The sequence below is a fragment of the Talpa europaea genome, assembly GCF_964194135.1.
Source record: "Talpa europaea genome assembly, chromosome: 13".
In the NCBI taxonomy this organism is placed as follows: Eukaryota; Metazoa; Chordata; class Mammalia; order Eulipotyphla; family Talpidae; genus Talpa; species Talpa europaea.
Genome location: NC_140080.1, coordinates 54,862,303 through 55,006,481, shown reverse-complemented (window position 1 = coordinate 55,006,481; position 144,179 = coordinate 54,862,303). Strand labels below are relative to the sequence as shown.

Here is a 144,179-nt window from a genome sequence, read left to right as displayed (position 1 = left end):
CGCAGCCCAGTGCTCAACTGCTGCGCCACCAGGGGAGGCCCTGTCATTATTATTTTATATCTTGTTTACCTCTTTACTTTCTCCCATCCTGGAATACAGCTTTTTGAAGCTAGAGATCATATGTGTCTAAATTCCCAGGATCCCATGTATAGAATGAAATGCAGCCTATAGTAAATATGGAATATGAATTTGCTGAATACATGATTTTTATCTCCAACAGTACCTACCATGGTACTTTATGGTAGATTCTTAGTAAACAGTTGATTTGATGATGTAGACAAAAGAAAAAATGATGTTAGTTGAGTTACAAGTTTATGATGGCACAAGAAGGCTGTCACTGATACTGCAAGGAATTGTTATTATATTTTACTTAAGACATCATCGACTTTAAGATGAACAATTATTTTGGGAAAACTTAAGAAAAAAAAAGTTTCTGATTAAGCCATAACCTGTCATCAGTTGCAATATACATCTTGATTGCAGAGATTTTAAGGATGTGAAAAAATGTGCATTTTAGGATTTAAGAAATATGGTCAATACCATAAAATTTTCCCTAAGACTTACTGTAATTTTTCTTTCTTCATGAAAATCTTAGAATGAAAAGAATCCTAAAAGGCATTAGTCTAAATTTTCATACAGTGCTAAGGGAAATATTTGTTCATGGAATAATGGCAATGAGATGAAGTCCACATAAATTCAGTTATGTTCAGGCAACATTTGAGATGAGGAGAAAGTCATAACTGAAATGTTTCCCCTTTTCAAGTCTTACTGCTTTATCAGATTCTGGGTGCTCATTCTTAAGAGAAGGGAGAAAAAGCAGATACAGAAGGGAGGATGACAGGGGTTTTGATCAAGTGACCGTGGGGAACCCAAGGAGGCTGCAGAGGAGGCCATGGTAGACTTCCCAGTGGGCTATGTTGGTAGTTTGAACTGCATGATGGAGGTGGGGTAGGGAGAATTGTACAGACCCTTGAGATCCTGTAGAGGTGACATGGACAGCATTTTGTGATACAATGCTTTGTTTTTCCTTTTTTATGTATTTATTTTTTAAAGATTTATTTATTCATGCATACAAGAACTGGGGTACAGACCAGAGGTGTGTGGGGAAGAGGGTTCACCAGAGACAGAGTGGGGAGCAGAACAGGCAGTGACAGAAATACACTGCTGAGGGGAGCAGTGGGCAAGTCAGGAGAGATCTGCTACACCATGTGGGTCACCGCCCTGGCCAGGGCATCTTAACCCCTTGCGCCACCAGGGAGGCCCCTTGTTTTTCCTTTTTTAAGCTGTCTTTTTAAATTGTTTGGCAAAGACTTATAGTGATAGATGCCTCTGATTGTGAGTGTAAACAATAATGCACACTGGGAGACATGATGCGTTTAAAAAAACATATTTCACCAAACTTATTTTAGTTAGAAATAATAATAATCCCCGAATTTCTAAGGACATTTTATATTTAATTGATTCATTTTTAACTAATAGGCTTCTTAAAGCCAAAAAGATTTCCCAGTGTTAGATTGGCAAAAACGAAAACGTCGTGCTGTTTGTTAGAAGGGCCTAACTTTGGGGTGCATTGAGAAGTTAGGGAACACATCTGCCCTCTCAGATCTGTCCTCTCTGCCCACCACACTGCAGTGGTCAGGGCTACATTGGATGCCTTTACAAATCTGTATGGTAAATCCTCATTGTACTAAGTGTGAATTATCACTCTACCTTTTTGATACTCTCAAATGTGCTCATGTATAAGAAGTAACATAGAATTCAATCTAAAGGCCCGTTACACATTTATTATAAAGGTAAGGTAGCAGTAAAGTAGGTGCCTCAAGAATTTTAGCTCCATCACCACCTGGATGTGACTTTGTTCCTTTCATTTGCATCATACACTTTCCTCCTACATTTTGACCTAGATTATGAATGTATTTAAAGATAAAAGGTAAACTGAATAAAATGAATAAAGCTATGTGTGTGTTTGTGTGTGTGTAATTTAAAGTCAAATCTTGCAAGAAGAAAAAAAAAAGAACTAGCATAGTTCCTATTGAGTATAAAATAATAACAAATAAAACAAGGGGGAATTTACATTTTATAATAATCCTCTGTGTGTGTGTGTGTGTATCTACATATTACTTACACAGGAAGTAGAAAATGCTAGAGGCCATCCTTTCTTGCTGATAACTTCAGTGAAATCTGATAGAAGGGCTGAATTTTCAAAGACACAGTACAGTTACCAAACTGTAACTGAAGCATTCTTGTTGTGGGACAGAGCAAGATTTTCATGGAGTCCTCTGTGGGTGTATTGTACAAGGCTCCTTTCAAGTTAGATTAGAGCAGGACACTTGATTACCCTGGGGCAATACTGATGTGCTTTGCCACCCAGAGACTTATCAGTGGAATGCCTTGTTAATAAGATTGGAGCCATGGGTGGGAGTTTGGTGTATGCTCACCCTCCCTAAAGCCCAAAATCCAGTGTTCAGTTTGACCCACCCTTCTCTGTCAATAAAAAAGCCAGGATCCTTCATCGAGCAGCATCTTGCTGCTCCACCACTCCTGTTTCTTTTCTTTATCATGGTGGTGGTGTTTACACAACAGTCCTCCAACTCAAGGCAGAAGTTCCTTCCACAGAGGAGATTTTACTAGAGATCAACATCATTGGGATGGTTGACAATGGGATTTTTTGCTTTCTTTCTCTCTAATTATAGTCTTTTTTTTAAGATGTAGGAGTATGGCTCATTTCACTTATTTTCTCTCACTTAATTTTTAATCTTTACTTTGAAAAAAGGTTTCAAGTATATTTAAATATTAAATTCTACTTAGGCTGAACACCTGTTTTTTCTTTGAAGGGGATTAAGCTCTTTACTCACATCTGCTATAGATTGAATTGTGTTGTCTCCAAAAGATATATTGAAGTCCTAATCCCAGTACCTGCGAATGCCACTTTATTTGGAAATAGAGCCTTTACAGATGTAATTAGTTACAGTGAGGTCATACTATAGTAAGGTGGGCAGGTGTTGTCATGAGAAGAGAAGAGGCACAAACAAATGAGGGAAGAATGTAGTGTGAGTAGAGACTGAGCGCTGCTTCAGCTAGCCATCAACACCCAAGAGCGCCAGCAAAACACAGATATTGGAAGAGAAAATGAAAGATGTTCACTGCAGGTTTCAGGGGGAGCATGATCCTTCAAACACATTAATGACAGCCTTCTAGACTCCAGAATTACAGTCTGTGGTAACACAGCCCTAGGGAATGAATGTTACCTATCTACCCATCTATTTATCCATCCATCCATCCATCCATCCATCCATCCAAATGACATTTGTTTAGCACTTTCTCTGTAACAGGTACTTTGTAGTGTAGTTCCAAGGAGGCAAAGATGAGATATAACCCATTTCTGGTATTAAGAATCTTCTAGTCTCACACCCCACTGACTGGGAAAATATCTTTGCACTCCATTCAATTGATAAAAGACTGATCACAAAGATACACAAAGAACTCACATGGCTCAACAAAAACAAAATAAATAATCCAGTCAAGAAATGGACAGAAGAACTTAAAAAACATTTCTTCAAAAAGGAAATGCAAATAGCCAACAGGCATATGAAAAAGTGTTCAATATCCCTTATAATTAGCTAAATGCAAATCAAAACCACACTGAGATACCACCTTACACCAGTAAGAATGGCACATATCAAAAACACAAGCAACAACAAAGGTTGGTGAGGATGTGGGAAAAAGGAACTCTCCTACGTTGCCAGTGGGAGTGCAAACTCGTCCAACCACTATGGAAAGCTATGTGGAGATTCCTCAGTCTACTAAAAATGGGGCTACCATATGACCTGGCATTTCCACTCCTAGGGCTCTACTCAAAGGACACAAAAACATTGATTCAAAAGAATACCTGTACACCTATGTTTATTGCAGCACTATTTACAATAGGTAAAACCTGGAAACAACCCAAATGCCCAAAAATAGATGACTGGATCAAGAAGATGTGGCATATATACACAATGGAATATTATTCAGCAATGAAAAAGATAAACTCATGCCATTCGCAGCAACATGGATGGAGCTAGAAGGAATTATGCTCAGTGAAATAAGCCAGAAGGAAAAAGAAAAATATCGGATGGTTTCTCTTATAACAGGAATATAGGGGAACCAAATAAGACATCAGTGTAAAAAAAAAATAACAGTACAAAAAACAACAAAGCAAAAAAAGACAATTACAAATCAGAGACATCCTGCAGGGGAGGAGGAGGGAGAGGGATCAGAGGGAGGGAGGGAAGAGAACAGGAGACCGTGGTGATGGTGCACGGGTGCCTTGGGAAAGGAAATTCTATGGGGACTCAACTTGAGGGGGTCGGGGGAAGCAAATATTGTTTAAAAAAATAAAAAATTTTAAAAAAGAATAATCTAGTCTCAGGAGCTAAGGTATATTGGCATGCAGAGAGGAAGGACTTAGTGTTCTTGTTGTGTGGAAGTGGGGGTGAGTACTGGTATGGAAGACTTAGCTGAAAAGGAACTTAAGGATTGAGAAGATAGCTATGATGAAAAGAATTGTTGAAATGTTGAAAGGGAATTTAGAATTTATCAAACATTTTAGCTATAAGAAATGGATGCCCCTACAGGTGTGACCAGCCTGCAGTCACACAGTTAATGGTGGAGGCAGGATGGGTATCACCAAGAAGAGAACCTGCAATGAGCTATGCATAATGCAATTGGACTATCTTCCTTAAGCCTGCCCCTCCTTTCACAAACAAGAATCTTTAGGCCCAGAGAGGTGAAGTTCTTTAAGTAAAGTGAATTGCTCATTAAAATGGCTGGAGGTGCTTTCAAAGACTCAGGTCCCTGCATTGTGCAACATTCCACAGGTTTGAAAAATTCTGGATCCAGTTTTCTTTCCACATTCTCATATTGCCTTGCAACAATTTATAAAATATCAAATTAAAACCAGACATTTCTCTGGCATATAAATTAAAATTCCTGGAAAGAAATTAGAATTAAGAATGCAATTGTGCCTCTAGGCCTCACATTCTTTTAGCCTCAATAGACTAAACTATTCATAAATCATGTGAATGTTACAAGAATATTCATGTATTCACATAAATATTGAAATTAAATTACCATTCCTATTGTCACTGCAGTCATCACAGATATGGATAAGATTTAATTCCCTTTCAATTTTTAGAAGAAAAATCTAATAAAAATTATTGTTATACATTGATGTGCAGAGTGGGTCTGATACTAAGATGATTTATTCCCATGAATATTTCCAAACAAATTTATTTTGGATGCATATTGATGGTCTTAGAGCATTCAAGTGTATGTGCAATTTATTAAATAAAGAAGGACTCTGAATTATTCGCCTAATATTGTCATCCTAGGGTTAGCATGTATTTTTTGGAGCTTGAAGAAGAAACAGAGGAAAAATAAAAATAACATTACTTTAAAGAAGAGTAGTATATTTATGAAAGCTATGCCAAAAGGTAAAGTTAGTAGAAACTGATATAATGTCATCACTTTCTCGGACTTTTCATGCAATAGTCCATCAGTAACTCTATAATGTAGACACATGGCTGAAATCTTTGCCAAAGCCTTGGGAAAATGAATGGGCAGGAGCTACAGAGAACCTTGACACTTAAGAATCTGCCTTAGCAAATCTGAGCAAATCTAGTTGATGCATCTTCAGCTGACAATGTACTACACAAGCCCTTTCAACTCTGTTAACTGAGGCCATTTTAGTATTTACCAAACCTGGGTCATTTTGAAGACCTCTATGTTATTAGAACCTGTAGCATAGAGTAGAAAACCTCAAAACAAAATGAGTTCTTTATCTGATCTCCTTGAAGCTTACTTTTCTAGATTTCATTTTCTCTTGACTAACCTCTTTCCTGTGGCCCCACCTAGAAAATAATCACACCTTCCAGGAAGAATTAAAGGTTTCCTTTCAGAGCTGATGGACTTCCCTAGGAGGCTTCTATAGGCTTTCATTATATTCAACAGGAATAGATGCAAAATCCTCACATTTGCATAAAATAGTCACACAGCCCCAGTACCTGTGGTGGGGGTGTGTCTTTCACTGAAAGGAGTATCGAATTTTCTTGCAGTGTTCAGGAAAATGAAGAAATTAACATGCCTATCCTTTTGCATTGCTTGAGAGTTTTAGGTTATAGAATTTGTTCCTATGTATGTATTTCTTAACTGAACTCTTAAGGGAAATGGATATATATTATTTGACTCTAAAACATGTAACGGATTTTCATTGCTGGGCTTATAGAAACCAATAGTTTTGCTTAAAAGCTGTACCACTTAATAAGCGAATCCTCTTATTTTTGCTAAAAATTATTTCCTGAACTATCATTAATCTGCTGGATTATGGTATCCTTTTCCAACAAATGTTTTAAAAATAGTCTTTTAAAGAAATAATTTCTGGGGCCTCCCCAGTGGTGCAGCGGTTGAGTGCTGGGTTGTGAAGCTGCCCGTAGCCTCTGCAGCGCTGGTTCGATCCCCGGCCACGGGGCGAGGGTCCCACATGGCGCGCAGACATCTCCTGCCGCCCACTGCTCCCCTCAGCAGTGTACTTCGTCAGTCTGCCTGTTCTGTTCTCCGCTCTGGTCTGGTGAATTCTCTCACCCTCCCACGTTTTTGACTGTACCTAGTGCTTGTATAAATAAATAAATAAATCTTTAAAGAAAAGAAATAATTTCTGGACTTTAAAAAAATAACTTCTTCCTAGCTGCTGAGTTATACAGGCAGTTTCATAGAAGTTCTTGTAATTTTTTTATTATTTTATTGTATACAATTAAGACATTTGTGTATATGACATGAATTTTTATCTATGACTAAGTTGGAGGCTGATTTTTTTCTTCCAGGAAGATTCCCACTTATGCCAATACCACTTATTAAATAAACCATTTCTCCCACAGAATAAGCTTCTTTCATATAGTAAATTTTAATTTGCTAATGTTATTTTTTACTCCTGTTCTATTCCACTGATCCTTTTTCCACTTTTACCCCAACACCATCTTGTTCTGATTGTGGTGGTTATACTCTAGATACAAATCCATGGTCTGCTGCAGGCAGAGTACACTCAGATCTCCTCCCACAAGGTCTTGCTGTTCAGTAGTGAGAAGGAGAGCTATCAGTGCAGTGTTGGGGCTGGGCAGCTCTAGCTAATGTCTTACACCATAGAAATACCATGGCCTGCCCACTTCTGTCCACTCCAATGGCAAAACTTTTGCTCCAGAGCTTTTTACTGGATTGGCAGAGATTTTATCATATCTGCTTGACAGCCAAAAGTTCTTCCTGCTTTTGTCCATTTATCAGTGTCAGATCTCATCAATGGCTGAAAGCTTCCTCTGCCCAGACCTGATTCCATCTCTTTACAGGTGTTTGACCTCCTTCCAATAAGTCTTTTCACTCCTATCTCTGTCCATGGATGGCAGCTTTCCAAGGACTCACAATGATACCTAAAACAAACTCACCAAGAACAGCAGCATAGCAAAAGAAAGAGAAAGTTCAAATTACATGCCCCTCTTGCAGCCAAGTGAACTTGTAAAACTTACCTTTTTGTTTCTAAGTCTCATCTCTGTACTATCTATAATGATGCCAATGCCACCTTTCATTTATACAAGAACCTGGGTACAGGCCAGATGCATGGGCGGGTGAGAGGATTCACCAGAGACAGAGTGGGGAACAGAACAAGCAGACTGATGAAATACACTGCTGAGGGGAGCAGCAGGTGAGGCAGGAGAGGTCTGCTATGCCATGTGGGTTTCACCCGACTGGCCGGGATCAAAGCCACGCCGCAGAGGCTGCGGACAGCTTCACAGCATTGCGCTCAACCGCCTGTACCACCAGGGAGGCCTTCAGCGATGGTTCTTAATCAAGCACGCATGCATCCATCTCACTCAGAGGCCTTTCGTTTAACTTTTAACTATATATAAAGATGCCCACGTCCCAAGATGGGATGGGGCCCAAGTGTGTGGATTTGCAACTTTGCTCTGATGATTCTGATGTGGACTCTTATCAGTCATGATGGTAAATAGCTTATGCTGAAGCAATAAGGGGATTCTGAATTTCAGATGATTTAACACAAACTATTTCTTATTCATATTTTACATTCAGTGTGGGTTGTGGTGGAGAGGGAGACTGCTTCATAGTTACCCAGGACTCAGAATTACAGAGGACCTGCTGCCCAGAACTTTCCATCATCACACAGGGCAAAATGCAAAAAGCAATTAAATGTTTGCCCTGGAAGTAACCTGTACTACCAGCTCAGAACCCTTTAGAGAGAATTAGTCACATGACTGCAAGAGAATTGGAATGTGAGAGGTAGAAATGTAACAGGGTGGTCCCCAGGAAAGGGAGAGGTTCCCTGCCCCACCCAAGGGAGGGTGGAGCTGAGCAGGGGGAGAAGAAACTGCAGAAGAGACTGAGGTAGGAAGCAGGATGGAGCCAGGAGACCTGGAGGAGGCGCATGGAGCCTAGAGACACGTGAAGAAACTGCGCTTGTCTTTTGGTCGTGGATTGGGAGACACAGATGTGGGTGAGACCCGTGGGGAGGTGACCATGGCAGCTTTTATCTTGATGTTGATTTTGCTCTTTTCCTTCCGGGCTTGTCCGGTTGTTTGTGACCCTTTTCTGTGGGTCCCCACTGGAAGATGCTTTAGACTTGTAGCAGGCTTTGGGGCCTTGTTTTGGGCCGATCCCATTTGGATGGAGTTTTACCCACTAGGGGATGGGTAACTTTGGGTGCTTCATTTAGAAACTAGACTCTTTGCCTTACCTGTATTGTTTCCTAGTTTTATTAAAGTTCCTTTCCATTAAAGTCTCATATGTTTTGTGTTGATGCGGCGGATGGCAGAACCCATTTAGAATAGGCAGGTTTACAGGGCTTGGGCTGCCCCTCTTCCTGTCCTATAACAGAAAGGGGTTTAATTTCTAAAACATATAAATAATTCATGCGACTCAATAAAAAATAGAAAAAAATGGGTGAAATACCTAAATTGACATTTCCCCAAAGAAGATATTCAGTTGACCTGTAGACACTTGAAAAAAATGTTCAGCATTACTTATTATAAGGCTAATGCAAATCAAAAACACAGTAAGATATCACTTCACTCTCCTGTGAATAGTCTATATAAAAAAGATTAGAAACAACAAATGTTGGCGAGCATGTGAAGAAAAAGGAACACTCACTCTCTGTGGGTTGGAATGTAATGTGGTGCATCCTCTATGCAAAATGGGATGGAAATTCCTCATAAAAACAGCAAAATTCAGGTCTCCCTGGTGGCACTGGGGTTAAAGTCTCAGCACTATCAAGTTATTGCCAGCCACTGCAGCATGAGTTTGATCCCTGGCCAGAGAGCTGACCACATGGTGCAGCTGACCTCTCCTGCCTCGCCCGCTGCTCCCCTCAGCAGTGTATTTCAGTAGATCCACCTGTTCTGCTCCCCATTCTGTCTCTGGTGAATCCTCTCACCCCCCTGCACCTCTGGCTTAAACTCCAGTTCTTATATGCATAAATAAATTAAAAAAAGCAATGGTAATACCATATGATCTAACAACAACACTCCAGGGTATTACCCAAAGAATATGAAAACAGTAGTACAAAAAGATTTATGCACTCCTATGTTCAAAGCACCACTACTCATAGTAGCCAAGCCATACAACCGACCTACATGCCCATCAACACACAGCTGTATAAAGCAACTGTGGCATATATATTTAGTGGAATACAACTCAGCTATATAAAAAGATGAAATAGTGCCTTTTGGCACAGAACATATCGATCTTGAGGTGATTATACTAAATGAAATAAGCCAGAATGTGAAATGCAGTTAATAGAGGTTTTCACTCACTTGTGGATTACAAATAACCAAAGAAAAACTGGTAAACCACAGCAAAAATAATTCTTAGACTCTGTGAAAAATATGTTGGTTATCAGAGGGAATGGGGCTGAGGGAAGAGGGAGAGAGGGTAGCGTATTGACACTGGGATTTTGGTGGAGAGTGAGTGAAACATTTGCACATATGGAGGTGCAAAATTGTACTCCAAAAATTAAAAGGGCCTCCCTGGTGGTGCAGCGGTTGAGCGCTGGGTTGCGAAGCTTCCCGCAGCCTCTGCAGCGCCAGTTCAATCCCGGGCTGCTCCCCGGCCACTGGAGGAGGGTCCCGCATGGCGCACAGACCTCTCCTGCTGCCCGCTGCTCCCCTCAGCAGTGTACTTTGTCAGTCTGCCTGGTCTGCTCTCCTCTCTGACTGTGGTGAATTCTCTCACCCTCCTGTGCTTCTGACTGTACCCAGTGCTTGTATAAATAAATAAATAAATAAATAAATAAATAAATAAACAAACAAATAAATAAATAAATCTTAAAAAAAAAACCAAAAATTAAAAAATTGTGTAAACAACCAACAAGGCAATTTTTATTTTTATTTATTTATTTATTTAAAAGATTTATTTATTTATACAAGCACTGGGAACAGTCAGAAGCGCGGGAGGGTGAGAGGATTCACCAGAGCTGGAGCGGGGAGCAGAGCAGGCAGACTGACGAAATATACCGCTGAGGGGAGCAGTGGGCAGCAGGAGAGGTCTGCGTGCCATGTGGGACCCTAGCCCGCCAGCCGGGGATCAAACCGGCGCTACAGAGGCTGCAGGCAGCTTCCCAACCCAGCGCTCAACCACTGCGCCACCGGGGAGGCCCACAAGTCAATTTTTAAAATGCAATTCCTCAGTCACAGGAGACTCACATCAAGTACATAACAATAACATGTGCCTCTGGCTACTCTACGGGACAGCTTACACATGAAGGATTTCCATCACTGCAGAAAGTTTCTTTGAATAAAGCTTGCCTAATATACTTTGGGCTCCTTTCCCTTGGGGACCATGACTCCATGCTGTGCCCCAGCTTAACAGAAATGCTCTGACAGGGGTGCTGCCCACTGTTCAGAAGCTCGCCACAAGGAAGGGCTAGACTTTCATACAGCAGAGAATGTAGACTCAGGACTAAGGGAAGGTATGGGGAACATTTCAGGTTAGCAAAGCTCATGATAAAAGGATAGATGAGAAAAGTATACAATAATAAAATATACATAATAAATATACAATATAAATTATTGTATATAAATATACAATAAAATATACATAATAAAAGGGTCATGTGGAAGATGTGTGGACACAAACAAGGATAAAAATGGTTGCAAAGGCAAATCTGTAAGAATTACATTATGATTAAATACATAGAGAAGGCAGAAATGATTTTACATGTTCTTGCAAATATGTCTGTAGAGTAAATGGACTAAAATCTATCTTCTCTGAAAACAGATTGGAAGGTGATGGGAATAAATTTATGGATGAGGAATTTCATTTTATGTATAGGGTAGGCTGCATTAGAGTGAAAAATAACTGTACAAATACTTATCTATAATGTTGTAAAATTAAATCTATACCATATTCTTATAATATGAACAACACTGTATTATCAGAATATGTGAGAAAATATGGCATAAGTTTTCTGAATGATTGTTCAATGCCTCTAGTTCTAGAGTTATGATTCTCTTTGGGGGTCCCTTGCATATATAGTGACACGAGATTCTATAATTGTTCAGGACAGCAGTTCTCACAGTGTGGCCCACAGACTCCAGGAGAACCTGATGATTTTCAGGTAAAACTACTTTCCTGATAGTACTGAGATGTTACTTACTGATGGTGTGAAAGCTTTCTGGCCTTTTAGAACAAAGCCAGGTAGTGGGACAAAACTGTTTTAGCAGTCATGTTTTTCAACACAAAAACACTTGCAGAAAAAACAAATCCAAATTATTTTCACTAAGAATGCCTTCCTTGACAAAGCGTTAAAAAAATACTAACTTTATTTAATCTTGACCCTTGCTATGTCTTCATGGTGAAATTAGAAGATGTAAAAAGCACTTCTGTTGCACACAATGGTTGCCTGGAGGGAAAGCACAAATGTGCTCATTTGTGTTGTAAATCAAAGTAGCTGGTTTATTTTATGGAAGATGATTTACCAAGAGACAAACTGTAGCTATTCAAGTTACCCAGATTTGGGTATTTCAGACATTTTTCCAAAAATAAATGAAGAGCTTGCCACTAACTAAAAGACATAATTCCTTGGAAAAACAGTGCAAAAAAGTATTAGAATTAATTAAGTAGATACACAAATTGCTCTTTACCTGCTATGAAAGTGTTTCGGGGCAAGTTTTCTTATTAATATAAACTCTCCTATTTTACTATTTGTAGTAGGTGCTTATTTTAAAAAAATTAAAGTCCAAGTCACTTTATAAATACGTGAGATGAAACAACAACATGTAATTTGACAGGATAGTTGTTAAGTGTGAATTCAGGTACTATAATAAAAGCATCCAAAAATAACTACATAAGTGAGTTTTGTGCTAAACTCTTCATGCTGGTAAAAGCTTGCAGTTACTATTTTAGAAATGATTTGTGATCCTTTTTTTTAAGGTACCACTACTCCATTTCAATGTATTTACTATGTAGTATTTTAAACATTTCCTCCATCATTAAGTGTTTCTGACAGATTTCCAAGTGCTGTTAGATAATTACATCCAAGTGTTGAATCCATTTCTCTTCTTTGAGTTACTGATTGAACTCATAACTTGTTCCCCCAACAAAAAAAAAATTGAATAATTTTAAGTAATTTTATGATAAATGATGTTTCATGTTTGTGAGCTCTTGGGGACTGTAATAACCATCCAATGGTATCTTCATGTGAGCAAGTAGAATGATGTCAATATGTAAATATCTAAATGCTGGCTTTAATGTCAATTCTAACAATGAAGTTTCCAAGATACACAGTTTTGGAAGAGAATGACCAAAAACAGGAAAAGTAGGGTGATCTTGTGAAAACTTTCTGAAGCCCAAGTGGCATAAAACAATGAAGCCAGTACCATTAATTTATATGGAAAAATTGTGACCGTTCCAAAATGTTCAAAAATAACCTATCAAATCATAGTAACCTAAAATAACACTAACCTATAGTAAAAGCAGGAAAGATGCCAATTACACACCTGTATGAAGCAGTTCCTGGGAAGGAGCTGAAGGAGTCTCTCTTGCTTGCTTGGGGCACACGCTCTTTATAGAACAGCTGCTGCAAAACAGGGAGGCAGAATGGAGAGCTTTACCACGTACAAGCAAATTCAGACTTCCTACTGCTAAAATATGTGTTGCTGCTTTAGAGATAATACTATGTCGAAAGGTATATATTGCAATTTGTGTAAAGTGTCAGCAAGTATTTTAAGTAAATCACTTGAAATTCAAATCCAAACTGGATATTTACTGTTTTCTTTATTGCAAATATGTCTTTCACCAGAGTTACAGAATTGTCTTCTAATGACTATCCAGGAAACTAAATGCATGGCCTTTCATGACCCTGGCACAAATTTCAGTTCCTATTCTAAACTGTGGCTAGCTTCCTTTGCATGGTTATGAAGATGATTTTTCTTTCTTTTTTTTAAAGATCTATTTATTTATTTATTTATACAAGCACTGGGTACAGTCAGAAGCGCAGGAGGGTGACAGAATTCACCAGAGCCAGAGCGGGGAGCAGAACAGGCAGAAGGACTCAAGTACACTGCTGAGGGGAGCAGTGGGCGTGGTAGGAGAGGTCTGAGCGCCATGTGGGACCCTCACTGGCAGCCGGGGATCGAACCAGCTATGCAGAGGCGGCGCAGCTTCGCAGCCCAGCGCTCAACCGCTGTGCCTCGGGGAGGCCTGAGATGATTTTTCTTTATGACATTAGCTTCTATTGTTTCAATGTCCATTATTCTGATGTTATGCAAATTTATCACCTTACATTCAATTCCCCTTTTAGATAGACCATTGCAGCTTCTAAGCAGTGGCCCACAGATCTCAAATGAGAAATTATGCTTACATCTATCCCTTCCCTTTCTATTTTGGCTTTTTCAATGGGCACCAGAATATCTTTTGATTGAGCTTCTGAAAGAAATCAAAAGAAAAAGAAATCCTATATCAATTCATTCTCTAATACCACCACTGGATGGTTATCTGGAATGCCTGATTTAATAAGTCCTTTTGCATCCCCTGAACTACAGGGGCTGACCTCCTTTAAGCCCAGGCAATACCCATACAAGGGAACAAAATACTGTGTTGAGCTGCTTTGCCTGATGAGGTGTCACTGGGCCCCTGAAGACTATGGACACAGACTCTGACATGTAGTGGATCCTGGAAGCTGAAATTATAACCTAGTCAATGGTTTGCATAGAGAAATAGAGGGTTATTAATTCACAAATGGGTCACAACCTAGCTGCACTACAGCAATTCCAGCAAAGTACATCTTAGAATTTCTTCTATAGGCCTCGAATGACTTTGTAGACTAACCCTGCATTTTCTATCATACTGGTAACTTCTCCCCCAAGCAGAAATATTTTCTTACCTCCTTCCAGTTATTCATTCATTTCTTGATTTAATGCATCACAAACCATCACCAACTGTGGAAAAGCCTCCTCAGCAGCCAGAGACCTGCTGAACAGCACCAGTGCAGACACCTCTGCCATCCTCACCATGTCCTCTTGAAACTGGGGTCCCACAGCAGGACTACAGGGCAAGATTGGCATTTTCCCACTGCTGCTCAGCAGAAGTCAAGAGAAAAACATGGCGGATTTTAGCCCCTGCACCAGAAGTTACTGCCTGTGGGGAGCCCCGGCCCTGTGCCAGAGGGGTTTTGAGTGCAAAGCCAAAGTGGGAGATTCCGGCTGGCTGCCCAGAGCCGCCCCTGAGCAGAACCCAGGCTGCCCTGCTGCAGAAGACTGTGGGAGGGCTACTCCCAGGTCTAGAAATGTTGGGGCTTGGTGGTGGCTGGTGTTAGCCTTTTTATATTTGGTGCCTGGATGGTAGACTGGACCAATGAGGTGTGAGCTAAAACAGTTGTGCTCATTAGTTAATTGTTCAGGGCCAGATGGGCTGATTGGTCCTAAAGTGGTCCAATTGGTCACTTAGAATTGCAAATGGAGGCCTCCCCAGTGGCACAGCGGTTGAGCACTGGGTTGCGAAGCTGCCCGCAGCCTCAGCGCCGGTTCGATCCCCGGCTGCTCCCCGGCCACCAGAGGAGGGTCCCACATGGCGCGCTGACCTTTCCTGCCTCCCGCTGCTCCCCTTAGCAGTGTACTTCGGTCCTTCTGCCTGCTCTGCTCCCCGCTCTGGCTCTGGTGAATTCTCTCACCCTCACGCGTTTCTGACTGTACCCAGTGCTTGTATAAATAAATAAATCAGGGGAAAAAAAGAATTCTTAAAAAAAAAATTGCAAATGGTCTAATTAGGTAGGTAACAACTAGGATGGGGGTCCTGAATGAGAATAAGGCAGGGTAAGAGCCAGCTTAGGAGCCCTCACTCCCAGACTCGCAGACACCTCCCATTGTGTTTCTGATCTTGGAACAAAGAAAGAAGACCACTTCCAAAGACCATGTCTACAACATTCCAAAGGCCAAATGATACATCATGTTTATAGCTGCCATTATTTGCTTAGAATCTGATTTTCTATTCATTCATCTCACACTCTCAGATTCAATCTACTCTCTTCCCTCATTTCATTCTACTCTTCCTCCATATTATTCTGCATGTCTCCATATGGAAATCAACTTGATACAGACAGCTGTCTTCTAAATTGGTTCAGAATGCCTTGACCACAGGCTCTTTTAATTAGGAGAACCGGGTATGCAGAAAGCCAAAGTTACTGTTTTTTTTAATAATGACATGAGGAGATTTATCTACGAAGGAAGATTGAGAGGAATCCCAAAGGAAGTTTCTGGGGTTTTGTTTCAGCAAAGGTGGAGGAATCTTTTCAAGTAGAGTGCATGCCTTCATGGCCAGGACATTAGTTGTTCCAGTCATGAAGAAAGAAAATTAAGGGCAATCTAAATCTCAGAAGCTTTCAACACATGCAGTTGCAGTTGACTTGAGCTTTATGGATGCTAGTGGTCTGCAGGCAAGCACTATCAGTGATTAGAGGTTTCAGGTACTATAGAGAATGACTAGAAGTGTTTCTGGGGAAATCTAGGAGCTAGTAATATCAAAGCTGAGCACTCCTGTTCAGGCAATGCACATTATAGAGGAGCTGGCTGGCACATGATCAAGGCATCTGATGACAACCCAGCCAGCAGTAAATTTGGAGCATCTGGATGGCCTCAGAAAATGTATGAATTATTAGTCAAGACTCAGTTCCACCAGCACCTCCATCTAGACTTGAAAGAACATTCAATAATCTTGAAATGTTTTCCAGATTCAGCATTAGATCATTTGGAAGAGCTGGGATAAAGGACATCTCTATTTAGGTCCACAAGGCACAGCTGGTTGAATTCTCTCCAATTAACCCCATGCCCTTGAGTTTGCTCAGGTGAGCCTTCACTCCTGCCCAGATCCTTGACTCAGCATCAGGATCTGACAGTACTTAGCCTCAGCTTAAGTCACTCAGCCATGACTTAATAAATATATGAATATCAGGCATTGTGCTAGCTGTGGCTAATCCAAAATGGACAGGCTGTGGAGTTTTTGATTTCTCATTGGGGAACGAGGACTGATCCTGGGAAGGAAATTCAAGCAACGAGGCAGTAATTGCTTAAATTCACTTTAAAGAGCAGTATTTTGAACAGGATCATGGCCACCTTCTTTTCGTTGAACTTATGAGAGGTTGGCTTGCAGCCTCCCTATGTCTAGACAACTGGGGTGACCTGTTCATAGTCCATGTCTAGGGTCATCGTCTAGTGAATCCTGGTGATTAGAACATTGAGATTTGCTAGTGAGTAGCCTCCTTCAAGATGTCAGTAGATTTGAGCCATACTTCTGGAATAGCAGAGTACAGCTATCTTTTAAAATATAGCCTAACAGTAGGAGATAATGAAAAAAATCTACCTTACTGTCATGGGGGAGGGGCACTCTGGAAGTCCAAGCTTTGTGGAAGCTCAGTCTTGGGTGTGAAGTGAGGCTGCAGCCTCTCAAATGGGGAGACAGCAAGCTCAGTGTCCTTGTCCAAAAATGCCTTGTGTCATTTAGCTGCTAAATATTTGAGGACAAATCTTCTGAAATTAAAGTAGGTAGCACAAGAATAAATTCAAGCCTCTGACAGAACTGTTAAAAGCAAAATGATCCTGGAATTATAGCAATGTCTTGCAGCATTACTGCAAATATTCTGGAAAGTGAAATGTGAGACAAATCTGGCAACATTTAAGTTTAGAATGTATGTGATATTTGTGTGGGCTAAACACACACAAATGAATTACAAAGAACATGCAGAAGATTCTAAAACCCAGTCCTAGTATTTTCTTTGTTCAGAGTTAGGTAAAAGAATTACACCACTATTTGAATTATCTTCATATGCAAGTTTCTGTATCCATAAAATATAATTGCTCACTAAGTTTGCATTTAGGATAAAGTTTGGAAATGCACAGACTCTCTCTGTGTAAAAAGAAATCAAAGTTATAAATACACACACTTATCTTACTGGATACAAAATGAAGACTTTGATGGAGGACAGCTAACTTAATTTTTTTTTATAATTTATTTTTGTTTAATGCATACAAGAACTGGGGTGTAGGCCAGAGGTGCGGGAGGTGAAAGGATTCACCAGAGATTCACCAGAGATTCACAGAGTGGGGAGCAGAACAGGTTGATCTATTGAAATACACTGTGGAGGGGAGCAGCGGGCAAGACAGGAGAGGTCTGCTGCGCTGTATGGGTTACCTCCCTGGCCAAGGATCAAACTCATGAAACTCATGCCACAGTGGCTGGTAATAGATTGATAGAGCTGAGACTTTAACCGCTGAGCCACCAGGAGTGCCCCAGCTCAATTAATTTCAATGGACAAAAAGGAGAAATACAGACAGTGAGTGGGTTGTATCCCTACTGTTATCAGGCAGGGTGAGGGACACCCTGAAGACTTCAAACCTGCCTGCTCTAAATAGGTTCTGCTATCTACCTCATCAAGACAAAACACACTCTAATGCTTAAGACCTTCACTATAAAAGAACTTTAATACAATTAGTGTGTAATAAAGAAAAGAGAAAGAATATAGTTCCCAAATCACATACCCAAAGTTACCCATCCACTCGCAGATAAATGTCCAGTCCAATAGGTTTGGCCCAAAGCAGGACTGCTGAGGCCTGAAATCCTGCTACAAGTCTAAGGCACCTCCTATTGGGAACCCATAGGAAAGGGGCAGAAGGACCAGACAAGTCTGGAAGGAAAAGAGCAAAATCAGGGCCTCCCTGGTGGCGCAAGGGGCTAAGCACCGCACTATGAAGCAATCCGTAGCCTCTGTAGCACGAGTTCGATCCCCGGCCTGCCAGGGAGCAACCCACATGGTGCAGCAGACCGCTCTTGTCTTACCTGCTGCTCCCCTCAGCAGTGTATTTCAGTCAGTCTGCCTGTTCAGATCCCCATTCTGTCTCTGGTGAATCCTCTCACCCTCCCACCCAACTCTGGCCTATACACCAGCTCTTACATGCATAAATAAATCTTTAAAGAAAAAAAAAAGAGCAAAATCAAGATAAAGGCTGCCATTGTTAACCTCCCCAGGCATCTCTCACCCATGTCTGTTTCAAATGTTTCTATGCCCCCCAAGTTCCTGGTACAAGTCCAAGGTTGAGAAGCAAGTACAGCCTCTTCACATGTCTCTGCTCTACCTGCCTGCTCCAGGTCTCCTTCTGGCTCTCATCCGGCTTCCTTCCTTTTCCCAATCTCTTCTTCAACTTCTCCTCACTGCCCAGCTACACCCTTCCTTAGGGTGGGGCAAAGGACCTGAAACCTCCCCTTCCCCCGAGGATTACTGTTACAATACCTCTTTCCTAGAGACAGCTAGATAATTTTGATCTTCAGTCTGAGCTGTTTGCAGTTCCCCTCTGTAGAGTAAGGAAAAACGTCAGGCTTTTCTGCCCTCCCGCCATCAGGATAAATGATGGATCCTTGCGGTCCTGAATGCATGCCTGATGGCAGGCACCTGGAATTAGGGAGTGGGCATAGGTAGATGGGATGAACTACAGTTTATAGTTGCTTGTTGCTTTGGATTTTTACTTTATTATAATTAGTATTTTTCCTGGTCCCTTATTTAGGTTTTCTAAATTCCTGCTAAGAGTGAGACCATCTGGTATTTTTCTTTTTCTTTCTGGCCTATTTCACTGAGCACGATCCCTTCCAGCTCCATCCATGTTGCTGCAAATTACATGAGTTTATCTTTTTTGATTGCTGAGTAATATTCCATTGTGTATATATACCACATCTTCTATATCCAGTCATCTGTTTTTGGGCATTTGGGTTGTTTCCAGAGCTTAGCTATTGTAAACAGTGCTGCTATAAACATAGGGGTGCAGGTGCCTTTTGAGTTAATGATTCTGTGTCCTTTGGGTAAATATTTAGGAGTGGAATTGCTAGATCATATGGAAGCTCCATCTTTAGCTGGTTGAGGAAGCTCCACACAGCTTTCCATAGTGGTTGGAGCAGTTAGCACTCCCACCAGCAGTGCAGGAGAGTTCCTTTTTCTCCACATCCTTGACAACATTTGTTGTAGCTAGTTTTTTTTTTAATATGTGCCATTCTCACTGGTGTAAGATGGTATCTCATTGTAGTTTTGATTTGCATTTCCCTGATGACAAGTGATGTTGAACATTTTTTCATAGGCCTGTTGGCCATTTGCACTTCCTCTTTGGAGAAGTTTCTTTTTAGCTCTTCTGCCCATTTTTTGGCTGAATTATTTACTTTGTTTTTTGTTGAGTTGCTTCAGCTCTTTGTAGATTTTTGTGATCAGTCCTTTATCATTAGTGTTGTGTGCAAAAATTTTCTCCCAGCCGGTGGGGTGTCTCTTTGTTTTGGTTACTGTCTCTTTTGCTGTATAGAAGCTCTTTAATTTGATGTAGTCCCAGCTGTTTATTTTTGCCTTTGCTATCACTGCTTTGGGTGATGAGTCTTTTTTTTTTTTTTTAGATTTATTTATTTTATTTATACAAGCACTGGGTACAGTCAGAAGCAAGGGAGGGTGAGAGAATTCACCAGAGCCAGAGCGGGGAGCAGAGCAGGCAGAAGGACCGAAGTACACTGCTGAGGGGAGCAGCAGGCGGCAGGAGATGTCTGCGCACCATGTGGGACCCTCCTCTGGTGGCCGGGGAGCAGCCAGGGATCGAACTGGCACTGCAGAGGCTGTGGGCAGCTTCGCTACCCAGCGCTCAACCGCTGCGCCACCGGGGAGGCCCTGGATGATGAGTCTTTAAAGATTTTGCTGAGGGGTATGTCATGTAGTGTTGTGCTTATATTTCCCTTCTATATATTTTATGGTTTCAGGTCTTATGTCTACTTTTTTAATTCATTTTGAGTTGGTTTTTGTGCATGGTGTGAAATAGTAGTCAAGCTTCATTCTTTTGCATGTAGTGACCCAGTTTTCCCAGCACCATTTATTGAACAAACTTTCTTTGTTCCATAGCATATTCTTTGCTCCTTTGTCAAAGATTAGTTGCCCGTAAATCTGTGGGTTTATTTCTGGATTTTCTATTCAGTTCCATTGGTCTGTGTGTCTGTTCCTATGCCAATACCATGCAGTTTTGATTATTATGGCTTTGTAGTATAGTTTGAAGTCTGGGTGAGTGATGCCTCCATTCCCTTCTCTTTTTTTTTTTTTTCAGGAGAGCTTGGCTATTCGGGGTTTTTGGTGGCTCTGTATGAATTTCGTCAATATTTGTTCTATTTCTTTGAAGAAAGTCATTGAAATTTTTATTGGAATAGCATTGAATCTATAAATTGCTTTTCTTAGGATGGCCATTTTGATAATGGTAATTCTTCCAATCCATGAGCAGGGGATGTTTTTCCATTTCTTTGTGTCTTCTTCTATTTCTTTTAACGGTGTTTTATAATTTTCTTTGTATAGGTCCTTTACCTCTTTTTTTTTAGGTTTATTCCCAAGTATTTGATATCTTTTGTTTCGATAATAAAAGGGATGGTTTTCTTGATTTCTACTGCTTCAGACACTTGTTTGTGTATAGGAAGGCTACTGATTTTTGTGTGTTGATTTTGTATCCTGCTACTTTACTGAACTGATTGATTAGTTTAATTAGTTTTTATGTGGAGTTTTTGGGGTTCTTTATGTATATTATCATATCATCTACAAATAGTGATAGTTTGACTTCCTTCCCTATTTGGATTCCTTGTATGTCTTTCTCTTGTCTTACTGCTCTGGCTAGGACTTCCAGCATTATATTGAAAAGCAGTGGTTATCTTGTTCCAGATCTTAATGGAAATACTTTTAGCTTTTCACCATTGAGAATGATATTGACTATGGGCTTGTCATATATGGACTTTATGATGTTGTGTCCCTGGAATAAATCCAACTTGGTCGTGGTGAATTATCTTATGGATACATTGTTGAATTCTGATAGCTAAAATTTTATTGAGGATTTTTGCATCAGTGTTCATTAGAGAGATTGGCCTGTGGTTTTCTTTTTTTGTGTTGTCCTTGTTTGGTTTTGGTATTAGTGTAATGGTGGCTTCATGGAATGTGTTTGGTATTATCTCTTCCTTCTCAATTTTTTGAAAGAGTTTATGAAAGATAGGCACTAATTCGTTTCTGAATGTTTGGTAGAATTCATTTGTAAATCCATCTGGTCTTGGGCTTTTGTTTTTGGGGAGGGTTTTGATTACCGTTTCAATTTCACTGCTTGTAATTGGTCTGTTTAGGTGTTCTATTTCTTCTTTATCTAACTTCGGGTGATTGTAGAGTTGTAGGAATTTGTCCATCTCCTCTAGATTGTTGAACTTGTTTGCATATAACGTTCATAGTAGTTTCTGATTATTCTTTGATTTCTGCTGTGTCTCTTGTGATTTCTCTTCTTTCATTTGTGATCCTATTTATTTGTGCTTTCTCCGATTTTTCCTTTGTGAGCCTGGCTAGGGGTTTGTCTGTTTTATTTATTTTTTTGAAGAACCAACTTTTGGTTTCATTGATCTTTTGCATTTTTTTTAAAATTAATTAATTAATTAATTTTTTGTGGGACCCTTGCCGGCGGCCGGGGAACGAACTGGTGCTGCAGAGGCTGTGGGCAGCCTAGCAGCCCAGCACTCAAATGCTGCGCCACCAGGGGAGGCCCAGGATTTTTTTTTTTTTTTAAGATTTATTTTATTTATACAAGAGCTGGGGTAGAGTCCAGATGTGCAGGAGGCGAGAGGATTCACCAGAGACAGAGTGGGGAACAGAACATGCAGACTGATGAAATAACACTGCTGAGGGGAGCTGCAGGCGAGACAGAAGAGGTCTGCTCGCCATGTGGGTTGCTTTGAGGCCAGCGGGGATCGAACTGGCACTGCAGAGGCTGTGGACAGCTTCACAGTGCTGCGCTCAACCCCCTGCGCCACCAGGGCGGCCTGATCTTTTGGATTTTTTTTTTAGTTTCTATTTCATTTATTTCTGCTTTGATTTTTATCATTTCTTTTTTTTTTGCTGGTTTTAGGGTTTTTTTTGTTGTTGTTCTTTTTCTAGTTCTTTGAGATGTGAGATTAGGTTGTTTCTTTGAGTTCTTTCTTGTTTCTTGATGTGAGCCTGTGTTGCTATATATTTTCCTCTTAGCACTGCTTTTGCTGCGTATCCATGAGGTAGGAGAGTTCCTTGCCTTCTTTTTATGGCTTATTTCTAATTTGATGCCTTCATAGTTAGAGAATATGGTTGGTATGATTTTTTTTTTAATAGAAGCATGTTTTATTTATTTGTTTGTTTGTTTGTTTATACATGTACTGGGTACAGTCAGAAGCACGGGAGGGTGAGAGAATTCACCAGAGCCAGAGTGGGGAGCAGAGCAGGCAGAAGGACCGAAGTACACTGCTGAGGGGAGCAGCGGGCGGCAGGAGATGTCTGCGCGCCATGTGGGACCCTCCTCTGGTGGACGGGGAGCAGACGGGGATCGAACCGGCGCCGCAGAGGCCGCGGGCAGCTTCACAACCCAGTGCTCAACCGCTGCGCCACTGGGGAGGCCCGGTTGGTATGATTTCAATCTTGGTGTATCTGTTGATATTTGTCTTGTGTCCCAGTACGTGATTGATCCTGGAGAATGATCCATGTGCGCTTGAGAAAAATGTGAACTCAGATTTTTGGGGGTTTAGTGTTCTATAGATGTCTGTTAAGCCCATGAGCTCTAGATCCTTATTTAGAGCTTTAGTGTCCTTACTTATTTTTTGTCTCGTTGATCTATCAATTGTTGATAGTGGTGTGTTGAAGTCTTCTACTACATATGTGTTTCTCTGATGTCTGTTTTCAGAGATGATAGTAGTTGTCTGATATATTTTGCTATGCCTTCATTTGGTAAGTATGTGTTAATGAGTGTTACTTCTTGAAGTATTGTCCCCTTGATCATAATGTAGTAACCATCTTGGTCTCTTTTTACCTTTTTGAGTTTGAAATCTGCTTTATCTGATATAAGTATAGCAGTTCCTGCCTTCTTTTTTGGTCCATTTGCTTGTAGGATTGTTTTCATTCTTTTACTTTCAGTCTATTTTTATCTTTTGTAGTTAAATGTGTTTTCTGGAGGCAGCAAAAGTTTCGGTTTTGTTTCTTAATCCAGCCTGTGACTCTGTGTCTTTTTATTGAAGAGTTTAGTCCGTTTACATTTAGAGATAATATTGATATGTTCAAGTCTGTATTTGCCATTTTGTTTGTCTTTTCTCTGGTTTTATTATTAATTAATTTTTTATTTTGTCATTCCATTCTTATTCATCCCTCTGTTGGTTCTGGCTTTAGGACTCCTTGTAGTATTTTTTGGAGTGGAGGTTTAGTAGTATTGAAATTCTGGAGTTTCTGTTTGTCTGGGAAGGTCCTTATTCTTTCTCCATAGAGGAAGGAAAGCTTTCTGGTATAGAGCATGCTTGGTTGGCATTTGCTGTCATGGAGTTTGTTGACTATGTCCCCCCACTCTCTCCTTGCCTGTAGTGTTTCTTTGGAGAAGTCTGATGTCAGCCTGATTGGTTTTCCTTTGTATGTTATGTGTTTCTTCCCTCTTGTCATCTTCATTATTTTTTCCTTGTCTTGGATTCTTGGGAGCTTTACTATTATGTCTCTTGCTGTATTTTTCTTTTCATCATTGAAGTTTGGTGTTCTTCTAGCTTCTTGTATGTCTATTTTTAGCTCCTTTTTCATGTTTGGGAAGTCCTCTTCAATTATTTCCTTGAATATTTTCTCTGTTCCTATGTCTCTCTCCTCTCCTTCTGGGATTCCTATAACTCTTATATTTCCTTTCCTCACGGAGTCAGATATTTCCTGAAGTCTTTCTTCATTCTTTTTCCTTTGTACTTCTCTTTCCTTTTCTGTTTTGGTTCTTTTTATTTCTGTGTCTTCGAGAATACTTATTTGTTCTTCCATTTAATCTATTCTGCTTTTACTGCTTTTCCCAGAGTTCTTTAGCTCCTCCATTAATCCTTTGCCTCCTACATTTCTTTCACTTCCCTCTTTAGGGACTCAATTCATTCTTCTGATCTTTGATTATTTTCCCCTTATCATTGTTTTCCTTTATGACTTCTTCCAGTTTTTTAATCATGGCAATTTTTTTAAAGAATTATTTATTTATGCATGCAAGAGCTGGGGTACAGGCCAGAGATGCAGGGGGTAAGAGGATTCACCAGAGACAGAGTGGGGAACAGAACAGGCAGACTGATTGAAATACTCTGCTGAAGGGAGAAGCGGGCGAGACAGGAGAGGTCTGCTGTGCCATGTGGGTTGCTCTCTGGCCAGCCGGGGATCGAATTCGTGCTACAGAGGCTGCGGATTGCTTCCTAGTGTGGTGCTTAACCCCTTGCACCACCAGGGAGGCCCTAATCATGGCAATTTTAAATTCTCTATCTGGAAGGTTCAGTAGTTCTTCTAAGTCACTGTTGGTGCATTCTGGTGGGTGATTTTCTTTTTGTGGTGTGTCTTTTCCTTGAGGACTTGCTTTGTTGCCTGTAGTTTTTCTTCTCTGTGCTGCTTGTTTTATAATTTGTCCTATGTGTTGGGACAATGTGTAGCTGGTACTGGCCGGCATCTTTTTGGTGTGCTCTTTCTGGGATGTCGGAAACTTGTGGTCCAATTGGGTCAAGAACTGTTATGCCAGAAGTTCAGTAGGACAGTAGTGTTATGTATATGTTAGTGGTCGCTGTCACAGAGAATCTCTTCCTTCTGTATTTGTTTAATTCCAGGGGTGGGTCTTGCAGTCCCACAGACTGCCCTGGCCATGGCTGGATCACCCACTGGGCTCCAAATTGCTGGATCCTCCTCTAGGCTCCGACTGGCAGCCAGATGGGGCCTGGCTTGTGGGGGTTTTTCAGTTCACCTCTGGCTTGGGGGCAGCCCTTTCCCAGTTCCATGCAGTCTCAGTGGATTCTGGACACAAAGATACCTTGTCTAAATTGGCGAGTCAGGAGGGCATTTCCCTGTGCCCACAGTCTACTCTGGCGGTGGCTGGATCCCCCTCTGGACTCTAACTGGTGGCCAGACAGGCCGGGCTTGTGGGGACTTCTCAGCTCACCTCTGTCTGTGGGGGCAGTCCTTTCCCAGTTCTGTGAAGTCTAGGTGGGTTCTGGACACAAAGATACCTGTTCTCAAATCAAGAGAATTTTTGATATGAAAGATATGTCGACTCAAATTTGGGGGAGCACGAATTGAGGCAAGAATTAATTTTCTTCTATTCATGTGTTCAGATCTTGGCCTGAGGCAAAGGGCCTGGGCCCATCCAGCTGTTCTCAGTCTGCCCCCATTTCCTTCCTTCCTTCCTTCCTTCCTTCCTTCCTTCCTTCCTTCCTTCCTTCCTTCCTTCCTTCCTTCCTTCCTTCCTTCCTTCCTTCCTTCCTTCCTTCCTTCCTTCCTTCCTTCCTTCCTTCCTTCCTTCCTTCCTTCCTCTCTTTTTCTCTTTCTCTCTCTCTCTTTCTCTCTCTCTCTCTCTTTCTCTCTCTCTCTTATTTTTTTTAAAGATTTATTTATTCATTTATACAAGAACCAGGGTACAGGCCAGATGCGTGGGAGGGCGAGAGGATTCACCAGAGACAGAGTGGGAAACAGAACAGGCAGACTGACGAAATACACTGCTGAGGGGAGCAGTGGGCATGACAGGAGAGGTCTGCTGCGCCATGTGGGATCCTCACTGGCTGGCTGGGATTGAACCGGTGCTGCAGAGGCTGCGGACAGCCTCACAGCACGGCGCTCAACCGCCTGTGCCACCAGGGGAGGCCCTGCCCGCATTTCTATGCACATCTTTGAGTTAGTTCTTCACTGCACTTTATTTGGAGGCTTCTTTTGTTTGCTTCGCTTTAAATATTTTTTGGAGGAGGGGACATCACAGTTCAACTTGATGAAGAGAAACATTTCTATAGTCCAGAGGTCTTTTGTTATTTTTTCCTCACAGCTATAATGCTGTGAGCTCACAGGGCTTGGTTTCAGCTACTCAAGCTCCTTTCCTTGGTTCTCACAAGCTGTGCTCTCCGGCTGGAGCAGGCTGGTGCTTTCGTTGAACCCAAGTACCTCTCCTCTTTGCCATCCTCTTTTTTTCTGATCCTTCTTTTTCACATGTTTAGGAAGCTATCTCAACTTTTAGAGTGCTTACTATGCTCAATATAAACATTCTCTCTTGGCAAGAATATTGCCCTTTACTTGTTTACTTACAATAATGCCAAGTGCATGTGGGGTAATATTATAGACTCCTCTAAGATTGTAACAGGGTGGTCCCCATGAAAAGGGGAAGTTCCAGGTTCCTGCCCCACCCAAAGGAGCGTGGAGCTAAAGAGAAGAGAAGAAGCTGAAGAGACTGAGGAAGGAAGGAAGCAGGATGGAGAGCCAGGAGGAGACCTGGGGGAGGCACATGGAGCCGAGAGACACATGAAGAAACTGTGCTTGCCTTTTGGTCATGGACTGGGTGACACAGATGTGGGTGAGACCTGTGGGGAGGTGACAATGGCGGTTTTTGTCTTGATTTTGATTTTGCTCCTTTTCTTCCAGACTTGTCTGGTTGTTTCTGAGCCTTTTCTGTGGGGCCTCACTGAAAGGTGCTTTAGACTTGTGGCAGGCTTTCAGGCCTTGCTCTGCGCCAATTCCACTTGGGTGGAATTTACCCATGAGGGGACGGATAACTTTGGGTGCTTGATTTAGCAACTATATTCTTTGCCTTTCCTGCATTGTTTACTAATTGTATTAAAGTTCCTTTTCATTGAAGTCTCACGTGTTTTGGGTTGATGCAGTCGATGGCAGAACCTATTTAGAGCAGGCAGGTTTGCAGGGTCTGGGGTGCCCCCTCCCTGCCCTGTAACAGTATGGCCATGATAACACGTGTGGGGTGTTCCTTTCTGAAGAGTGCCCATCCCCTTGATGTCTACAATATCACCTTTTTTGCAGACTCACATGTATGTGGCCGAAGGGACAATTCCATGTTTCCTAAAAGGCCTAGAGAACTTAGAGCCTTAGAACTTAGAACTCTTTCCCTTTGTCATTTTGGCAATTTACAAGAAGGTGGTCATTCTGGCCAAAAAGCTATTTTGAGTTGGGTTTTTTTTTATAGAGTCCTCATTTAAGATCTGGAGTGGTTACAACAAATCAATGCTGAAGCATTTTGGGGAGAATCTTGCATTATTTTTTACTATATTGGTGCCTCCTTGGAAACTTTCAATTTTCTGGCACTTTGGTTATTCTTATCAAAGTTTACAAGCCCATTTCTGCTGTCCCTTTAAGATAGATACACTTTGTTTTATGGGAGCCTTTATTTCCAATCTATTGTTAATGATCGCTTTTATCATTCTATGATCTTTGTTCTCTTATTGTCTCTGAGAATCATTCCACTTATTCTCACAGCTCCTAATATATGTGAAGATATATCACCTTGTATTTGTATGGCCCTAGATGCCTTATATGACTTTCAGAATATTGTTTTAATAAATCTCTACAATTATTTGTATGTGAATGAGTTAATTCCTTTTATAGAAGATGAATAATATTAGGTCAGGAAACTTTCCACCTAGCTCTTCTCAGTCCTAAAAATCCTCTTCCTACCAGGCCAGTAGTTTTCAAAGTGCAATCTTGGGAGCAGTGGCATTAGCAGCACCCGAGAACTTGCTGGAAATACTATTGCTGAGCCCTTGCCTCAGAAATCCTGTGGCAGGGGTCCAAGTTTCAACTATCTCTCATGTATTCTGAAGCAGGCATAAGTAGGAGGACCACCTCACAAGGCCAGCAAGTCTTGATGTGGCTGCACAGTAGACTCACCTGAGATACTTTTAAAACATAGTAATGTCTGCGCCCCCTTCCCCCCCAACCAATTAGTTCAGAATCTCTGGAAACTGGGCATCAACATAATTTTTAAAACTTCCATTGGTTCTAATGAGCAGCTAGATTTAGAACATGGCTCTGGCGGATGTAGAACTTATATCATCTGTGAAATTTTTCTGCTTTAGTCCTCAGTAAGCACCCAGAAAAGGTATCGGACTTGAACCTTGCCAAGCACAGAAATGTTCTATGGGATTTCAGAATGCTAACACTTTTCCACTTTCTGTGTATTCACACAAAACGTGTCTGCTATACAGAAAATCACAACAGCTACTCCCCCAAATGCGCACCCCTAATTAGATACTCTCACCCAACTAGGACTGTAATCATCACAGTCACTTGCATGTTTAGGTTCTGGATACTCTACGTGATTAATATTGCCAGCCACTGTGCTAGTTGCTTGATTGGCACCATTTCACTGGCAATATTAACTAAATTCTTGCCACAGAAAAGAATGCACTGCCTAAATGAAGGTAACCATACACACTGCATTTCTTTTGTCCCACTGAACAAAATGAAAATTGATCCTGATTCAGAGAAGTTTTTCAGTCATGGTCACCAGCATCATTTGTTTTTTTTTTTTTTTTTTTTTTTTATAAATTTTATTGTTATATTCCCCATACAATTGCAGCCCCCCCATTCTGACCCCAATCCCTCCCCTCCCGCCCCCGCCCCCCTAAAAGTGTCTCTGGTTCATAGTTTTTTGTTGATTTTGATTTTCACTTTCTTATAGTTATTCATTTTCCTGGTCCCTTATTTAAGTTTTCTAGATTCCTGCTATGAGTGAGACCATCCGGTATTTTTCTTTTTCTTTTTGGCTTATTTCGCTGAGCATGATCCCTTCCAGCGCCATCCATGTTGCTGCAAATTGCATGTGTTTATCTTTTTTGAATGCTGAGTAATATTCCATGGTATATATATATACCACATCTTCTTGATCCAGTCATCTATTTTTGGGCATTTGGGTTGTTTCCAAAGCTTAGCTATTGTAAACAGTGCTGCTATAAACATAGGGGTGCAGGTGTTCTTTGGAATTGATGTTTCTGTGTCCTTTGGGTAAATACCTAGGAGTGGAATTGCTGGATCATATGGAAGCTCTATGTTTAGTAGGTCCAGAAATCTCCACACAGCTCTCCACAGTGGTTGGACCAGTTTGCACTCCCACCAACATTGCAGAAGAGTTCCTTTTTCTCCACACCCTCGCCAACATTTGTTGTTGCTAGTTTTTTTAATATGTGCCATTCTCACTGGTGTAAGATGGTATCTCATGGTAGTTTTGATTTGCATTTCCCTGATGGCAAGTGATGTTGAACATTTTTTCATATGTCTGTTGGCCATTTGCATTTCCTCTTCAGAGAAGTTTCTTTTTAGCTCTTCTGCCCATTTTTTGACTGGATTATTTTCTTTGTTGTTGTTGAGTCTCATCAGCTCTTTGCAGATTTTTGTGATCAGTCCTTTATCATTAGTGTTGGGTGCAAAAATGTTCTCACCAGCATCATTTGAATCGTAATGAGAAAAAGACTACATTTTCTGAAGTCTTTCTCCAATCTGAGGGTTATTTTTTCCCTCAAACAGAGGCAATAAGCTATTCTGGAGATGAATCAGTCTGAGTTCTCATTCAGATTAAGGGATGCACAGTGTGGAGAGAGAAGAATAAATTGGCATTATAGCAAACTGCCATTTTACAAATAACTTTCTCATACATTCCTATTTGGCCATATGCTTTCTCATAGAATCGAAGGGTTTCACCATAACCACCTCTATTGGCAATAGTTCCTTTTTGAACTGTGAATAAACTTTTTTTTAAAACTAGGAATAAACTGTGACCTCAACTGAGTCTAGGTCACTGGCATAAGCCAGTGAATGGCAAGGCCCAGGGTTGCTGAATTCAGAGAATGGGTTTTGTTTTTGCCTTTTAAAACATTTTCAGTCATGCTTACTCCAAGACAGCTCTAGTGATAGACAGCTTCATGTAGAAGGAAGAACAATCTCAGCAGTCAGAGCGTCATTACCTTTCAAATATACTGTGGTACCATTTAAAATTACTTTTACTGTATACTAGATACTACCCTTAAAAAACAAACACACTGCCTACACTGCTAATGTGCACCCAAGGCAGAGCTTATACATCTGGAAAGATCTTGTATCACATATAACTATAAATAACTTCATTATTTGTAATAGAATCTCATCTATCACCATTCTAATTAGAACGTTACTAAGGAAGTCGGGATTTAATGAAGGCATTTGTAACATTTGGTGATTGTAATAATGGCTTTGGAAGTTCCAGGAAAAAGTTAGTTTTCCAAATTCTTTCTCATTTACATATCTCTCACTCTCCATTATTCTCAGTTCCTAGGTATAATAATTGGTGTTACCTCTTAAACCATTTTTTTTTGTTAAACAAATATGTAAAATTAATATAGACATTTGAAAAAAATTTTGTAAATTTTTTTTTTACAAAAAAATAGTAAAATAAAAAACTAGTAAAACATAGAGAAAAAAAATACATCACAAGTTCTCCTCTGAAAGAGAAAATCACTATATCACTTGTCACACCACCCAGGCATTTTCAGTGCATAGGCTGGCATTTTAATCAATTAACATTACAATGTACATTTTTATCCACTTTTGCATTGAGAATATTAGGATTATTTCTTTCATCATATAATTATTCTATACATTTTTGGTGGTTGCATAGTATGCTATGTTCTGTGAATCCCATAATTTATTAATAAATTTCCCACTTTGCTGAATACTTCCTATTTAAAGATCTGTTTTATGAGCAACTCTGCTCTAAACATCCTTATACATTAATTCCAATATACATATGTGTATTATTTTTATGATCTTATTTTTCAATTTTTTTTAAAGTTTTATTAATTTTGATACAAGAACTGGGGTACAGGCCAAAGGTATGGGGGGGGGTGAGAGGATTCACCAGAGAGAGTGGGGAACAGAACAGGCAGACTGACCGAAATACACTGCTGAGGGAAGCAGTGGGCGAGACACACCATGTATGTCTGCCACACCATGTGGGTATCTCCGCGGCTGGTGGGGATCAAACCGGCACTGCAGAGGCTGCAGACAGCTTCACAGCGCTGTGTTCAACCACCTGCACCACCAGGGAGGCCCCTTATTTTTCAATTTTTTGTAGAACTGGAGTGTAGGCCAGAGGACTGGGGGTGGGGTGGGGTGGTGAGAGGATTCACCAGAGACAGAGTAGGAACAGAACAGGCAGACTGACTGAAATACACTGCTGAGGGGAGCAGCGGGCAAGACAGGAGAGGTCTGCTGTGCCATGTGGGTAGCTCCCTGGGCAGGGATTGAACTCAGGCTATCTTGGTGATACTGCTGAGATTTAACCCCTTGGCCACCAGGGAGTCTCTCTGTGTGTATTATTTAGGAAAAATTCCCAGATGTGGATCTTTTGCTTTGCCTCCTGTAGGGTAAATGTTTTCCAGGCTTTTTTGCCCTCCCACCATTAGGATTGCCCTGCCTGATGAGGCACCTGCATTTGTTACATTGTTATAAGCTATCTTATTTACTTCTGTGGGCCATGGGAGGCATATTGAGATAGTCATCAAGAGAAGCAGGAGAAGAGGCAGGAGAGAGAAGGGGAGAAAGAAGCCCAGAGTGAAGATAGGCTTGGAGGCCTAGTGGCCTCCTGGCCCCCCGGGACCTCTGCCTGCCATGTACCTGTTTACCTGTTTGCTACACTACATGTAAAGCTTAATAAAAGCCTGAGAAACCCACCCAGGGCGCTAGGATTCTCCTTTACCCTGTGTGCTCGGATCATAGGAAATCTGCTCAGTGGCCCATCCTGCCACTACACCTCCTCACCAAAATTCAGAATTAAAGATTTTTGCAATTCTTAGACTCTGATAAAAAATAATAGTGTTCACCAAAAGGGGAGGAGGTGGTTGGAAAGAACTGATAAAGGGGGTTATTTCTCAGCAGTTAATAGAACAAAGATTTTGATGGTGTGTGGGGTATGATATGTTTTTATTGAGGTATGAAGCTGTACTCCTGAAACCAATGGTAAATCAATTTTAAAAATAAATATTTTGACTGTTTGCTGGAAAATTACACTGCTTTAAAATTTGCTTTTCTTTGTTATTGCTTGTCTTCAGGGATTGCTTAAATTTTAGTTTTATTCAAGGAGACTGAGTCAGTCAAAAAATATTTTGGCTCCTCCTCATTGCCTGAGGTGTTCTAAGAACTCCCTCATTATTTTGTCTGACAAGCTGTTCCTTCCCTAAGCATGCAATACAATAACCTGGTCAATCTCTTAAAAGACTGTATTTATCTCAAAGAAACATGAGAGGCTCTGTGTTTGCCCAAGTGTGCATGTGTGTCAGTGACCACACTTGAGTAGTAAGTTCTTTCTGTTACCCTGCAGCAGGGTGACAGTTCAGCAACTCCTATGAGAAACCATTTGACTAAATGAAATTTCATTTCTGAGAACACAATTTTACATGCAACAATGGCCTGCCCCAAAAATGTAGTTTTTAAAAAAGGAATAATCTAATTTTACTTAATGAGTAAATGTCCAGTGAAACAGCAGTTCCCCTCATGTCAATCCAAGGAATTTATTTCTTGTACTGAGAAAGATTTAAAAAAGCAATTGACGGAGGGTATGATGACCCTCACTTGTGAGTTAAAAGCAATTTTGGATCCATGTTTTACGGTTCATATTTTACATTCCATGTTGATTTTTTTAAAGTTAGGGTTAAGGAAAGGGATTATTGTAATGGCTAAAAAAAAAAAAAAAGTGGGGTGAAGGGCTTCATTTCTACACAATGCATGATGTAACTCACTGTACACAGGTACAGTACTAGGAAATCTGAAAAGAACATAGAGTAAAAGGAAGTAGAAAAATTCTTCCAGGATAGGATAAGTGCATGGAATTCTCAAATTGTTACTGTTGCCCTCATTTCTCTTGCTGGTAAATGGATGTCTCAGCATCACTTGGGTTCCATCCATTAATCACCATTCTAAGGAGGAAGCAGGTTGTGTCCACACAAGTGAGACCTCATAATGCAGAGTAAGCTCCATTCATGGTCCACTAGGTGGAATGCAGGGGGCACATTACCTGAAGGCAGGCTGTTTTATGGATTTAACAATTCCCTCTAAGACTCCAAAGAAAACATCACGTACATTTTTTTAGGCTTGGCAACTCCCTAGCTAATATTTCTGCAGATCCCTGTGTGATTACCATATGTAGGGGCAGGAAGGCCACAGAGCAGGATATCTATGATTCGAACAGACAGGGTAAAGGAGGAGTCCTGGAGCCCTCAGTGGCTTTCTCAGGATTTTATTGAGCTTTTACATGTAGTACAGCAACCAGGTACATGGTAGGCAGGGGTGCGGGGTGGGGGGGCAGGAGAGCGGTAGGCCTCCAAGCCCCCAGCAAGTCTTCACTGTGGGCTTCTCTGGCCTTCTTTCTCCTGCCTCTGCTTCTCTTGGAGAACATCTCAATGCTGCTGCCCCAGCCCACAGAAGTAAAAAATATAACAATGTAACAAAATGCAGATGCCCCATCAAGGCAGGGCCATCCTAATGGCATGAGGGCAGAAAAGTCTGAAAATCACTCACCCTACACCTTAGAACTGCCTAATCCATTTAGGTTTGCAGTTTATTTTTCTGATCATCCAAGAGAAACATAATTTCTTAATTTCTTATGACCCTGGACCTGAATCTTAGAACAAATTGAGAAACAAGCATTTATTTTCTATGAGGCAAATAGGTTACTTAAGTGGAATTCTTCAGTTTCTGAAAGTATACTATTTAGGGTTTTTTTTTCACACCTAAAGCAACCTTACATTTTTCTAGATTAGTAATAATGGCTAAAAGTTATTCTGAGATCACCTAACAGTTTAGTAATAAGTGTAGGTTATTACTAACATACATAATAACGTAATAAGTGTATGTTATCCAACAGCTGTATAACTGTTGGATTAGGGAATACTAAATAGCAATTGACTAATTTCCAAATATAAATTTTAAATTTGTATATGCTTGAGCAGAATCTGTGATTTGCTTCTAGTGGGAAAGGTGATGTGAAGTCATACCCTGGGTTTTATTATATTATGTAAGACAGTCTGGCCAGCAGACACTCTAGACTCCTTCTCTGATGCTGGCTTTGACGCAGCAAGCAGCCATGGATCATCCAACTCGGGAAAAAGAATTTTGCAAATAGAGGCTGGAAGTTGATCCTTCCCCAATCAAGCCCTTCAGTGAGACCTCAGCCCCAGCTGACACCTTTACTGTGGCTGCATAGAGGGCCAGTAAAACCATGATCAGCATGAGATACACAAAAACTGAGATGGTAAGTATGTGTTGCTTTGTTAACTTTGTAGTAACTTTTTAGGCTTTTTTCACACTTTTTATGCAGATACAGATTTTGATACCAGAAGCAGGACACTGTTATCATAAATACCCAAATATTGGGGATGTCTTTCAAGTTCCCCCATACCAGTGGATAGAGGCTGGAAAGATTTTGAAGACCATAATAGAGAAGGAAATGAAGCTGGGAGTGTATAATTTCCTTTATAATGTATAATTTTATGAGGATAAACATTGCTGAGAACAGAGATACCATGAAAACACTAGGTTTGGTTTAAAACACTGAACATGGTGAGAACACCCTCGGCAGATCAGGAACAGGCATCCATGGGAGGCCACTTACCATTTTCCGATCAATAAAATGTTAAATTTTCTAAAGGCATTTTTGACTGTCTCAAGCACAATTGAAATGAAGCTTTAGTTCCTAGAAGTCATACTTAATATTGAAAGTAAGATAGCTGATAACTTTTTCAGAGATAAGAATAAGAATTTGACTCCAATAAAGCCAAGATATATAGTCGGATCTAACAATTTTTCTGAAAAAATAAAGTTTTTTTTTTTTTTTAAATCACTAAGTTAGATAATGTATTACTTAGCAGAAAATGCCAGGTAGTACATTCAGGTGGTAGGATGGCAGTGAGTAACAAAAGTCTTATTCTTGGTCCCTGGCATGCAAGCAGGATGTGGATGAGTTCCGGGAACACACAGCCTGGCCACACTGTGCAATCTGCTCAGCTATGGAACTGATGTGTGAGACAGATCTGTGTCTTTAATAGATTAAAAACACCCAGAAACACTGGGTTTATTTTTATTTTTTAAAAATATTTATTTATTTATGCATAAAAGAACTGAGGTATAAGCTAGAGGTGCAGGAGTTGAGAGGATTCACCAGAGAACAGAGTGGGGAGCAGAACAGGCAGATGTATACTGAAATACACTGCTGAGGGGAGCAGCGGGCGAGACAGGAGAGGTCTGCTGCACCATGTGGGTTAGCTCTCTGGCCAGTAGGGGATCTAACTCATGCTGTAGTGGCTGGCAGTAGTTTGATAGCCCTGTCTTTAACCCCTGAGCCACCAGGGAGGTCTGAAATACTGGGCTTATAGCAAAGCCTCTGGTTAAAAAAAAAAAATCAAAATTTTGAAAACAAAATACTCTGATAACTGGTTGTAATTTTTAATGTCTTTGGAAGCAACCAACATGGTATATTTACACATCTTGTTCTCCATCTTTAATATCTGACTGCTCTGTACACTGTTGTACTGTATCCAACCTTTATCTGTACATCTGTGAAAAGACAGGCTATCTCCGGGATGCAGATGAATGGGCTCTTTGCTGTCATGCAAATGTTACCTGTGGACTAAACACAGGCAATGCTGGAATCACTACACAGAGAGAACTAGAGTTTTAAATGCATTTACCATTTTTATTTTGCTATGCAGAAACATACATTCACCATGGGCTGTGTGATGCAATTGACAGTGTAATGGAGAATATAACTTTTTGAAGGCTATATATAACTAAACACTAAATAGTTTAATTACAGTGGAAATTCTGTACAGTTTAAGGCTTGGCTCTGAACTAGATTGTAAATATGGACCGGATTTGGAAATAAAACACTTTTTTTCAAGTAAAAGAAGAAAAATCATTTAAAAATACAAGAAACAAAAAAAGAAAACAAAGCAACAGAAGCCCAACAGGTTTTTCTGGAGTGAAATTTCATAATATTGCAAACGAACAAAAATACAGATTTTCTTCCCAAAATAATGACAATTGACATATTTAGGACTTGTTAGGTAATTCTGGGAAGGTTTCCAGATTGAATACAGACCAAAGTGGACAACATGGAAGAAATCACATTAATTGCTAAAATAAGTACTACCTTCTAACAAATTAAATTAGATACACAAAGCAGGATTGTAAGCATTAAATATTTCCAGAGATCAGAGAGTCGTTACTGTTCATGGGTCAGAGTAATAAAACCAGATGAAACAAGTACAAGATTCAAGTTGTTTACTGAATAAACTCGGTTATTGGCACATCTAATCTGGGATAAACCTGACACATCAGACCTAGACAGCTTCTAGAATTTTATGGTAATCTTCATTTATCTGTAAACAAAAGATCTGTCACCTAAGAAATTGCAATTTTGTTTAGACTTTAATAATAATAAACTATGAAAGGCATGAATTTGTTTATGTGTTACATGAGATCACGGTTTATATTGTTGGTTATGAACGTGCAGGTATAGCTGAAAACTTAGACACTTTGTGAAAATTAAAAATGTTGCTCTTTTATAATTTTATCTTTGCTTCATGCAATATCAGTTTAGTGATGCTGATTCGGATTGCTTTATTATGGGAAGATCTCTCTGCCAGTGTCTTTATTAATGGTCAAGGTCAGTTCTTCCTGATTGAAATTTTCCACCGGCAGATACAAGTCAGTCGGATTAGAAGAGGGAACTCCATATAGGCTCTGGTTTTCTTAGTGATTTGCATGACTGGATTCATGTGCAGGCTAAGTTATTCCTGTAGAAAGAGATTTGATCAGTTACTTATTCAAAAACATCTGAGAGTTCGTCCCAGATCAAGGTAACATGAAAAGTATCTTGTGTATTAGCAAATGCTCTTTTTACAAGATACTCAAATTCCAGTGCAACTCACTGGTAGGCTTTCTCCTAAATAACTCTAACACCCAAGTGAAGCTCTTTGAAGAATATCTGTTTTTGCTTTCTATCTTCCACTCATCCATCCACATTCCTAAATCAATGTTAGAGACTGTACTTATTTCTACATGTAAAACTTATGAGACTTCTATTCCATAACCAAGTGTGCAAGTAGCTCATCTGTTGCATTCAGCATTCAAAGCTCTCGGGGCCCCATGAGTTACTGCATGGCAGGTTAGTATGCATGACAAGTCTGTGCACACAGAGAGAATGCTGTCTGCTCATGATGCGGCCAAACAGCAGCTGGAAATGCATGCATCATCTGGAAAAACACGGGACCACAAGTTTGCATTTTTGCTTCCCCTGGAGACATAATGTTACATGAAAGGGAAGAAATCACCCCAAAGAAAATATAAGACATCCAAAATGAAGGTAGTGCTCATGTTTCAAATTAAAAACCAAACCAAAACAGAAGCGTAAACAAGCGATCACCAAAAATAATTACAATGGGGATAAAACTGCCATCAAAAGAAGAGGGTATATTTTATTTGCCTAGTATTTAGAACACACAATTGCACCTTTCAGAACAAAAATGCTTTAGTTCTGATGAGACCACATGGCAAGTGAATTCCAATTTGATCTTTCAAATTTGGAGAATGCAAAGAGTATAGGATGTGAATTAAAAGGAACACAGCAAGACTGGGCAAGCAAAGACTCCACTTTTCCTTTATAGTCTAACTGGCAGAGTATGCAAAAGGCACAGACCCTCCAAGCCTGAAAAATGTTAGCACCCCCAAACCAATTCTTCATTCTCTTGGGAACCAGCCTTGCAAATGCCAGTGAGAGAAAAAAAGAAAGGGAGGAGTCCTGTGAAGGATGAACAGGAAGTGCCCCATGCACATGCCAGCAGGCCAAGCCTAGTGAGTCAGCGCCGCCTCTTACCTGGGTCAATCCTCTCCATCTTCTGGTGTGATCTCAGTCTCTTTATGGACCACTACTTTGGTCACTGACATGTCAGGGTGCTGCTCTTTGGCCTCTTTAATTGCCTGAGCCAGCGCCTATCCCCAGGAAATCACAGAAGGACAAAGACAAAAAGGAGGTGGAACATGCATGATCAGAGCAAGGTGAAGTCTTATGAGCTAGATCTATAAACACAATTTACAAATGAGGTACAATGGTTGCAAAAAAGAATCGTCCATTGCATATTGGAAAGTAAATTCAGAAAATTGCTTAGATTACATGCTGGACGAGAACAGTATTGGGAAGGGGAGGGCCAACAATTGTGTCCCTGTGTCTCTGCAGGGCCTTTACGCATCACACACTACCTGGTCATGGTCAATGTCCGCATCTCCTGTGATGACTATTCGCTTCTCAATTCTCGTCTCTGAAATGCCTCCTTTCACAGTCTGAAAGGAATAAACAAGCATTATTAATGTGCCCAACTGGAGGAAAAAAGTCATTGTTTAATGGGGGCAAACAGGAGAACATTTAGATAGAGTTTTAAGTAACATCATTCTTTAAGAACTGAAACAGAATCTACACCAGTTGCTAAAAATTGATAATTTCAGAAGTGAGTGGAGTGGGCTCTCTTGCGTTTGGCTGGCCGTTGCTTGTGGAACACCTACCATGTGCCAAGTGCAGAAGTTAAGTGTTAGGCAAAGAGTATCAGAAAGTACTTTCCTACACAGAAACTAACATGAGGGCAAATGCAGCAGAAATACAGTGGTTCTGAAAGCTTCCAATGCAGCGACTTGGGCATCCTGATATTCAGATAACTCTCTGCTTGAGCAATCCAAACTGGAAGTTCTGAATATTAACTTGTATTCATTTGCGCTCACGTACTTTGGTGATGTGGGTGGTAGTGGTTGTGCTGGTGGTTTCGGATGTGATCGTCTGTGCACTCATTAGCACGCCCGGCTCCAAATCAGCACCAGGATCAACCTGAGCAAGCAAAGGAATAGATACCACACCCCAATGTGTTAACCTCTTTAGATGTCTGCTACATTAGTTAAGGGCATTACGATGGTTTTTTGATCTTCCACAATCACAAGCAGCAGCCTCTGGGAGTTGCTGCTATGAGTAAAGACAGAAACAAACAAGGGTGAGAGTTAACCATCATCTGAAAACAGGGACTTTAGACACGTGAGCAGTGGCTGGCAGAGCTAGTATGTCCCTTATATATGGCTGGGGAAGCAGGTTTCTGGGTATGTTTTCTACATTTTTTGATATATGAATATCTGCTTAAATCACCTACCACTCCATGAGGGCTCTTAAATTTAACATTAATTGCATTGAAATAAAAAAAATATTTATTTATGCATACAAGTACTGGGGTACAGGCCAGAGGTGCGGCGGGATGAGAGGATTCACCAGAGGTAGAGTGGGGAGCAGAACAGGCAGATCTACTGACATACACTGCTGAGGGGAGCAGTGGACGAGACAGAGACAGGAGAGGTCTGCTGCACCATGTGGGTAGCTCCATGGCTGACTGGGGATTGAACTCATGCTGCAGAGGCTTCGGATAGTTTCCCAGTGCTGTGCTTAACCCCTTGCGCCATCAGGGAGGCCCTAATTGCATTGCTTTTGATGAAGACTGTTTGCTGTGTTCTCTGAATCCCCACAGAGTTAAATATCATGCAGTTATGCACTATCACTAATGGAGTTAAACGTTAAATGCTTGGGCCCTGGTCTTGGCAGATGTCTTCTTACCTGTGATGATTCATATGTGATGGTTTTTGTTTCTGTGTGAACTACAGGCAATTCCTTGGTAGAAATATCTAGCTTTACTCCTCCTGGTGAAGCACTGCCAAAACTCATGGTTTCTGTCTTCACAGTTGATGACTGTACCAGTGGGAAGTAAGTAGAATGTTATAGGCTTTTCTAGTTTATACAAACACGGCTTTTCCCCCTCCCCTCTTGGTTGATATATGTAAATTAGCACAGGTTAGTATGAAACAAATGTTTACATATTACATGGAAGGTAAGCTGGGGAATGAGGCACACAATAAATATACATCAGTCTCCCCTAGTCCCAGAGTGTATTTTATATGAAATGTTCCAGGTAAAGGAAAACATTTTGAAAATGAAAAAACAATTTTACATAGCCCCTCCCCATCTCATAAAAGAACAAATAAGATTAATTCCCTGTATTACTCAGAGATCTCAATAAGAGAAGGAAAGAATAAAGTCCAGGTATTTGTGCCAAGGCAAGCAATGGCTTTTGGTCCTTCTTCAGAAGGACACTCGTCAGAAATAAATTTATCAAGTCTTCTTATAGTTAAGATTATATGCATGGCCAGTCATGCATTCTCCAGGTTTATTGCCAATTACAGTAAGTACAGCGAGCGTAGAAACCATTTCCTGGAACTATACATTATCAATCATCATTAAATATGTCTGCATGTGATGCCACAAATGGAAACCAGCATGGAGACCCATCACTGCTGTGCAAGAAGGAAATAAGAGGAGAAACAAACTGCACTTGAAAAAGGTGGAGAATCAAACTTAGCTCCACCTTTACACTTCTCTAGATTCTAGGACTTGTGTATCAGTATTACGTTAGTGCTAAACGTAACGTTAACTACTAGTTACCTCAAAATGAGGTTTTTGTTCCAAAGTTTCAGAAAGGCGATTTGCTGCATTCTGCTCCTCCTCTGGCTTACGGGAAGCAGTGGCCATTTCTTCCTGCTTCAGTACAGCTGTATCGGCCACCTCCCCTTTGTCCTCTTTAGCCCCATCAGTCAGAACAGAGCCCTCCTTCCCTTTAACACTAGAAGCATCAGCAGATGCTGCCTGTGCTGCAGCTTCCATGTCCTCTCCTGCTGCGTAAGAAGCATCCCCACTTGCATGCACATTCATTACATGTCTCTCTTCCACCAACACAGTTTCCTGCACAACTTTCTCCTCGCTAACTGGCTGGGGTTGCTGGGTTGTTTCAGTTTCTATTTCGCTGGACTCCGTCTTGCTTTCTATTTTCTGCATGGGAGAAGATTGTGGCGTCAGTGTGACTGTCCATAACCCAAAGTTTGAAAAAAAAAAAAAAAAAGAAAAAGCAGCAATGTACCAGGATGCCTACAGCCAGTGCCAAATGCATATAACCAGAGACACTTATAGAATATGTAAACAGCTTCCATTCCTGCTGCCACATCCATACATTTGAACCTGTGCTACTTTGGCAAATCCACAAAAGAAACAGAGTGCAGTGAAACACACAATTAAAACAAAACAAAACCAAAAAACCAAAGCATTGTACCACATTCACATTGGCTTTGGCCGCTTTCTTCAACCCAACAGATGAAAGAAAATGCTTTCATAAATAAAACTACTCAGATGCAAAACACACACGCATAGCAAAAAAAGCAGCAAGGCAAGTAGGAACACCAAGGATGGAAGCAATTGACCACCTGAACCCAACTTTGAGAAGAAGTAGTAACCCCTCCTATGAATTCTGTTGGTTTTCTCGCAGATTCTAATAAACTGAAGATTTCAGAGCCATCCATGAGTTTTTCACCGGTAGACTGTTTAGTCTGAGTGAACAAAGAAATGGAGAGTCAAGTACAGAGACAGGTACATACATAGCACACACACATTCACAGTTGGTTAGACATAATTGGAGGTGGAAAAGGATAGAGGGAGGAGGGATGAAGGAATCTTAAGATACAGACACTTTGGAAACAGAAAAGAATGGGAAATAAAATAGCAAATCGAGGTGACCATGAGCTCTTGTTTGGTAAAGCAGAGAGTTGTTAGGATTAGGGTGGTGCTGGTTTAAGCCGATCATTTTTCCCCCGTCATTGCAAGCCACAGCAGCACTACCAGATCTCAGGAACAGGGAGCTGGAAATAAAACTGAAAAATTTAACGCTTACGTTCGACTGAGGTATTGATTTAACCATGAAAAAAATTAAAAAAGCTAGGGCTGGCTGCTCTCAACACAAAGCCAAACAGCAAGAGAAACAGAAAGGTTCAGGGTGGAAGGGCACTGCCTCAAAAATGTCATGCTGGAATCTGAAACGGCGGCCCAAATGAAAGGCACTGGTTACCACGACTCGAGAAGTGGTCGACTCGGTAACGTAATGAGCAGTGGCGACGGTGGGGGCTGGGTCCTGGGAGTACCTCCACTCAGACAGACTCTTCCTTCTGGGACCAAAGGGCCCCACTTTTAAGGCTTCATTCTCTAGTGCATGCTCTGTTTTGCTGAACCGTAGGCTCTCCAGGCCTGTGAAGAAAGTCGCCTCCCTGCCCACCATATGCGCTTTCCTGAGGTCGTCGTCTTCTGGACTCTGGCGTCGGGACTCGGCCTCCTTTATGGGAGCCAGGCACTCCGACACCTTCCGCTTTGGAGTGTGGGCCTCTCCTCTTCTGGTCTTCTCATCAGGTATGGCCTCCAGGACCTCGTACTCTGACATGACAGGAATGAACTTCCCCTGTTCTGACAGTCCTCTCTCCATTTTCTGGAAAGCTTCCACAGTGGAGGAGTCTACTACCTTCTCCCCCTCTTTAGCTTTTCCAGTCATAGTAACAATTTTTCCAGATACGGTATCATAGGATCTTCCTACAGTGTATATTTTGTGTTTGTTTTCTTCCTTCGATTGCATTTCTCGGGTCAGGTCATCAAAGCTCTGCATTTCAATGGCCTCAGCTCTTAGCAGGTCGGTGGGGATGTCACCGGTTCTACTGCTCACAGTCACCACCTTGTAAGTCACAGTCATTTTTGAATCACCATCAACTACCTCAGTGGGTATTTTGTCTACAATAACCCAATCCTCTGTGCCCTATATTTAAAATATAAAAGCTAAATTAGAAATTCCGATGGTATCATATTCTAAAACAAGCATCCTTTAAGAAAACCAGGGCGAGAGCTCCACCCAGGTCTGTGATGTGAATGCACAGGGTTGGGATGCCTATCTAAAAACCATGACTGCAATCTGTTATCTGAAATCAATGAACTCTAACTTTTAACTTAGAATACGTCTGCATGAAGAGCTTCAATTTCAGATTTCTTTAAATAGGAACATACTTCTGTGGTAAATTTCACAGGAAATATATTTGATCAAATGGTAAACATCTGACTATTTTATATTTCAAGATTAACATTAAGTTGTCCAAGTTATCTAGCATCACTTGGGTAGACACAAGGAGACATGTCTAATACTATACTTCATATCTGCTATTTGCACAAAGAATTTGCTAGCATTCCACAATTCTTGTGAATATCATTTTCCATGTTTGCAAATTATACTTTTGTAGTACAGGAGAGCAAATCCACTATAGCTCTTATCATCCAATAAATATTGAGTGCATCTGTTTTAAGGCATTGTAATGAAATATTGCCCACAGTGGGGACTTGTTTGCGCTTCTTAAGAATAGGGCATACTGGTCTCCACAGTGTTCCAATCTCTTTTATAACAGAAGTGCAGTTGCCTCGGGAGTTTCTTTGTCACTTTCTTTAGTGTTAGTTGCAACAAGGCAGAAGAAACTAAACTTCAGAAACTTTGTATTTGGGAAACCTCACTGAATGTGACCAGGCAGTTGACTAGTTTAACAGGTTACAGCAGGAAGAGACACTAAATCAGATGAGCACCTTGGTTCACATTTTAAACTAAAATGTTTTCTACTTTCATAATTACTGTAGCCTGAAAACTCGAATCTATAAATATGTGGATCTTGAGAAACAGAATTACACATTAATCTATATGCCGGTTGCAGGTTAAATGAAAAGAATGGAAAAAATAACCTCTAAGGTCGATGGGACAGTTTTCTGGAAAATTATTTGACGAGAGGTAACCTCAGAGCCCGCAGAGTCTCCTTCCTGCATTTTCTTTATCATACTCGGCTAGTAGGAAAACCAACAAAAGTTCAGAACTTTCACAACCAATCAAGATCATCTAAATTAGTATTCACTCTTTAAGTAAAACAGATAATAAAGAGCCCCAACAATATTATTAGATAGTCATAATGCCTTAATGACAACACACAGACATAATCACCGAGGAGCAAGAGCCAGAGAGAAATATGGTATAGTGTAATAGAAACAGTAAATAGTAATGAAAATAGTAAAAAAATTCCTTGTCCCCCTTCCCAGAATCTAAGCAAAAATGGTATACCTACCTTAATTTTAAACAAGGTAAGTTTTAAGAGAAAATAAAAACTAAACACATTTTAATGACACTGAAATCTGAAGAGCATCCTCACTTGGAAAATTCCTCTATATTTGTTTTTTACCTGAGACTCAAGCAATGGAGAGCTTCCTTGCTGCAAAAATATAACCTTTTCAGAAATCTCTCTTTCTTCTTTGGTCTGTTTGAATAAAGGGGGGGATGGGTTGGAGAAGAGGAAGTAGACAGTTTCCAAAAAGGCAAGTTAGGATGAGAGTTCTTTTGTTATGTTACATATATACTCATAGTAGTCAATTTTTTCTGAAGAAGTAAATTATTGTTTATTAATAATTTGAAAAATGGTCTGAAGTCATCTCAAAGTTTAATCATTATTTCCAAAGAGTAACTGAATTTTTTCTGAAATTCTGGTGTTCACATGACTCAACAATTTTTTGTTTCTCCAAACAGGATGTATAAAAGTTTCTTGGCATATGACTGTCTATATGCTAGTCATCTACAACACTATAAAAGTGGGTTTTAAAAGAATATATTCAGATAAGGGAATAATAATACGTTAAGAATAAATGCTCACTTCTATTTCTGACAAATGATTGATTATGTAAGGAGTAAACAAATGCAGTTGGGTTACTGCACTAGCCATCACTTCTCATACATCCAAATTATACCTATAGACTTCTTTATTGTTCATGGTTGCAGCTCTATTTGACTTTTATAACATGGCGAATTTTTTAAAAGTCAATTTCAAAATTTCTTGGTGAAAAATTAAGTATATCAAGCTAAGCTTTCCTTTAACATATACAATATTGAATATGCTGTGTTACAAATGAGAGTTTTCTTTTTATTTACTTTTTCCTGCTTACTTTAGTATTAAACAGACATACTTCAAGAGGTATTACTTAGTTACATTAACTGTGTTTTCACACAGCACAGGGCTCCATAGACTAGGCATAGAAATCCTACTTTGGAAATGTAATCTAAGAAATAACAGAAAATTCAGTTTCTAGATGAATGCAGCTTTTAAAATAAATCCTATTTTATGAGAGCTATTTAAAATCTATCAGTATGACATTTAATCATTTGCCTGCCTAGAGGTTTTAGGGGAACATCTGGAATATTCTCCTGAAGGACTGATGGATTTTGATAGCATCATTCTCAAGGCTGCTTCTTAATTAAGATAAATTAGACATTTTTGAAAGGGAAAAAAAAAAAATCCCTGCCCTGCCCGGTTTGGGAGGAGGAGTAGTAGAAAAGATAAAATGTACAATGTGAAGTCATTAAAAGTGAATTTTTTTCTTTCCTTAAAAAAAGACCTTCAAGGATAGTCTCTTAATAAATAGATGATCGATAGTGAATAAAACATAGGATAGAAAGGGCCAAATTATAGGCACTTTGCAGTATAACACTGCTAAGGTCTCTAATTATAATCACTGAGTAAATATTATTCCTAAGGTGGAAACAGTTTCAGCATATCCTGTTATCTGGTATCAACTAATCTCAAAAATGTCTGTGTCTGTAATGAATATATCACTGTCTGCATTCAGCTGATTCATGACCAATAACAGAAAAGGGTAACATTAGGGGACAGATATTAAAACTGAATTCTAAGTATGGTCAACCTCAATCTAGCTAGTTCTGCTAAAGAAAAGTGAAGAGGTACTGATGAAGAAAAGTGATTTTACTGAAACATTTACTTTCAGGATGGCTTAGAATATAGTCAGATATGCACTCCAACCATCTTCCTTTAGTTAAGTAAACATTCATCTCTATAGCCTAACTGTGAAACAAGGCCCTACTGGAAAGCAAAATTCACAGAGGGGCACTCATTCTTGGGTGATTAAGGGTGTCTCTAGAAGTGTGGCCCTCATTTTTGCCTGGGCCAGGGATTCTTAAACTGGGTTGTACATTAGAATTACATGGAGAACTTTGAGATAACAGTAATGGGTGAGGTATGAACCAGACTAAATAGATCAGACTCTGATGTAGAAGCCAGGCATCAATATTTTAAAACTTTCCTTTAAGTGACTTTCATATGCACCTCGAGTAGCACCCTAAGGTCTGGCTGGCATGTCGCAGAAATCAAATTTCAGAGAGTGAGAAAATCCTCCCTTTAATAAGTAGATAAAGTTTTTGCCCAAGTTGAGGCCCATCTAAGGCCTGACTAGGAAAAGTAAAGCTGGATCATAAAGCAGGCAAATCACAAAGTCCATTGTAGTTATTCATGGAAGTTTGTCCTGTAAGTCATTGTGAACAATGAATTAGTGAATACAGAGACATCACCCCCAGGGGATATGCCAGGGCAGGCCCTGCAAGCTTCTGGTACTGAAATTCTCAACAACTGATTGATATATAACCTTGTTTTATATGCAGTTTCTCTTTAAAGATCTCTTATTCAGTATACATTGTTGATTCATTAATACTGACCCCACAACAGCCAACAGCATTATAACTCATTCATGAATAGTAGTTTATCTAACACTTGTATTTTCCAGTGAGGCTCAGTCTTATGACTGTGTGATTAGAAACACGAGACAATATGTTGGCACCACATTTAGGGATCATTTTAAATAGAAAATCTACAACAAACACATACAAAAAGCCTAAACCTGACACTAAATAGATCATGAAAAAGACATCTGTTTACAGTATAAGGTTAGAAATAAGAAGGCACAGTGCCTTTTTGCTAGATCTCAGCTGGGAACGTAAACATTCACTGAGTCATTCAAATTTTTCATCACTATGCACCTGTCTGTGAAAGTGCTATGAATATTGATTTTAGGGTTACAAATAAACTGTAGAGTTGACGAATTTGCAGATATGAAATCTATGAATAATGACTATCAATTGTACTGTGTTACATACTTAAACAACTACCAGCTGCATTAAAAAAGAAGACAATATTGGCAACATGTAAGTACGAATGGTATTGCATTTTGGTAGGGATTTATACATTTTTAGTATTCAAGTAACTATTAAGGAACAGTCCTCAAATATGAACTAGATCTAGGTACATCATTAAAAAAACCTCAAGGGAAATATTTGTGTACTCTCCCTATATCTGTTGGGCCTTTTATGTGGGCTTGTCTATTTTCCAAAGTTAATGAGGGTTTGATATTATTTGCTGCTTTGGGGCATTCTTTTACTATCCATTATTAACTCAAATACCTGAAATTTTAAATTCCCATTTTACAGTAAACATGTTATATTCTTAGAATATAATCACCATTACTAGCTCATTTTATATATTTCTAACTCCTTTCTTCTAGTTTTTCCTAAGTTGGTAGCATTTTATAGAAATACATTTATTTAGGATTAAAATACCATAGATAAAGAAAAATAGTCTCATATTATGTCAGAGGACAGTTTTTAAACTAGATTTGAGGGCCTCCCTGGTGGCACAAGGGGTTAAGCACAGTACTGTGAAGCTATCCTCAGCCTCTGCAGCACAAGTTCAATCCTCAGCTGGCTAGGGAGCTACCCACATGGCATAGCAGACCTTGCCTGTCTCGCCCCTCCCCTCAGCAGTGTATTTCAGTCAATCTGCCTGTTCGGCTCCCCACTCTCTCTGGTGAATCCTCTCATCCCAATACCTCTGGCCTGCACCCCAGTTTTTGTATGCATAAATCTTTAAAAAAAAACAGATTTGAAAACACATTGTTTTATTACTGTGATTAAAAATAAAATCCATCTAAGCTTGGGATCATGAGCTTGGACACCAAATTTAAGTTCCCTCACCATTCTTATAGGAACAATATTACTTAATGTAATATTTTAAATGTAACATTTTAAATGTAATATTTTATTAATATTAAATCACATTAATATTAATATTATTGAATATAAAATTATCAATATAATATAAACTAATAATATATTATAAATATAATATTAATATTTATTAATAAAACATTAATATTTTAATTGATATTTTAAATCATTTAAAAAATTAAATGCTTCCTTTTAAATATAGTTATCTTTCTAAACTTTCCAGTTATGGCTTAATGAATTTAAAGTGGGTCATATTAAATACTAGAATGATATCAAATTAGAAACTGATTTGATTCCAAAAATATTTCCCCTACAAAAAAATAATCTTTTGGCTAAGCATACTATATGCTTTGTATATGTCTAGATGGGAAGATAAAATTGTGTTTTGTGCTTTTCTTAAAACAAATCTCAAATCTTCTTTAAATAAATAAATTGGCAAAAACTAAAAAGCTTTATTAAGAACTTTCTGGGTTGTTTTTGGGCTATCTCCAGGGCTCTCAAATGGAGTATACACTTGGATGTCATCAATGGTCATGGAAAAGCATGGGGAGGAGCCCAGAGGTCACGCTGCTCAACCAGGAGGCTGAATGGAGCTGGTGGGGTCCTGATGACCCAAAGGGGACCCTCTTCCCCTGGGACTTGAAACTCCTTATGCAGGCTTCTTGGATAACTAGGGTTAATCAGTCTTGTTTTTCAAGAATATGCAGCCAAGCTCTTTCTACAACTTCCTTTTTTATGGTGATGAGGGAGCTCAGAGGTTCAGTATCTGCTTAACAGCTCAGCAGAAACTTGAATGCAATTACTAAGCCAGTTTTGGTCTTCACCAGTCTAAAAAACCAAACTGCTTTGCTCACTCTGGATAACTTTTCCATCCTTAAATCATTTAAAAAAAATCCTCTCTTGGGCTCATTGCATCTTTTCTATACTAAGAAAGGGCATTAATATACAGGGAAGTTTTGGTATATTTAAAGTAGCACCTCTTCAAGTTATTAATGTTCTTTGCCTTCATCAATGTCATTCTCTAGGAAGATTTTTTTTTAATGATACTTCAAATGCTTTTTTTTAATAAATTTTATTTTTATATTCCCCATACAATTGCAACCCCCTTATTTTGACCCCAATTCCTCCCCTCCCCGCACCCCACCCCCCATAGAGTGTCTCTGGTTCATAGTTGTTTGTTGATTTTGATTTTTACTTTCTTATAGTTATTCTTTTTCCTGGTCCCTTATTTAAGTTTTCTAGATTCCTGCTATGAGTGAGACCATCTGGTATTTTTCTTTTTCTTTCTGGCTTATTTCGCTGAGCATGATCCCTTCCAGTGCCATCCATGTTGCTGCTAATTGCATAGGAAGTGAAAAAAAAAATCTTTTCTTTTACTAATCTAATAGTGAGACTCTTAAAGTTTCTTAATTATTAGGGTCACCCTTTAACTTCTCTAAGTTATTTACCTAAACTCCCATTCAAAGTGGCTACTACCTATCATTTTCCCAAATACCAGCATGGGTGGAGAGGCTTGGCTTTTTTGTTTAGTGTGGTTATTTATTTTGATTTTGTAACTTAATCCAATGTCTGACATCCTCAGAGCCAGCATGTTCTTACTTTTTCTAACAGAGATGGTGGATTGGGGCCAGCCAAACTTGAACAATTACAACAAAACTTATCTATATGGTGATACAATTGACATAGTAGTCTTGGGTAGCAAGTTTACTCTTAAAATGCAAGGACTACAAATTTAAATCATCTGAATGTAAAATTTTTGTCTCTGGGAGTTCAAGGAAGCTGACTGAAACTGGCTCTTAATGGTATAGGAATATTTTAGCCATAGTACTTTTCTATTTACTTTGAAATAAGGACCTTTTTCAAAGTAAATCAAATGAATATATACTTTTTTTTTTTTTAGCTGGGATTGGAACTGGATTGGAATTGATACACAACTTTCAAAGGAAGACTAGAAAATGATCAAAATGAGTGTAATTCTATTCTGTTTGCACTGCAAAGACCTACATGTTATGCAGAGATTACTGTTTAAAGGATTTTTCTCCCATAGGTCTAAGTTTTCAATTTTTTCTGTTCTGTCTCTGCTTCCTGGATAAATATCTCATAATAAAGGAGTATGGACAAGAAAAAAAGTTAATCAACATGATGCTAGAAAAATGAAGTTTTAAAGAATTACTACTTTTGAAAGATAAAGTGAGATGGTATCTAATAGTTGACAGTCAGATTAGTACCACCACCATTTGTGGGTCCCACACAATGAGAGCCCTGAAGCAACACCAGCTGAATATTCTTTCTGGGGGTACATTTAAAGAGAACTGTCTTATATGACTAATACTTAGAAAAGATATTTTGGTCTCTACTTTCCCTAATAAAAATAAACTAAAAACTGTTTATAAATCAGTTAAATATTAGCAGTTATAAATTTAAATAATTAGTTATAAATACAACACTGACTATATCCAGTAAAAGCCTGGTGTAGTAGTCTCACAGTAAAATGTATCCGAAATGCTATTAACTTCAGACCACCATTTAGCCAATTTCAATAGGCTTCATGCAATTAATGAGAAACATTTATGAATTTTCTAGGCATTCCTTCATGTAGAAGAATAAAGTATATTCAGAAAAAGTGTCAGTTCATTAAGATAGTATCTCATTTTCTACCAGCTGTGAAATCTAGGTATAAGCTGGTCTGCTCAATAGCCTCCCTGTGCTTCCTTGTCACTCTAAGCTGCATCTCATGCAATTAGTCAGCTACCTAATTGTTTTAGTTGGCAGCTTTCCCTTGCAGCCCTGAGCACGTTAGTTTAGGTTATAGGGGAAAGGGGTGCGATTCTCTGCTTAGAAGTTTGCCAAATACTTCTCCTGGTTCCAGACTCTGGAGAGCAGTTAGGCTAATGGAGAGAAGACAATTGCAACCTATAGCCTGAATACCGACCTCTTCAGGTACAAGTGGCTCAATCATGGGAGCGTCCTCCTGCCTGGCAGCTAGTCGCACCGGGGAGGTAGAAAGCCTCTTTTCCCATTCATTCGTGATGGCAGTGTCTGTGGAGGTTTCTAAAAAGGTTCTTTTCAGCTCACTAATGTTGGTTTGATGTTTCATCAGGTCATCTTGAGTTTTATCTAGCTCCTATATTCAGGAATATAAAGAATCCAACAGTCAACATTTTACATGTTTTCCTTTCTGCTCTTTTTCAAAGTAATTTTTTTTTTTTAGTAGTCAAAGTAAAAGAACTTTGATCAGAGCTCATGACACTATCACAAACACTCTGGTGAAAATGTGATCTTTCAAGGAAAAGAGAAGTAAAATATCTAGTTCAGGCAAGCATAGAAATCAAAGGAGCTTTAAAAGGTAAACTGTAGAGTGTAATTTACACATAACCAAAGAGAATTGAAATAAAAACACACACAGAAAAGGGGATCTATAGCTAGGAGAGTGTAAGGAGTTAGAGTAAGCTAAGAAGTCATCCACTTATCACAGCTGAAACACACGGTTCATGCATCATAGTTCGAGCCCACAGGTAAGGCACTAAAAAGAAACCAACACACAAACATGCACTGGTATATACCAATACCAACCTCTAACATAAGATTACTATGTTTGACATACACATTTTCACCCTTTATTCGCTTAATCAGACTATTCTGAAAAAAGTGGAGAAGAAAGGGAAAGGTAAAGAACATGGTAGTCACTGAACAATGCCATCGTCTACACTGCAACAACATCACAGCACTGGCTACAGAGCATGCTGGAAGATCTGAACACCAGAGACACACAATGACTTATCACACACTGGATTTTGTTTTTGTTTTATTTTTAATTTTCTACCTGTGCCTTGAGCTCTGCATCTTCCTCCTGGTCCGACTGCCAGCATCAAGAGAGAGTGGGAAATAAAATCTTACCATGCAATTAACTCTAAGATGGAAGGATTATGGTGTACATAAAATTGCTAAGTGAGGGCAGACAATTGTTCTTGCATACAGATGACATTTCTTTCCTATACAAAACCCACAATATCCTCAAACACAGATTATGAAGCTTGGAACAAAGATACGAGCAAAGGTTCTTGCACAGTGCATCTTTAACCAGGGGACTTCCAAGTGTGACATGTTCACATAAACACATTTGGGAGGTGACAGGAAGGGCTCGGGAGGTGTTCTTTAATGAACAATGGAGATGGTTAAGAAGTGTGGTTATCACTTCAAAATTAAGATTAAAATTCAAAACAATGGGCATGATTACCCAGGAATGAGAGTTCCTGTAGTGTATGAATCCTTACACTAACCCTACAAGGTTAGCACTTACTATCACCAACCTAGACCAGAGAATGAAAAGTCAAAGAATTTAACATTTTCAAATTTCTTGGAGCCTTGAATTTCTTGAATCCATATTCTTAAAAACAAATCTGGGAGGGGAGAAGGCATAAATGAAGCAAGAATATAAAAAAAATATAAATTACCATCATTTCTTAAAAATATAGACAGGATAACTTGTGATGTTCTAAAAAATATTATTAGGAATATTTTTATAAATATATTTATATTAGGTAAATTAAAAAATTTACCTAAAAGTCACTTGCTTGTCCTTATTTTTCTCATTTTAAGGATCTGTCCAATCCTTGGGCTGGGTTTTGAGTATCATCAACAAAGTAACTGGGCCAAGCCACATGCGTACACGCATTAATAGAGCTGTGTTTCTTGCCTGTGGGTTCTGCCCCTGGTCGGTGCTTTATGCCCAGTGCCAAGTAGAGGAAGACCAGAGAAGAGGGCAACATCTGATCTGAGCGAGTAACTTCAAGGAGCCAATCTGTCTGTGGTCCTCAGCTTCCTTATGTGCCCATTGCAGATCAGACTGCCTCCCCAGCACAGCCCCCTTCACTCTGCTCTTGTGCTAACTCCCAAGAGAAGATAAGGAATGTATTTTAAACAGAGGGCACAGCTAATTAACACAGTGCTGGTGACATGCTAATTCTTAAGTGTGTGATAGGTTTGCAATTCTTCATTTTATTTTTAGTCTTCTCAATGTACCTATACCGCATGCATTTGTTTGCATGCTTCAAATGTTATATAACATAATTTAAAGCTGTTACAGAAGTTTTATCAAACTATTTTTCATTTATAGCACATATAGGATTATAATAAAATTTATTCAATGCATTAACATGCAGCTAAATATAATTCTGATAAAATCAAGATACATTTTTGTTCTACTGGGCAGAGAAAATTATTAACTTAAATTTACATGATTGTTTAAAATAATCTGGAAAATATTTTTATAATATTTCTTTTAACTTTATGACTTCTGAGCTATAAATTGAACTCTGACATTTCCCAAAGAAGGAATTTCATAAAACTCCACTTTGAAATGTGAAATTTTCAGTTAGGTGATGTACAGATACTCCTTACAGCATTTTTAGTTTTTTTTTTTAAAAACCCAACTCGAAAGTACTGCTTTTATTGGATGATGTAAAAAACCTAAAAAGTAAACATCATCACAATGTAAAAGCCAAATTGTGCTAGCACTTTGTGAAATAAATATCTTACTTTCCATTAGCATAGATAAGTAATGTTTTCATGGAAATTTTAATTAGTGACTGGTAGAGATTTGAAAAACAACCTAGGACACACCCATATACAATATTAATGTATCCTAAAGAATAAGAAAGGATAAGAAAGAGCATAGTAGCTCTCCTGTCACTGTTCAATAAGATCACAGCTTTTTCAATAAAATACTGGCAGTAATTTATAATTTTTGTCTTAGGGAATTTTTTTTGAGTGGCCTCCAGACTATAAAATGAGTTAATACAAGTATTATTTTAATAAATATTATTTAGCTATTTGGGGTTGCAAAATATATCTGTACCCAGTCAATAAGCTAGTTAAATTGTGGCTCCTCCTCCCCACTCATCATATTTAGCACACACACAAAGAGCCTCTCATTTGGGATAGGGAAATACTTTTTGAAAAAAAGTATTATCAGTTTAGCCAACTGGTTCTCAACATGTGATACTTAAATTCCCAGCATCATCTGGGAACTAGTGGAATTCTGTCTGAGATCTTCTTCTAAATGAAAAGCATGAGGATGGGTCCTTCCAGATGATTCTGATGCAGGCCAGGGTCTAAGCAGGCAGTAGAACTTAACTCACTCATACTGTGTAAGTTAGAATTCATATGCACTCTAAATCTAATATGCAAAGTTTCATGTTACCAGGCAATTTTGTTAAGCAAGTGCTGGTCACTCTCTATTAGTGTACCAACCTCAGTGGCAGTCGTTTCCCCGTCAGCTGCGGTGTCTGTTCGCTCACTGTCGGTCTAGAGATCACAGAAGTGATCAGGTTCCGGAAGGAAGGCAGGAATAGAAAACAAATCCATCTGGTCAAATAGGGTATGGCACAGGCCAAACATTTCATTTTCTCTCTGATCTGTATCATACTATCTTCCCACAAAAATGCAGGTTCAAGCAAAAGCAAAAGAAAGGCCAGAGCTAGGTTTCATCAGCAGAGCCACTAAGAGGAAGACCAGAGGCACACAGCCTGCAGGAGTCGCAGGATCTGCATTTGCTGAGCTGACCTGTCTGGTTTCATGTCACGGGAAGACCAATTTGTTCTTCTTTCCCCCCTTTTTAACTAAAACCCAGAGAAAGATCTTCTAAAAATGTCTAATGCAAATAAAATTGATGTTTATATCTGTTTTTTTATCCTAATAATATGTCACATTTGAGTGGTAAATTAAATGTAAATTTAAATAAAAAGCTACTTTAACAGTCACTGGACTTTCAGCCCCTCATTTATACCATTTTGATAATTTACATCCATTTAGGACCATCGGGCTGTCTGCATTACCTATTAATTATACAAAGCACATGCCAGTGATTCACAGGCACATGTTTTATATGTGAAAAAAAATGTAACCCAAATTTCAAGTAGAATTGCTAACTAGATAATTTTAAAGACTATAAGTTGTGTTAATTTTGCTCCACCATCCAATATAAAGAAGTATATGAAAGTATGTATTGAAATATCTCATTCCAAAAACAAACAAACAAACAAAAAAACATTCCAGTGAAGCAAATAATAATTTAAAAAAAAAATAGAGAGAGAGAAAGAGAGACATCTACTTGGAAAAACATAAAACAAAGCACAGCATTTGACAGAGCCTAGGTTTGGGGGAAGGGGAGAGAATTAAAAAAATAATTTCAGGACTGGTTTTTAATCTGTTCCATAGGAGATGATGATTTAAAACAAAATTATTTTCTCTGGAGAGTAAAGCTGTAGTTATTGAGACATGTGACTTTCCACAAATATCAACTAATGTTACTAAAATTCCCTTGAGCAAAGATGTGATTAATATTTTGAAAACAAAAATCAAAACCAGATGCTTTCAGGTTGTGTATCTGCCTCTTTAAACAATCCCTCATTCCAAAGAACAAGGGCTGTGAAGAAGAGGCGAGTAGGGCAGTGTTATGTGGCATGTCTCTGGCTAGGTTGACTTCCTGGAGCTATCCCAGACTTTGATTTTATATATTTTGAAAAGAAAGGGAGTTGGAATTCAGGCTTGGCACATGTACCTGAGGTCACTACTCTGGCAATCTTGCTACTATGCCTAAGTGGAAGATAATTTGCAGTAGGTTGGTAAAGCCAGAGTGCTAATATACTTTCATAACCTGATCACTTGGCAACACTCTAGGGTGTGTAGCTATTAAATTTCTTTTAAGGGTGATCATGGCGTTGGTAATAGCATGGCCTCACCAACTGATATTCTAGGGAAAAGGCAGTTTGAATTAGGAAAAGAGAAAGGCTGTTGTTCAAATGTACAGAATAACTCAAGGAATTCTTTGGCTTGTAAGAACACATAAAAATGGCTTGTAGTCATTATAGCATGAACTCAGTTTTTTAACAATTAACTGTGTCAAAGACTTGAAGATTCTTGAAAGTATCTGCCTTTTATAGAAAATTTCCCTTACAGCTTTACCAAACATCCTGGCATTAGATTATAGTCATGGTTAAGAGGGTGTGGTCGGTCTGGTGTCCAACGTGGGCAATCCTTGCTACTCAAACCTGTGTCACAGGGCAAGTTTTATACTTTAATCTCAATTTCCTTCTTGTAAAATGGGAAAACAGCCCTAACCAGATCAGGAAATAGAAACTAAGTGTTTTACACAATGCTTGACAGAAACAGAGCTAAAAAAATGCCTATAATAATTGTAATATATTTATATTAATACAATATCATATATTAAATACTATTATTTTTCCTTACTATGCACAAATGAATAGCTTAGGCCATCTATAAACGTCCATGAATTCTTACTTAGCACCTACTCAGTCAGTCATTCAACTATTTATCTGTTGAGTAAATAGTTAATAAATGAATAAAGGCTGGATAACACAGCTTTTATACCAGGTATTTATGCAAAATTCTAAGACTGAACAACACTGAAATATGTACAGCACATCATGAATTACTATACATTATGTAAAAATTTAAAATATTAAAATTAGGTAATCAATTATTTTTCCAAATTTCTATCCATTTCCTTTTTTTGGTATTATCAAAAAATATAATTATATTCTATGGTATGGTGAATTAAGTTCATCTTATGTTTCTTGATAGGTGATTTAATATTCTGCCCCTTCTTAACTGTCCATTTGAAAGTACAAAGTCAAAAAATAATTGTCCATTAGCTTTGTAGTTTGAAAGGATTAAATCTTTCTATATTGGGTTTTACTTTTGAGAAAGGTTGAAACTAAATTAAGTCACTACAACACATGAAAAATATAAGCAGTGGTGATAAAGTATTTTAAAAGAATCACAGTCATTAGTGATTTTGGAAACAAGTGGCAGAGCTGAACTGTGTGTTATGAATCACTCAGTTTAATTGCCAAGTGCTTAAGACCTAAAGAATTAAAACAGGCCATGTAACCAAATAACATTTAAAAAAAAGGAATGACCTACATATGAATTATCTAGCTCAGTCTGAACTAGACTGCACAGCTCTTAACACTTGGCATTAAGAGACAACAATGAACAGATGGGCAAGTATAAAGTCTTGTGGCAGGAGAGCCATCAGGCTGACCAAGGCTGCACAGGAAGCTAAGACAGAGGGGCCAATGCTAGTTCTTGGTCTCGGAGGTTTACAATAACAAGGAGTTACTACTGGGAGCTCAGTCTCACATTCACTAGCTTGCAACGAATAACTGCTGTGATTTGTTTTGCCAATGTAATGCAGACATGCCCAAGTTTGACATTAATTCTCATGCACTGAATTACAACAAGATGTATACCCTGGATTAGGCACAAGATCTGTGTGGCTTGCTAAAGTTCAGTTACTTAGAATTCACAAAGTATAAAATGGCAATCATTTTGCTGTATGTTAGCTTGATGACTAACTCCACTGTAAAAGGAAAAATATATGTCCAGTTTGGAAACCAGCTAATATGATAGTCTTGGTGTGTTCTTAACTTGTCATGCTCTTGTCCTATATTATTTGATATTATTGCCACTTTAATAAATAGTGATATAAAAGCCTAGGATTTACAAAGCAGTTAGAAAATATCTTCCATATATGAAAATCATTTATATAGAGTGTTGGAGCTAAGACATATATTACCCAAGATCCTTGAAAAAGGTTCTTCTGCAAAGTGTGCACTTTTATTTAAAACATCTATGAAACCATTCTCTCTTTTTTTTTCTGCTGTTGCAAAGAAATGGTCATAATACCACTAAATATAGATATACCCTCACAGTTTTATACACTCACAGGTGCAGCCAGAATTATGACTTCTGGCTGAGCACAGAACTGAATAGACTTTCTGTCCTTTTTACAGTTGCTTTGACTCTGATTTTTTTTTTTTAATGTTAGGAGTACTGGGCTTGTCTCCTGCCACAAAACCATTGTTTTGCAGAAACAGAAGAGCTGGAGGGGACTGGAGGAGGTGTGGGCAGGTTGGTAGGTGACAGGCAGGCACCTCTGTTGGTAGCTTCTGATTTTTTTTGCCAAGTTCTGTTTGAAGTCCATAGAAATAGAAACTACCAGGCTTTTCATATAGCTCTGGAGTGGTGGGTAAAGAGAGCAATTAAGAGGAAAATCTACTGGCTACAACATCAGCTCACCCAACGGCTTGGAAGAGGGACAGGGGCTGACAGGACGCATGCCTTCATGGGCGGAGGCTGAAGGCTCATCCAACTTCCCTGACCTTCCCAGATTGTCCAAATGCATGTGGACATTTTAGCTTATGCTGGAGCTGAAACAATTGCTGCCATCCTATGTCCATGTTGGCACTGCGCCCACTGATGAAATTTCAGCCCATTTTTACAACATATAGAAGCCTAAAATGGGTCTTTTCCTGCTTATGTTTTGAACATTGCAGCTGTTTCTGGTGCTGTTTATGGCACTGCCAATGACTAAGTCAAGCAGGCAGTGTGAGCTGCTAATACTATTTGTGACCCAACAGCCACAGGGTGTGCTTCATCTTCCTGAGCAACTACGATGGTGTGATAATGACAATCAAAGAGAGCAGTGAGGCATTTCTGAATCTCCAGGGAGGGGAAGAAGCTACAATTTTGGAAACTACCCTGATGATGAGGATATGTGCCCTGTGGTGATGCTGTCTCCCATCATACCTTGAATTTCATTTATCTAGAAGCTTGTCATCACTATGTGTCATTATGTTGGGATACATTTTGGAAACATTTCATAAATCTAGACAAAAGCTGTTTATTGGTCTTAGATGTAATTTGCATCATTAAATGATAACTCAAAGTTTAACTTAACCCTGAATTTTTACACAGCTAATGGGATATTTACAGTTGACTTCTGGTTGAGTCCTTCACCACCCGCGTAAGTCAGTGGGTAGCAGATGCTTCTGGGCTGGGCTCAGACTGCTACATCCACATGGTGTTGTGCCTAACCCTGGGGCTGGGTTGTACTCCCCAACACACAACAACCCCTGCACATGTTGGCACAGACAATAAATGAGGCTCTGAAAGTCAGGCCACTATGGCCGCAGCCATCTAACACTGTTTCGGACCGAAGCCCCAAACACAACGGGAAGTGTGCTCTATGCCGAGGTACACACCTCTTCCTCTGAACTGTCACTCGGGTCATTGTCTAGTGAGGCACTCAAGGAGGCCGCCTTGGGCTCCAGGTAGCAGAGGCACATAGCCAGAGGGAAGGAGAGAGTGAGGGCATATGGCACTGAGAAGGAGGCGGAGAGCAGAAAGAAAAAGATGAAGAGGAAGCAGGGTACGAGGGAGGGTGAGCGGATCGGGAGGTAATGCTGCAGGCTCTGGGGGAGGAGGTTGGTCTCAGACAGATTGGGAAAAGAGAGGTACCCGTCATCATCTAGAAGAGAAGGGAATGACTCAGGGAGCTGCAAGGAGAAGGAAAACAGGGTAGTGCCTTTGCCAGTTTTCTGTTTGTAGCTAAAAGCCACATCTTGGTCCCCTAAGTATGGTTTCCCTTTGCCCTCAGAGTCCAGGGCAGGCTCTCCGTGCATGAGCCCGGGGTCTTTGGTTGGCTCACACCCCAGTGGTTGGTGGTTATTCTCCTTACACCTCCTACGGAGCTCTGTGGGAGATGCAGGGACACAATGAGCTGATGAGGGGAGCAGGGGACATGAGTCAGTGCCAAGCCCAGGTGACTGATGTGAAAGAGACAGAGAGAGACAGAAAGCAGCAAACAGAGATGCAAAAGGACAAAAAGAAAACTGCAATTAGTTAATCTTCTTAAGGGCATCAATATAAAATTGTAAAACAAGAATTTTAGCACTATGGTTGCTCATGAATATCAAAGTATTCAAGCTGCATGCCCACACTGCCTTGAATGGCCATCGTTCTCCCATTAGACAGTCACTACAGGGTGGGCTTTAAAAAAAATCAGAACGGAAGATAACTGTGTGCAGGTTCAAGTCTACATGTTTCACATGAGCAAAATTTTTTGTTTAGATTTAATAACTTTAGAAAGTTTTAGGGGTTCGAAAGCAAACATAACTCTCTGATCACTTAAAATCAAGACTTTCAATAACCTCTCCTTGTCTCCAACTGACATATCTGTTACTGTCCAGTCATGTATCACTTACTGACGTTTTGGTCAAGGACCTGTCGTGCAGACCACAGAGGTCCCGATAAGCGATAGCACGTAGCCTCGCTGTGTTTTAGGCTGTACCATGTAGGTTTGTGTGATTGTACCCTGTAACCTTCACATAAGGATGGAATCACCTGAGGACACATTTCTCAGAAAGTATTCCTGTTGTTGAGTGACACATGACTGGTTCAGTTGGTTTAAAAATGAAAATGAATCCAAATTTGGATTATTTTTAAAAACAAATCTCAAGCATTACCTTTCCTTGGTTAGTCAATATGCCCAAATCAAGGCAGATTTCCAAATAAAGTTGTTTCTGGCCCCACTCCTATCTGATAGACACTTATGATTAGAGAATTCATTCAGGGACACTGACTCTCCACAAAGGGTTGACATTCCTTTGTAAAATTCTTCTATTTTGGCTCCTTTATCCATGATATAAGTGGAACTTAAGTAATTTCAATAAGCTAGTGAGCTAAAAGAATGTTTTTCTTCATGATATGGTTTATGAGCATTTAATTTTTATTATTTGTGGAGCATAAACAAGAAAGTTACAATTGCTCAGCCTTCTGATTTTTCTTGTCTGATAAACAGTATGTTGACCTAGTTTGTGCCCCTACTAGAATGACAGACAGAGGTAGACAGCCCCAAGATTGTAATCCTGGTGAGCTCAGTCTTCTATGAAAAAAGTAAGGCCCTGGTAGGCTCCATGACCAGAGATGATTTCCTCAGCAGCTGGCAGAGGGTGCTGAGCAAGCAGGGGAAGAAGATAAGCAACCAAACAATCCCCAAGTAGGGTCTGGGCACAGCATGGAGCCGCTATAACCTGGGGAGTTCTAGACGAGGTCACACAGAGGCTGCAGATAATTAAACTTCTGCTGCTGTATATATGTGTGTGTGTGTGTCTGTATGTGTGTGTTTTGCCAAGTAGCCTGGTAGCATGGAAATTACCTGACCTTTTTTGTCATGGTTAACCATCCCCAATTCAGTAAATTTATGGACAGTGGTAGGTAAGTACACTCATAAAATTATTCCATGGATCTGTTAGAATATAGAAGTAGCTTTTTTAGTATTATACAAGTTTGTCTTTACCTAATACTCACATTGGTCATTCCACGCATTGTGTTTTAAGCAAGACCCTGAATGAATCTCATTCAACTAAGAATAATGTAAGTTACAAGGCAAATGTGCAGCAAATGACTTCATCCAAAAAATGATGGGTTGGGCCATTTGAAATGATCTAGTGTAACTACAATAACAATATGTTTGTTGATCTACCCATTCAGTTGTCATTGTTACAATCTTGTTAAAAAGTGCATTTTTCTCTGGAGTCCTAGGTGTGTCTCTACCACATAAATTGAAAAGCGCATGCACAAAAGAGCACCTCTGAACTACACCTATGCACCCTCTAGCATAACCTGTGTGTCAGGCAGCATTTTTAATCCTCCTATTTCCTTCCACTCTACATTCTGTATGGGGGCCACTCTGCTTTTCCATTATTACTATGTTAAAACTTCCCAACGTGTTGTCTAATTTTTAGGGAGCTGCTCAGCTATGTGCCCAGACCCAAAACTAAAAGCAGGTTGCCTACATGTTGTTTGACTTTTGCTTTTCTAAAATTTTGCTTCCTAGTGTTGGATCACCAGAAGTATATATAATGTTCAAGATTATTGTTTAAAAGGAACTTGGAAATCTTGGTGAAATGAAGTTACAAAATTTAATGAATGAACGTACTTTGGGGAAACTACTGCCAAATTTACTGTTTGTCTTTGCTTGTAAACTTGTCCCTTTTCAAAACACTTCCCCTGGCTACTTTGATGACACAATTATCAGATAAAGAGAGGAGAGAGGATAAAAACATAGAGGTGATGTCTATGGCCATTGAATTACTTGCAGTGCAAAGAATGTCAATAAACCATCCAGTACTTGGGTAGGAGAATGGAGCCAGAAACAAACAAACAAAAAAACTTCAGAGAGAGTCCTGAAATGGAAGCCCAAACAGAAAAGTGTAGTATGCCACCTACTAACAGTCTTTTTAAGATATATAGACAGGACAGCTGTTGAAAGTCTTACATAGCACACCCATTGTTAAAATAAAAATTTTCCAAGCGTTAAGAAGGAATCTTTGAAGGAGAAAAGTCTGATATAATTTAAAATTTGATACTATGAATGTGACTAATGCTGAAATTTGAATTAGCCTATGTCTTAACACACTCCTAGTTTATAACCTCAGCATTATTCAGTAATTCTATAAAGGGTTCAGCAAGCTCTTAGAGGCAGCCTGGGAGATCTACCTTTCCCTCGGTCCGGATGGCTGCAACAGGCGTTGCTTCTTCCGCCTTTTTCCTTCTATCCTCTTCCTCGTCTCCCTCCTCCTCGGCCTTTTTCTCCGGAGTCACAGTGGTGATCAAGTTAGTCTGAGAGATGCCCTTTGTTGTGGCGTACTGGCCAGTACCAACCTCTGCAGCAGACACAGAATCCTTCATGTATATTTCATGGTTTTCATTCACTGATGCTAAAAGCAAATACAATTCAAGAAACAAAGTTGGAAATAGTTAAGTTAGAAGACAGATGAACACCAACAATTGCCCCACTACAGGGGAAAAAAACCACCCCTGCAAAATACCAAGTTTGTTTTGAAAGACAAGTCAGCACTGTAGGTACTTTCATCCAAGTACTAATTTAGACTCATCTTTCTGTGTCATCTATGGCCATGTTTTAAGTGACATAAATGCTCATCTCTTGAAGCAACCAGAAGAGTTTCATATGCTCTGAGTTCTCTGGTGAGGATGTGTGGGGGTAGAATGCAGCAGACAGCTGCTGTAGAGCACTTGACTTTGAGCATATCTTTGGAAATGCCACTCACCAAGGGGCACTGAAATATTTATTACTGTTGTTTTTATCATTATTGTTGGTTGAAAAAAATCTATCATTCCTACAATATAAAAGCCCCATGGATAATAAAAAAATTAATTTTCTTGGCACAAATTATAAAATTCAGATGACAACTCTGTTCAACGGAAGTGCAGAAATGATTTAATTTCTACTGCACTTTAAGCAGACTACCATGATTGCATACATTCATTCATCTCTAATATGGGAAAACAAGACAAACGTTACTAATGAAATTCATGCAATTGCAAAACATGCAGACATAAGAATATAAACTATAGCCTTCCATCCCAGCTAAAACATCTTAGTGAAAGAGATGCTTTATTCAGTTAAATTTTTAAAATTTGGTAATTATCATTTTATGTTTTAGATATAAAATTTATTGAATCTTATAAGTACTGCTTTTCTAGTATACAGTAGCTACAGTCAAAATAAAATAATTTCATATTTCAGGTACCTGAAAATCTAAATATATGAAGGGATTCTGAAATCCTTTTAATGGGTAAACTATCACTAAAATATTTTCACTAAGATATTTATATCTCCACCTGTTGATGAAAGAGCTCATATGAGACCGAGTTTCCAAATGTATCAATGAAGGCTGTTTTATAGAAAATGCACCCTTGCACAAAGCATTTTGTTGCAACATGCAGCCATGGAACCCAGCTCAGCAACACAGAAAACATACTAGAACTGGCAGGACCCCAAAGAGTGAGAGACAAGACATACTAACATCACTTTTGGGCAGGGAGGAAGAGACAGCATGATATTAGTACATTTGTTTCACAATTGTTTTCTGTCTTCTCAGCAATCATTATTACTCAAAAGTCATAAGGAAAACAACATTCACAATCAATGTGTTCCCTCAGGGACACATAACTGGACAAAGTGGATGACATTCGGGGAAGAAAAGGTGTGATTCTACAGAAGTTCCTCCAGCACTGACTTATAGAACACACAGAGTTTACAGAGATTCTTGAATGGTAAGGAAGAAGAAAGGACACAATGCAGAAAGAAAAGTTTTGACATTAACATGGATATGTCAGTATCTTATTTCAAAACAGTCCAAAATAGCCATTTTACTCCGAAAATTTGTCTTTAAGTAAAAAATTGCAAGCTCTGAGAAGATACAGTAGGGTGATTTAACTTTCTTGGCAGCTCACAGCTTATAGGAATAATGATCAATATAATTATTATTGCACCTATAACTAGGCTTTCCGATGTATCTTATTCACTCTTTATAATACCCCTGTCAGAGATGGCCTTACTCTCATTTTACATACTGGTGATGACCCAAAACCAGCACGAGGACAGTTTAAATTATTCATCAACCACTACACAGACATGGGCCTGGACTTTCACCTGGATTTACATACGCAAGTTAAGAGTTCTTCCCACTTCACTAGTAACATATGTAAGACAGTACTAGCAATAGAGTGCAAGCTGATTCTATGAACTGTTTATACATGTTTCTGTAAGGAAAACACAGTCCTTTTGATCAGGGGCTTCAAAGAACATGTTGCCCTCCCAACTGCTCTGGGGCACAGCACTTGAGAAAGGGAAAAGTGGGCTATTTTGGCTACTGGTGGCAAAGACTGGAAGGAAGAAAGTGATGTCAGAGACCTATAACTTTTATTTACTTATTTTATTTTATTTATGTGTTAGTATATTATTAAAATAGTTGACATATGTGAAGAGCTTCTCTTTTATATGCACAGGGTGCGTTGTTAATAAAACAAATCTCTGGACACTTGAAATCAGAAGACAGAGGCTGGGCCTTGACTCAGCTCCTGAGTTAAGTATTGCTAAAGCTGACAGACGTTGTAGTAGAAAGCACATCTGCAGTCATTAGGGACAGAACACAAAACCATTACTCCAAAAAAACAAACACTCCCCCTCCCCCCAAAAAAAACCTGCTAAAAATTCACTATTATACAATTCCTTAAAAAATGTTACTTAAGTGGTCAGGTGGTTCTCTCATTTCTTACAAACTAGACTTAATAGTAGAGAACACAGCAACACTCCCCCGTATGGTATAGTAATTAATATTAATCAGGAGAACTTAACTTGGAGTTCCCTTGCTCTGGCACTTGGATGTGATCCTTTTTATCAGTTATTCACTGACTCACATAATTCACAAATTTTTTTTGAAACAGATTAATCTAAATTACTGTTTTCTTTCTGAAACAACTGTGCTAGTCATTTAAGATCTGCTGGCAAGAAAACCAAATTACATACTCAGTATGTGACCAGTATATCTAGAATGAGAGTATCTTTCTCCATACCCAGTGTGGGTTTGTGAAAGCTACCCTTAGTTCCTTTAGTATCACTTTAATGCAAATTTTTTTTAGATTTTTTTATTTTAACATTTATCATTTTTTACATTTTTAGACAATATTTGCCTCCCCCGACCCCCTCAGATTCACTTTAATGAAATTTTATATAAATCTATTGATAATAGAAATTAGATTCACAGAGGTGAGGTGTTAAAAACTTGCCATTCATCCACAGACCAAGAAGTGCTTTTCATTTTATAACTATCTGAGACGATCAACTTTTATCAAACGTTTGTGGCAGTTTCATCCTGCTTCTGGGTAGCCACTGATGGTGATTAAGGGTAGCTGATGCCTACCTCCATCCAGGCTGCGGGACATAGTATAACGTTTACTGGATGAGCGTTCAAAGTAAGGGGCCGGACGATCTATCAACGCACTGGCTCTTCTTGTTTGGGCTTGTGTTCTGCCACTATAACGAAACTTGGATCCTAAGGTAAGGAATTTCTTTGGAGGTGCTTCTGGTAATAAGAGTCTAAAGATATCAAAGAAAAAACACCAGAAAGATTATTAAGTCAAATATTAAAAATGCTATTGGAACATTTATCCCTTCCTGAATGATAAAGTACTTCTTATGCCAAAGGTGTAACTCCCAATACCCAGTAAAATGAATCAGAGTTTACAAGAAAAAATTTCACACAGTACATATCAAGAAGGGGTATTGTAGAGAGGATATGAGCAAATAGGTTTTGAGCTGAAGTAGATGAACTTTATTTACAACTAGAGTGTTTGGTTCTATCAACTCAAAGGGTGGGGCCTCCCTCCCTGGTGGTGCAAGGGGTTAAGTGTCGGCACTATGAAGCTATCTGCAGCCACTGCAGCACCAGTTCAATCCCCAGCCAGGGAAGTGACCCACATGGCACAGCAGACCTCTCCTGTCTCACCCGCTGTTCCCCTCAGCAGTGTATTTCGGTCAGTCCACCTGTTCTGTTCCCTACTGTCTCTGGTGAATCCTCTCACCCCCCACATCTCTGGCCTGCACCCAGCTCTTGTATGCATAAATAAATCTTTTTAAAAAAACTCAAAAGGTGATTAAATAGATGGTATTCATAAAGGACAGTGATAATATGTTATTTTAAAGACACACATCTAGATGGTCTTAATATTATGTGTGCGCAAAGGAGTACAAAGGTGTTGAGAAATTGATGAAATAGCAAATAATGGATTGGACACATGAAGTCGACATTTTATAAAAATAATAAAAAGACATTAAAGATAATAAGGAAAGGAGGGGTAGGTCAGATAAGTATAAAAGAAATTAAAGAAAATCTTCAGTTAGTCAGAAGTTCTTTTAGGACTTCTTAGTAAGAAATCTGGTAACAATGAACTTGAAGGAAAAGGAAGAAAATGCTTCCACATTCCTCTTCCCAACTCTTTCAAGTGTTATTCCCATCATTCTAATTCTAGGGGAAAAAACCCCAAATGATCTCTGCCTACCTGAAAAATGTATGGTGTTCCACACATACTTTCCATAAACGCTTGGCAGCTCGATGGTTTGGCAACTTAAACCCAATGGTGCTTTCGAATTGTTCAAACTGAATTTTAAAAAAGTATTGAAGAACAGAGTCAAGTTTGGAACAAAACAAAAAGCAAATAATTTATAAAATCATAATACCACTTACATAGTTTTCCTTTCTCACTAAATCAATTGCTGTATGCAGAATTTGTCTGATACATACTCATTTTAAAATATCTTCTATCTCCTTAAAACAGTATTGGTATGGAAAACCACACCAAGCATGTAACTAACGTTTATGTACAAATATGGATCATAAAAATGAAATGCAAGAAAAGAAGGCACCTGGATTCCTTTCAGAATCCTATTTTAGTGATATAATTTTTAAACCTTATTTTCATGAAATCATGACATCATGGCTTCAACTGGAAGGTACAGAAATGAACAAAATATTTACAGCATTGTCAGAATGACATTTTCTCCCAAAGATTTGTTCTGGAGTGAATGTATATGTCCTATTTGATAACTTAATATGAGAGATTGCTGAATTTTATTTGGCATGCTAACATAGTCCATCCTGTTAAATGCTAACACCTCTCCATATTATATGTAAGTTGAAGATTAGAACACATTTTCATATTTTTTCAGCATGTATATTTCAGATGACACTATTAACATTTGATTTTTTCCAAGGTGAAATATCTGATTTCCTGAGTAATATATTTTAATAATATTATTGACATGCTCAAAATTTTTTCATTTTCTAAAGATGGACACATGAGGCCACCAGAGGGCAATCATCCCAAACAGTAAAGGCTTTTCAAAAGCACACAGGAGGCGAATGGTAACCAATACCAGAAATAATTTTGTGTGGCAAGAACCAAGAGCTGGGGCCTGGGTGCATGGGTGGTACAATTACACTGGACTCTACTTCTTGTTTGTTAAGTGAGATGCACAGGGGAAGAGGGGGAAATACTGCAACTGCCTTTCTCAATATATTATTCGCCATGTTCAGGTGCAGTAGTGACACAGTCATAAAAATTACTATCGCCCAGTGGACCCAGTGAAGCAACAAGCCAGAGTACAATGGATCGCTACTGAATTACCCTCCTTTGATTCATTCTGCACCCAATATGTGCCATACACTAACTTGAAATGCGGGGTTTAATAAGATCCACTTGTTCTCTGTTGCAGGAAGCTGGAAGGATTCTCTTACTGCTATCCTCCTAGTGCAAGGACTGTACTTTTTGAACCTTTATGTATCTTTCTGTGCTTCTTTCAAACTCTTCAGAACATTTGCACCACCAATAATTTCTTCTCAGTCATTCTTCTCAATTTATAAATATCCTCTTAGAAAAGGAGCCTTTCTCTGAGCCTCTTTCTGCTTGAACCAGAATCCCCACTTCATTCCTCACTGCTAAACATCATGCAGGAGAAGCCCTGATGACGTCCTTCCTTTCCTCACTTAAACCTGGCATGTGTGTGTGACTCTCAAATCCTGTGAGTTTTCTGAAATTTCCCATGGTTTTCTCTGTAACATTTGGCACAGCAGCCTAATTGCATCTCTTTAATTCCTGTTTTTGATCCTTCTTTCTCTGGAAGTTTTTCTTAATTGCCCTATGTTTCACTTCTGTTTCCATCTCCCTCAAATAATGGTGTTATCCCAGATTTTTATTTTAGGGTCTCTATCATTTCTTGTTCTTTGGTTAATCTACTCCTTGCCTAAGAATTTGAATAAAATGTATACAGCTGAAAACTCTGTTCATGTCCTATTCCTTACTGCGAAAAATCAACCCCTTACTATGAAAAATCTGTCCCAAAGGAATTTCGATCCTTTTTCCTGAAATTCTCCCTTTACCCTCTGGTCTAATGCTATCACCTCCATCAACTTCATTCATGAAACCTGAAAGAAAACTTCTGATCACCCCAACTCTCTCTTTTGAGCCTTACCTGTCCCCAAGACTTACTGGTTCTGCTTCAGAAAACTCACTCTCAAATTTGCTCTGTCTATTCTATTCCCAAAGCTTCTGTCCTAGTTAGATCTTAATCACGTCGCATTACTAAGTAGCAGAATTTGATCAAGAGATCTACCACTGCAAAATATTCATTTAGTTTTGTCATGTCCTAAATTAAAAGCCCTCATGGCCCTTTGCTGTTTCCTGATGTATCTGTCTAACTTTTGCTTCTTCCTCTCACTACACTATGCTTATTCTATGTTTATGGAATATTATCACATCTGTACTATGATGCTATAGTTCTAAGTGGGTGACCCTGGTTCTTTGCTAAACAGAAAGTACCTTGAGGATAGGAACAAAGTCATATCTATTTTTTTATTTCCAATGCCCAAAAGGGTACCTGACAATAAATAGATGCTCATTCAATAAAAGTTTAATGAATCTATATGGCTATAAGTTTAACATGTAATCTGTAGGAAATAAACTACTATATTAAACTTCTGTTAAAAAATGCTTTAATTTACAGACTATTTCAGCTTTCACAGACAAGTATGGTTTTGCATTTACACGAAGCATGATTGCTTGCTCTACAGTATGATTTTTTAATTGCATTTTCCACATAGAGAGGTTGATTTTGAAGTTAGCAGATAATGCTCTATTGTACCAGAAAATGTGCAGAGACATAAATGAGCTTGACTGCCTCCTTTACATTAAGCATGCTAATTAGAAATTGGAGGTATTTATTAATGATCTATTAAACAGATAATAGATATTTACTACTTGCTAACGTACAAATCATGAAAGAGGATATAAATATAGCTAATCATAGAGGCTATTGCCCAAGGAGTTAGCTAACAATTTCAACTCTTTCATTAAGACGCTCTGATTAAAAAAAAAGGCAGAAATATATCAGACTGCGGAACATTCACATTATTCACATGAACTTGCTGCAATCTTTCTGGTACCTCCATGCACATTATCTCTAAGCTATTCACTTTAAAGTGTCATCAGATTAGGAGGGGAGAGAGAGGGCCTGGAGACATCATAACAGGATGAAAGGAAGATCTATTCTTTAATTACAAAGAGGTTTAATGACTAACAGTTTCTTTTGTACCACAGCTTGCAATATATAAATATTATTCATGAATTTTGATTTTAGATTAAAATACATAAAAAATATCTTCTGATTAATAATATACAGTGGGAAGAAATGGGGACAAAATAATAATAAAAGGAACATTTATTACTGGTTATTGGACAAACCTACAATAAATTCTCTTAGGCATTTAGCCTAAGTCACTGCATCCCGCAATGCTCAGAACTTGTGAGCAGGTAATTTAAATTTTTGTTTGTTATCAGGTACCTCTCAACCCAATCTACATGCAAATTCAAGTCCACTTACCTCTCCTGGCCGGATCTTAATGTAAAAGTTGTTCCGCTTGTATGAAATTTTCAGAACCTTAGGCCAGGCAAATCTGTTTATTCGCAGCCGATCACGATATATCAACAGACCACTTGCACAAACTCCTAACATAATTTCTACTCCTTCAGAATCCTGGAAAATAACAGGAAGACAGAACTAATCAGCATCTCACTTATTTCCACTTACAGCTGGGTAGGATGCTTACACTTTCATGACAGACCCCGTAATATACTACTTGTATCTCTAATTTAAATATGAAAAGTGCCACAGCTATTTCTTAAAACATCGCCACTGAGTAACAGTCTTTTAATGACTTAATTTATCACTAAGGACAGTTTTTGAGTAAAATCTGCCCACCCAGGTAATTTATGATATAACATAAACACTGCACACAGGAGAGGCCAACCAGATGAGGCTGTGTTAATGATAGTAAAGGCCACAGCTCTCACTAGTGAGTGCCAGGCATCTTTACTCCAATATTTCCAGATAGCTGCTATTATTATTTCCATTTTACAGATGAGGAATCTGGGGTATGGAGAGGTTAGGTGTACAACCCTGTTGAATATGGTCAGCCTGGTTCTGGAGGTAGAACTCATTAGTCACACACAATAAGTTCTCATTTAACCTGGTTTGTTCTTGGAAACTACAAATTTTAGCAAAATGACATAATGAAAGCCGGTCCTGGAATAAGTCCCTCATTGAATATTGGTCGGAACTGTTTTTTTCTCATCAACATTCTGATGAAATGTTTAATGAACCATCATTTAAGAATCTGCTAGATACTAACTGGGAGGCTATGTCCCTTCCCATAAGTGTTTTGGGGTTTGTTTCTTGAAAAAGAACCTTAAGTCTTTTTTTATATAGCAATGTTGTCAGAGTAAAATTTTTCAAGTATGAACATACTTTTCCAACAAGGTTCCCCTAATATCCCCCTTCCCAAACTTCCCAGTGGGTTATCACACTTAACAATATGTTTAACATAGAGAAATAAAGATATATTTTGTATGTGCACATAGTTTGGTCTTTTTCTACAAAAGTGGGATCATGCTATATTTACAACTGTGTTTGCTACTTTTCCTTTCATCTTTAAGTTATCTCACAGGTGCATGATCAGAGGTCCCAGAGGTCATCAGAGAGGTCATATGAAGCTCAGGGGACATGCCATGTACAGCTTGTGTTCCTTAAACATTGTATTCTGGCAGCATCAGGGTAAAAGGAACACGTGGGTGGCCTTGAGTGGGGTGAAGGAAAGGTCAGTCAGGATTCTGAGGTGTGGTCTCTATCCCTCTTGTTTCATAGGTTGTAGGATGGAGGGGGTGCACAGGAGATGCAGCTGAGCTCTGTGGTCACACTAATGGGCATGACCATCCGGGCTCTGAGTCAGTCACTCTGCCGCAGGGCAGAGGTGCATGGAGGATAGGAGACTGCCTCACCTATGTTGTGGAAGTTTAGTTCCTAAATCCTGTCAGAGCAAGATACAAGATGATCATTTCCAGCATCAAAAATAAATATTTTGGTCCATCTGTACGAAATTTAACTGTACAAATCCAATCTAACTGATTTAAAATGAAATATTTTTCCATGGTAATGTATCACTGGGTTAGATATGAAATTATGCCAGAGGAGTGGAAATACTTGATGGCAGGATATTACAACATAATAAAATTTGAGAATGCAAGGACCAGAAACTGCCCACCATTTATCAAGGGCTTTAATTTGAAAGAGCAATTTAAAGAGCTATAACCTAATGCTGACAAACAGCCAGCATTATTGATCCATTAGAAGCAGCCAATCTGCTCCTGTGACAGCTCGGGGGTGACACCTCACACCACTAGCAGGAAGGCAGACAAGAGGAGGCCTGTTTGAGTAGCTGCTCCTTGATCTACTTTTTGTTTAGGAAATAGGCTTTGCTTAAGAAGGGAAAGGCTATTTAATTTTTTTTTTATTTTCTACTTTTGAATTACTCATCAGTGTCTTTAAAACATAAGAAAACAGAATTCCTTCATGGGGAAGATGGAGGTGTCCTTCGACACTGCCCCACCTTTCTCCTGCCCTCTCTAATGTACACAACTGTGTCCCCTTAATGTCTGCTTCTCTAGAACACCCCGAGCAGATGGCACTGCAAGGAACCCACTCCTTGGCCCACTCCTCCAGACCCACAACCTGCGCTGGTTGGCAGCAGCTTTATCTTCCTGTCTGCGTGGGGTGCATAGCGCCATCCCAGTATGTGCTAAGTCATGACAATGTCCGTGTAAAGAAAAGGCAAATGGAGAAAGACATTATCAGGATGAAGTAGGGTTTTAAGTTAGATATTTTATTAGTCACACAGCAATAAAAAAAAATACTTTTGATATTAAGTGTTCTGCCAGTTTCTTTCCATAGTATTGAGGGTAGTTTGATAAATTTATTGTACTGAGAGCTGTAATAGCAGTCTTGGTGGGGGTGGAGGGGCAGACATGTATTTCCCCACCAATAGCATAGCAAATGTTCCCTCTAGCAGGAAGTACTGAAGGCCTGGATAGCCCCAGTCTGTCATAATTAAAATAAACCAATATGCTATTTCCCCGCTTTAACATCATCATTCAACCTCTGCCATCCTTTGTTATCCATGCTCCACAGAATACCTGAGATGGATTCATATCTATGGTTTAGAATCTTCTATGAAATAAATGATTCTGAAACAGTCTATTAAGACTGATATCAAATAGGGACTCCGCTGGTGGTGCAGCGGTTGAGCGCTGGGCTGCAGGGCTGCCCGCAGCCTCTGCAGCTCTGGTTCGATCCCTGGCTGCCGGCGAGGGTCCCACATGGTGCACAGATCTCTCCTGCCACGCCCGCTGCTCCCCTCAGCAGTGTATTTCGTCAGTCTGTCTGTTCTGTTCTCCACTCTGTCTTTGGTGGATTCTCTCACCCTCCCGTGCTTCTGACTGTACCCAGTGCTTATATAATTAAATAAATAAATCTTAAAAAAAAAAAAAGGATATTAAATACTAAGCAGAGACAGCCTTCCTAAGAAAATAACAAAATTTAGAACAGGTTTTGTAAAAGACAGGACCTTCATCGAATATGGATATTTATTCTTTTATACAGAGCTGTGGAGTCCATGATTCAGAATATCTAAATAAGTCATAAAGCTCAGGGTCTTTCCTACCAACAGAAGAGAAGAGAAGTGAAGCACCTCACTTATAACTGGAAATTAGCTGTAATTTAATTTAGTAAATTTCCTTCTTGAAATGATGGAGTGTGGCTGCATGAGAAAATGAGTCTATAACTGAATCATTTGCTATATTTAATATTCAGATAAAATCCTATAGCAGGCTTCCATAATTCTCTTTCTTTTTTAATTGGCATTATTTCAAATCATATTACTGAATGAGACTGCAGCCATCTATTTTAATCTTGTAGCTATAGTAATGTTAGGTGATTTTTTTTTTTATGGACAGAAACACTGATGCATTCTGAGTTGTATGTCCCCAAATGTGTGCTCTAATTATCTATCTACCTATCTATCTATCCATCTATCCATCCATCCATCCATCCATCCATCCATCCATCCATCCATCCATCCATCTAGTCATCCATTTATCCATTTATCCATCATGGGAAGTAAGTGAATCACTGTGTATAATATAATTCAATTTTTCAGGCTACCTTCATTTCCTTCTTTTTTCCATGTCTTTTAGCCACCTAGAGAAAAACACTAAAAGAAAACAATCTATGTGTGCCTCTTTATTTCTTTTTAAGTCCTTATTCTGTCTTATACTTGGCATAAAATACCTTTGCCATCTGAGTACAAAATAAATGAAGAAATGTAATAATGAGCTGGCAAGTAAATAGAGCTACACCTGCCATTGTAATTACACAGAAATGTCACTAAGCTTGGCATTCAAGGTACCAGCACATTCAATGCCCCTGCCAAGTCCTGGAGGTTTGCTAGCACTCAGACCTTCAGGTCTTGGAAGTATTCATCCTATAGGATGTACAAAATGATCCATGGGCATAAACAATGAACCTGCATTTGTTTGGTGGCCCCCATTTTCTTGTATAAACTCCCTGTGAATTAGTCTGTTCCTCAAATACCAAGCCAGAAGCTGTTCCCTTGCATTATCAACAGAACCAACAGATGATAAATTTCTTTCCCATTGTCCCTCAGGATTGTGGAAATGTTTTCTTGATCACAGTCAGCTGAAACTCTCTTCCTTTCTTGACCTCAAACTTGACTGTATAAGATACTCACTTGCCCAGAAACCTGTTAACTGCATGTTCTTTTAAGTCCCAGACTAAATTTGGTGACTACTCTGTTCTTTAGAAATCAAACACCCATTTCTACAGAGAAATGATGCCAAATCAGAAGAAGCTGCCCCTGAACTTCACACATAATCTTTTCAACACTGATAAAGTATGAGAAATCATCCCTCAGATCCTCAAAAATTTCATGTTTTCATCAAAGTTTTAATAAAAGCTTGTCTGAATTTCCATAGCATTATTAGCACAGCTTTCCAAACAGCAGAATGACAGTCCATACACTCATTCTCTCTATGCTGACAAACAGAGTCTAGGAATATATGACATCGTACAACCTCAACCTTCCTAATTCCAATTTCTTTCTTCCAAAGACTCTAAAGCTTTGACTTTTTCATCAATCACAATCACCAAGGCTTAGTTTGGATGGGTTTAGTTGAACTGCAAAATAAGAATCTTATTTCAAAGTACTGATTACCTGTCAGAATACCTAACTTTAGTCAGAGCTATTTAAACTTAACATGAATTATTGAGTGCCTGGTGAAAACCCAGATCAGGGGCAAAAACTGTACTTGGCATGTGACAGATGTGACAACTGGATATTGGACAACTGGCCACTTTTAGACACGATGGAGCAGGACAGTCCAGACAAACATGGGCATGTTCCAAGCAAAGGTAGAAAAAGGTCTGGCAGTAGCAAAGGGCATGTGTCAACACAAAGTGGGAGGCAGAACCATGACAAGAACTTGTCAACAACCATGAACAGAGAACTTGTTATATCAAGATAAATTTCTAACTGAACCAACAGGCAATCAGAGACTTTACCTACTGCAGGCTTTCAGTTGGCTGAGGCCATGAGTGATGTGAGTTTGAACCATTTAGAATAGAGATACCACATCTTCTTGATCCAGTCATCTAGTTTTGGGCATTTGGGTTATTTCCAAAGCTTTCCTATTGTAAATAGTGCTGCAATAAACATAGGGGTGCAGGTTCCTTTTGAGTTATTGTTTTTGTGTCCTTTGGATTAAGAAGATGTGGTATATATACACAATGGAATATTACTCAGCAATCAAAAAGATAAACTCATGCTATTTGCAGCAAAATGGATGGAGTTGGAAGGGATCATGCTCAGTGAAATAAGTCAGAAAGAGAAAGAAAAATACCAGATGGTTTCACTTATGGGAGGAATATAGAGGATCCAAATAAGGGATAAGGGGGAAAAAAAGTAATTATAATAAAGTAAAAATCAAAATCAACAAGTTAACTATAAACCAGAGACATTCTGCAGGGTGGGAGAAGGGAGTAGGATCAAAACGGGTGGGAAGAGCACAAGGGACTGTGGTGATGGTTCACGGGTGAGTGGATGGTGGGAATTTCACAGGAACTATAACCGAGATGAGAAAGCATGTATTATACAAAAATGAAGAACGATGTAAAAAGTACATAAAATAATAAAAAAAATAAAGAAACCCCTCTCCCCACCAGTAAAATATCGGAGAGCTAAATTATCTTCATCATTGAGCAAGACTTAAAAGGCAAACACAAATTTGAATTCCCAAAGTTTTCATTTACATTATGAATGAAAAATCACCAGTTTATACTAACAGCAACATTGAACGAAATAAAGTAACACAGAAAGTTTGGGGTTTAAAAATGCATACCTTGGCATGATGTAAGTCTACCCCGTACATGGATAGCTTTTTGGCATTTTCCAAGAAATGCATCTCTGCTTCTGCTGGTGTCATTCCTCTGATAAGAAAAAAAGATGCATGACAATGTTTTCCTCTACCAGGCACTGTTGCAATATTTCCCACTTAGCTTCTTTGCTATCTAATAAGCAAGCCTCCAGAGGGGTCCTAACAGATATATGCTCTGAGAACGAAGGATAACAAGAAAAAACCTTTTTAAAGAAAAAAGTTACAAATGGAGATAGGGAAGGAGAATGTAGCAGTCCCAGAACTGTACCACATACAAAACCTCACTCAGCTCCAGTCCCATCCTTAATGGACTGAAATCAGTCCTGGACAAAGTGGGCAGAAGTAAAGCTTGATCATCCATGCACAGGTAAACATCTGCTTCTGGGTTTCTGCCACTAACCTGTGGCTCTTGTGCAGCTCGATCACTTTGTCTTCCAGTTCCTTTGTGTGGTTTGGTGCAAATCGGAACTCGCTAATATAGTCATTCCCGCATTCATCTGGGTCATAGTCTCCAAGTTCTGACTGAACAGTGTAGGAGCCCAACAGGGCGAGCGTGACGAAGGAGCAGGGCAGCCTTCCTGACACGATGTCGTCTCGCAACTGTAAGCAGAGGTAGTACCTTCCAGGAGCCAAAGGACGAAGCAAAAAACTGGCATTAGGACATGTTAAAAGGAGACTCACTTTCTAGCATCTATATTTTCACTTAGATATAAAAATCTGTGGCTACAAAATACAGTATTTAAGAGCATCTAGGAGCAAGTCAATGCTGAAAAAACAGGGTTTTATTAGCAAAGTACATAAAGTAAAAGAAATTAAAGGCACAATCCTTTAACATCTTTTAAATAATGTTTAAAGTCAAGCGAACAGTTCTCGACACATACCCTGAAATCTTTGGTTGGGCAATTATAATATAAAAATGGTTTTCTTAAATATAATCATGAGGGACCATTTATGCTTAAGGAAGTCTCATCTTGATATCTAGATTAAAGGTCCTGCATATGACTGAGACAAATTTCAGGCATTTCAACAACCACGCTGTCATAAACTATCCTCTCAATTTCCTGCATTTCTAATCTGATAGTCTCTTTTCAATAGAGAATAATTTTTCCTGTTTCAAATTCTCTTTTTTTTTTTTTTTTTAAAGAGGCATGTATTTTTATTTATGTATTTATTTATTTGTTTGTTTGTTTGTTTATACATGCATTGGGTACAGTCAGAAGCGCAGGAGGGTGAGAGAATTCACCAGAGCCAGAGCGGGGAGCAGAGCAGGCAGAAGGACCAAAGGACACTGCTGAGGGGAGCAGCGGGCGGCAGGAGAGGTCTGCGCACCATGTGGGACCCTCCTCCGGTGGCCGGGGAGCAGCCGGGGATTGAACCGGCGCCGCAGAGGCCGCGGGCAGCTTCGCAACCCAGCGCTCAACCGCTGCGCCACCAGGGAGGCCCTCAAATTCTCTTTTTTTTTTCCAATTTAGATACCTTCCTTGATTCCAACTAATAGGAAGACTCACTCTAAAAATTACTACCCTAAAATCTGAGAATCTCATCACCATAAGTAAACAGTTTCAAATTGGGGGAATATAATATATAAAATATAATGTAAAGTATATATAAAATACAAGATGAAATGATTTTCCATATAATTTTGCCAAGGTGTCATAAAATTATTGTATAATAATAGCTGATCTTTTCTGTTATATTACTTTTAAGATTTATAGATATGATAATAGCTCCAGAAGACTCCTAGGTAAAAGCTAACACTGATAAGTTTTAATAATACCTTTCATGGCATAGCACATGGGTCTAAAAATAAAATATGCTTGTAATTTCATGAGAAATGAATTATTAATCTGTTGAAATTGAGGGCTATGATAAAGTTTTAAGATCCTCTCTAAAAATGATTTTAAACTGATGCTGTAAGTAAACTCCATGAGTCCAGATACAAAAAATTTCAGACTTTGCAATCATTACACAAACAGGAAGGAATTATGGACTAAATTTCAAAACCAGGGGTAATAGGTTCCACAACCACAGATTAGCCACAATTAAATGTGACTATTACTAAAAGTCTTTAGTTAAGAAAACATAAGTTTTCTCTGATTTAACATAAATACAAAAGAAATCCTTTGGAACTAGTTTACCTCTCTCAACATGTCTGGTGATATTTCTAATCATTGGAAGAGACTGAAGCTTTTTGAGTAATTTCTTTTTCTTAAGAGCCTTCCAAGCAGGAAGTGAGGTTTAGATAGAAAGGGCAGCACATACTGCACATTGTCACACAGATGCCTGTAAACTTACAACCAGACAGAATGAGAGTCAGGCCTTCTCCAATGCAGAGAAGCCTGGAGAGTTGCACAGCAAACCGAGGGAAGACAGACAGCTACCCAAAGGGACCCTCCTCCTGCTCCAAGCTCAGTAAACTTGTCAGAATATTTGTATGTTAAACCTCTTTCTTAACATCTTCTTTTCAACATGAATCCTTTTCCTTGGATACAGAGGCATGGAAAGGACACTCTTGGATATGTAAGTGTTTATGTGTGTGTGTGTGTGTGTGTGTGTGTGTGTGTATGTGAGAGAGAGCATGCATGACTTTTAAAAATAGCTATCTAGAATCAGATGGCTATATAAAAACGGAGAAGGATCCAAAGACACATTTTTTGTCTTTAAAACAAAGCAGGAACAATAAGAATTGCTCTGTCATTTAAGGGTGAATCCCATCCCATTTGGCTGTGGTGGGTAGATGCCAGTATCTCAATTCCACATGTTTTCCCACAGGGTCAGGCAGAGGGAAGTATCAGCTTAGCAGCAAAGATTCAACTGTGAACAGCAATGATTTGGCAAATTGTCTCTTCAGTTGTCTTTTGTTTTCCATTTCAGAGCTCATGAATGTAAGGCCACCAGATGTAAACGTGCTCTTCTCCAGAAATCTGAAGAGCAGTACAACTCCCCCTACTTGCCTGTCTTTCAATAGCCAACTTTCAAATACCTGGTGATATCTTCAGATAGCTGGGCAGGGTCTGGTGGGTAAAATTTCACATTAAATGAAAAGTGCCAAGCACCACCTGCAGAGATGAGACAAAAATTAGAACTAAACCTTAGAAATTTTTTTCTACTTCTTATTCTAATCAATAGCAAGAATGACCTTAACTCCAAGCACTAAAATCCAGGCAAATTCTGAGCATCAGTGGGAAAAAGGAAGTCCCCCTTAAAGAAATCCACAGATATGTCTGACACTTAATCTAAATTTCTAATCTTTTCCCCTGGTCAAGTAACTTACTTGCATATCTAACTAGCAGGAAATTGAATAAACTTCCTCTCTTTCTCAGGGACAAAGATAAGACTTTTGTAGAAGGAAAAAAGTGAGTATGATATGGATAATCCTTCATCAGACAAGCCTGGAATTGACTGGCTTTATTGCTATAAGTTCCAGATAACTCACATACCAATATTACAGACATGATCCATTTCCTCTGTCCTTTCTGTTTTGTTATTAGAGGTTAAATCCCTTTATAATAAATGTCAAGGGACTCCTCAAATATTTTTATTTTATGGAAAAGTTTGTTGTTGTGAATATTTAAGGAAGTGGGCTGCTCTCTGGGCTGCTGAAACTTCTTACTCAGGGAATTTTTTTTCTTAAAGATTTATTTATTTTTATACAAGAATTGGGGTACAGGCCAAAAGTGTGGGGGGTGTGTGTGAGAGAGGATTCACCAGAGACAGAGCAGGTTATAGAACAGGCAGATGGACCGAAGTACACTGCTGAGGGGAGCAGTGGGCGAGACAGGAGAGGTCCGGGTCTGTCCCTCCATGTGGGTTTCTCCCTGGCTGGCTGGGAATCGAATTTGTGATGTGGTGGCTGCGGATTGCTTCATAGGTTGCATCTCAACCCCTGCACCACCAGGGAGGCCCTCAGGGAAATTTTTGATTGAAGAGGTAGTTGAACATGTTTACTATGAGTTACCAAATTCTATACCTCTTATTAACTTGGACTGATACTCTGTTTTTTTTTTTTTTTTAAAAAAAAGATTTTATTTATTTATACAAGAGGTAGGCGTACAGGCCAGAGGTGCAGGAGGGTGAGACAATTCACCAGAGACAGAGCGGGGTACAAAACAGGCAAACCGACTGAAATACACTGCTGAGGGGAACAGTGGGCAAGAGAGGAGACATCTGCCCCACCATGTGGGTATCTCCCTGGCTGGCCGGGAATCGAACTTACACTGCAGAGGCTGTGGACAGCTTCACAGCGCTGTGCTCAACCCGCTGAGCCAACTCCCTGGTGAGGGAGGCCCTTGGACTGATACTCTTTATACAGTCCGGGTATACCTTGCTTTATTGAGCTTCACTTTATTATACTTCCCAGATGCTGCAATTTTTACAAGACTCTCCACTAGCAAAAAGATTATGATTTGTTGAGGACTCAGATGATGGCTACCATTTTTAAGCAATAAAGTATTTTTAAATTAAGGCATGTATACTGGGCTTTAGACATAATGCTACTGCACACTTTCGGCAGACTACAGTGTAAACATAATTTTTATATACATTTTGGTGTATATAAAAAATTCCTGTGACCTGCTTTACTGCAACATTTGCTCTAATGCAGTGGTCTGGATCCAAACCTGCAGTATCTCTGATGTGTGACTGTACCATTCTTTATTCTGGGGCATCTACTTACAGCCTTTCCAGCAGTGAAAGGGTCAACCAGCTGATAGTCACTGGACATACGTTCTGCATTGTCCACATATATACTAGAAACACTGCCTTACTAATAAGCTCTACATTTTATTAATTCTGTATATATGGGTCATCATTATAAACATCAAGAATACCCTTTTTTTCTACATTTACTCTACATGATCATTTCTTGTAAATTCTATTGATCTTGTTTTTTTTTGTTCCTTATGTCCTTTTATTTATTTATCTTTTAAAGATTTATTTATTCATTTACACAAGAACCAGGGTACAGGCCAGATGTGCAGGAGGGTTAGAGGATTCACCAGAGACAGAGCGAGAAGCAGAATAGGCAGACTGACGAAATACACTGCTGAGGGGAGCAGTGGGCGGAATAGGTCTGCCCCCGCCATGTGGGACCCTCGCCGGCAGGTGGGGATGGAACCGGCGCTGCAGAGGCTGCAGACAGTTTCACAGCGTGGCACTCAACCGCCTGCACCACCAGGGGAGGCCCTCCTTCTGTCCTTTTATTTTTTTTTTTATTATTATTATTTTTTTTTAATAGAGGCATGCTTTATTTATTTGTTTGCTGGTTTGTTTGTTTGTTTTGTTTATACATGCACTGGGTACAGCGGGAGGGTGAGAGAATTCACCAGAGCCAGAGCGGGGAGCAGAGCAGGCAGAAGGACCGAAGTACACTGCTGAGGGGAGCAGCGGGCGGCAGGAGAGGTCTGCGCGCCATGTGGGACCCTCCTCTGGTGGCCGGGGAGCAGCCGGGGATCGAACTGGCGCCGCAGAGGCCGCGCGCAGTTTCGCAACCCAGCGCTCAACCGCTGCGCCACCGGGGAGGCCCTCCTTCTGTCCTTTTAATGGAGTAATTTACCAAATCTTGGGTGTTCTTTACTGGAACACTGTTTACATTTGTTCCTTCCACCCAATAACCATGCTAGGCCTTGCTTGTACTTTGCATGAGCTACTGAAAAATTCCTGCCCATATTACTGGCTACACTGGAAGAAACCTTTTCTCATGCTGTGGACATGGCGTTATTGCTCTCACTCTAAGATTCTGTGACTTTACAGTCCAGCCCTTATGCTTCAAATACTCTCCTAGAACTTCAAACACTATCTTCTCCCCCTTAAATGACTTCTGGAAACTCCATTTTCTCCAAAAGCACTTCCCAAATATTCAAAAGGGATAGGATTGTAAGTACTTCCTAGTTCCTTTCTTTACACTATTCTCTAGTGCATGTGGCAAATACTGAGCTGCATAGGATTCCTATATTTCTGTCATAAATGGCATAGATCCACTTACTCTAGTTCATTCTTTTTTTTTTTTTTTAAGATTTATTTATTCATGCATACAAGAACAGGGGTACAGGCCAGATGCACGGGAGGGTGAGAGGATTCACCAGAGACAGAGTGGGGAATAGAACAGGCAGACTGACGAAATACACTGCCGAGGGGAGCAGCAGGCGAGACAGGAGAGGTCTGCTGCACCATGTGGGTAGCTCCCTGGCCAGGGATGGAACTTTTGCTGCAGAGGCTGTGGACAGCTTCACAGTGTGGTGCTCAACCGCCTGTGCCACCAGGGAAGGCCCTTTTAGTTCATTCTTAACACTGCCATTCATATCACAATCAAGGTGCCATATATGAGGGACTTACCTAGGGTGACTTACAAAGGACTTAGACTGTGTATAGGACTGGGTACCACCGGATGCTTAATATAATTTTTAAATGATTCAGAAAAGATTATTGAAACACGAGCTATAAGAATTATTGACCTGATTTTAGCTCATTCCTTGGTTGAAATTATCTCTATATTCTACATATAAGTGATACGATTCGGTATTTGTCTTTCTCCTTCTGACTTATTCTGCTAAGTAAAATTCCCTCCAGGTTCCATTCATGTTTCTGCAAATGGCAAAAGTTTATCTTTTTTTAATCGCTGAAATATCTGTCAATCAGAAATGTTTCTTGTGATTATATTTTTCTCACTGTCCCCAACAATGTCCTTTTGTTATTCTAAAAATAATTTTGTTTTACTTTCTGATTTTTGTTTTACTGATTGTTTTACTTTCCTATTGATTCCTATTCACTTTCTGTTAAATGAATGCCTTCAATGTTTGCCAGTGATGAGGTTCATAAGGAGAACTGGTTTTCCCAGAGGCAAGTGGAATTAAAGCTAATGGAACAGTTATGGAAAATGGAAGTATTGCTCTTTTATAATTTTTACCCACTTCAAAGTATGCCTCAAAATCCAATGAACATTTAACAATGTAATTAAACAATCTCATAATAAGTTTAGTGTAAACACTCTAAATCGGAAATTAAAACATAACAAAAGCATAAGAAAGATATTTCACCTCAAAAATCCTCATTCCAGGAAAGAGAGTCTCAAACTATAGTGGGCTTAAGTGTTATCCGTAACTCACAGAAAACACGTTCAACAAGCACTGGTTTGTTCAGAACGCCAGTATCTCAGCTCTATCCAGCAATCTTTATTCCTGAGATTTGGATTATGGCCAACGAACTCATAGTTTTACCCCTTGTGATTCTAAGAGGTAGGGCCTGGAATATTTCAAAAATCACTAATCCTAAGGAATCACTTTTCTACAGTTATAATCCAAATAACTAGAAGGTTTTGCATGGTATTTTTTGGAAACAGTGGGAAAGCTTAAGAGAACTGCAATTTACATCCAAATCAAGAAAAACAAATCCAGTTAAATGAGGCATAATACTTAAAATTTATGAGAGGGAGATTAAAGTTGAGATACATATAGAGAATTTGGTTAGAAACAAATCAGCTGGGAGGATATGATTATGCAGTAAGTGGGTTTGCAGGCCTGTGTCTGCTCAGAGGATGGCCCTGGTTAAAAACAGGAAATGAGACAGTTTGAATGCATTAAAAAGTGCTATAATGCTGATATAGGATTTTAAATTACAAATTTATGATAAGTAGAAAATTGTGAAACCAAAGAGAGTTCATTCTCATGAAAAATTCTAATTTTAGTCTTATATGCCTGCCAAATCTTAAAATTTCTAAATAGATCACATTTATACCATAATACTATATACTGTATATTCTACATCATAAAATTGCTATATCATTAATATACTGTATGCATATAGTTATTATTTAGAAATTTTAAGATCTGGTAGGCATAAAAGATGACTAGAGTTGAAATTTTTTCATAACAACAAATGTTTTTGAGAATTTTCTCATAAATTTGTAACTTGAAAATCTCTATCAGTTTGATTGGCAGTCTCTTGAATGTCTTATTCTAGAGACATACGGTGAACCCCCAGCATGAAAATGATAAATACGTTCTTTAGAACTTATATTTAGAAAGAGGGGATTATATTAAGTACATTGAATATAATACCTCTGCCTTGGTAGAATGCAAAATTTGTAGAATTGCAAATTTTATCATCTCTTAGAGCACAGGAAACAATAAATAGAGAGGAAGCTACCAAATTCCATATTTCAAAAGATCCAAATTTCCTTATCTCATCTTTTATCTGTAATATTTTGACTTCATTTTCTTTATGTTGCAGTCAAATATGCATAATCTTTAAGATGAAAATATCCTTTAAATCTCACTTTCTGATTGCCCCTTTTGCTTTCTTCCCTTAGAAACACAACAAAGCAAAAACAGACAGTTATAAATCAGAGACATCCTGCAGGGGAGGAGGAGGGAGAGGGATTAGAGGGACGGAGGGACTGTGGTGATGGTGCACGGGTGCATTGGTGAAGGAAACTCTATGGGGACTACACCTGAGGGGGTGGGAGGAAGCAAATATTGTTAAAAAATGAACAATGATGTAAAAAAATTTAAAAAATTAATAAAAAAACTTAAAAAAAAGGAAGGCAGGAAACAAGATAGATGGGAAATGACAGAAAAAAGGAATTCTATTAACAACAGAAAAAAAAACTTTATACAGCCCTTCTTGTAACAATACTATGATTTATCCTTAATCATTGTACATCTTTTCAAAGTACTTTACAATTATAAATTATCCAAGTACAAAACATTCATTAATTAGATGTATATAGAGAATTTATGCACACAAAATATTATATGTTCAGCATAAAAAGTTCTTAGAACATATTCATCATCTTAAATTTGTTCATTAGTACTCTGGAACAAAAAGAAACAGTGTTTTTACCTACTTATCACAACTGTAGTTGTCTGTGGTTTTGATTCCAATTTATTTATATTAAAATACTTTATTATCAAATTTTGGGGTAGTGAATGTATTAATAATTTTTTCTAAGAAATATGGTAAAGATATTTTTATTGCATAGTTAGCAGACTTAATAGACATTACTTTTTCTCTTCGTTTGAGATATTTATCTAGTATCAAGTAATTTCAAATTGCTCATTACCGATTACTTTTTTATTAGTACTTGGAGTATTTTGACATCTCAGGACATTCAAAAAAACTAGAAATAATGACTTTTTTAAAATAATAAACTACTGAAAACCTCAGTGGGAATGATGTGCTTATTACTAAACTAGTATTTTAAATTTATCTTTCATACTTGCATAAAACAAGAAACAAAACCTTTGAAATATGGTTTATAATCTTGAAGTAAGTTTTTTTCAGTGTCTTGAAATTAATGGGATAGTCTTGCTTAAAAATAGCTTCTGCCATTAAAATCATACACACTTTAGATTGATTTGTTTCATTTGCCTAACACTATTCTAGTAAAGTGTCTATATTGTTAAGATGAAAAAAATAAATTTATCTTTCAACTAGAATTAGTTGTTCAGGAAAATTAATACGGATTTTGATAAAAATATAAACTACTCTAAAAAATCAAAGTTAATATAACTGTTTAAAATACAACATTTCATCTTTATAAAGACTACCCATGTTTATAGTCAAGACAAAAGCTATAGAAAAGAGCTAAAAACAATTTTTTAAATTCTTCTTTATTACAGCATACTTCTGGAAATTATTACTGTTGATATCTTTCACACTCTTCCAAAAATTTTCCATGTATCTATATATGCACAATTTATTTCAAAAACAAATTTGGTTTTTCTGGCCTTACTCATATCCCATTTATGAGACATATTTACACTCCCTCATTTAATTAATAACTGCCTAGTATTTCATGGCTAGTCCATGATTAATTTAGTCATTTTTTCATAAGTGGATATTTAAGTTGCTTCTAGTTTTCTGCCTCTGCACATATTATTATGATAAACTTTTCATACTTTTGCACTTCTTTCTTACAAATATGCTGGATAAATTCCTGCATGTAAAATGAAGGCTCAAAAATAAAAACATTTTCAATTTTAATAAATACTGAAAAAATGTCTTCTTAAAGGATTGTATCCATTTATACTTTTACCAACTGTGTACATATTTGCCAGTGCAGCATGTTATTAAACTTTTAATATCCTGTTTAAATCTCTGTAAATCCTAATAGACTAAAAGTGATGTCTTTTTAATTTGCCTTTGTTAGTAATATTTAACACTTTGATGTCTACTAGCTACTTCTATTTCAATTTAGTGAGTTGCTCATGCAACTGTTTCATCCATTTGAAAATATTCAATCCTTAATTTGCCTATAGGAGCTGAGAACAGAGGATATCACCAGATAGTCAACTTCAGTGTGACTTGTTACTTCATGCCTACACTATCAAATGACTGTATTTTTAAGCTTGACTTTTTTATGGCAACTAGAATATAACATTAATAATTAAGTTTGGAACTTTCAAATGATTAATTGCCAATAGGGGTCAACTGATTAAATTATATTTCACATATGTATCTGGACATAGGAGTTGGTCAAATGTCACAGACCTTTCATTGCAAGTTGCAGTGATTAAAAAGGGTATCTGAACTAGACAAATATGCTAAAGATCAAATGTACCTTTTAAATATTTGTATTCACACTAGTCACATGGGGTATAGGCTATCATTTATGCTCCCCCCGAAAATCTTCACATTTCCATGTAAAATAATCCAGAAGAACTTACTTCGAATCTGTTTTTTAATTTCTTTAGCAGGGTCCAACCAATTCTGAAAAGGAAATGACATTTTTGAATTTGTACCAGGAATGTATAAAAATGACTTGATGTTGATCAGGAAGAGACATGTACTAAGTATATTTGAGAGTGAGTTGTTGCTGGAAGGCTTGCCCTGGAGCCAGGCCACATGAGGGCCCAGACACTGGTCTAATGAGAAAATGTGTGTGCACAATTCATGTTTGACAACAACCTTTTTGTTTACAATCACTGCCTTCAGGGATTCCAGCTAGCACAGAAATGAAGAAGGAAAAATTAGTGGATCTATATTCAAACAAGTTACTAGAATAAATTAAAGTACATCTAACTTGATATACCAATATCCAAGCAATTCAGTACCATTTAATGACTTCCATGACTACAGATTCTTAGATACCTACTTAGAAAACTTTCCCAGTAAATGAACGCTTGTTTCAGATATATGATTTTTCTCATCAGAAAACTGATGCTTAATAATAGACTTAGACAGTTTGGTGAATTCACAAAACACCAAAACAAGCAACATCTATGAACAAAATTTCTGACACAGTTTCTACCACTAACACCACAGAAACAATCTCCTTTACATTAGTTTACTGGTAGTTGTGAAGCTTACTAAGGTGAAGCCCTGAATAGACTGCATCAGTCAATGAGTCTGCAGAGGTATTACATCAAACATTAAATTCCTACTTAATGCATTAGACTAGTGTCAGGTCAGCAGACAACCCATCTCATATTCTTATTTGGCAAAATATGAGAGCATAAATAAGAATAGGACAGTAGTCCAGTGAACATATTTTCTATATAAGTATCAATATATTTGATTTCCATTGGCTCAAGTCCACTGAAATAGAGCACCCAAAAAATCACCATATAAAATGCTTTCCTGGAACTATATATAATGCAAGCTTGAAAAACAGAAACATTTTATGTTTCCAGAATATTCAAGATTAAAGGAATTGTCAAGAAGAAATAAGGAGGCTAACAGCATTTAGGAACTCAAAGTGTTAGTGTTACAGAGCAATCCCGATATGAAACAGGTTGCCTGACTGTGGGTCCTCACCCATGTGCTTAAAGGGGACTTATTAATGCTAAACTGCACACAAAAGGTTAATAAAAGGTTTATTTACAAGGGAAGGGGAAATGAGGAAATGAATAACTCAGGGAGAAAAAGAGGGAGATAAATTTGTAAATGTGACCTACCTGTTGTGCTGACCTGGAATTCCAATGACCCACTAAGAGCTGGCGAAAAGCCAAGCACCATGGGGCCCAAAGCACAACCCCTACCCACATGGCTGGTTATATACCCAAACAAAAACATGGCTGCTTAACTCCACCCTCAGGTCCTCGCAACCCTCCCTTTGGTGATCATGGGATTTGTAGTTCCCAGTGTCTTGGTGGCTCTGGTGTGGAGTGGGGACAGAGTCCACAAAACCTGTATGGAGTTTGCTCATGACATCCTTTCCCCCTAACAAAAGTAGTAAATATGGGAGTTTGAGGGGAAGCAGAGCAAATTGCCCATCTATTCAGTTTTATATGCTTTCATGCACCAATGATTAATTTGAAGCATAATATTTTGTATTGTTTTTAATCACACACCTTTTGGTTTTCAGCATCCCGATATGTAAGTCCAAAGTAATCTTTTTCTAGCAAGTTCAGATGTTCACATACTTTATCAAACAGCACTTGGCCTCTGGAGCGTTTCTATGGCAAACAAAAGAGAAAAACAAGTCAACACACAAGTTCTCCCAAATACCGATTACCACATACAAGAGCAAACAACATTGTTTGTTATAACTTTTCAGTAAATGAAGATCAGGTATGATCATACCACCATCTCCTTTTAACTAGGAAAAAGGCTCAATGGACCTATATTTACAATAAGACTGCCACTATACACAAATAAGCAAAACAAAAAATTGCTAGTATGACTGAGTAAGCACAGAAAACCCACAATGATTTCTAAACAGAAGTAGCTGGGGAAATGATGTAGCACTGGGAAGCCTCAAATGTCTTGTGAAATATAAAATCCCGACGGTGAAGAGCATGAAAGAACCAATAAAAGCCACCTTTCTGGAAAGGACCAATAAAAGCCACCTTTCTGCACTCAGGTAAGAACCAGTTCTTACAGCAGATTCCACACAGCAGCAGATCTGAGTCTGAAAATTCACCTTACTTCTTGTTTTAGGCAGACCTTCCTTAAAACATATTTCAATTCCAGCTATGGGTTACTTTCTAAAATCCACTAAAATGATTTCATTAGATTATTTTGGTTTTTGCCACAAATTTCAGTTCTGTATTACAGTGATTGACTTTCTCTTAATTTCATTTAGAAAAAATCCTATTAAGTTTAAGAAAATGTTCATTAAATTTAAAGATTTTAGATATCATTAATAAATAGAAGATAGAGATGCACATGCTATATTTTTTAACATAAAGTAGTGATTTGGAGAAAGGTTATCATCCAGGGAAAATCCATCAGCTGAATTCATAGTGACAAACAGTATTATATTTTCATCTAATGCTTAAAGGTCTCTCAACATGGCCTTGGAGTCTGAGATGGATTAACAAGAAACAATTTATCTAAACTATGTGTTTTGTTTGAGTCTACTAACATTTCATATTTGAGTTTAAGATTTAACATAATAACAATGAGAAATGTGAAAATTGATAAACAATGTACATTCCACAGTCATAAGCATTCAAGAGACCTGTAAATGGTGAGTATTACTGTGCAACATAATCATATTGAAAGTTAATTGCTTAGTCTCCCCAAGCATGACTATTAAGAAAAAAAAGATAAATTTATGATAGAAAAGTAAAGCCTGAACTGAGCTAGCTAAGTAATCAAGATGTATTTGAAAAAAAGTTTAATAATGTATAAAAATAAATTATGTGTTAGCAAAACTACATAACAACATTACTCAAAAGATATGAATAAATGGAATGACAACGAAATGCTGTTGCTGATTTAAATCTTTCATTTATAAATAATAACATACTATTTCTGAATAATGCTTAACAAATTATAAAGTTTTCACAAAAAACTAGTTCCTCTGATGCTTTTATTGGTTTTATCTCCAGTCTACAGATAAGAACATAGGTGAGAGAAATAGTGCTATGTAATTGGTATGAGTGGTGGCTACAGCAGATAACCCTGAGTTTGTATCTTTTTTTTTTTAAAGATTTATTTATTTATTCATACAAGAACCAGGGTACAGGCCAGAGGTGTGGGAGGGTGAGAGGATTCACCAGAGACAGAGCAGGGAACAGAACAGGCAGATTGACGGAATACACTGCTGAGGGAGCAGAGGGCGAGACAGGAGAGACCCTCGCCGGCTGGCCGGGATCAAACCTGTGCTGCAGAGGCAGTGGACAGCCTCAAAGCGTGGCACTCAACCACCTGCGCCACTAGGGGAGGCCCTGACTTTGTATTATCATCATGTCCCATCCACTCATGTAAACCTGTCTTTTATGCTATAAAATGGGTAAGATACCCACATATTTCTTTGGGATGGTTAACATTAAAATAAAATATTCAAACTTGGTCTAGAGACAGCACATCAAACATGCCACAAATGTCAGCTTTTATAGCCCAAATGTTAGTACAAATGGCAGGCTAAGTAATGGGCAACTTTGGCATTTTTACGGTAGGAGCACATAAATAACCCTTGCGAGTCCAAAGACCAGCTTTAGTATTAACATGTCCTGCTCACTCTTTAGATATCAATTACCTGCTTACTAATTATTGCTTTAGCTAGATTTACATACTGAGTGTGTAGATTTACATACACACTCATACACACAACTCCACATCAGTGTCTGTCCAAAAACTTTCTCAGTGAGTGAAAACAAAACAAAAATGAATACATAAATTTATCTCTGCAAGGTCTCCTCTTATCCTCCAACCAGCAGACCACACTCAGCGCCTCACTGGAGAAACTGCTTCTGAATATGCCCCAGGCTGCAGGAGCAGGGTTTAATTAGCTCTCTTATGGTTACTGTGTTATTCCTTTGGTTTACTTCAAGCACAGACCACCATATTAACTGGCTCTTAATTTCCTGGTTTTCACAATTTGACTGCTATTAACAACTCATATTTTTCTCTTAAAAAGGCTAGATTATTTTTCTAACTTAATATTTTAAACATCTTTTGAATATTATAAACAGTTCTTAAGACAATTATATGGTATACCATACTTCACACTGCAGTTTCTCCCTCCTCCCCAAAATCACAATCCATTTTCTAGAATCTACTATACATGGCTATATGGAAATAGTGAAACTCCTACCTGCTAATCAGCTCCACAGTCAAATATTGTTTAAAAATGAACAACGATGTAAAAACAATTTAAGAAAAAAAAATTTAGTCTTATTTGTTGTTTCTTTTGAATTGACTCATGTCTCTAGACTCAAAGACATTCATAATTCATAGGTACCATTCACAATTAACCCACAAAAATCCAGAAACATGGACTTTGCCTCCCTAGAACGATAAACCTATGGTGGACTACTCTTTCAAAATTGCACTAAAAATTTGGATTTCTATTTCTGATACAGTAAATGGGAATATTACAACCCGCAAATCTGAAACACTTCCAATATCCTATGAATATAAAATTCTCAAGCAATTTAAATAACTCTCATTCTATAATTTGTTGTTTAAATTTTTAAAATTCCAAATTGATTCACTGAATGTTCCATATTAGGAGAGGAGTATCAAAAGAGAAAGAAAAAGATAACCTACAGTCTGGAAGAAAATATTTGTAAATGACATTCCAATAAGGGAGTGGTATCCCAAATATACAAGGATTCTGAAAATGTAATAAAAATAACATAAATCAAAAAATGAGCAAAAGAGCTGAACAGGCAGCTTCCCAAAGAGATGGCAAATAAGCAAGTGAAAAGATGCTCAACATCATATGTCATGGGGGAACTGCAAATTAAAATAATAGGCTACCATTACAATCCTTTAGAATGGCCAAAATACAAAACACGAACACCACCAAATGTTGGCAAGGAGGTGTAGCAATAGGAACTCATATTCCTTGTTGGTGGGAATACAAAATGATGTAGCTGGCTTTCAAATAATCTTTTTTTTTTCTCTATAGAGAGTAAATGTCTTTATTTCTTCTTACATATGTGCGTGTTGTATACATTTTTTAAATTGAAGCAACATTGTTTTACAACACTGTGTATGATTTAGAGGAATAGGTTCACACCTCTTCAGATGTATGTTATCACACCACATAAACTACCATTTTCCTTGGTATTTATACAAAGGAGTCAGAAACTTATGTCCATAAAAAAAAACCTGCATAAGGATGTCTTATAGCAGCTTTTTTCACAATTGCCAAAATGTAGAAGCAACCAAGATGTCATTCAGTAGGTGAATGGGTAAAGGATATTATAATCCAGAGAATAAAATATTTAGCACTAAAAAGAAATAGCTATCAAGACATGAAAAGACAGGAGGAAACCTTAAATGCATATTGCTAAGTGAAATAAACCAATTTGAAAAGGCTACTGACTGTATTAAGTCTAACTATAAGATTTTCTGAGAAAGGAAAAACTTTGAAGACAGTAAAAATATCAGCAGTATCCAGGGTTTGTGGGGAGGAAGAGATGAATGTAAAGAAGGATTTCCAGGGCAGTGAAATTATTCTGTAAACTATAAATGTGAATACCTATAATAATATACTTGTCAAAACCCACTGAATGTATCACACAAAGAATGAACCCCAATGTTAAATATGGACTTCAATTAATAAAAATTGATCGATTCAACAAATACAGTACACTGACATTAATGCTAAAAGTGGAGCAAGAAGGGAGAAGAAAGTGTGAAGGGCCTATGAAAACTTTCTGTATTTGCCAATCACTTTTGCAAAACCCTAAAACTGTTTCCAAAAAAGAAACTGACAAAATATACTCAGTCTTACTTCACGTGGTTTATAAAATAATTTATTAAATATTTATTATTTATTAAATATTTATTAAGGCATAATAAAGTTAAACTCCAAATGATCATACTTATATCATGACTAAATAAACACAATTTTTATTAGGAGCAAACATTTTAGAAAGATCAGAAACTATAGTAACAACCAAAATAACATGTAAAATCCTTCTAGGAAAACTGTACAATCTTTCTAGGAAAGGCTGCCTCTCCCTGCATCCGGCAAATACACACCCAGGAGTCACCCGCCTCAATGCCTGGGGCTAAGCCGAGATGATGTGTTGACAACACAAGCTGGGCACCAGATCAAAGTGACTTCTCATCAGCTAACTGCACCACTGGGTAATCCAAACCACAAACATGTGAAATGTTGTAATAGCTAAGGTTCAGAGGCTCTCTTTGGTCACCAAGTTTAAGAAGATGCATCCATCATCACCACTCAAACATAGCAGATGAAATAAGTTTTTCTGCAGCATTAATGAAACGTCTCACAAGTCAAAAGTCAGTCCAGATTTGTACAAAAATGTTTGTAAAATGCTGGTTCCAAATATATGGTTACACAACCAGAATCATATAGGAAGCCCATATTGGAATCCTTATTTTTATATTTATATGTCCACTTAGGGAAGTAATTTTTGAAAATAACTTTCAAAACAATTTAGGATGGTGAATTTCAAACATACAAAATTATGAAACCCTGCACATTCACCACCCAATCTCAAAAGATCAGTTCACTGACAGTTCTACTCAACTCATTCTTCCCTTTGTTAGATGGACACATCTCAGCAAGTAACTTTATCTTTAGCTCTCTGAGTACATAACTCTACTCTTTTAAAAAACGTAATCTCAAGGGCCTCCCCTGGTGACACAGCAGTTGAGCGCTGGGCTGCGAAGCTACCCGCAGCCTCTGCAGCACCAGTTCGATCCCTGGCCGCCGGCGAGCGGCCCACATGGCGCACAGACCTCTCCTGCCATGCCTGTTGCTCCTCTCAGCAGTGTATTTTGTCACTCTGCCTGTTCTGCTCTTCACTCTGGCTCTGGTGAATTCTCTCACCCTCCCACGCTTCTGACTGTACCCAGTACTTGTATAAATAAATAAATCTTTTAAAAAAATGTAATCTCAATACCTGTCACATCTAAACAAAATTAGCAATCACCCTTAATATCAAATATTTAGTCAGTACTTTAATTTTCCCACTTGATTCAAATATTTATATTCTTTATGCTTGTTTGATAAGTCATACACTGAATTAGCTCTCTGAATTGCAACCATTCTTAATCTGCAAGTTCTCCATTTATTTCGGTTTCCCCTTGAAATTAAATTGTCTAAGAGATCAGCCATTTGCCTGAGTTCTCTCTGTCTAGCTTTTGCTGTTTGCATCTCCATGGTGTAACTGAATGTGTTCCTTCATCTCTTATACTACCTGTAAATAAGTAGTTAATCTAGAAATTTGATCAGATTCTGGTTTGACTGTTTTCCATAAGTGACGCTGAGTAATTAATTCCAGCACCAGCCATGAAGTGATTCTTACCTTTTTTATGGTATTAGCAGTCACTGATAATCATCATCCTAGATTTATTAATCTGAGGTTGTAAGATGGGTCTATTTTAATGATCCTTTCTTCATCTGTTTCTTGTAGTATGTTCTATGAAGTTCTATGCTTTTCTTAGAATGATTTATCCAGGGACAGACTTTGATGATGAAAGTCAGGATCAATACTTGCTTATTTCCATTTATCCCTTTTTAAGATAATGAGTTGGCTCTCCAGCAGCAACCCAAAGTCACCAATTAGATTTCTGACCTATCTCTGTGTACTCAAGGATTAAAACAGTTTTGAAGTGTTTCCATCTATTACAGGTGTTATTCACATTTATTCTCTAATGTTCCCAAATGCTCTGTCTTATCTGTCGAGTCGCTCATCCTTCATGACGCTTCTCCAGTGCTACTTCTTTAAAGCATTTCCCATCCAATCAACCAAATGTGATATGGACATGACAGCATTTTATAGCACCGAGAGGGCATTTTCCATATTCTGCCCTATGTCACGGCTATCTCTCTGTGCACTCATCCCATGCCCTTACAGACTATCGACATTCCCAGTAGCACCAGGCCATTTTGCGTTTACCTTTTATAGGTCCTCATTTGGTGAAATACTATTAAGATATTAAAATGATAACGATAAAATGCAACAGTTTTTCTCACTAGCATATCATTCCTAGTGTCATACAAGCAGTACTTTAAACTAGTGGCTTTCAGCCATGGATTGTAGGAGCATTTAAAAAATGTTATTTCTGATTTTAAAATGGGCAGAGATTTGAAAAGATATTTTCCCAAAGACACACAGATGGCCAACAGATATATGAAAGGTGCTCAACATCACTAATCACCAGGGAAATGCAAAAACATGTCACCTGACATCTGTTAGGATGATTATCAAAATGATAAGGATGTGCAAAAAGGGGGCCCCTGTCCACCACTGGTGGTAACATAAACTGGTGCAGCCTCTATGGAAAATAATATGGAGATTCCTCCAAGAATTAAAAATAGAACTACCCTATGATCCAGCAATTCCACTTCTGGGAATCTACTCAAAGAAAGGAAAACAAATTTGAAAAGATACCTGCACCCCATGTTTACAACAACATTAGTAACAATAACCAAGACCTGAATGTCCATCAGTGGATCAATGAATAAAGAAAATGTGTGTGTGTGTGTGTGAGTGTGAGAGAGAGCAAGAGAGAAAGAGAGATGAGAGATTATTCAGCCATAGAAAAAGAAGGAATCCTGCCATTTGTGACAATGTCAACAGATCTTGACAGCATTTTGCTAAGTAAAATAAGTCAGAGAAAGAGAAATGCCATATGACCTCACTTAAACGTGTGGAATCTGAGAAAACAAAAACCCAGACTCATGGATACAGAAAACAGACTGGTGGTTCCCAAAGGCTGGGCTGGGGAAAATGACTAAAAGGGGATCAAGAGATACACACTTCCAATTATAAAACAACTGATGGGGATATAATGCACAATGTGGTGACTATAGTTAACAATACTGTACTATATATTTTAAAGTTTCTCAGAGAATAGATCTTAAAAGTTCTCATCACACACAAAAAAATAAATAACTATGTGTGGTGATGGATGTCAACTAGATTTGTGCATCATTTCACAATATATGCATTTATCAAATCATTGTATTGTACACCTGAAACTAATGTTATGTCAATTATATTTTAATATTAAAAAGATTAAACTGTAGCTAATGTCCCCCTCGAGTATTATAGAATACTAATCTAAAAGTCAAACTAACTTGGGCTAATTGAAAAATGAAAATGGAGGACCCTACCTCCAACCATATAAATCAGAATTTTGGAATAGGATTTGACCAAAATGACGATCTATATATCAAAAAAGACATCTGCATGTTTTTAAGCTCCCCAAGTGATTTGTGCAGGCATAGTTGAAAGGTATACTTTAAATTATGATTATAACTTAAAAATTCTTGCATTTGAGCACTCTAAAGCATGTTTTCTTTTTTTCCAGGAAATGTGTAACATTTTCAAATTTAGTTTAGGCCCATATCAGTTTCTTTTAAGCTTCTTATACCAACACTCATAGCTGCATTATGAAAAAATTTATTTACACACTCATACGTTTTCAATCTTAACACATTCTTTCCAAGAACTTTTATTGAGAACTCAGTTTCTCAAAAATGATAAAGAAGCCAAATGCTGAAATAAAATGCAAATGAGAAATGATAAAACACCAAACTGTTCAAGAAAAACCAAACACCAAAACAACTAGCTTGCACTCATAATTATGAATACATATGAAGGAGAAATGGTTTTGAACTTTTTTTTAAAGGTGGCATATTTCCTCTGCAGAGCTAAAATATAGATTACTTTTACCCAAGAGCCTACAACATTACTGAAGAAAGACCCTAGGTAGGCAAATAAATGTCCTGAATTTTTCTTTTATCACAGAGCAGAAGCATTAACGTCTTCCATAGCCAGTTATGGAGTGACTGGGTGAACAAACCTCGGGAGAGACCAGGGAAGGGCAGAAGGAATAGCTGCTGTGGTCTACGGTGCACTGGGTACAGCCACACCTGCAAGTGTCTTCAAAATGAACTCTACCTTGGGCCTCCCTGGTAGTGCTAGGAGTTAAGTCTCAGCACTACAAGGCCTACACCGCAGCCCTTGTGTACATAATCTTTTTTTTAAAAAAGATTTATTTATTTATGCATACAAGAGCCTGGGTGTAAGTCAGAGGTGCAGAGGTGAGGGGGGACAGGATTCACTAAAGAGAATGGGGAGAAGAAAAGGCAGAACTACTGGAATACACTGCTGAGGGGAGCAGTGGGCAAGACAGGAGAGGTCTGCTGCGCCACGTGGGTTAGCTCCCTGGCCGGAGATCCAACTCATGCCACAGCGGCTGGTTGATAGCCTGACAGCACTGTCTTTAACCCCTGCACCACCAGGGAGGCACTAAAATAAATAATTTTTTTTTAAAAAGAGCACCATCCTGATGCTCAAGTCCATGGAAATCATTTCTTCATCTGTGCTTAAGATGATGAGTACAAAAGCAGGCAGTACAAATCATAGTGAATATCAGCACAAGACTTCAAGAAAATTTGCTGTTTTCTTCATTCTCACAAAGCTATGAATCAGAGTAAAGCTCTCCCTCTGGAAAAGGCTAAACACTGAAAATAAAGGTATTTTCAAAATAAATAAAATCTTCTAACCTTAGAAATTGGGTTAAAGTTCTTAACAATTTGAAGCTGCGTAAAAATGAAGATGAGGCACAGCAAGTTTTGTGTGAGAACTAGAACTAATCAATAGTCCCTATTAGTTATAAAGAGTAGGAATAAACCAGGGCCTCCCTGGTGGCACAGGGGGTTGGATATGGCACTGTGAGGCGGTCCGCAGCCTCTGCAACACGGTTTGATCACTGGCCAGCCGGGGAGCAACCCACATGGTGCAGCAGACCTCTCCTGGCTCGCCCGCTACTCCCCTCAGCAGCGTATTCGGTCAGTCTGCCTGTTCTGTTCCCCACTCTGTCTCTGTCTCACCCCCTGCATCTTGGCCTATACCCCAGCTCTTGTATGCTTAAGTAAATGAATCTTTTAAAAAAAAAGTAGGAATAAACCAAATCCACATCAAGATGTATATCTTTAAGGCACCTCAGAATTTATGCATGCACTTCTATAAAATGTCACACTGAAAAATGAATACTTCCCTATCCCCGTGCACCCCTCCCCCTGAAAAAAACCCTCATGCTATACTGGCTTAGGCTGAAACCACCTGTGTTAGTATGAAGAATTACATATGGCAATGAGACTTCAGAAAAATTGACGCTTTGTGTTCTATTTCAGCTATTTTGAAATTTGAGAATTCCAATTACCTATCTTCCTCAAAGAGATCACTGATATTCTTTGAAAATTATATTCTTCCATATACTGTTGTATCTTCTGAATTTGTGTCTCTGCTCCCTGAAGACAGGAAATAGATAGATCATCTTTTAAAGTCCCTGATATTGTTTCCTAAATGCACAGGCATTCAACATACATGCTTAATAAGTGTACTGGCATGAAAGTGAAAATAGAATTTCTCCTCACATATTATCTTGGATTAATCTTGAAGCAAAATGGCATCTTTCTTTAATGCTTCCATCCCTAATAGCCTTTTTCCACACTGAATGCTTTTCCATTTTCTCACTTCTAAAAGTCACTTGGAATTCTCTTTATTTCTAAGTGGCTATACCACAACATACCAGGAATTTAGGCGCAAATAAGGAGCTCAGCAACCTGTTTAGATCACAGTTCAAGTCCAAACCAGATACATGGACTCTAAAAGTCATTTTTTTTGGGGGGGGGTTTCTTTTTCTCTGTTGGATACTTGATAGAAAAACATTCGAACACTGCCTGCCCTGACATGGAAGTGTAAATACTTAGAGAAAAAACCCACACTTGGAAAAAAACAAGAAGCTGTGTTCAACTCAGGAACCAAAGACAGTGGTCTGTGATCTGTGACAACAGCCAGTGAACCCTTCCGAGGGCTTTGAGGCAGGGGAGGGCTAAGAAGAAAGATATAGCACCAGCTGCCCAAGCTAATCCATTTCTTTCGTGACTTCGATTCTCCAGGGTATTTTCAATGCCAAGTTGAATAAGCACAGTACAAAGTCCATTATCCACATCACCTCTGCTAGGAGGCATACCCAGAGAGGCAGGGCTTGATGTGATCACCCAGACTGTGTACTACTCCCACATGTGAGCCAGGCAGTGTGTCACAGCAGGCTGACACAGGAGGCGGATGGCATTTTATGTCTAGATGTTACATATCTTGACAATGTTTTGTTTAAATTCACGAGAAATCAGCTTTTTAAAACCTTGATGGTTACTTGTTTCCAACTTTAGTAATTACTAATAATTACCCTGCCTCAGTTTTGCAATGATGATCCAGAATATACTGTTAAAGTAAGAATATGCAACTGTCTCCTGATCTTGATAAATTTTTAAACAAAGCCGTAATTTAGTTCCAACTCTTGTGATTAGAACCCATCTAGCATTTTGAAAACATCTTTCCAACAGCCATCCCTCCCTATTCTGCTTGTTTTCTTACTGTTCTATTCTGAGTGAGGGGTATCAGACCGTACCAGGGCCCGGTTCCCAAACTTGACGGCTCTGTGAGGTTCAATGAGTTATTCATCTTTCTGAGCTTTACTGCCTCCACTGTAAAATGGACATAGTATTTACTTACTCATGGAATTGTTGCATTAACTGATATAAAATGCAGGCAAGCACTGCCTAGCTCATGGGAAGCAATAACCAACAAATAAATGCTGGTGGTGATTAGTACGCCCCTTTGATAAACAATCCAATAAATTGAGGGTTTCTAGTGGTAATATTGGATATAGAGACTGACGTACTATTGAAAGTCCATTCTTTTGTAGTGAAATATCCCATTTTTCCCATGAAAAGCAAATTTCACAATACAGGTACATGTGAGAAACTGTTAAAAAATAGCATAGAATCAGTAAACTGAGGCTACATTTAACCATCATTTACACACACACATACACACACACGCACATAGGCTTTTAATGTATATTGAGTATATGGGCAAGTTTTGGTACATTCTGGGCCAGAAATAAGACAGTTATATATTATCATGTATCTGGTACTCAGCACTCCCAGAACCAGAATGGATTATTCAAATGCAAGAGTCAACGTATGTTTTAACTGAAATTCGGTGCACAAACACCTCAGTACAAACATGACAAGAACTCTTCCTGCACATTGAACCTGCCACGTTTTCAAAAAAGAGGCTTTTCCCCCTTGTTCTAATCACAATCTGTTTCTGCCTTCATTTGTTTCACCAATTTCAGCCTCTATTTGAAATCAGACTTTTGTGCTCAGAGACGTGTGCTATGGAGGATAATAGCTTTCCAGTGAAGCATGCTGCTCCTTGGCCAGCAAAAACACTGGGCTTGGTTCTTTACAAAGAGTTTCACATCACACATATGAGCTGCTGGAAGCGGACTGTTAGACAACATTTCCTGCTGTTAATATGCGAAGGATTCAGGTCACTAAGCCAATGTGTGCAAAATGCATGCAGAAAAGGAAGCCTAAGAAAGAGGAATGTTTGAGAGAAACACAAATTTAACTTGAATCGTAAAATAACCACAGTACCGAACTGGGAATGACGTGGAACTTTGAGAATTTTCTGTAAGAGGAAGTACTTAATATTCTTTCTTAGACAATTCTAAAAGAAAAAAAAATCAAACAAAATCCAAATTGTGATTTATAACTCATTTGGTCAAATAAAGAGCTTCAGAAATGCAAATATTGACAGGAAAACACTTTCAATAATATGAATTTAATGTATACATCTCTGCTGTACTGTTACTCTATAAAGCATTGATGATTAAAATAATGTAAGAATAATACTGTCACTGCTTTTTTTTTTTTTTAAAGCAGGCACTGATTTGCATTTCTCTGATAGATGTTCAACACATTCTCATGTGTCTGTTGTTCATGAGATAGCACCTCACACCTGGGAGACTGGCCCATATCAAAATGATCAGAAACAAGTGTCGGCAAGGGTGTGGAAAAAAGGGAGCACTCGTACACTGTTGGTGAGAATGCAGACTGGTTCATCTGCTATGGAAAACAACATGGGAAATCCTCAAAATATTAAAAATAGGTCTACCATGTGAACCAGCAATTCCAGTCCTTGGTATCTACCTGAAGAATGCAAAACCACAAACTTGAAGGGACATATGCATTCCTTTGCTCACAGGAGCACTATTTACAATAGTCAAGTTATGGAAACAACTTAAGTGCCAGAGGAAAGAGGAATGGATTGGGAAAATGTGGTATATATACACAAGAGAATACTGCTCAGCTATGGAAAAATAGGAACTCCTGTTATTTGCAACAGCATAGATGGAACTGGAGGGAACTATATTAAATGAAATAAGTAAGAAGAAGAAAGACAAATACCAGATGATTTCACTCATGTGTGGAATATAAAGAAATGAAACAAAGGAACAGTGAAAACTAAGTCAAAACAAAGCTTAGAAATATGACTGTTGATTTGCAGCAACATGGATGGCGCTGGAAGGGATCATGCTCAGCGAAATAAGCCAGAAAGAAAAAGAAAAATACCGGATGGTCTCACTCATAGCAGGAATCTAGAAAACTTAAATAAGGGACCAGGAAAATGAATAACTATAAGAAAGTGAAAATCAAAATCAACAAAAAACTATGAACCAGAGACACTTTTTGGGGGGTGGGGGGCGGGAGGGGAGGGATTGGGGTCAGAATGGGGGGGTTGCAATTGTATGGAGAATATAAAAATAAACTTTATTATTTAAAAAAAAGAGAAAAAAAGAAATATGACTGCTGAATTGAGGCTACTAGCAGGGGACGACAAGGCGGGGAGCAAAATGGGCAGGGAGCCCACTGGTCTATGGTGGAGTGGTAGGTATGGCATGGTAAATTTGAAGAGTTGTGAACCTATTCCTCTAAGTCATATGCAGTGTTGTAAACCAATGTTACCTTGGGGAAAAAAAAAAAAAAGGTTACAAGAAAAAAATGGGTCTATTAATAGGGCTAGGCTGTGAACAAACAGAAGAGGGAGACTATCAGAGTTAGTATATAAACTACTCACGTAATTTTAAAATGCAATTATATCATTTACCAGTTAAATACAAGGTTTCAAATTAAAATACTCTTATAATCTATGGAAGACCTATCATGAAAAATAAAGACATGGGGAGGGGGCGGAGCAACATGGCGGCGAGGAGACGCTGCGAGTAAGATCTCCCATTAAAAAAAGTTAATAGGGAGGAAAAGCGGCAGGTCCCAGTGAGAACTGGGACACGGAAGATAAACGGAGGACTCCAGCAAACTGCCCAAAGAAGAAAGTTGCCATAAAAGAGGACGAGAAGGGAGGGAAGCGCAGAACCCTGCTCCCCTCCCCCGCCCACAGAGGCGGCACTCTCCGACCGGCAGAGATGAGGGAAACAACAAACCAAAACGCCCAACAAGAAAAACGGATGCAGCAAGTGGGACTGTGAGTGGAAAGGAACTATTTCAGCCACCACACCCCGTGAACGGGAGCTGAGGCGAACCCTGCAGGATCCGCCGCGGAGGTGAGCTCCAGGCGCCATTAAAGAGAGCCCCGCCCACCAGGAGGAGACCAGCACCAGCACACAGCCCCGGCCGCCCGGTAAGCTTGCACGAAAGCGGCGCTCGGATTGCAGCTGCCCAGGGCCCTGCGCCTGAGACCTAGGCTTGCGGGGAGACGGCGGAGGCCCTCCCTGAGTGAGCAGGAACAAGGTGCCCAGGCAGGGGAGCGGGATTCAAAAGGCGCCATTCCCGCGCCACTGATCTGGGCTACAGCCCGCGTCCTGGAACTGAGGGCTTTGGAACTGAGACCCGGGCGGAGGCCCTCCCTGAGTGAGCAGGAACAAGGCGCCCAGGCAGGGGAGTGGGATTCAAAAGGCGCCATTCCCGCGCCACTGATCTGGGCTACAGCCCGCGTCCTGGAACTGAGGGCTTTGGAACTGAGACCCGGGGCACGAAATTAGGGGCGTGGGTTCCCCACGACGGTGGGGCACAAGGCAGACACAGCACCCCAAAGCCGTTGAGGTGTACCCTACCATCCCTGCTCTGCTCCCTGTCCCACGGGGTGGAAAATCAGCTCCCCAAGGGCTCTAGGAGAGATCTCTGGTGCCACCTAGCGACTTGACCCCAGCACAGGCTACTGAAGGAGCTAGTGGCCAGCTGGGGAGTTAGCCCACACCGTGCCCCTTCTGAACAAGTAGTCTGAGCCCACAGGGAGAGCGAGCACCCACAGCCGGGGCAGACCAGGCGCACAGAATAGTGTGCCTGAGACCAGAAGCGCAGGGAGTGTGTCCCACATCACCATTTTAGAACAGGGACATTTCTTCAGTAAAGACTACCTGCAGAAGGCTTCCCCAGGAGCCAGAGGTGAGCGGGGGAAGTTCGCCCACGCCAGACCCCCTCTGGCCTGCAGTCCAAGCCCAGAGGGGAGCAGGAACCCACCGCCGGGGCAGACCAGGCGCACAGGGGAGTGTGTCCCCACATCGGCATTTTAGAACAGGGACCTTTCTCCAGTAAAGGCTGCTTGAAACTGACAGATGACTCCTGGAAGAACCAGAGGGGAACAGAGAAGCCCACCCAAGATGCCGGCAAGTCCCAACAACACAGTGTCCCAACGCATACGGCAAATTAGAAAACAGACAGTAGGGAGGAGAAGAACCACACGCAACCTAGCAACTCTCCAGAGAAAAAGCACACCACAAAAAGAAAGCCAGCCCCCAGATTGCAACGACAATAACTTGGAAGAATTTCTGAGCCTTCCAGAAAGAGAATTTAAAATTGCCGTGATTAAAAAACTGACAGAAGTCATAAAGGAAAACAATGATAAGGGAAAAATAATCAACGATCAGAAGAATGCAATTGAGTCCCTAGAGAGGGAAAACAATGGTCAGAAGAAAGAAATTGAGTCCCTAAAGAGGGAAGTAAAAGAAATGCAGGAGATCAAAGAATTAATGGAAGAACTAAAGAATTCTGGGAAAAGCAATGAAAGCAGAATAGATGAAATGGAAGAACGAATAAGTAATCTTGAAGACACAGAAATAAAAAGAACCAAAACAGAGAAGGAAAGAGAAGTACGAAGGAAAAAGAACGAAGAAAGACTTCGGGAACTATCTGACTCCATGAGGAAAGGAAATATAAGAGTTATAGGAATACCAGAAGGAGAGGAGAGAGATGTAGGAACAGAGAAAATATTCAAAGAGATAATTGAAGAGAACTTCCCAAATGTGAAGAAGGAGCTGAAAATTGATATACAAGAAGCAAGAAGAACACCAAACTTCCACGACGAAAGGAAAAATACAGCAAGACACATAATAATAAAGCTCCCAAGAATCCAGGACAAGGAAAAAATAATGAAGCTGGCAAGAGGGAAGAAACAGATAACATTCAAAGGAAAACCAATCAGGCTGACATCAGACTTCTCCGAAGAAACACTACGGGCAAGGAGAGAGTGGAGGGACATAGTCAACAGACTCCAAGAAAACAGATGCCAACCAAGAATACTCTATCCCGCAAAGCTCTCCTTCCTCTTTGAAGAAAGAATATGGACCTTCCCAGACAAACAGAAACTCCGGAATTTCATTGCAACTAAACCCCCACTCCAAAAAATACTACAAGGAGTCCTAAAGCCAGAACCTCAGAGCGACGAATAACAATGAAAGAAGGCCAAAAAAAAAAAAAGTTATTAAAAGAATAAATAAATAAAATCAAAGGAAAGACAAACACAATGGCAAATACAGATGTTAACATATCAATATTAACTCTAAATGTAAATGGACTAAACTCTTCAATAAAAAGACACAGAGTTGCAGCCTGGATTAAGAAACAAAACCCAACCTTTTGCTGTCTCCAGGAAACACATTTAGCTACAAAAGATAAAAATAGGCTCAAAGTCAAAGGATGGAAAACAATCCTACAAGCAAATGGGCCAAAAAAGAAAGCAGGAACAGCTATACTTATATCAGATAAAACAGATTTCAAACTCAAAAAGATAAAAAGAGACCCCAATGGTCACTACATTATGATCAAGGGGACAATACTTCAAGAAGAAATAACACTCATTAACATATACTCACCAAACGAAGGAGCACCAAAATATATCAGACAACTGTTGTCCTCTCTGAAAACAGACATCAGAGAAAACACATACATAGTGGGAGACTTCAACACACCACTATCAACAATGGATAGATCAACAAGACAAAAAATAAGTAAAGAAACCAAAGCTCTAAATAAAGACCTAGAGCAATTGGGCTTAACAGACATCTATAGAACACTAAACCCCCAAAAAACGGAGTACACATTTTTCTCAAGCGCACACGGATCATTCTCCAGGATCGATCACATACTGGGGCACAAGACAAACATCAACAGATACACCAAGATTGAAATCATATCAACCATCTTTTCTGACCATGAAGGCATCAAACTAGAAATAAACCATAAAAAGAAGGCAAGGAACTTTCCTACCTCATGGAGATTAAAAACCACACTACTGGAAGACCATTGGACTAATGAGATCAAAGAAGAAATTAAAAAATTTTTTGAATTGAACGACAAGGAGGACACCAATATCCTAAATGTATGGGATGCAGCAAAAGCAGTAATAAGAGGAAAATATATAGCAATAGAAGCTCACATCAAGAAACAAGAAAGAACGCAAAGAAACAACCTAATCTCGAAGCTCAAAGATCTAGAAAAAGAACAACAAGAAAACCCCAAAACCAGTAGAAGAAAAGAAATAATAAAAACCAAAGCAGAAATAAATGAAATTGAAACTAAAAAAACAATCCAAAAGATCAATGAAACCAAGAGCTGGTTCTTTGAAAAAATCAATAAAATAGACAAACCCCTAGCCAGGCTCACAAAGGAAAAAAGGGAGAAAGCACAAATAAACAGGATCATCAATGAAAGAGGAGAAATCACAACGGACACAGCAGAAATCAAAAGAATAATCAGTAACTACTATGAACAGTTATATGGAAACAAGTTTAACAATCTAGAGGAGATGGACAAATTCCTACAACTCTACAATCACCCAAAGCTAGATAAAGAAGAAATAGAACACCTAAACAGACCAATTACAATTAGCGAAATTGAAATGGTAATCAAAAACCTCCCCAAAAACAAAAGCCCAGGACCTGATGGATTTACAAATGAATTCTACCAAACATTCAGAGACGAATTAGTGCCTATCCTTCACAAACTCTTCCAAAAAATTGAGAAGGAAGGGACAATACCAAACACGTTCTATGAAGCCAACATTACACTAATACCAAAACCGAACAAGGACAACACAAAAAAGGAAAACTACAGGCCAATCTCCCTAATGAACACTGATGCAAAAATCCTCAATAAAATTTTAGCTATCAGAATCCAACAATGTATCCATAAGATAATTCACCACGACCAAGTTGGATTCATTCCAGGGGCACAAGGATGGTTTAACATCCGAAAATCAATCAACGTTATCCAACACATCAACAAAAAGAAATATAAAAACCATATGATAATATCAATAGATGCTGAGAAAGCTTTCGACAAAGTGCAACACCCATTCATGATAAAAGCCCTTGAAGTTCTTGGGATACAAGGAACATACCTCAACATCATAAAGGCCATCTATGACAAGCCAACAGCCAGTATCATTCTCAATGGTGAAAAGCTGAAAGCAATTCCATTAAGATCTGGAACAAGACAAGGATGTCCACTCTCACCATTGCTTTTCAATATAATACTGGAAGTCCTAGCCAGGGCAATAAGACAAGAGAAAGACATCCAAGGAATCCAAATAGGAAAAGAAGAAGTCAAACTATCACTATTTGCAGACGATATGATATTATACATAGAGAACCCCAAAAACTCCACAGAAAAGCTAATTCAACTCATCAATCAGTTCAGTAAAGTGGCAGGATACAAAATCAACACGCAAAAGTCAGTAGCCTTCCTATACACAAACAATAAATCTGAAGAAGAAGAAATCAAAAAGACCATCCCTTTTGTTATTGAAACAAAAAAAATCAAATATTTGGGAATAAATCTAACAAAAGAGGTAAAGGACCTATACAAAGAAAACTATAAAACACTGTTAAAAGAAATAGAAGAAGACACAAAGAAATGGAGAGACATCCCCTGCTCATGGATTGGAAGAATAAACATTATTAAAATGGCCATCCTTCCAAAAGCAATATACAGATTCAATGCTATTCCAATCAAAATTTCAATGTCATTCTTCAAAGAAATAGAACAATTATTGATGAAATTCATATGGAATCACAAAAAACCCCGAATAGCCAAAGCTCTCCTGAAAAAAAAAGAAGGGAATGGAGGCATCATACTCCCAGACTTCAAACTATACTACAAAGCCATAATCATCAAAACTGCATGGTATTGGAACAAGAACAGACATACAGACCAATGGAATCGAATAGAAAATCCAGAAATAAACCCACAGATTTATGGTCAACTAATCTTTGACAAAGGAGCAAAGAATATGCATTGGAGCAAAGAAAGTTTGTTCAATAAATGGTGCTGGGAAAACTGGGTCGCTACATGCAAAAGAATGAAGCTTGACCACCACCTCACACCATACACAAAAATCAACTCAAAATGGATTAAAGAACTAGACATAAGACCTGAAACCATAAAATATATAGAAGGAAATATAGGCGAAACACTACGTGATTTGCACATCAAAGACATCTTTACAGACACATCACCCAAAGCAGTGATAGTGAAGGCAAAGATAAACAGCTGGGACTATATCAAATTAAAGAGCTTTTGCACAGCAAAAGAGACAATAACAAAAACAAAGAGAAACCCCACCAACTGGGAGAACATTTTTGCACCCAACACTAATGATAAAGGACTGATCACAAAAATCTGCAAAGAGCTGATGAGACTCAACAACAACAAAGAAAATAATCCAGTCAAAAAATGGGCAGAAGAGCTTAAAAGAAACTTCTCTGAAGAGGAAATGCAAATGGCCAACAGGCATATGAAAAAATGTTCAACATCACTTGTCATCAGGGAAATGCAAATCAAAACTACCATGAGATACCATCTTACACCAGTGAGAATGGCACATATTAAAAAAACTAGCAACAACAAATGTTGGCGAGGGTGTGGAGAAAAAGGAACTCTTCTGCACTGTTGGTGGGAGTGCAAACTGGTCCAACCACTGTGGAAAGCTGTGTGGAGATTTCTGGACCTACTAAACATAGAGCTTCCATATGACCCAGCAATTCCACTCCTAGGTATTTACCCAAAGGACACAGAAACATCAATTCCAAAGAACACCTGCACCCCTATGTTTATAGCAGCACTGTTTACAATAGCTAAGCTTTGGAAACAACCCAAATGCCCAAAAATAGATGACTGGATCAAGAAGATGTGGTACATATATACCATGGAATATTACTCAGCATTCAAAAAAGATAAACACATGCAATTTGCTGCAACATGGATGGCGCTGGAAGGGATCATGCTCAGCGAAATAAGCCAAAAAGAAAAAGAAAAATACCGGATGGTCTCACTCATAGCAGGAATCTAGAAAACTTAAATAAGGGACCAGGAAAATGAATAACTATAAGAAAGTGAAAATCAAAATCAACAAAAAACTATGAACCAGAGACACTTTTAGGGGGGCGGGGGCGGGAGGGGAGGGATTGGGGTCAGAATGGGGGGCTGCAATTGTATGGGGAATATAACAAAAAAATTTATAAAAAAAAAAAATAACAAAAAAAAATAAAAAAAAAAATAAAAAAAACAAAACAAAACAAAAAAAAATAAATAAAAACGTCCGTGAAATGAAAAAAAAAAAAAAGAAAATGCATACATTGTACAAATATGAAAAATCATGTAAAAATATATATAAAACAAAATAATAATTAAAAAATAAAGCCAAACTTAAAAATTAACCCTAGAAAACTGATTATAGAACTGAGGAATGCAGAAACGCAGAAACGGTGGGGGAAGGAGGGAAAAAAAAAAAAAAAAAAAAAAAAAAGAAAAATAAAGACATGTCTGGTAAAAAGCAGGATAGGTGACCATATTTTCAATGATACTTGGATCACTTTTGCCTTCAGTAGTTTCTCAAAACAAATTAACCATTTAATTCCAGGAGATGGAGGGGCCTTTTAAATCATTGCCTATTTTGATATGTGCATGGTTTTGAATTTTTTTCTGTTCCACTTAGTATCCCATAGGTATCCCTCAGGTTACAGTTGGGTCTACAAGTCATAGGTTAGCTTTGTGTTCTGACAAGGCTCTGTCAGGACATCCTGGTTTAATACTGCTTGAGCCTGCAATCCTGAAGAGCCAGCACTAATCCTCTTTGCCAGTCAGTCCTCACTCCTGCATGTGGGGGTGGAAGGCAGCTGCACATGCTAAGAGGAAGGCTTGGTTCTGTTCTCATGTCCCCCAGTGCAGCTGGGCTCTGCTGGTCAGCAGAGCCAGGAGAGGTTGGAACTGCACAAAGTTGCCCTCATCGCAGCATTCCCAGAGCTCACTTAACCTCGAAGGAATTAGTCACCGCTTTAAGCGGAGCCAAAGAAATTGACCTGGGTTTTGAGATTAAAGCATTTTTTGAAAGCATGTGTGGCATTAGCAAATAGCAGTAAACAGCAATCACATAAAAATTGAGATGACAAGCCCAGAAAAAATAGGTTTTAAAGTAGGTGCAAACTTTTTGCCTTAATACACAACTATTCAAACAACAAGTAAAAGATAACATACACTTTCAGGTTATTCTGAACTCCACTGCCATCCCTGGAGTTTTTTGATTCTCAGGTTGAACTGGGAGGTTCAGGCTGAGGGAGTTAGAAGGTCCCTAAGGACTTGGGCGATGCTGCTCCCCTCTTTAATGTTGATGCTACTAACCTGCCCTGCCTGCTCTCGCCTGGCTTATCAGGGACTGTGGGGCAGCCAAATGACTGCCATGTTTGGTAGAGCGTGAAGTGAAAATCGAAGGAGGTCACCGCTTGAGGTTTTATTAAATTTATTTTAACTCAACTTACAAATAAATATATTTTAAAAAGACAAACTCTTACTTAAATTTTTGTTACTGTGTGTTTTGGTAAAGAGATCATCTACTTTATATTAAAACTTTATTTCTCAAAATTCATCATTAATAAATTATTTAAAACATCAATAATGGCAAAAATTGTCTTTGAAATATTAAAAATATTACTATTATTCTTAGGAATTATGTAACTATGACATATTCTAAAATATGAAAATGTGGCATATTGTGTTTTGTGATGGATAATTTTAAATGATATAAACATTAAAATTTTGCTACTTACAAACAATTCAATTATAATTAGGGGATACTTTAAATGCCTATAATACTAGCTATATGTCATAATAATATATAATCTAAAGTTAAAAATTTTAATAATTAAAAAAAAAAACACCTCAGGAAGAAATAGCCTATATAGGAAGAAGTGTACTTGGCTATCAGGGTCAGCGGTAAGAGCTGCTCTGAGGGGTCCTCCTTGGTGGTGCAAGGGGTTAAAACACAGCACTATGAGGCTACCTGCAGCCACTACAGCCTGAGCTTGATTTCCGGCCAGGGAGGTGACCCACATGGCGCAGCAGATCCCTCCTGTCTCACCCACTGCTCCCCTCAGTAGTGTATTTCAGTCAGTCTGCCTGTTCTGTTCCCCACTCTATCTCTGGTGAATCCTCTTACCCCCTACACCTCTGGCCTGTACCCCAGTTCTTGTATGCACAAATAAATGAATAAATAAACCTTAGAAGAATAGATCTGCTTTGGGACACAGCTCACTGGAGCATGAAAGGTGGGACCCCATAACTGTCTGGGATCTGGTCTGTTTCTTCAGCTTCCCCCACCCCAATGCTCCTCCTTGGCACGCCACACTCCCTCATACAATTGAATTCAACCCCTGCTCCCTCCCAGGTTTCTGGAACATTCCACCCACCCATCCTTCAGATCTCTACACAAGTACCCCTTCCTCTGGATTACATCCTGTCCTCTAAGACTAGGGAAATCCCAGAAAACATATTTACACAGCTCTTGCTTTGCACTTGTCAGGGGAGCCATTTTATTTTAGTTTGTATTATGATTTGAGTAACCAGTGTTAGCCTCTCAGGTAAGCTGTTTCCACTCACAAATGAATTCCTAACACAAACCACAGTACCTGGCATAGAGGAGGATTTTTTTTTTAAATAGGAAAGAAAATCAAGCTATAAAAATACATCTGGGAATGATTTCCTGTTTAAAAACTTCAAAAACTGCTCAGATCTTTGAAATTTGTTCACTATCAGTTTGTTTATATTTTTCTACCATGTGTGTATAATCTGCTTTGGCCAGGTCTTCAGTGCTAGATTTCCACACACCCCCCCTTTTGCAAGAAGACATACTTTATTCCCATAAATGAAAACCCTATTAGTTTTTACAATTCCACTTCAAATGCTACAGGCTAACTTCCTAATAAATCCCACAAGTTTTCTTCAGGGAGTGGTCCTGGGCTTTGTTTGTACTCCATTATTTTCATTTGATACACACATCATCCCTCACAATGAAACAGACAAAAACGTGAAGATGGATGACGGTATTTAAGGACCTCCCTGGGTAAACTGCATTCAATCAGCCTCTTTTCTGGGGTATTTGCAGACCTGTGTCCTCATGCTACCTACACAGCAGGTCTGGTCTTGTGATGAATGTGGATAGAAATTCCACGCCTAGTATAGGAACGTGTGCTGGATTCTCCTTTTAAATGTTTATTTAAAACTCCTGAGTAAGTAGGAAGAATATTATTACTCCCCGACTTAACTAAAGGAGACTAGAAAGATATGCAAGTTGCTAGCAGGTTGGAGCATTAACTATCAAATATACAACTGGTCCTCCTACCTAAGACTGTTCGAAATTTGAAGTCAGTGTTTTTATAGCAGTCATAATATTTAATGTGCATGTAATTAATAACCCCATCAAGGAAACAAATCATTTATACATCTAGGCATAAATTTTGCTTTGAGGTTACTGGAAGAGCAGAGAAGAAATTTTAATGCTTATATGAACTGTGAGTGCTTTTAGGTTTTTCTGGGATGAAATCATAGAAGTCTTTGCTGTAAAATACAGTTTTGGGGTCTTGATCATCTCTGTCTCTGTAATGGCCTAATTCACAGGTTTGAGATGTATCTTAGCCTCACCCGCTGGCACTCCCATGGCTTACCACCTTGCAGAAAATGTTATATTCCCCGTTAGAACATGCTCCTGTGAAGCCCTTACCTCCCTTGAGAAGATGGAAATATTGTCCCTAGTTCTGCTAATAAAAATGCACTTCTGCATGAAATTCTTTGCAGTGGTAGCATAAATAAAGGCTGCATACATTAAAAGCTGTGATCTTAGGTACTTAATGAGGAGCATAATCTCCAACCGTCAAATCATTATTTAATGATCAAATATTTGATTGAGAGAAAAAACAACTACTGAGACTTTCCTGGAGCCTCCTGGCCATCTACTCCTGGAACAAGTTAGCAGAGACTGCAGCAGAGTTTTTCTCAAACCAGAGGACTCAAAATAAATGTGCTTCTTTTGAACAACAGGGGAATGTTTCTTGTGCAGACACTGAGTCAAGGTTTCCCTCTTCAGTGTTTGTTAGAGCGCTCAGAATATGTGTTTCAGGGAATAATCTCATTCCTGGCTTTTTACTCTTATTTTCTCTAGGTCTTGCTTTCTACATATTTATTTTCTTCTCATTATATTATGTGTACTTATGTAAACCATCCTTAACCTTGGTAGAATATGGTAAGGGTATAAATAACAGAAGCTCCAAGTTAAAATGACATGTATTTTTTAAAACACATTATATTTCTCATTTTTGTGGATTTTTTTCCCTTAAGATAATGAATTCTTTATCGTTGTGCTATTTAAAAGAGCCTCTGCCAGTCATGACATCCAGTACAGTATCTTTTTTCTAAAGAAATCACTGGAGACATTAACTGAAGCATTTCAATCATTTAAAATCATTCATGTGCTGTACAAGCTCAGTCTAATGGCATTTGCCTAAAGAATGTGGTGGCTCTTTAGTGATTTTATTTGCTGTCACCATGGCATTCCATAAGCAATAACAAGTCTTTATTCTTTCCCATTTTCCAAACACTGTAATAAGAACCAGTTCCTTGTGCTGGCTGTGTGTCTGCACGCCATCACTTGCTCCTCTAAGCAGCAGCGCGGAAAAGAGGTACATTCCTAAATGCAAATATGACATTGACATGGGATTTTCTTTCACCCTTATTAGCAAATGACTCCAAATGTACATACCAGTTAACACAGCTGTCTGTCACACTGAACAGAACATTCCCACACAGCAGAGATGCCTTGTTTCCAGACAAGAAGAAACCCCCACAGTTAAAGCATTCCATGAATTAATATCTGATCTGGCCATTGTAAGTGGCCATTTATAGAGATATCCTGTACTTGATTGCAGGAAATAACCACTAGGCAGTACTGAAAAAATAGGTCAGTCAGACTTGGCAGGAGAAACAAATAGAAAGCCCTAAATTTATTTATCTAGAATAAAATATCTAGTTGTTGGGAAACTCACCAACAACTCCTAGGAAGCTAATTTTATTGATGGAAGTATTACATGTTTCAACATAAAGTTCCCATAAGTTGGAATTCATAACTTCTTCTAGAAGGAGCATATTATCTGAGAGAACAGTAGAGTATCAGCATAGTCCTGCACTGGCAACACTTTGGGCTACCTATAATGGGCTTATTTTTTTTTTTTATAACATGAATTATAAGAGAATGTTCTGAAGAGCACCACTGCTTCATAGTTTATAGTATAATTATATAAAATCACAATTATATAATATGCTCATGTAAAACTATTTCTAACAGTCTTCATAAGCAGTTCAAAGAAATCAGGAATCAGTTATTCCTTGTAAGAAATAAAACATTATGGTTCTTAATCATTGTGTAACTAAAATTCTAATGTATAAAAGATGACAAGAAACAAGTTAGAGAAATAAAAGGAGAATTGGTAAGAACTGGAACAAATTACAAAAATCAATCACAACAAATGGCAACACTTTTTCTCAGTGGATGGTTCCTTATATAATCTTTGCCTCCTGTTTTCTGCAAGTAATAGTGCGTGCCTTAATGTATTTAGGAAATGGTACTGATACTGCTTGTCTATGTAGACTCTCTTCAAACTGGAATGGAGACTCACTCAACTACAATAACTACTGTAATAGCCCCAATGGGGTCAGGCACATCCAGTTCACAAGCTGAAGGCAGAACAAAAAGCAGCAGGGGCTGGGTGTACGGGAGAACCCGAATGCTGTACCTGGTTTGCTCCAGGGTCTGCTGTTAAATGCTTTTTTTTTTAGCAATAGACTTTTTTTTTAATTAATTAATTAATTAATTTATACAAGCACTGGGTACAGTCAGAAGTGCGGGAGGGTGAGAGAATTCACCAGAGCCAGAGTGGGGAGCAGAGCAGGCAGAGTGATGAAGTACACTGCTGAGGGGAGCAGCGGGCGGCAGGAGAGGTCTGCGCACCATGTGGGACCCTCCTCCGGTGGCCGGGGAGCAGCCAGGGATCGAACCTGCGCTGCAGAGGCTGCGGGCAGTTTTGCAACCCAGCCTCAACAGCTGCATCACCAGGGAGGCCCTGTTAAATGCATTTTTATTCTTATTCGTTTGTCAACTAGCTGCTCAATCTCATTTACTTCCATGTTTGAATTTGTATAAAAAAATAATGTCTCAGGGCCTCCCCTGGTGGCGCAGTGGTTGAGCACTGGGCTGTGAAGCTGCCCACAGCCTCTGCAGCGCTGGTTAGATCCCTGGGCGCCAGCGAGGGTCCCACATGGCACGACAGGCCTCTCCTGTTGTGCCCGCTGCTCCCCTCAGCAGTGTATTTCATTGGTCTGCCTGTTCTGTTCCCCTCTCTGGCTCTGGTGAATTCTCACACCCTCCTGCGCTTCCAGTGCTTGTAAAAATAAATAAATCTTTAAAAAAAAAAATATCTCCTACAAAGTTTTCCAGCCTGATTTCTCTTACCAATGCTGAACAATATATTCACTTGTAGTGGTAGATTGCTACTTTCATATTCAGGGCACTTTAAATTCAATAGGTTTGAATTAAATTAATTTTCTTTCTCTATAAATTTTTCTTCTTGTTGTCTATATATGTGCGTGCATTAAGTAGAGAAATCTGGAAGTCACTATCAGTTACTGTGTCTTATCACTATTCACACCATACATATTCAAAAGTCAAGTCTTTTTATTTTCACTATAGTTATTTAAAATCCACTCCCTCCCTATGGCACTGCTGCTGCCTTGTTTCTGGTCCTCAGCCTCTCTTGCCTGGTTCATTGCCACAGAGCAGGCTAGTGTCCCTGTTCTGAGTCTCTTCATCTTCAACTACTTTTTAGCAGAAGTATGTTTTAAAAACACAAATGACCAATAGTTCCTCTATGCAAAGCTCCTCAGATCCTAGGACCTGTTGCCAGGCAGAATCTAAGGTGGTGTCAAGATTCCCAGTCGCCGAGGGCACATACCCTGCATAATCCCTGGGACTAAAGATACAATGGATCTTCTGTCCATTCTATGTTACATTGTTTTGGGATGGGATAGGATGGGATGAAATGTGACACAGTTGACTTTATCTCTGTGGGTGTGACCTAGTCACATGAGCCCTTAAAGCAGAGAAGGAAGCAAGGCTGACTCAAGGCCAGGCAGGTTTTGTTGCTGAGACAGAGGGGACCTAATGGCAAGATCCTGAGAGTAGACTCTGCAGACAAGAGTAGTCCCTGGATGACACGACAGTGTTGGGGAGGTCTTGATCCTATAACAGGAGGAAATGAATTTCCTTACAGTCTGCAGAGCAGGCCAATAAACCTAAGTCCAACTACCAGATGAAGGTGCAATCGTAACACCCTGGTTTCTGCTTTACAAGACCAAGAGCAGAGGAACAGCAGAAAAATGTGAGCAAAGTATGTGTTGTTTTAGGTTGATTCTGTTTCTAGTAATTTGTAATATGGCAAGAGAAAAATCAATATATCAAAGTAAGATACAACTTTGGTAGCAAGTCAAACCCAGCCTTTCTGATGAGTCTGTGGCCTTCCTTTCCAGCCTCATCTGTCTTATCTGCCCAGATATATTAAATATTCTTAATTCCTGCTCATCACAATTCTTTACTTGCCCAAATTCTAAATAGAATTATGTAAATATGCTAGGTATAATTGGAATTATTCTGGAAATTTAAAATAAATATGTTAATCTCCCTTTACTTTAGGCCACCTTAAATACCACCACAGCGGTAGTCAGTCAACATTTTCTCATAATTAGAACCTACCTGAGAAGCAGTGATTAGACACGTGCCAGTGCCAACCAATGGCATTAGCACAGTTAGTGCCACAGAAACCACTGCTGAGGAATCTTTGCTCCTACGGAGCTATTTGCAATGAGCTAAAGATCTACAGTCCTTTTTACAAGCTGCCCTGTTTCAAAAGTTAGATCCTAAAAGAAAAAGAAACCAAGAAACATGCCTCAAACAGCTACTTCCAATATCTTCAGGCAAGAAAATTTGTCTCAACAACAGTGGAGAATCTATCCCAACACAAAAAGTAAGTGAATTGGGTAGGTTTCCATCTTTTTCCTGGTGGCTTTTATTGTATCCCTAGTTCTTTTTACTAAAACCCACCCACCCCACAGACTTCTTAATATGATAAGGGGATTGAAAAAAAAAAAAGATTCCCACATCCAATACTTGCTATAGGCCACATAAAGGATGACCCATATCTTCAGACACTCGAAATAAAACTTAATAGCAAAAAAACCCTTCAAATACACTACTCAGAATTGTTATGTAAGAAATAAGAAAACTTAGTAAGTGAAGGGTTAGTAGAAATACGGGTTTCCTAGGCACTTTGGAAGGGACTGAAGATGAAGAAAGAGCAGGTGACACCATCAGACCTGTCTGTACAGACCTTCCTACATAGTTTGAGAGTTTATTTTGGCAGCCAAGGAACACTACACCTCCCTGCTCATCATAAAGTGTGAGTCAGTTCAAGATAAAAGTACGGAAAGCCAGAAATAGTGTGTATAATTATTTTCGGAACACATTCAGGCTTGTTAAACACCTACTGATTTCTGACACAACAGCAATAGACTCTGAGCTGCATCTTCTGTCTAATCTCAGCAGGTTCAAGCCAGGTAATGTGTAAAAAAGCAAATTTCCTTTTACCAGGACAGTTTCCCAATCCTCACCAACCTCTAGGTTAAGTGATTAAAAAAAATATATTTATATTATTTATTCCTATTCAAGCTGCCAAATTAATAACTAGCGGATATGAAGACACCGATACTATTTTTTTTTTGTTAAAAAAATAAAAACCCTAGAAATAGAAAGTCAAAATGAAATTCACTTTCTCATATTTAAGATATACTTTCTAGTGCCTAATGAACTGTTAGGTGCTAAGAGCAAATCTCTGAGCAGTATGGAGGCTATGACCCTGTGGTTTTGTTGTTGTTGAAGGCAATTTATTAAGAGCAGTTTTAGTTTAACAGCAAAATTGAGGGACAGAACAGAGACTTCCTATATACTCTGTGCCCTCCTCCACACCACCTCCCAACATCCTCCACCAAAGTGGCATATGCTACCACAAATGAATCTACATTGTCACATCATAATCACCAAAGGTCCCTAGTTTATATTAGGTGGTATATATTCTGTGGGTTTGTACAAAAGTATAATGGCATAGACCCACCATCACTGAATCATACAGTTTGTTTCACTGCCTTGAGACTCCCCTGTTTGTCACCTATTCATTCCCTCAACCCTAAGTACTCGCACCCACTGATCTTACCGTCTCCACAGTTTGGCCCTTTCTAGAATGTCAGAAAGTTGGACTCAAACTAAGCAGCCTTTTCAGATTGGCTTCCTTCACTAAATGATACACATTTAAGGTTCCTACATGTCTTTTCACGCCTTGATAGCTCCTTTTTTTTTTTTTTTTTTCCAGCTCTGAATAATATTCCCTTGTCTGGATGACTGTTTACTTACTAAAAAGTAAAAGCAAATCTTTAGACAGTATGGCAGGATGGAGGCTATGATTCCATTTTTTTTCCCTACGATTCCATTTTTATGTTAAAAAAAATCACACGCTACAGAGTGTAATTTATATTAACATATTTATAGACAAGGCCTAGAAGGACATATTTTACCCTTACAGGATGAAAATTCTTTAAAGGAAACTTTCAAATTTGTCAGCCACCATAGTCCAACAGGGTCTGTGGCATCTGCAAACACTGAACACTCACTCTCTGTACTAACAACCCAGGGAGCGCTGGTTTACAGATAAGAGAACTGAAGACATCAGGGTACAATAATGCACAATGGCGAAGCCAAATTGCCACCCAGGCTGGTGCTACCGTGACAGTTGCCTCCTAATGTTTAATATTCATAAACTCAAAATTCAATTCTTTATGCAGTTAGTTGGGAAACTTATTTTATTGCAGAACAAACCTCCAGTCTGATCTGATTCATCATGCTTCCACAGATGCTCAGAATTCATTGCTGGGCATTGAGTTGCATAAACACATTTTTTCGAAGTCTGGAAATGAATGATCCTTGTAACTGAAATATCAAATGCTGGTTCCACTACTGGGTATCTGGATTAAAAGTGGATTAGAGTTCCATATTTTCACTTCTATATTAATGAATCATAATATTATAATAGTGCAGCATGAACTTGCTAAGGCAAGTTTCTTAGCAGAAGTCCTCATTTAAAATTACAAGTGCTCAAAGCTGAATCTAATTTCTAATTGATTTTTAGTATTTTAGAATGACCCTCTGCTTATTAGAGTGACTTGTATTAGATACTTTGAGCCAATCTGTTTGCTAAGGAAACCTTGAGAGAATGAGTAAATAAAAGAAAAACAAAAAACCTTGTCAAGAACAATTAACAATATTTTTTCAGGTTCTGATAGCCCCAAATGAAGCTTGAATTCATAGCTAAATATAAAATTAGCCCTGATATAAGTGCCTCAAACTGGCTGCTAAATATTCTGTTTGTTACAATAAATATTAGTCATGACATATGTGTTACTAACAAAAATATATGTAACATTTTAGTAGAGCTTTTTTCCTCTCTCTATTTCATAATTTTAAAATATCTCCTGCTGAATTATTTAATTGCTATATCCAAATAGCAAATAAGAAGTGACTGATATCCTCGAGATAAATTTTCCCTTCTTCCTCTGCTATGAAAATTAACAAGATCATAGGAACAGGGAAACTTCAAGTTATTGATAAATGCATTTTAGTATCTCCTTTTTTAAAAAGATTTATTTATTTGTTTGTTTGTGTGTTTATTTATTTATTATTTATACAAGCACTGGGTACAGTCAGAAGTGCTGGAAGGTGAGAGAATTCACTAGAGCCAGAACGGGGAGCAGAACAGGCAGACTGACGAAATACACTGTTGAGGGGAGCAGCGGGTGCGGCAAGAAAGGTCTGCATACCATGTGGGACCCTCGCCGGTGGCCAGGGATCAAGCTGGGCACTGTGAAGCTGCCCAGCGCTCAACTGCTGTGCCACTGGGGAGGCCCTTAGTATCTCCTTTTAAGTTAAAAATACTTCTCAAACCAAGAGTACCATATTTACCTCTCTTCACATGCCAACCAGACACTGGACCCTAAGGCATATGTGCCAGCCCAAACCCTAAAAGTAATTACTGGACTGTCTAAGAGAACTTCCTTTTTTGACTGGGACAGCAGGCCTTATAGTGGAGCCCCCTTATTCTTGGGGGGCATGTTCTAAGACCCCTACTGGCTTTCTGAAACCTGGATAGTACCAAGCCTTATGTAGACCCTGAACTAACTTATATACCTAAAGTTTGATTTATCAATTAGGCACAATAAGAGATTAATAATAACTAATAATAGAACAATTAAAGCAATATATTATAATAAGTGTTAGGAAACCATAATCACTCTCCCTCTCAAAATATCTAATTTACTTAATTTTTCCAGACCACAGATGATCATATGTCACTGAAACTGCAATATGCAAAACTGGAGCTGGAGGAGGAACTACTGTATATGTCAGTAGTTGGAGAAAAGTCAGTGTTTTTGAAAATATTTGACCATGTTCCTATAATAAGGTCTTCAGTATCGAACTTCACCAGTCTTCCCTAAACCTACTTCTGTATTTTGTTGCAAATATGCACAAGTGCATGCATGCACATTATATATATAGTTTGAGGGACTGATTTAGAGGTCAGCTCAGAAGCTATGATTCTACTAGACTTCAACTCTGTATTCAAAAAGAAGTCACAGGTGCTATTCATAGGTCTCAAAATTTAGAGACGAGGTTAAAAGAAATCTGCCTCTGAAACTGAAGGCAATCAGAAGAGGTAAGATCAAATTCAAGTGACTCTCCACCAGGTATTACCTATCTATGAAGGATTTTCTAATCATGTGGCTGATACTAGCACCCTGCTTCCTAAACTTCCTGAAATACCAAGAGTAGTTCCATAAAAAGAAAGGCACCAATTTAAATGCCAATGAAAGGAACATGAGTTATAATCTTAAAAATTATAACCTGTCTTTCATGGGAAAAGTGCTGTAATGAGGAAATGAGCTGGCAATGGATGAGGAATATTGAAACAAAAATTACTGTACGGTGAAAACTGCTTTTCTCGGAAGGTGGCAAGGGTCCCCAGGTTGAATGGCCTGTCCACTTTGAGCTGACCTGTGTGATAAGTGTAGAATCTGCCTGAATCATTCCATATTCAGGCAAATAGCTGAGTCTTGAACTTTGTTCTACTCACCACTTTGAAGAGTTTAGTATCTATATTCCCCTCTAACTCTCTAGCTATTTTCCTCTTCTTACTCAAAATAAGAAAGCATTACTTCTGTGTTCTACTCTTCACATAATATCTTATTTCAAAATAATACAAACACAACCAGAGATTTAACAAACATCTTTACAAATTAGGTTTAAGAAATATTGAGAGAACGATATTCTTTCTGTCACCTTTCTCTCTTGGATGGGATCTGCTCAGAAACTCTGGACTCCTTTGCTCCCAGGAGGCTTAATTAATCTACTTCAGGCCTAGAGTAAAGTTGTCCTGTTTATTAAAAGAAAGGGCCTATTAAAGTTTTGACTGCAGATGTGCTTCAAGGAGATTTCAAAGGCTTCCAGACACAGAAGGAGGGGTAGGGAGAAAGGAGGGGGGTAGAGTGAAGAAAGGAGACAATAAAGTGAATAGAAGAGACAGACTTTGGTGCTTTGGCTTCCTACTTCTTACCTTAAAAAACTACATACAAATTTGAGATAAAAAAGATCAACTTTGGGCCTCCCAGGTGGCGCAGCGGTTGAGCACTGGGTTGCGAAGCTGCCCGCGGCCTCTGCGGCGCCGGTTTGATCCCCAGCTGCTCCCTGGCCACCGGAGGAGGGTCCCACATGGCGCACAGACCTCTCCTGCCGCCCGCTGCTCCCCTCAGCAGTGTACCTCAGTCCTTCTGCCTGCTCTGCTCCCAGCTCTGGCTCTGGTGAATTCTCTCACCCTCCTGCGCTTCTGACTGTACCCAGTGCATGTATAAACAAAACAAACAAACAAATAAATAAATAAAACATGCCTCTATTAAAAAAAAAAATCAACTTTGATTTTTACAAATAAAGCAGATAATCACGAATCTATTATTAAATAATCTCAAAAGCAGATCTTTCTCCTTTTTCTCTTTTCTTTCTGCTCTTTCTCAAGTCTGTGCTGGAGGTAAATGCCACATTTTGATCTTTTCCTTCTGCTGCTACAGACTGGATGGTTTGATGCCTCAACAAAGTAATCTCTGGAGCAAAGGGCAAGAGATCTGGGTTATAGTCATAGTCCTTTTCTGTCAGTTCTAGTCTAAACTTCCTTAGGCACATCATGAATTGCTCTCGGTCTATTTACTCAGCAGTGAAATGAAGTGAATAGTGGGCTTGGTCTCCACACACGGGACAAACTTCTGTCGACCATGTTGGAAAACTCTTCCTGAGGATGGACATGAGGAATGCCTTGGGTAAAGTAGGGAAGAACTCACTTTGATCCTGGGCTAGTGCTGAGTACAGTGGGTGAGCCCTGGCCTCTAGCGAGGAAGCAGAAATGGCGGTAGGCAGGAAGACACTGATTAGGGACACTGGAGCAGGGTTTAGATCTGTCTCTTCTAAGAATGGTAGCTATAATAGGTGTTCTTTCACTTACATGGTCTTTCCCCAACCCTCAAGCTCAGTCTAAACTCAGGCGTGCCCCAGGTTTCGGGTTATTTCTGGAGCTACAGCTAAGAAAGAACAGGGCTGAGCCCCTGATTCCAGGAAATGTGTCAGTGGCAGATCTGCCACCATTTAGGGTCTGTGATGATAAGGCCACAAACAGACTGAAGGCATCTAAAAGGTTTCTTCCAGAGCACATGGGAAAGCACTCAGAGATAAAGTTGGGAAAGATATTGAAGGAGATAAATTTCAAACACATAAAATAAATATAAAGAATAACCTTAAATTTTTATCATGTGTTGCTGAGAACTAGAAAACTTGGACTATTTTTAAATCTGGAAGATTCATTCCTTCATTCAGCAAATAGGTAATAAATATCTCCTATGAGAAATTCAACCACTGTGTGGTATGAAGTACAAGTGTAAGACACACATCTGAAACAAGCAAGACAATGCATATACTAGAGAGATCTTTGCTTATGAATCTCCATCTGCCTGAATGCAAGAGCAGGAAGCTCATGTCATCAAATCAGCAGCAACATGGAGTGATGCTAAAAGATAGAGGGCATGTGACCACAGTGATGAATGGTGATGTGAAAAAACAAGCCTCATGTTTCAGTACCATAGTTTGAAATATTAACATTTGGAAAACAAATCCCTATCAAGCTGGAATGGCCTGTGTCCAATGGGGGAGGGGGAGGGTAAAAGCAAAAAAAAAAAAAAAAACAAAAACAAAAACCCAACCCTTAATGAATTTATCTTTGATATAGCATCAATCACACAAGCACACAGGAACTGCAGATCCAAAATTCATTCAGTCTCCAAAATCCAACCTACTGTACAGTGACATACCAGAGGGCTTTCTGTCTTAACATAAATGCTTATTTTTTAGCTTATTATATAAAGTGTTTAATAGGCTGTGTCCACAACTCATGAGGGACTATTAGAGTTTATCACTTTTTAAAAATAAAAACCAAAGAACAAATTTAACAATTTCAGTAAAAAGTATCTGTTTTCTTAATATAAGCTTAATGAGGACAAATCTCAACACTGTGGTAAGGTTTAATGCTAACTATGTCAGGTAAATGAGAGGGTGCCTATGAATAGTCCTTATAAATAACTGTCCCTGTGGTTACAACAGAGTCAAAGAAAATCAAGTAACTAAAGCTCTTCCATCCTTGGGAGTCCCCAGGGACACCCATCTTCAGGCAGGAAAGCTGCTGTGGCTTCTAGAGTGGACTATTGGGATACAACACATGACAGATGGCATCACATGCTAAGACATTCAACTGAGAGGTTAGAGGGGAATTTACACAGTTGCCCAGAATCAAAAATAGTCTGACTTGCAGTTGTTGAATGACCAATGTTTGTACAGGTTTGGGGAAAAAATTCTTATTTTTTTAAAGTTTACAAATTAATTATTATATCTTGTAATTAATGAAATACAATAGGTACTGCAATCAACTTTCTGGAGAATGGCAATTTTAGTTGGTGCCCAATCAAGAACGTTGAAAAGGATTCTAATGTCTTTAATCACAAAACCTATGAAAGTTGGAAAAGGCAGATGCTCAGTTTGTTCTTCCAGTCAGATCCCAGTAAACGGAGTGTGAGAAAGAAAAGCATGATTGGGACAGTTAATGGAATCATGGGCAATGGAAGCATTTGGAAAGTTTTTGAACACTCCCCTCCTGGCCAATGATCAGAAGGTGACAAAGCACAGTTAAGCCTAATTCCATAATTCCATAATTACCTTCTCAGTCCCTCAGAAACATCTCTGAAAGGTATCAAGAAAGGCTGTTGGGAGATGAATGGGTCAATAAGATATGTGTGTGTGTGTGTGTGTGTGTGCAATATTACTTAGTGATCAAAAAAGATAAACTTGTGCCATTTACAGCAACATGGATGGAGTGAGAAGGGATTATGCTAAGCAAAATAAGTCAAAAGGAAAAAGAAAAATATCAAATGCTTTCACTTAAAGATAGAATACAGGAAAACCGAACAAAGGGTTAGGAAACAGATAAAACTTACAGGCAGACCATAGATCTGAGGCATCCAGCTGGGGAGAGGGAGGGAGACGGGTCAAAACAGGGGAGGGAAGAGCACAAGGGGCTACGGTGATGGTTTACAGGTGCTGTGGTGGTGGAAAATTATGGGGATTATACTTGCAGGGAGAAATCAAATATTGTACAAAAGTGAACAACAATGTAAGAAAATAAAAAATAAGGACAATTAAAAAAAATGCTGTTGGAGTAAAGTGCACTGTTCCTGTACATACTCTAGACTCTAGGCCATCCTGGCGGGATCTGAATGCTACTCTGTCACACGCCCACTCACCAGCTGGCCTCTGGACAGGGCCCACCCTGGGGGGCATGCTTCTATGTTTTTACTTCTGCACTTAAGTAGCACTATTGGATTTATCCCAGGCAGGTTACAAGTCTCATTCCAGTATGGCTGATTCATTGGCTTCTTCACCTGGAGTGCTTCACCATGTGGTTTACCTGAGTCCCATCAACACTACTGAATCAGCAACATGCAGGGGCTAAGTACAGTAAACTAAAGTTTCACACACATCGAAAAACAAGGCTAGGACCTGCGTGTTATACCTGCAAGTTAACCATATACCACTTTTTCAGTAATGCTCTAGGCTCCTCCACCAATCAGGCATCTGGTGGCAAACAAACCAAACTATCCCATAAAATGGCCTAAAATTGTTATATATGCAGCACTGGACCTGTATTTATTATGAAATATGGACTCAAATTTCAGATCATGTCTGACTTATTTTCCAAAACCAAATGAGACTAGATTAGAATGGAGCCTAAGTAAGAGAAAACATTGTAATTACATGGTCATTAGGAAATACGTGTGCTCATCAGTCAGACACCAAAAGTGGAAGCAATGGGACTAAAATAAGCGTGGTGAGCAGTATCTTCTCTATTGCATGTGACTGAAGTATTTTTATTTTCTCTTTAAAAATCTGTGTCTGAGGAATAAACAGCAACAACAACAACAACAACAACAAAAACTCTAGGAAGTGCCTTGTGTTCTCCTGCTCCAATAAAAACAAGAGATGACAGTATTAGTGATTTTGTTGGCATATATGAAAATCTGTAAACATTTCCAAAGCATAATATATGAAGTTGCTTTTAAGAAGATCTTTTCTTAATTTTACGAAAGATAAGATCTTATAATTTAGTAATTGGGACTAAGAATTTGAAAAAAAAAAAACATTGAGGAAAAAGTCTCTTGTGGAACAACATTGACTGTTAAAATGATCTAAGCGTGCTGCTGGAGGGAAATCTGAAAAAGTTAGCACAATTGGAAAACGTTCCCATCAAAACATTAGGGTGAGAGACTGAAGGCTTAATGAGTGTTCTGTCATTGCTTTCAGGGAAGCTGCTTGCTGCTTTTTGCTTTTCCAGGTCACTGGGTTTCTTCCACTGCAGCAGTGCTGGGCAAAGGGAAAGGCTATCTTGTGCTTGCAAAAGAAAAGGGAAGCTTGAAGTGCTATTACAAGGGGGGAGTGTGTGTGTGTGTGTGTGTGTGTGTGTGTGTGTGTGTGTGTGAGAGAGAGAGAGAGAGAGAGAGAGAGAGAGAGAATTCTCTGTTCTCTACAGGTCATTATAACTTCTCATGAGTAAGGCATGGCAGACCTGAGCCTTGTAGATTTTGATAGTGAAACAATGACGGCATTGAATAAGTTATGAGGAAACCACATATAAGTAAGAGATTTCATTTTTAAAAATGTCTGTATTCACTACCTTACTAAATGTAAAAAGAAATTTATACTCTTCTTTTTTTAAAAAAAGATTTATTTATTTTATTTATACAAGAACCAGGCTACAGGCCAGATGCGCGGGAGGGTGAGAGGATTCACCAGAGGCAGAGTGGGGAACAGAACAGGCAGACTGACGAAATACACTGCTGAGGGGAGCCGCGGGCGAGACAGGAGAGGTCTGCCCCCATCATGTGGGACCTTGTCGGCTGGCCGGCTGGGATCAAACCAGCACTGCAGAGGCTGCGACCAGCTCCACAGCACTGTGCTCAACTGCCTGCGCCACCATGGGAGGCCCGAAATTTATACTCTTTATTGGCCTCTGTACATCATTCTTAACTTGCTTACAACCGCCTGTCTTGGGGGCAGGGATTAGGAAAGTAACTGTGCTTTTTCAATTCAGATTTCTTTTCTCTATGTGTCTAGGAATAGGAAGAGGCATGAGAAGTTAAATGGTCTGAAATTTTAAGATGGGAAGGGTCCAGGGACAACAGGACAGGATTCAATGACAAACACTTTGCTGTCCCTATGGGCTGGTAAATAGATTAAGCAAATCTGATCACTCTAGGTCTGGACATTTGTTGCCATAAATTTTTTGGCCCATAGATTTTATTACTAACTTTCCGCAGCCTGAGTATTCCTGAGATATTTCTTTACAACTTACCAACTTGGCTGCTATGGAAGAAAAGAGTTATAGACCTTGAGACCAGACCAGTTCAAAGTGGTGATACAGGCACAGTTTCCATGAGATGTTCACCCTGCAGCTAGCCGTGAGCCCTGCACAACTACTGAGCTAGAGCTGATTAGTGCTCACAATTAGCAACAAGTGGCCGTTAGCCAACTCCACTCTCCTTGCTTTCTCAGCCAATAAAGTTTAATTCCTTTGTTCTTAAAGTTTAATTCCTTTGTTCTTAGTCCTAAAGTGTAATCAGATCCTTAGTCCCAGCACCTTGGGGACTCTCTCATGCCCAGAGAGACCTCCTGGAACTCTCTTCCTTTGCTCTTTTGCTAAACAATAAACACTGACTGTGGACTTCTAGTGAGTCCTGACCCGCGACGGTGAAGGAAATCAGACATGGGGGACTGTCATGTCCAGCATGCAGCAAATCTTTATTGTCTTAATGCTTATTATATACTATTTTAATTGTAGCAGGTGTAACATCAAAGCATACCACATAATGATAACACGTATGAATGATTAGTCTATTTTCTTACTATTATCTATTTACTTCCGACAGTAGGATACCAGGCGGTTAGTTCTCACACACATAATCTTATCGCCTCCTAGCCTGAGCCTGGGAAGTTCGCTCATTATTTTGTTGTTGTCAATTTGTGGAGATGTACGCAGTTCACTTCCAGGCTCTCAACACCAAGTCCTGTCACCCAGAGGTTTTCCTCCGAGACACATGTGTTTTCACATGCCTTAGGGACTCAGGTCAAGGCCCTTCTGCTTACTGCGCAGCATCTCTCCATTTTATTATTCTCAGGCTGTGGAGATGTACAAGCCCGACTCCACGCAGGTCACTTTCCAGGCTCTCAACACCAAGTCCTGTCACTCAGAGGTTTTCCTCCGAGACGCATGTGTTTTCACATGCCTTAGAGACTCGGGTCAAGGCCCTTCCGCTTACTACGCAGGGTGGCCGCCTCCAACAACTGACTCCTTGCTTGACCTTGCTGGGGTCAGTGGAGTCCTCTTCAATATTGACCAGAGGGTCTAAGAGCCAATTCCTGGGCTACAAACAGGGCCCCCTCAGTCCATTCCTCTGATTCCCGGTAGTGCAGCCGAAGACAGCAGCTGGCTTTCTCCCAGCTTACCTGCCTATATAGTTTGAGTGTGGGATCAGATTGAGGGACCCTAAATTCTCTCCCTTGTCCAGTGATAACTGCATCCAAGGAAACACTAGTTTTCATAAATGCACATACACCTTCAGCTACAATTCTAATAAAGAATATATATATATCATCACAAGACCCACTGCAATAATTTAAAACATTCCTTTTCTGTTTATTAAAACTCTGTCCTCCTTCAACTTCTACCTTAGCATTGTACACTTACAAATAATGTTATGGCAAACTGTCAAATTAACTGAAAGTAGCTATCCTATCTCCTCCAAATAATTTTTCCACATTCAACACATTCTATTTCTATAGTCATTTCTTATGAGAAGGTTTCCAAATCATTTACTATGCTATAATTCTATGCTGAATAAACTCAAGTCAGAGTTTTCACCAGTTACCACTCATCAGGAATATGCCACATTTGACAAAGTTGAGTGATCTGTTTTAATCTCAATGATGCAAGTATTTCACCCCCATTTTTCTGTTGAGGAAACTGAGACTCAGAAAATTTAAGGAACCTTCAAGAAATCACATAGGCTATAGTAAACAAGTCTGTCTTTACACTAGGGCTGACTGTCTCGGAGCATGTGATCATGAGCGATCTGATGAGACCCTCGGATGGGACCCTCAGGGCAGGAAGCCAAACACCACACATCCTGAGACCATACAAATGTTTGATAGCCACACTACAAAGCTGGTTCCTGCTGAGCTTTTGATCACCTGAAATGCAAAGATGAGTTTCACCCAAACTGTTATTAACTGTTATTAAGTCCCTGCCCATTTTTGTTTTGTACTTGATCCTTAAAAACAGAGTAAAGTTTTACTTCTCTATACCTGACACATTCCTTGCCACTTTGCTTTAATGTTCACACTGTCCACAAAAAAAAAAAAACAAAAAAAAAACCTGGCTGCTAGTCCCTAAAATAATTTTTTGACTTGTATTATTTTTATTACTTGCAATATTGTATATGATTCAGGAGTAGATGTTCACACCCCTTCTGTTTTATCACACCATTGCAGCCACCAAAGAACTAATAAACCTCTACCATAAACCTTGCTATCACTTTTTGAAAGGCTGGTGAGTGTGTGTATGTGTGTGTGTGGTGAGCACATACCTTCATCTAAGACCTTGACAAAAATTCAGAAGAGAGCAAAGGCTGAAGAATCTTCCCCAGAGCACTGTTTTCGAACCTCTGTTTAACTACTAGCCCTGTGTACCTGCTAGTCAAAAATCTATGTTCTGTAGTTACTATGTAAAAAAAGATGCAAGTTGCATGTGCTTTTTTCAACTACATCTCATTACTGCTTTGAAACCATGCCACCGATTCAGTCTGCTTTTCTTATTTAACCAAGTCAGCTCCGTCTTCTCCACAAAAATTTCAGGTGTCAGTAATGAACACATTTTTTCTACTACCAATGTTTTTTGTAAAACTGAAAATATTCCCCTGACAAAAGTTTCTATCTCCCAGAAAAAGTCTTTAGAATCTTTCAAATTTATACAAATACTTTGGTATTACGTGAGTAAATAACCAACAGTGCTACAACACTCAACATGTTCAGCGGCATTTAAGTAGCACAGAAGTGCATCCAAAGTTAATTGTACTATAAAAATTCTGTACTCAAATATACAGATTATCTATAAAGAATTTGAAGCATGGGGGATAAATTAAATTTCATGAAATGATCACTACTTGTCCCTTGGTCAGTTCTAAGTTATTAATTCCCCCTGTGTGAAATTCTGTAACTTTCTTCTAGACTCCTCTTTAGAAAACTCTGGTAGCTATGACTAGGACTGCAGGTAACTGTTTTTATTCCATTATATAAACACAGTTAACAGAAAGACTCTCCTCAAAGCTAAGAAAAAAGGCTTCTCTTCACTTACATCAATTTTTCCAGAAAGTAAGTCTACACTGAAAAAATACAATTTCTCTCTTAAGGTTGCAAAGTCCTTTTAGCTTCACAGTAAAACCAAAATAAGGCATACATGATTAGAACTTCTCATTTATAGAACAGGCATCTAAATCAATAATTAAATACTTTGGATTACAAAATAAGTTAAAGTCAAAGCCAATAAAATGCAAGAAATGCACGAAAGACCTACAATAGGGTCCTTGGAACACGTGTTTTACTCCCTGCAGCAACTGTTCAGTAAGTGTCAAGCTATAGAAGACAAAACTTCTAGAAATTAGTATAAGACAGACTAAATATCCTTGATCTTAAGTTGTTATATTCAAAATATGTGCGTGTGTGTATATATATGCATATTAAAGTTAAGAGGATGAGCTTATTCAGAAAAGGATAAAGGGAAAAACAGAGGCACCTGCATAGACACAGGTGGGCAGGAGAGGTGCTGCTGCTGCTGCTGCTGCTTTTCACAGGGACAGGTTTGTTAATAGACATGCTTGCATAGACACAGGTGGACAGTCTTGGGATGAGGGCTGCCTCAAATATATGCATTTTTCAATGTTTCTGAAATCTGTAATAATTTAGTAAACCAGCTCTAAATGACATTATTATCATGAAATAGATTTGAATTTTCCCTTCCAAGACAAACACCAGGTACATTATGCAAAATATAGTAAATATGGGGATTATAGATAAATCAGAGATGAATGGACACAGAACTTGGGAAATCAGGTGGGTTTAACACCAGCTCGAGAAAAGAGGAATACTAAGGCGTGACAACACAAACCCACACTGGCTGTGGTACCTGGGAGAGATCTCAGCACACCTACTGGAAAGGTGAATCGTGTTAGCATGTGGTGGGCGGGGCCGGCTTGGAGTCATGGATGATGCCCCAGTGCGGCAAAGGGAAGGGTCTAGAAGCAAAAGGAACAGCTCTTTGATGGAAAATAATCAATCTGAAATTGAATCTCCTTGCTAACAGAGCAAGTGGCTCCTCCCCACCTTGAGAGAAGCTTCCCTGGGTATGCAGACAGACCTGCTCCTCCCTCGAGGTCATTCTCCAAGGAGCTTAAGAACTCAAGGGCTATAGTTGAGATCTTCCGTAGTTCTAAAAAGGCTGTGTCATTCTCATTTGCTAAATTTGAATTAACGTGAATTTGCTAAAAGTCTCTCACAAACATGATCCAACTACCTCTTCTCTTAGAGGCAAAGTTTTCTTTATAAAAAGAACAAAGAATATTATACCCTTTCACACCAAGTTGCAATGCTTGCTTCGATACATATTTTAAAAATTACTCATTTCTCAACAAGAAAATGACATCACTGTTCAAATTATCCCACTGTGCCTCTGTACAGAAATGTAGAAGTTTTTACAAATAAATACTTGAAATTATTTAAATAGCAAAGGTAAAATTCATTTAAATCTTAATTCATAGCCATGATATTAAAGAAAACTTTATTTTTAAGGCCTCCAATTTTTTTCCTACCATACAAACTGTTGGAAATTTCTGCTTTAAAAAAAGATCACATTTTCAGTCTCACTCATAGCAGGAATCTAGAAAATCTAAATAAGGGACCAGAAAAAAGAATACCTATAAGAAAGAAAAATCAAAATCAACAAACAACTATGAACCAGAGACACTCTATGGGGGTGGGTGGGGAAAGGAGGGATTGGGGTCAAAATAAGGGGGTTGTAATTGTATAGGGAATATAAAAATAAAATTAACAAAATTAACAAAAGATCACATTTTCCCTTTGATCATAACCTTTTGATGATATTTTAAGTGTTTTTCGTAACTGTTATAGATTATGGAAAATAATGTTTGTTTTTAGAAACTGGATTGAGTAATTTTTCAAAGTTCTGAGGAAAAAAAGAGGCATTTTGAACATTTTACACAAATATTCTCCAGTTCTCAATAACAGAGGGAAATTTTTTTTTAAAAAAACAAACTTACCTCCACATCACAGGTATATTCTGATCCATCTAGAAGTACCACTTTGCACTGCATGCTTTTAGGCTTTTTAACAATCTTTAATGGAGATCGAGAGAGTTTACTGCTAGATGATTTCTGAGAAAGTTTATCGTCTTCCAATTGCTGATATTCGAGCTGTTTTGCAACTCCAGCAGCAAACTCTCGTTCCTTGTCAGTGACCTGTGAAGAGCAAATGATGAACAATTTTCATGGCAGAACAGGGAATAAGTGTTGCATTGCTCAGGCCATAACAGAACACTTTAGAAAGCAGCTTTCCCATTTCCTGGAGGATGAGAGATGTCTGAGTTATGGTATTAGGGTTGACTGTACATATATGGATATTTATAATGCTCAAGTTTCACCTAAATAACTTTTGCCATATAAGTGAGGGCCTTATTATAATTTGACTCAAGGATTTAACTTAGAAGCATTGAGTGAGCAAATGCTATCAAGATTTCACCAAGCAGAGAATCCAGCAAGATGCAGGCAGAGTTAGGATACAGGCTCACTTCCTCCAGACATACATAAGAAACCTGATGCAAAACAAAGCCAAGGACTCCAGAGGGAAAACTGATTATTAGTACAGACAATAGGAACATTAGCCCCAGGGAAAGTGGGAAGCAAAACTTCTAAGTGAAATTTGTTTAAAGTGACATTGGCACAGTATAAACAACAAGAGGCAGGAGCTACTGCAGTGCAGAGCGCCTTACAGCTGTTGTCTCAGGGACATGGCAACCTCGAGGGTCCTAAGTCCTGGCACTGCACTGGTTAAGGGAGTGCAAGAGCAGGCACCCAGAACAGAGAGTGTGTTACTAGAGAGCGGCAGAGGTGGGGGCACAAAACAATGATACTGGCTTGACTCTGCACCTCACAACACAGAAAAGCTACAGTCTGAATCACTTCAGTACACCTGGACTCTCTTCTAGAAGAGGCTACTACTAAAGTCCAGGCTGAAGCTATCTGAAACACCTTGCTAAGCCCCACCTCAGGATGAGATACTGCAAACAACGGCCAATCTTTGATGCCAAATGTCCCAATCCTCTTACACCTATACACTCTTCATAGTATCAGTTCCCTGACTACTCCAACAAACCTATACAAAATAAAAAACGAGGAGACAGAAGAACACAGTACAAATGCCAGAATATGAACCCCTAAAAGGAGTCCTGACTCAGTGGAGCTGCACAGCACGACAGAAGGGGAATTCATGACCAATGTTCTGGCAACACTGAAGGAATTTAAATCACCTGAGGGCTCCAAGAGCAGACAATCAATGGTGACAAACAACAAACTTGAAAGCACAAGAAAAGAATAAAGGTGAGAAAAGAGAATTAAAAATAAACAATGTTAAGAGCTCTCTAGGATAATGTTAAGAAAAACAAAAGCCAAATACATCATAGGCATCCCAAAAAAGAAAAAGAAAAAGATACTACAAACCTATTTAAAGAATAATCACTTTCTTTAATCTATTTGAAGAAAAAACACCTAAAACTGGGAAATGATCCAGAAGTGAAAGTTAAGAGGTCCAAAGGGTTCCAAACAAAATAATACCAGATAGACATACACCAAGACACATGATAAGAAAGCTGTTAAGAACCAATGACAAGGACAGAGTATCAAAAACATTGAGAAAAAGGGGTAACCTATAGGGGAACTTCAATCAGACTGTCAGCAAACTTTTTAATAAAAACATTATATGTTTTTATTATACATATGGAAAGAGAAATTTTAAGTATTTAAAGACTTCCCTTCCAGCCCAGAATATTTGAGCTGGAAAGATTAATAATCAAGATAGAAGGAAGAATAAGGAGCTTCACTGAAAATCAAAAACCAAAAAAAAAAAAAAAAAAATCAACATCAAGCCATATATGAAAGAAATCCTACAGGGGTTATTATAAAGTAACAAAACAGTTAATATTGAAACAACAGACACCAAAATCACTTAATATGAAGGAAGCAGAGAAGGAGGAAAAGAATAATGTGGTCCACTAAAACCAGCCAGAGACTAGACGGTCCAATGGGTGACATCAGTATCCCATTATATACTAACCTCAGTAGAATTCAAACAAAAATAATAGAAGTAACACATAAAAGAATGCAAATGGAACCTAAACAAAGCATAATAGTAAGCCCTCAAAAAAAGAAACAAGGTTAAAAAAGACAAGACAATGAACAAAAAACATAAGCACAACAAAATATGCACCAAAATGATGGCACAATGAGATTCATAAGACAATAACAGACTTAAGAGAGAGGTTGATAATATTTGGAAATTTTTGATACCCTAATTACAACAGTGAACCAAGATAAAGTAAAAATAAAGATAAAGCAGCTTTAAATGAGGAGCTAGATCAAATAGGTCTCATAGATATCTATAGAATGCTTTACCCAAAAATAGTGAGATACATATTTTTTCAAGTGCACATGGAACATTTCCAAGAATAGAACATATTCTGGGACACAAGTCAATTGTCAAAAAAGCCACAAAGACCAAAATTATACCTAGTACATTTTCTGATAGAGCACCATAAAATTAGAAATCAGCTATAAGAAAAAAATAAACTATGCCTAAAGGGGAATAAACAACATGCTGCTTAACAGCAATTGGATAAAGGAGGAAATCAAAGCAGAAATTAAAGAACATGCTGAGATCATGAAAATGATACAAGTTACTAGGAAATATGGGATGCAGCAAAAAAAATTTAATCAGGAAGATAATTAAAATACAGGTCCACATTATAAAGCAAAAAAAAAAATCCCAAATAAACAACTTAATATCATATCTAAAGCAACCTGAAAAAGAGAAACAAGTAAGACCTAAAGTTAGTCAAGGGAAGGAAATAAAAATAAGAGCAAAATAAGTGAGATAGAGTTCAAAATGTCTATTAAAAAAATCAATGAAACTAAGAGTTGGTTAGTATATACTGAACAATAAACAAAACAGATAAACCCCTAGCTAGGCTACAAAAAAAGAGGGAGAGAGAAAACTTTAATAAACAGAATCACAAGTGGAAGAGATTAAAACACTACAGATAACACAGAACTACAAAAGACTATATGAACTGCAACATACCAAAAGATTCAACAACATTGAAGAATTGGATAAATCTCTAAGTCAACACAATCTATGAAGACTAACCAAGGAAGAAATAGATGACCTAAAATATTAATAAAAAACCTTCTGAGGGCCTCCCCGGTGGCACAGCATTTGAGCGCTGGGTTGCGAAGCTGCCCACAGCCTCTGCAGCTCTGGTTCCATCCCCGGCTGCTCTCCGGCCACCAGAGGAGGGTCCCACATAGCGCGCAGACCTCTCCTGCGGCCCGCTGCTCCCCTCAGCAGTGTACTTCAGTCTGCCTGCTCTGCTCCCTGCTCTGGCTCTGGTGAATTCTCTCACCCTCCCGCGCTTCTGACTGTACCCAGTGCTTGTATAAATAAATAAAAATGAATCTTAAAAAAAAAAAAGTCTTTAAAAAAAAAAAAAAACCTTTTGCCAAGGGCCTCTGGGGGGCCTAGAGATTAGGTATCTGCCTTATCATTATTATTGCCTGCGTGTGATCTGAGCCAGGGAGCTACCCACATAGGGTGCAGCAGACCTCTCCTGTCTGGCCTGCTGCTCCCCACTCTGTCTCTGGTGAATCATCTCACTCCCTGCACTTCTGGACTATATCCCAATTCTTCTAAAAAACAAACAAATAAACAAACAAACAAACCAACCTTCTGAAAAACCAATGCCAAGGACCAGATAAATTTACAAATAGATTTTATCAAAATTTTAAAGAACCAATCCCCATTCTGCTCAAATTGTTTTTTAAAATATTAAGGAGGGGCCTCTCTGGTGGCACAGCGGGTTGAGCGTAGCACTGTGAAACTGCCCACAGCCTCTGCAGCACAGGTTCGATTCCTGGCCAGCCAGGGAGATTCCCACACGGCACGGCAGACCTTTCCTGTTTCGTTGCTGCTCCCCTCAGCAGTGTACTTCAGTCATTCTGCCTGTTTGCCTGTTTTACTCCCTGCTCTGTCTCTGGTGAACCCTCTCACCCTCCTGTGCCTCTGGCCTATACCCCAGTGCTTGTATAAATAAATAAATCTTAAAAAAAGAAATATTTCTAAAAATAAAATAAAATATTAAGAAGGAATACTCTCTAATACATTTCATGATGCCAACAGTTCCTTAACAATGAAACCAGACAAAGACAGCAGAAGAAAATTACAGACCAATATCCTTGATGAACATTGATGTAAAAATTTTCAACAAAATACTAGCAAATAATATTCAACAGTATATCACAAGGATCATACACTACAATCAAGTGGATTCCCAGGGATGCAAGGGTGGTTTAATGTACATAAATCAATTATTATGACAGGGTGTTATCAACAGAAGTAAAGATAAAAATGATGAAAATATCAATGGATGCAGAGAGAGCATTTGGTAAGATTCAATAACCATTTATGATAAAAACTCTAAATGAGATGAGAATAGAAATAATATACCTCAATATAATATAATAAAGTCCATATATCATAAACCAACAGTGAATACAATACGGTGAAGAGGATACGGGAAATATGACATCAGAGGGTCCCTGGTTTGCTAGTCAGATAATAATTTAGAGTAGTCTACACAGGCACTGGACTTGGGGGAATCCCATGAATTGGGGTCAACCAGAGCACTTCCTGAATATTGGAGGCTGTGCAGGACAGAAGATATGAGGAGGAAATTCAACTTCAAGCAACAAAATGTGTGAGGTGTCCTCAGGGGCGGACACCTGGGCTTAAACCCACATCCAGAGAGACGCTTACTATGGATCTAGCCACAGGGAGATGCCTGCAAGGGTTCTGGGGTTCGCCAGGTGGACAGGGCCTCCAGTGAGGGTCTCCAGAAAGGAGCGACTCACTAACCTCACTTGCCTTGGGAGTGGGTGGATATGGGGATCAAAAGGATGTAGTGAAACTGAGCTGGAAATTGCCATAAAGCTGCAGGGAAAGCCCAGCGCACAGAGTGCAGTGAAATCCAGTGAGAAGGGCTATCTGTGGTGCCACAGACATGAGCCATGGCCCCATAGACCATAATCGCCAGTGACATCCCACTCCAGGATACTTCCCCAGCCCAGAAAAGCCAGACACAGGCTAGTTTTCTCTGACACACAGAGCCATCTACTGGAAAGGTGGAAGCTCTGTACTATTATTAATTAGAAAGTTAACAATGTGGAGACAGAAAAATACAACTTTGAGTATTTGTGGGAATACTACACCACAGAGAGAGAGAGAACAAGTCACTGGAACCCAACCACAAAGACATGAAGATCTCTTCTTATCAGCTACAGAGTTCAAAACTTTCGTGATCAGGAAATTCAAATATGTGGAAGAAAACTCAGAAAAGCTGATCAAAGATATACAAGAAAACTCAGAAAAAGAAATGAATGTTCTGATAAATAAAATTAATGAACATAAGACTGAAATTGAAGCTTTAAACAAGAAAATAAAAAAAGATGCATGATGTAAAACGATCAATAGATGAGTTTAAAAAAAAGCTGTGGAAGAAGAATAGACTAAATGGAAGGTCGAATCAATCAGCAACCTTAAAAATAATAGTGCACAAATAATTCAGGTGGAAGAAGAAAGAGATTTACAAAAAAAAAAAAATGAAGAAATACTTTAAGAATTATCTGCCTCCATGAAGAAAGGAAATCATCACTCTTAATAAGAAAAATATAGGTTAGGAACTACAATAAGATACCACCTCACACCCACGAGAATCGCACATATTAAAAAGACTCCCAACATCAAGTGCTGGAGCGGATGCAGAGAAAAAGGAACCCTATTACACTGTTGGTGGGAATGTGAACTGGTGAAACCTTTTTTTTAAAGCAAAAGATTTACCTTAAAAATTAAAAATGGAAATGCCATATGATCTAGCTATCCCACTCACGGGTACATACCAACAGATTATGAAACCATCAACAAAAGAACCCATATGTTCCGTAATATTCATAATAGCAGCAGGTATAATAGCTGGGCTATGGAACAGCCTAAATCCCCTTCAAACGGACCAAGAAGATGTAGTATATATTTTATATAGCCATAAGAAAGAATGAAACGCAGCCATTTCCAACAAAATGGAGGGAATTTGAGAGAATTATGTGCAACAAACTAAGTCACAACAATAAAAACAAATAGTAAATATTCACATGACAATTTGACACCATAAATAAAACACTTTCAAAAGCTAGTGAACATCAGCCAACATCCTGAGCATCTGAAAGCAAGAGTGATGGGGCAGGGGACAGAGGAATGGTGATAGGGAAAAAAAAAAATCTTTTTAAAAAATAAAGAAAGAACTATGAGTTTGAGCTGCCAAAGGAAACCAGAAAAAGGAACTGTCCAGAGAGAGAAACCACTCTTGAGCAGTTAGCTCATTCCCCTTGCAGAAGCTATGCATGCTCCACCCCCTCAGCAAAATCACCACAATGTCTGTGTTCAGATTGCCTGGGGCACTGCCAGAGAGCCAGGCAGAGGGGAGCTCTCCTGGAAGGAGTGTCATCCCTGCCATCCAGGGGATTTCTTGAGAAGCCATGTGCTCCTAGGACCACCTCACTCTGGATACTCCTCTCCCCCACTGCAACACACTCAGAAAACAACAAGCAGAGAGACATACGGGCAGTCTGACCTTGCGGGCCACAGACTGTGAGTATAAGAAAAAGCTGATGCTCAGCGAAAAAAGCCAAAAAGAAAAAGAAAAATACCGGATGGTCTCACTCATAGCAGGAATCTAGAAAACTTAAATAAGGGATCAGGAAAATGAATAACTATAAGAAAGTGAAAATCAAAATCAACAAAAAACTATGAACCAGAGACACTTTTTGGGGGGTGGGGGTCGGGAGGGGAGGGACTGGGGTCAGAATGGGGCATGTGCAGTTGTATGGGAGAATATAAAAATAAAATTTATTATTTAAAAAAAAAAAAGAAATAACAAAAAGTCCCCTAACTTGAAACATACTTAAAAGTGAATTCATTTATCTTTTTGATTGCTGAGTAATATTCCATTGTATATATGTGCCACATCTTCTTGATCCAGTCATCTATTTTTGGATATTTGGGTTGTTTCCAAAGCTTATCTATTGTAAATGGTGCTGCTGTAAACATGGGGGTGCAGGTGCTCCTTGGAATTAATTTTTCTGTGTCCCTTGGGTAAATACCTAGGGGTGGAATTGCTGGATCATATGGAAGCTCTGTCTTTGGTGGGTTGAGGAATCTCCACACAGGTTTCCATAGTGGTTGGACCAGTTTGCAGCAACATGGATGGAGCTGGAAGGGATCATACTCAGCGAAATAAGCCAGAAAGAAAAAGAAAAATACCGGATGTTCTCACTCATAGCAGGAATCTAGAAAACCTAAATAAGGGACCAGGAAAAAGAATGACTATAAGAAAGAAAAAATCAAAATCAACAAACAACTATGAACCAGAGACACACTATGGGGCAGTGAAAGGAGGGATGGGGTCAAAATAAGGGGGTTGCAATTGTATGGGGAATATAAAAACAAAATTTTAAAAAAAGTGAATTTGTAAAAAAAAAAAAAAAAAAAAAAAAAGCTGATGCTGCTGAGCCACAGGGACCTTGTCTGTGTGTCCCTAGACAATGAAACTCTGAACCTGGGTGCTGGGGAGGCAATGCAAGAGCAGAAACACCTGGCAGGTATTTTGGGGGGGAGGGGGAAATCACCAAACAAAGGAGGATACAAATGGATTTTTTAAAAAGATGCCTTAGTATTTAAAATAAACCATCCAGGTTTTATCTTCTGTACTTATTTCCTTTGTTCATTGGGTCCTTATATTTTCCATGATCAATAACCACCCCCTGTACACATAAAATACTTCACAAATTTTAAGGACTAGAAAGATTCAAAAATTAATCTCAGTAATTTTACAACTATTAAAAGATTTGACTGAGTTCTGAACCAATTCAACGAAGCCAGCAGCACTGAAATTCATCACAGAGTAATCCCCTAAGTCTGCTTCCCTTCAATGTAATGAGCCAGTATAAGAACAGATCAAATCTGTCCAAAAGCTTTAATCTTCTTTCGAATCACAACGTGTAGTCCTGGCTAGACTAAAAACTGCAGAGGACATCCTATGTAACAATGAAGTTTCCCCTTGAATCAACCCCTTTGGAAATTGCTCAGAGCGCTGTTGTCCAACTAGCCTGCTGACATCTCACTTCCAGCTATTAAATGGCTTCTAAGGGTATTAGTGCAAATTCAATCCATTTCCACTACGTTGCAAATACACATTGACAATTCAAAGAAAGACATGTACTAAAATTCAGTTTAGCTCCTTGAATAAATATGAAATATCCTGTTTTATGGACATACTCTCATTCTGGCAGCTACAAGTGCCTAGGCTTGAGAGTAAAGACATCACTGTCAGTTTGTCACTTCGACTTCTCTTGCTTTATCAGCCTTTATAATTTTACATTCCTCTGATATAATCACAGCTTTTTTGGGGCAGAAGGGGCATATTTATTTTGAATTTTAGGGCTAGATTACAGCCTTTACACAGCATTTTCTATGTTGTTTTCCACCCAGAATATTACAAATACAATCCTTTTCTCTACTCTACTACCACTTCCTCAAGTCCCTTGCCCAGGATTCAAGGCAAAGTCTTCAGAAGTTCTTTAGAACTGAAAGACAGAAATTTGCTGAGAGAAGAAACCAAAAATAAAATGACCAACCAACTTCAAAGGCCAAGATGGTTAAGAAAGCAAGTCTTGGCTAAAACAAGCAAATAAAAGAAAACCTGCTCTGAAAAGTTGGTCTAGTTTTGACTACTAGTCTTTGCATATCAAAACATTAAAACAGTAAGTACAACAAGTCATAAAACTCATTCATTTGAACTTTAGGTTAGTGTAAGAAGTTTTCCGACCTTGAAATTTTATGTCTATAATCATATTTTTAAGTGTGTTGTAATTTACATAAAATAGTTGTACTTCTAATTTATATTTTTATCTCAGCACAGGCAAAATCAACAAAAGGTATATATTTATTAAAATTTTACCTTCTCTATATATTAGGTAAGATGACATTTTATTTTTCCTATACCATTTTATTTTACTGATAGCAGAATAAGCTCCCTGGGTTACTAATATAATAATTCCAGAGGCATCTTCAGTGACCAGTATTCAAAAGAAAAATTCATTTCCAGAACACTTGAAACACAAACCAATTAGGAGGCTTTTGTGTGCATCCTAAAACATCTTTAAACAACTATAGAAAAGCAGACCAAGTACCCAAAGGAAATAAGAATCATAGTCCTATAATGCACTAGAATTTAAAAATATCTGGTATTTTTTGCAAGTTCTCTGTTTCATCATTCCTCAGAACAGCTCTGAGAAGTAGATATTATTACCCTCATTTGCACACAAGAAGGAAGAAGCAGAAAACATGGAAGCACGGTCTTCAGAATATTTCTCAAGGTTACAAAACTGAATAAACTAGAATTCAAATCCAGCCAAAGCCCACGTTTTATTTTTTATTTTTTTTAAAGATTTATTTATTTATTTATACAAGCACTGGGTACAGTCAGAAGCGCGGGAGGGTGAGAGAGTTCACCAGAGCCAGAGCGGGGAGCAGAGCAGGCAGAAGGACCGAAGTACACTGCTGAGGGGAGCAGCGGGCGGCAGGAGAGGTCTGCGCGCCATGTGGGACCCTCCTCTGGTGGCCAGGGAGCAGCCGGGGATCGAACCGGCGCTGCAAGGCTGCGGGCAGCTTCGCAACCCCGCGCTCAACCGCTGCGCCACCAGGGAGGCCCCAAAGCCCACGTTTTAAACATCACTAAACAATGATATGTTTTTATTTTACCACCAATGTAACTGGACTCCTCAGTATGGTCAAAGAATTTTAGAGTGGAAGACTTTTAGGAGCATCAATAAGAAAGCTGAGGCCTGGAGGACTTGAAAGCATTTTCTGTGACTACTAGAACCAGGAGCAGAAGGCACTCTGCTCTCTGAGTGAGGTTTCCTATCATCTCTGCCTCAATTGGGTTGAGTATCATTTCTCCTGCTTGGTTTCAAACATCTGACTTCTACAAATGACACAGTATATTTAATCATGTCTAGGTATAGAAACTTTTTCCTTTCGACATGCTTATTGCATTTCAGAGTTAAGACAAAAGAAATGAGAAAAATTTAGTCTAGTAATTTTAAATTCTGAAGATTTAAAACATCAAAACAATCAGCATCATGAACACACGGCCAGCAACAGGAAAGGAAAGCCATCAAAGCCGCTCCTTAGATTTTATTTAACAAGTTGGAAGGAGAATCCCAGCTCCCATCACAAAACATCTTACATCAGACACAACATCTATTTGGAAGGCATTAAAGAAATGTTATTATTAATGCTGTTTAAAAGCAGAACTTAAGTGCCATGGGGAAAGAAATAAAATAATCAAGTTGTAAATATATCATTTAATGTTACAATAATGTGTTATAACTACCAAACCACTTCTCTAACATGCTGATTTCAAGTCTCTCAATATCTTCTAGAATTTCTAGCTTCACACATATACTTTCAACCTTTAATGGGTCAGTCATTTGCAAGAACTCCCAGATTTCCTTACCACATATGAACTGTTACTCTAAAACATGTTGATTACAAATTTAAACTTTTAAGTCAAAAGAAATTTAAATGTGTATCCATTCAAAGTCCATAGATATTTTTTATTTAAAAAAATACCTTTTGTATGAAAACATGTTAAATAAATATTCCTAAAAGGTGATAACTTGAATATGTCTAGGCAATAAAGTTGAAAACACAGCTGTACACAGGTAAAGGAAAGACAGCTACTTTACTATAAGTAGCGCCCAACATTTGGGTCAGAGTGACTCCTGGGAAAAACCAAAATAGCTCTGTCACCACCGGGTTTCAGTAAAAGACAGGAGCTAAAGCTGTGGCGGGGCTCCTGCCCACCTTTGACTATGCTGGGCGTTCTCTTTTTTTCTAATAAACCTGTCTTTTACAAATAAAAAAAAAAAGGATAAAAAAGTCAGGAGCATAAGTTAAAACCCTAAGTGTGGTGTCCACCCTTCCTGTGAATCCAGACAAAACCAACAACCTGCAGTCCAGATTTCAGTGTGAGTTTAAGTGCTTTAATTAAAGGAAGGAGTTACCAAGCAAGGTTTTGGAATGTCATTCACTGAAAGCCCTAAAATAGTACAAATTTTTATCTGCCTGCCACCAGAGGGACAAGCAGATGATCCCTCATAGTTCCTGCTAATGCTGAGAGACCAAGGTCAAACCAGACCTCGGGAAGGCTCTGTAAACATTCATTCTTTAATTGGTTTTCTGGGCGATGCTGGCAGGTGCAAGGGAGCAGGGCAGCCAGTGCCAGGGCTCACCTCCTTCCTCACGGGGGTGCTGTGTGCTGCAGCAGCCTCAAACTGTTCCAAGGCCTGTCGCTGCTCCTCGCTGCTAGGCTCTGGAACTGGCTGCGCCCCTGCGTGCCCTTGCGGACCTGCTGCCTCTTGGGGCTCAGCCTCCTGCTCTGGCTTGGATTCCGAGTCTGATCCTGATTCAGTCGTCATGGTTGATTGTTCTGCAAGCAGAAGAAAGAAGGTTCCATCAGTAAGTGTAATTATGTTCCCTAGGCAAGAAAACTAGGACGCTGCATGCAAAAGGCTGAAGAGAAGAAAAAAAGAAGAAATGCTAACAAGTCAGTCCTATGGCACACATCTAACAGAGGACTTGTCAGATTACCACAAAGGCGTTCACCCATGAATGCTTCAAAATGAGCATTTAACTAGAAGCCAAGTTGACTTGTAATGATTACAGGATTTCTTCCTATTCAATTTTTTTTCCCCACTGGAGACTGTCAAGTGACATTACTGTCCTAACAATTATATAACTTTGATACATTTAATTTCAGAAAAATCAATTTCTTGCCCTGATTGGTTATATATTTTAATCTCTGGGAAGGATGAGTTAATAATGGAAGCAAAGATTCTTTCTCATTCCCTTTCTCCTCCTTTTCTCTACGCAGGAGATTGCCTCTCAGAATTACTGAATCTCATATGCATTCTTCCATGCAAAATGTCTTTACTCTTTGATTTCTCATAGCTCTGTTATCTCCCTTTTGAATTAGCAACCACAGTCACAATGGGGGTTTCTTCAGGGATATGGAATTTGTCTCCAACAGGACAAGTCTGGCTACAGCTAGAGGGAAGCCAGACAGCACCCTGTCTCCTGCCCTCACGGGTTAATTCTTAACATACTCCCTTCTGGCTTGTTCCAATTTCTCTGGAATGCTGAAAGATGAATTGTCTGTCTCATATCTCACTAGCAACTCAAACAATGGATCTTAATATATAGTAATTCTAAAAATTTTTTTTTAAAGATTTATTTATTTATACAAGAACCAGGGTATAGGCCAGA

At 38.8% G+C, this 144,179-nt stretch overlaps 1 protein-coding gene across 15 annotated transcripts; it reads right to left on the bottom strand.

The window, feature by feature from the left end:
• Nucleotides 1-38,239: 38,239 nt before the first annotated feature.
• Nucleotides 38,240-143,335, bottom strand: EPB41L3 (erythrocyte membrane protein band 4.1 like 3; the record flags this gene model as incomplete). Of its 15 annotated transcripts, none has more annotated exons than XM_084252807.1 (21): nt 38,240-38,350; nt 38,618-38,698; nt 39,135-39,233; nt 40,002-40,133; nt 40,884-41,267; nt 41,696-41,818; nt 51,107-51,298; nt 51,998-52,033; nt 54,427-54,480; nt 59,247-59,810; nt 62,545-62,765; nt 65,775-65,950; nt 66,913-67,010; nt 70,289-70,441; nt 76,213-76,300; nt 76,649-76,867; nt 79,232-79,307; nt 86,913-86,955; nt 88,539-88,643; nt 131,735-131,932; nt 143,147-143,332. In XM_084252807.1, the coding sequence occupies 21 exons, from the start codon at nt 143,330-143,332 to the stop codon at nt 38,240-38,242; spliced, it is 3,339 nt and encodes a 1,112-aa protein (XP_084108933.1). The 15 variants fall into 15 exon arrangements, with proteins under 15 accessions (XP_084108933.1, XP_084108940.1, XP_084108941.1 ...); XM_084252814.1 differs by having other exon boundaries at nt 62,545-62,711; XM_084252815.1 differs by lacking the exon at nt 59,247-59,810.
• Between the last annotated feature and the right edge of the window lie 844 nt (nt 143,336-144,179).